Source organism: Anthonomus grandis, chromosome 10 (genome assembly GCF_022605725.1).
Source record: "Anthonomus grandis grandis chromosome 10, icAntGran1.3, whole genome shotgun sequence".
NCBI lineage: Eukaryota > Metazoa > Arthropoda > Insecta > Coleoptera > Curculionidae > Anthonomus > Anthonomus grandis.
The window spans coordinates 22,541,878-22,675,632 of record NC_065555.1 but is presented as its reverse complement, the minus strand read 5'-3'; the positions used below and the strand labels follow the sequence as shown (position 1 = coordinate 22,675,632).

General features: G+C 32.8%; 2 protein-coding genes and 3 long non-coding RNA genes across 8 annotated transcripts; 2 read left to right on the top strand and 3 right to left on the bottom strand.

The window, feature by feature from the left end:
• The first annotated feature begins 2,315 nt into the window (after positions 1-2,315).
• LOC126741432 (uncharacterized) lies at positions 2,316-3,144 on the top strand. Its single transcript, XR_007662183.1, has 3 exons — positions 2,316-2,699; positions 2,757-2,852; positions 2,941-3,144. It is a non-coding gene; the product is annotated as an uncharacterized LOC126741432 (long non-coding RNA).
• A 49,364-nt stretch (positions 3,145-52,508) lies between these two features.
• LOC126741305 (uncharacterized) lies at positions 52,509-77,185 on the top strand. Of its 4 annotated transcripts, none has more exons than XR_007662158.1 (3): positions 52,509-52,570; positions 63,087-63,251; positions 76,600-77,185. It is a non-coding gene; the product is annotated as an uncharacterized LOC126741305 (long non-coding RNA). The 4 variants fall into 4 exon arrangements; XR_007662160.1 differs by lacking the exon at positions 52,509-52,570 and adding an exon at positions 56,695-56,756; XR_007662157.1 differs by lacking the exon at positions 52,509-52,570 and adding an exon at positions 57,674-57,956.
• LOC126741304 (uncharacterized) lies at positions 57,169-58,518 on the bottom strand. The gene is made up of 2 exons (XR_007662156.1): positions 58,090-58,518; positions 57,169-57,423 (listed from the first exon to the last, which is right to left on the bottom strand). It is a non-coding gene; the product is annotated as an uncharacterized LOC126741304 (long non-coding RNA).
• Positions 77,186-78,794: 1,609 nt separating the features above from the next.
• On the bottom strand, positions 78,795-129,429 carry LOC126741200 (stress-activated map kinase-interacting protein 1). The gene is made up of 8 exons (XM_050447555.1): positions 129,206-129,429; positions 115,282-115,398; positions 96,050-96,256; positions 95,602-95,985; positions 89,722-89,861; positions 89,547-89,667; positions 85,388-85,597; positions 78,795-79,066 (listed from the first exon to the last, which is right to left on the bottom strand). The coding sequence occupies exons 1-8, from the start codon at positions 129,276-129,278 to the stop codon at positions 78,858-78,860; spliced, it is 1,461 nt and encodes a 486-aa protein (XP_050303512.1). The 5' UTR covers positions 129,279-129,429; the 3' UTR covers positions 78,795-78,857.
• Positions 105,901-107,614, bottom strand: LOC126741201 (SCAN domain-containing protein 3-like). Its single transcript, XM_050447556.1, has 2 exons — positions 106,301-107,614; positions 105,901-106,244 (listed from the first exon to the last, which is right to left on the bottom strand). The coding sequence occupies exons 1-2, from the start codon at positions 107,463-107,465 to the stop codon at positions 105,985-105,987; spliced, it is 1,425 nt and encodes a 474-aa protein (XP_050303513.1). The 5' UTR covers positions 107,466-107,614; the 3' UTR covers positions 105,901-105,984.
• Positions 129,430-133,755: the final 4,326 nt, after the last annotated feature.

Here is a 133,755-nt window from a genome sequence, read left to right as displayed (position 1 = left end):
AATGAACGTTTGCAAGTTCTCTAATCTGCGTGTCCTTAGTTAAAATATACTTTCATTGATTAAAAAATGACATGATTTGCTGCCAGACATACTGCCTAGTATTCCTAGTGTTTTTGGTACTCCTAGTGTTTTTTTTATACACTATCTGATACTTTCTCGTCTATTGATTTTATGGATTCTGTTCCAAAGTACAACATATTTCGTTCTTAAGAAAAAAAAAATCTTTGAAATAATGAGATTGTCAAACTGACATAATATTCAATTAAAGAGCGTTGTTTGAGCATCTTTAGGGGTTACTAAATACATAGCAAATAAGATATATTTTTTTTAAAACTTCAACAATTTGTATTGTTTCTTTCAATCAACAATGAAAACTTGACGGGTGGTCATCCATAGGGTTCTTTTCTATAGCTGGAGGAGTTGTTTTCGTTAGCTACTGGGGTTATTGTCGCGGTAATCAAGCGAAAACAACGTATGTATGTCGCTAAATGGATGAGTGTAATTTGATCGGAACAAGAGGTTGTCAAAATGATTGTTGACGAACTTTTGGATAATGACATTACACAAGAATCCGAATCTGAATATTCTTCATCTGAGTTACTCGTGAAAAAAAAAATTGGGAACAAAGACTGTGCATCGATTATAGGAAGTTGAATTTCAAGTCAAAGAAAATCAACCATTACCCAGAATTGATGATCAGATAGATAAATTGCAAGCCGGAAACTTTTCCATAAGCTTAATTCTTAAGTCAGGTTATCATCAAGTACCAATCAAAGACTCCTCAAAGCGATTCACAGCCTTTGCCACACCTGAAGGGCATTATAAATTTAATAGAGTACCTTCAAGTTTAAAAACAAAAATTCCCCTCGAGTTTTCCAACGACTAATGACGGACACAAGTTACGTTTTTTATCGTAAGAAGCCCAAAAACTATAACGAAGGTGACTTGGTAGTTGTCATAAAGCAGATGACAGCCACGGGGTCCAGCAGGAAGCTAGTTCCAACTTATAGTGGGCAAATGGTAGTTAAAAGTGTTTTACTGAACGGCAGGTGCGTCGTTCAAGATACGAATGATTCTCGCCGTACCTTAAGATCTTCAAGGTACGAAAATACTACAGCTGTCGATCGCATGCGACCATGGTGTGTACCGGGAGGTATGTCATCAGATGACACGGATTATGAGAGTGGTAGTGAAGATGGAGTGCATTTATTATCAGATGAGTAAGACCAACAAAAGTAGCTATCTCGGGACGAGATCGTTGCAGGATGGCCGACTGTAAGACGTGAATTTATTTTACTTATTATATTTTATCTGGTTTTTGTCGATCATCAAAAATTAATAAAAAAAGGCAACGATAAGCGATCAAAATGTTAAGGGCTGACATGTAAAGATAAGGACGATCTGTGAGAATCTTCAAGTTTTATGGTTTTAAGAGGTTTTCGGAGATAACAAAATAAACAGAAATAGCACTTACTAGTACTTATGCGGGTAAAAAGGTCACTTCGGAAAACGTTATAATGTGTGGGAATATTGGTATTTACAAGTTGTCAAAAACATAGGCGATGACAGATGTTTATCAGAATTCTTTTAAAGGATATTTCTAATATGATCCTTTTTAGAATTCAGTTCGATGGTAACTTTACTCGAAAACAATCGTGGAGCAGTCCACTTGTTCTCCCGTAACTTTTCTCTAGTGTTGTGGTTAGTGCCTTTATTGAACTATCAAACCTGACAAAGGTGAGAGTTTTCACTGAGCAATGTTTTACCTTATGTTTTTCTTATTATTTTAATCATTATTAGTATAAAGAAAGTAATGTTTAAATGCGCATCCTTCCGTACTAGGTGTAGTGACCTGATAGCTTGGTACGTAAAACAACGCTAGCTAGTGTAAGTAGGTGTGTGGCACTAGTGCAACCCAGAGTGTTGTGGCTCCTGGGATTATTTTGTAGACTGTGTAATTGGCCATTACATCAGTGGGTTGTTTTGTGGAGTGCTTGCTAGCACTATCCCATCAACTCGATTTCTAATGCTGGACATCAGGTTTTGTTCTGCCTGGATTGGAGAACAACTCTTTAACAAGGTCTACTGATGTCTATAATTTGAAGGATGTTAGTCTTATTGATAGTTTTATGGTATTGTGTACAGGTGCTATAAACCTGAAATGGCCTTGTGTAAACGTATTTTACTTTTATTTAACAATCACAATAACTAGGGTAAAATATTTGCTCACAGGTACCTTTTACTTTTTAGGTATGTAGTATCATCTCATATCAATGATCTCGAATCCTGACGTAAGCAATACATCTATCATTCTGTCTTCTTACACGTTCCAAATATACACCACAAGTTACTGTAAGTACATTTATCCTTTTGCTACTGTTTAAAAGTTTGCTGTTTACAAGTTTATTGTTGTAATACATCCTGACAAGATGTTGTACATATATTAAAATCAAATAAAAATAACTGAAAGTATTTTAATGCGCCCTCTCAAGAATTTAGGCCCTGACACATTAAAAAAGATTATAGAGTTAATATTAAAATTATAGTTTTTATACAATTATAGGACTATAGGTACCGATTATTGACTTTAAAAATATTTAATAATTATTTTAATTACAAATATTTTAGTAAAAAAGGTCAGAACAAAGAGTTATTGTCTGAAAATATGCTAAGCTTGGATATCATATCATGACAGAATGGTAAAACAAAATAACATTTGAATTTATTACATACATATTTTTATGTTATATTTTTAGCCTTGAAAATGTTGAAGGTTCTTCAAATGGCGCAATGGATTTTACTCCAGGTCCCTCTTTAACTGTAAACAAAATAAAACAACAATCCACTATAAGGTAACTATTTATTTATTTTTTATTTAAGTTATTTAAAAAGTAACTATTTATTTAATTTATTTAAAAAATTATATTTTTCATTTTCTAGCGATTCCAGTGAAAATGAATAAGAAGAAGGAGATAGTATGCCTTCTAATAAAAGGTAATATCATAAATTTATAAATGTCAAAAAAATGTATAGGTTTAGGTATATAAAACCAAAATTTAATCTAAACAATAATAACATTTTAGTTACTTCGAAACTGAGCAAGAAGAACTAGGCGGGCTTCTTGGAAGCCCGCCTAGTTCAGGGAAGGATCTTTGATATTTCTCATTTCTTTAAACAAATTTTTAACTCCGAAAGGCATGAGCCATTTGACTGTACCATAGCTGATATGGAAATATTTAAAGAAATAAGGCATGGTTTACACAGCGAATTTATTTTAAAATGCAAAATGTGTCTTTGTGTAAGACATATTTGTAATGAAAACACAGCAAAATCTCTTAATTCAGCTGTTGTGTTAGGATCCATTTCCACAGGAATAGGCTACAGTCAAATAAATGAGTTAGCTGCTGCTTTAAATAAGCCTCTGATGTCGCCAAAAACGTTTAATTCCTACCATGAATCTGTGGCTGATATTATCAGAGAATCTCTGGAGAAGTGTATAGAAGAAGCTGTAGCTGAAGAAACTCCATGCATTACAGTGGTGACGGATGGCGCTTGGGGAAAGCGTTCCTATAATATTAATTATAATTCCATGTCTGGTGTTGTAAGTATTATACGTATTATGCAGAATAAATACAGAAAACTTTTTTTTTTCTGAATTTATCCAGTTTTGCATCTATCTATAACTAAGTCAAATAGTAATTATATAATAATATTTATATATACCCAATATACTCGCACTCGCAAAAGTGTTAAATGTTATTTTGTTGGGTGCATATTATAGAATTTTTTAATTAATAAAACTTTTTGTAATTAAAATATTTATGGAAGCTAATATTTGACTGTTTTATGTCCCGTTTTAGGCGTGCATAATAGGTTACAGAACTGGCCGGATACTATTTCTCGGTATACGAAACAAGTATTGCTCCTTGTGTATTTGGTATGAAACTAAAGACAAAGATGTTCCCATACACAACTCTTATAAAAATTGGAGTGGAACTTCGACGTCAATGGAAACAGATATAATAGCTGAAGGATTTAGGAGGAGCACTGAACTACATAATTTAAAATACACAAGAATGGTTGGTGATGGTGACTCTTCCGTATACCGCAAATTATTACAAGTAAAGCCTTATGGACACGAATTGGTCCAAAAAGTGGAATGCAAAAATCACTTATTGCGAAATTTTGCCAAGAAAATTCGAGAAATATGTAGTATGAATTATTGAATGAGTTTAAGTTTTGAATGAGCCTTACTTTTAATTTTAGATAAAAATCGAAGCAATTCCAAAAACCTACCAGTTCCTTTAGTTTTACGAAAGGAGATATTAGGTAAATTTATGCGATTAAGAGCAGCAATTACAAAAGCTACCACCTACCGCATAAACCAAAACAATACCGATGTAAAAATTAGGCTATTGAGAGGAGACTTTGCAAACGCTCCAAGCCATGTATTTGGTGAACATGCTAAATGTAAGGAAATTAATTATTTTAAATGCGAAAGCGAAAGCCTCAATGAATAAATACATGATAGAAATCTATGTATTTAATTAGAATTAGAAATCTATAATTAATGACGAACCTTTACACAGATTAGTCTCTAAGAGTATTTATTAATGCAAAACGAAATAAAGGGTATCTAGAAAAATGACTAGTAGATTTTTGATGTTAAAATCTAAAAGTGTATCAAGAAAGTCACTGGCGGCTTCTATAAATATAACTAGAAGGATTTCGTACTTTATAAATGAAAGGTGTATGAATAAATAAACTAGAACATAACTGTTTAAAAGTTATGAGTAGTTCATCATACTTTGAATATAAAAATGTATCAAGAAACGAAGTGGCAGGGTGTGAATAACTAGACGTTTGTAAAAAACTTACTAGTGGGTTATACATTGAACATAATTAGAAAGTGTATAAAGGAAGAAACTAGTGGTTTCTAGTAAAATCACTAGAGCGTTCATACTTGATCAAAAACCAAATAAACGTCGTGTGAGAGACCGAACTGGTTGGTTTAGTTGTAGACTTAAGTCGAGATGCCTGGAGGGTTTATTAGGCCTCTGACCCGGAAACCCGAAAAGTCAACGTAGGGAGCGGTTTTGTGTAGTAACCACTATAAGAATGTTATTAAACATGGAAACAAAATAGGTAGCATATTTTCGACCTAGAGGGCAAGATAAGGGTTTTTGTTTCCTCCGTCCTCCGGAGGAAATGTTATCTCGTGATCTAGCATTTCGTGCACACAATTGCGCACGCTGATTAGTCAGATTTTGATGCATAATTTTAGAATGCAGATATTTCTAAAAATGAGGTACATTTATGCATTAATACGTATTGTAAATTGATAATGAACAGGATTTTTTTTTAAATATCTTTATTCAAAATAAATATTAAAAAAACAGCCATCACCATTTATTTTATGAGTGTATTGTGCACGATCAATTACACCATGATTATAAGCTGGATTATTTTCCTGCATCCACTGCCCCCAACAAGGTTCTATTAGTCTTGAAAGCAAGTCCTTATACATTCGTATATAATCTCCTAATCTGAACAATAGTTGTCGCGATATGAATTTAATAATAAAATGGGAAGGTCTCATTAATATGATAACTGCATATTTGGACAATAATTGACCATCAAACCATTGAACATTTCTAGTTTTATGCTTCTAAATGGACAAATGTTACGGTTCAAAAATCTTATAAAATGTTTTAAGTTATAGGTAATACAGTATAGTATTTAATAAACTAAAAATATTTTACAAAATTTAAAATGCCATTGATAGAAATGATAAACCTCGAGAAAGGCTCCTCTCCAACATTATGCAAGCTTTATAAGACCGGGTATGCTAGCAAATTCAGTCTTAAAGATATCTTCCATAAATTGAATAAACTCTCAACAATAAGATTCGACGTTACAAAATCCTTCAATTACTGCTCTGAATGCGACTCAGTTAACAAATACAAACTGCAAAAATACTAAAATGATGAATGCAGTAATTCTGTACATATCGTTGATATTTAGTATTAAAGTATATACAGTGCTTTTCAGGGGACTTCAAACCCCTCCCCCATTTATTTTTTGAACGGGCCAAAAAAAATTTTTGAAACTTGGCATAAGTAAATTGGTCTATAGATACTATTTTTCACTGTAAACTAGGTAGTTGTAAATTCCAAGATGGCGGCTGGGCGACATCTTGAGAAAAAATTTTAAATAGAAAGGGGGGTCGTGTGGTACCTCATTTTAAAGGTCTCAATGAGTACTTTATAACCCTGAAATATTAGACCCATATCTTAACTCGTTTCAAAATGGCGGCCTAATAAAAAAGTATTTTTTTTTATTTTAACGTTTTACATTTTTATGATTTTTGAATAGGTAAAAATCAGTGTACGAAAATAAATGCGTCACTATTTTAATTTGACATAAAAACGACAGTTCTAAATGTCAAAATAACACATAAGCGCCATCTTGAATAAATGCATTAAATAGAAATCTTGTGTTACCTCATTTAAAAGGTTTTATTGAGTACTTTTAATATTTATTACATGGACTCGGTGGACTCCGTTTTGACCTGTCTAAAAGTAACAGCCAAAAAAATACACTGTTGCGATTTTATTAACGTTTTTAATAATAATATACAAATAATTTATAATTTTTGAATTTTGGATTTAAAGATTAACTTTTTGGTTTCTAAAGACTTACTGAACCGCCCTCGTATGTCACATTTCACTCTGTAACTCTGTCGCCCAGCCGCCATCTTGGAATTTACAACTACCTAGTTTACAGTGAAAAATAGTATCTATAGACCAATTTACTTATGCCAAGTTTCAAAAATTTTTTTTGACCCGTTCAAAAAATAAATGGGGGGGGGACTTCAAAGAAAAGCACTGTATGCATATGTTCAGAGGTAACTGGAAGCTTGGACAGTTTGGCGCATAAAAGGAAGGTGGCGGACCTAACTCTGTCTTGTCGATAGCAACATGGTAAATGCTCTACTGAACTGGCCCATATCATTCCACCTAGAGCTATGCATGCAAGACCTACTCGACAGACAAATACAACTAAGGAATATCGAGTGCACCATATTCTTTAGACATTGCACTTAGATCAGGTGTTTTTATAATGCTAATTAAAAAATGACAAAAAAAATCCAATTATCAATCATCATTAAATAAAATATTTCTGTGTTAATGTCTTTGAAATTCTACATAGATCGATGGCTATTTCATAATTTATAAAATTTTATTAATAAAATGGACTAACAAAATGCATTTATCTGAATGATCCTTTACGAATTTTATATAACAAATTATATAATAATTATGGATTTACAGCAAATTTCGAATAAATTTAAGTTATTCCACTAAAAATCTCAAAGCTTATTCAATGTAGGAAAATCTTATAACCACCTCAATTGTCCACAGCATAAAATAAATCGAATGTAAAAGACATTGATGCTAACGTTATGTCGTTGAAGGAAATATAAAGATACATTTTGTTAAATTTCAGTAAATGATTCGTTATATTTTACTACTGAAAAGCAACGATATGTACCATACTGAATTTATAATTTTCCTTATTTTGCAGTTTGTATTTTTTTACTGAATCGCATTCAGAGCAATAATCGAATGATCTTATAGCGTCGAGTCTTATTGCGGATGGTTCATTCAATGTGGGGAAAATATATTCAAGATTGAAATTTCTTGCATAACCGGTCTTATAATACTTGCATAATGTTAGAGATGAGCTTTTCTCGAGGTTTAAAATTTCTTTAAATAGCATTTTAGATTTTGTAAAATATCTTCAGTTTCTTATTACTGTACTATATTACATACAACTTTAAACATTTTATAAGAATTTCGAATCCTAACATCTGACAATTGAAAAGCATAAAACCAGAAGTGTTTAATGGTTTGATGATCAATTCATCAAATTTCTTGTCGCCAGTACAAAATGCAAGCAAAGATTTTACATAATTTTATTAAAACATAATGGTAAGAAAATAACCGATGGATTATCAATCAACAAATAGCGAATGTAAATTATAAGGACCAAAATGCAACAGGCTTTAAAAATAGATGGTGTTGGCACTGTTGGCCAAAAGGGCCAATGTAGCTGGAGTGGCGAAGCCACTTTTTCTGCTCTTTGCGCATAAATAGCTCTAATAGTTCTCCTTCAAAACCATTATACGTTAACTGCGCACCTGGTCAATAAGACCTAGTAATTTTGTTTACTCAGTTTATATCGCGATAATAACAATAGCAGAAATTACTCATCATGCGTGGGATTAATTATATTTAATTGCATTTATCTATAATTGATAATGAACTGTTTGCGCGATCAGTATTTAAAAGTATTTAACGTTAGCATAATTTTACTATTTCTAGTGCGGCTTATTTGATTTTGGGTAAAAGTTATACCTGAACATTAGATTATATATATATACATATTTCTTTCTATGTGTGAATTTTTTTTATAATTTGTAAAAAATTTGATAATTTTTATTTGCAGGTCATCCTAAACTTTTTAAATTAACTTCATATGTTCAGAATTCCCAACCCTTTCAATAATATCTCAATCAAATGAGTTTTTAAAGATTGTCTATTACTTCTTAATTCAGAAATTTTAAAAGAATTTGACTACAAGTTGTGTAGTTAGGTGTGTACTTATTGTGTAGACCGCTAGTAATCAAAGTAAGATTAAACTATTAACCGAATTTTAATGGATGTTTTTCAGACTGTTGGCTTTTGGTAGGGCTATAGACGTTTTGGAATTGAATATAATGATATAATGGGGTACTGGTATTAAAATATTGGATTCCAGAAGGTTGCAGCCAAATCTCAGAGTCACATTTTTAAGCTTTAAGTTAACATACACGTATAATATAACTTAGTATATAATATTACGATTTGCAAAATGTAAAAAACTTTATTTTTTATTCATTTAATTTTTTCTTTCTTGTGAATCTTTTTTTTTTATTTATATGTTTCTTCAGTTGTGGTGTCAAAGTAAAATATATAAACATTGTCCTAATATCACTAATTATTAATTGAGTGGTAAAAACATAATCAAAAATTACATACACATTACAAAAAAACTAAGCTTAGATAAACAAGATGATTCCAACTTCTAATGATAAAATAGAATTGTTTTTACTCGAATGTATTAAATTCAATAATAAAACTGTAAGGTCGTATTGACTGGATCAGTAGCTAACGAGAATTGGTTTTTGTTTATCTATTAACGGAAAACGGCACTAAATCCTAAATTTATTAGAAATCCTAAAGAGATGAATGTGATTACCAACTTAATTAGTACGCGGAATGACCTGCTTAACATATTATGGCAGATTTACATTATGAGTAATCACTAAAATTATTTTACATGGTTTTAACATTAAATATTAAAACAGAATTGAAACAAATGAAGGTATTAACTAGGATGGCAAAGATACTTATTTGGTATTTGTGCATAAAGTGCTATTCGTTTAAAAAACCGACTCTTGTGTATGTGCATGTACTTTTATTATTGAATTAATATCGCGATAATAACAATAGCAAAAAATTACTTATCTTAAGATGACAATCTACGTATTTCATTGTATTTGAGAATCTATAATTGATGAGGAACCTTTGCCAAAAATAGTTTCTGAGGGAATTTAAGATCTGAATTTATTAAAAAAAAAATAAATTCAGAAAAAAAAAACGAAACTAGGGGTTTCTAAAAAAATTACTAGTGGATTGTTATTGATGTTAAAATTTAAAAGTGTATCAAGACAGTAACTGGCGGTTTCTATAAATATAACTAGAGCGATTTTGTACTTTATATATGAAAGTGTATTAATAAACAAACTAGGGGTTTGTAAAAAAAATTATAAGTATTCCATCATACTTTGAATATAAAAATGTATCGAGAAAGGAAATGGCAGCTTTGAGAAGTTGCTAAAGGGATTTCATACTTTAAATATGCAAGTGTATGAATGAAGAAACTAGGGGTTTCTAGAAAAATTACTAGGGGTCTTCGTACTTAAGTGCATCAAAAAGCAAATGCTGCGCGGGGGACCGAAATGGTTGGTTCTAGTGTAGTCTCACGTCAAAATCTCTGGAGGGTTTATTAGGACTCTGGCCCAGAAACCCGAAGGAATGCCTGAATTGAAACCTAAAAAATCAACGGAGGAAGCCGTTTTTAATATAATAACTGCTATACAAGAATGATATTAAACCTAGAAACAAAATAGCTAGTAAATTTTTCGACCTATCAAAAGCCTTCAAAAATTTACAGGGAAAGATGAGGGGTTCTGCACCCTCCGTCCTCCGGAGGAAGTGTTATCTCGTGATCTAACAGCTATTAACAGCATGCACACAATAGCGCGCATTGATTAGATTTTTATGCAGAGTTTTAAAATGTAGATGCATCATTACGTTAATCATGAACAGGATTTTAATAAAAAAAATTTTATTCATAATAAATATTAGAATACAGTTATCACAATTTATTTTATGGATGTGTTGTGGACGATCGATTACATCATAAGTATAAGTTTTATTATTTTCCTGCATACAGTGCCTCCAACAAGGTTCTAGTAGTCTGGAAGGCAAGTCCTTGAACATGAGCTTCTTCAAATTATACATAGTTTACCAAATTTTTTCTTTAATGCTCCTTGGTTCTGAATAATGTTAAATCAAGACAAAACCAGAACAGTCTACTAGATTTTCTTGAAAGTGGGTGGAAAATTTGTAAAAATTTACCCAGAATAAAGTCGATGTGGAGCTTTTCGAACGCTTGTTTCTGTAGACGGCAAAAAAAGAGGAGATAGGAGATAAAGTTATTTAACATCAAATATCTTGCCTGTTGAGTAAAGATACGATAGAGAATATGATTAACACGATTGCACCTAGTACCCTTTATCTTTAGTAAAGGTAGTAGTTAGTTAGTAGGTAGTTAGTTAGCCCCAGTAGTGACAAATTTATGCCCCAGCCCAGAAAGAGGATAGGGTGGGTAAAGAGCGCCACTGGCTCAAGGCGGAATGAGCCAGAGTTCGCTGGATGGTCCTAAAACTCACTTACCAAAAATAACACAAATAAATAATAATAAAAAACGAGTTAACCGTAGGTCACTAAGGTCGGTAGAGTCAAACACACACTTAATAATACAATTTATTAAAAAACTACTGATACTAGTTAGTACAGTTACCACAGTTGGCTGCAGGGCCTTACAGTAGCTTGTAGGTGCGGTAAGACGTTAGATAAAATACGAAGAAAAATTAAACTTTAGCAAAAAAAGAAAAAGGAGAAGACGTAGAAAAAACACCTGTTAATTACAGGGTTTTTCTTCTGTAATAGTCTGCAGCGATGTTTGGAAGCAGTGGCTTTAGTGGAACCTTCTTAAGCGACCCCTGACACCTTTTCTGGTATAGTTGCCTAATAAATCCTACAATTAAGTATTAAAATTAGGTATTTTTAAAAAAAGTAGGTCTTCTTGTTGTTTTTTATCGTTTTTTAATTATAATATTCATAACAAAGTTAGGTAGGATATTGAAAAGAAGAAACGAGCTCAGAGATTAATAGATTGAACCTCAGCTCCTAGGTATATAAAAAAATCTATTATACCTCAAGTAAATTATTGTATTTAAAACTTATTGAACTTAAATTAAATGAAGTATATCGAACGGTATCGTTACAGATTTAAGTTCATATTTCTTTTAAATACGCGAATAAGTCTATTTTCTTCATTATAGTTGCCTAATAAATCCCACAAGGCAGTTATCTACAGAGCTAAACGTACACAAGAAGCAACAAAAAAAGTCCTGTGGAAATGTGGTGAGCCGTGAGTCCCCAAAATCCCCAAAATACGAAAATGTGGAAGCACTCAACCACCGGCAACCAGAAGAAAAGTGAGTCGTGCCATGCGGTCGGTCGAACAAATGCCAATGTCAAACACTTTCAAGGATGCTTGTCATGTTTTACACACAGAAATATCAAAATAAAACTGCATTCACAATGACTAGTAATAAACTGTTTCTTAACTAACGGAATATAACACCGCGATAAATGAAATAGAATACAAAGTAAATTAGGTTGCAGTCAACAAACACCTATACTGTAAGAAATATGAACCAATGAAATAATGAAGTTAAATGACCCATTACTTAATATCTATTATCAAGAATTAGAATAATTAACAACCAAAATAATTAAATCATTTTGGCACGTGACAAGATTTAAAACATACTACCAGCCAGTCTTAAATTAAGGAGTCTGGCCAAACCAGGCAGTAATCTTATCATACAACATTGCTGTCAGATGGCGAAAAGTTTGGAGCCAATATACACCTGCAATCTCCGAGGACATCATCGACCCAGTCACGCAAGTAGAAGGCTTCACCCTCCCCCGTAAACTATGGACCGGTCTTAGCAGATTTCGCACTGGCCATAGGCGATCTGCCTACATGCTATACAAATGTGGACTCACAAACAGCCCAGTAATGCTGCCGCTATATGCGCCTGCAAAGCAAACCATACACCGCATACTTAAGAATGGTATAGATCAAAAATTGCCTGAATAATTGGAGGAACTAACGCAGGTGACACTGAGAGTAATCCAATGGTTAAAGGATTCGCGCTTTATAAAAATCCGACTTTATGCTTATATATTTATTCATTTTAATTACCACAATTTATATCTATATTTTATCCAATGTTTTTTAAGTAAAATATGTATTGTTGTGACGAATTCATAATGAGTTACTTATTATATTGGGTATTACGTCACTTATAGCAAAAATCAATTTAGACATTTTTTTTTTTTTTTTTTTTTTTTTTTTTATCTCACACGCTCAACAATTGAAAAGAAGAAGAAAATAGACTTATTCACGTATTTAAAAGAAATATGAACTTAAATCTGTAACGATACCGTTCGATATACTTAATTTAATTTAAGTTCAATAAGTTTTAAATACAATAATTTACTTGAGGTATAATAGATTTTTTTATATACCTAGGAGCTGAGGTTCAATGTATTAAAATTAGGTATTTTTAAAAAAAGTAGGTCTTCTTGTTGTTTTTTATCGTTTTTTAATTATAATATTCATAACAAAGTTAGGTAGGATATTGAAAAGAAGAAACGAGCTCAGAGCTAACTCGTCATCAATTATAGATAGATAAATGCAATTAAATATAAAGATTCCCATCTCAAGATAAGAATTTTTTATCTATTATTATTGTCGCGATATGAATAATAAAATTAGAAGGTCTCATTGTCCAGATGCGCAGTTGACAAGAATTGGTTTTTTAAAAGAACCATTAGAGTAATTTATGCGCAAATAGCAAAACAAGTGGCTTTGCCATCTCAGCAGAATCGGCCCTTTTGGTCAACCTTACTTGATTCCATCGTGTTGCTGCATTTTCTCCTGTTATTAAAATCTTCTATAAGAGGATTGGTTATGAAAATGTCCTTTACTTTCCAGCCTTTTTTAATAAAATCTACATTTATTTCCATAGGCTTAAATTTTTACTGGTCCTCCTAAATTCTAAACTGGCAGCAAGAAAGTTGATGAATCGACCATCAAACCATTGAACATTTCTGGTTTTATGCTTCTCAATTGTCAGATTCAAAAATCTATTTAAGGGTTTAAGGTTATAGATAATATATTTAGTATAGTATTAAGAAACTTAAAATATTTTACAAAATCTAAATTGTTATTGAAAAAAAATAATTGCATTTGCAAGTGTGTATGCTATTGCGATGTGTGTGTAAGTGTGTGTACTATTGCGGTGTCCGCAGCTTAGGATTTTCTGTCCACATTTTAATACAGCAAATACTTCGGCCTGGAAGACAGTGGCGTACTCCCCCAGCGAGTATGCCCGACTGGCATGTGAAATCCCACCACAAAGCCCTGACCCAGCTCTGTTATTCGTTCTGGAGCCATCTGTAAACCGTCCCTCTATTTAGCAATGCAGGTGTGTTGGAATGCTACCACTCCTCTCTGCCTGCAATGTGCATCACGAATCCCTCGCAGTTCACAGTTACTGAAGCCATGCAGTCACTGACCATCAGAAGGAGAGGACATTCTTGTATGGCCCGTGACCAAATTTTTGTGTGACCGGTCTCGCCAGCACCTAGTTCGCCGAGGACGTATAGCCTGCATGCAGTCCTCATTGCCTCGAATTGCACAACGAGGTCCAGAGGCGGATGGCTCAGAAGAGTCTCAAGCGCTCTAGTTGGCGCCGTTCGCATGGAACTCGTTATGCTAAGACATGCAAGGCGTTGGTCTCCGTATGTGGCCACCAAACGATAGACCCGTATGTGAGAAAGGGTCTCACAATGCGCGAGTAAATCCAGTGGAGGATCTTAGGAGACAGATCCCAGGTATTGCCGAAAGCCCACCTGCAGGCCCATAGCGCACAGGTGGGCTTCTTGATTCTGGTGTTTTCATGATCGTTCCAGGAGAGTTTGAAATCTAACTTGATTCCCAGAAATCGAACTGTCCTGGAGTAATGCAGCTGCACACCACCTAGAGATATAACAGGGGGCGTGCCAAAGTTACGGCTCCTCGTGAATAGTAGGAGCTTTGCTTTTCTGGGGTTAATCCTGAGACCCCCCGAGAGGCACCATATGTCCACTATACGCAGGGCTCTCATCATAGGGCCCCGCATTGAAACGGCGTCTTTCCCCGAGCTAAGGATTACCAGGTTATCAGCGTAGGCCTGTGTGTATAGGCCAGCATTGTTTAAAAGATTTATCAGGCTGTCGATCACAAGGCACCGCAAGGTAAGGGACTATACACCTCCCTGCGGGAAGCCCCTAGCCGCCAACGTTTTGACAATCTCGCTGTTAACCTGCGCAGATACATGACGTTGCGAGAGCATGGCCTCTATTCAGCTAACCAAACAGGGTTCTGAGCCGCGGTTCTCGAGTGCTTGGCAGATTATTGCGAAAGGGGTATTGTCGAACGCCCCTTCAATGTCTAGAAACGCAGCCAGGCAGGCCTTGCCACTTCCCAGGGCACCCTCCACCTTCCTCACGAGGTGGTGTATTTGCGCCTCTGATAGGCGTGCATATGCAGTGGTTTTTTGACCAGGTTGCTTTCCTGAAGGTGACGATCAATCAGCCTCTTTATCGCCTTCAGCATAAAGCTGGTAAGGCTGATAGGTCAATACGATTTGGGATCTTTAAAATCGCTTTTTCCGAGTTTCGGAATGAAGACGACTTTCACTTGACGCCATAATTTTAGAACGTAGCCCTGAGCAAGGGAGGTCCTAAATAGTCTGACTATGTGTGGGGTTAGTGCTTCTAACCCGTTTTGCAAAAGGCATCGATGCAATCCATCTAAGCCCGGAGATTTGAAGGGAAGGAATGTATTGATTGCCCATTTCACCCTCTCGTAGGTAATCTTCTAGCAGTCTCGTACTCTAAGCGAATCGGAGTCCGAGAACAGCTAAGAGGATCGCGAGATGGGTTGGAGTCTGGAAAGTGAGTGCGCAGCAGGACATCCAGTTACTACCGCTCATTGGTAGTAAAGCTGCCATCTGGAAGTGACAGCGACCCCAATTTAGTTCCAGGATCCTTGGACAGTACTTTGCACAGGAGTGCCACGGAGGATGTGTTTTTAACGACATCGCAGAAGCGCCTCCAACGCTGTCTTTTGGAGTCCCTGAGTGTTTTTTTGTGTTGCCATTGAGCTGCGTGGAACGCATTCCAGTGGTAAGATTAGCGCGCTGAGCCCTGCGAAGGAGTCGACGCGTAGTGTTACCGTGCTTTTCCGTATTACTGTTCCACCAGGCATTCTTGGCATTGGCGGGTCTCCGACTGAGGGGACAGCTGCCTGCGAATGCCGCGACTATCGCACGAGTCAGGTTGACAGTACCGATCTCTGTGTCGGCCAGAAGTGTGTACCTTGCCGGCATTCTTGCAAGACCGCCGACTAGTTCCTCTCGAAAGTGGTCCCAGTCAGTACACCTCGGATTTCTGTAGACTGGGGTATCGCATCGAGCCTGCTTCTTTTATTTAAATAGAATAAGCCTATGGTCCGACATTGTGACCTCAAGGGACACTATGAGCTGAAAAGGTTCACAGCATTAGGTGAACAGATAGTAAGGTCAATGATTAAATGACCCCCATTGCAGTACAAAGTTGCTAGTACTACTAGTAACTAGTTAGTACACTGCCCCGGTTGAGTAGTTCTAGGCCAGTTGAGCACAGGAGGTCAACCAGGGAGCGGCCCCTTGGATTCTTATCTCCGCATCCCCAAAGGTCGTGATGTGAATAAGAATCGCAGCCCATGAGAAGCGGGAGACCCAAGTCTTCACAGTATTTGACCACCGCAGTGACGGCCAGGGGAGGTTGGTTCAATTTTGATGGGAAAGTAGGCAGAGCAGACTATCAGATCCTTTCCCGTATCCATTGATAGTTTGACGATTTCCTTGTACAGAGACCTAAGAGGAGAAAGCACCGAATATTCCTAGTAAGGTACATGTTTATGTAGTGTGCCGCCAGTTAAATCCAGGCCTGTAACCAGGCCTGTAGGCGACGTCAATATGCAGCTCAGTGAGCCTTTTGCACAGAGCAGCGGTGGATGCTCTAGATTCGCCTGCAGAAATGTTATGGGCATATTGTAAGGTGTGGGGCTGCGCTCCCACACTCTCCACTGGGTGTACGGGAGGCCAGAATTTTAAAGCTTCGGAAGCCTCAGGGTATCCTAGTCAGACTCATGTCTAATACCCGGGATCTAATACCCGGACTCAGCGGTCCGCGGTCTCTTAGCACCGCCAGCGCGTTCTTTTCTCCAAACCGCAGAGGTTCTTTCTTTTCAGCTCTGCCCTGTCGAGAGCTCCTAGATCGTCGATGTTGACATCAGGGATTTCCGGATTCCCTGCTGAGGCAGAGCCCTCGGGGGTGGAGGAATTTGTGAGCTCATCAGAGGAAACGTCCGCAACAGGAGCTGAAAAAAAGGTGAGCTCTAATGTTTCAGAGCCCGCCATTGCATATATAATCGCATAATATTAGGTATACTATAGCGTCCTTTCATTAATAAAAGCCCAGACGCTGGGCGGGTCCCCAGAAGTGTTTCTCTCAGTGTCTCAAACATATAGTTCATAATATTTACGTATTTGTAGTTTTACAACGCGTCTTAATATAAATCTTATTCGGATGCAGATCTGATCTAGTTAATTTAAAATTCTTAAGGGCTTTTTATATATGTTTTTAATCAGCTAATAATAAGAGATTGAACTAATTTAAGAAAAAAATGCCGTCTACTAAAGAAAAAACCAAATCATCTGAAAAATGTTCCTCTTTAACTTTATGCCAGCACTATAAAACATATTCTAGAGGTAATAATATTCTGCCAAAGGATTTGCCTGAACTAAATAAACCATCAACTTTAAGAAATGATCTAAGATCTTATGAATGTTCTAAATACGATTCTGTCAGGAAATATTGATAAGTATACCAGTATAAATCAGGTTTTCAAACATCATGGTCTTTTACTAATGGAGTATCTGTAACGATATTGACAACACTGCGAATATATCTACTGTTTTTCGTCATTATGGAATCATTGACGTGACGCAAGCGAGCACACCGCACGACATCTCTGGAGACACTTGGAAGGTTAGCGAACTTCACGAACAATGGTCTAGCTGGTGTATCAAGTTAAAATATTGGAGACTTTTAATTCATATAAATTGTAGTAAATAAATATTTCTAGAAGTCTAAGGAATCGTCTTTAATATGTTTATGTGTAATAAATCAGCTGACCCTTTTTGTGCAATGAGCGTTTTAATTCCCACCTTAACGTATAGTAAAAATTACGCATATCCAATTCGCTGAAATTTAACATGATATATTTAATATTTTTTTATAATGAGATATAATTCTTAATTTCATAGTTATATTCTTTAAAAATTGCCTGTAGATCAGGTATTGGTAAAGTCCAGTGCAACGATATATTAGAATGGTCACTCGTTAAAACACCAGCATTTTACTTGTCAAACAATGTAAATAGAAGGTGGATGACATTGTTTGGCAGGTGGAATACTGGTGTTTTGACGGGTGACCATTCTAATATATCGTTGCACTAGACTTTATGAATGGTTATAAGATTTACGTTGGTAGTACAATGTTTTTGAAATTCTACGTAGATCAATGATTATTTCATAATTTATGCTATAAAATTACATTATTAAAAGCGACTAAGAAAATGCATTTATTACATCTTAAAAAACAAATGAAGCAAGAATTATGGATTTACAAATTATTTCAAACTAATAAAGTTATTCTATTATTTTTTTAAATATGTTAAAGCTTATTCACGTTAAAAAATCTTATAATGATGACTGATCTAAGTTTGATGTATGATGAGAAATACAAACTGCAAAATTAATTTCCAAAATTATGAATTTAGTTCTGTACATCATTGATTTTCAGTACTAAAATACAGTAAATCGATTTGCTGAAATTTAACAAAATTTATTTCTATGAAGTTTTTTCCGATACTCGATGTTATATTCTATGAAGTAGAAAATTGTTATTCTTATATTTTGAAATATTTTTTAGAGATTGTTTTTGGTCGTGGTTATAAGATGCCTTACATGAATGAGTTCTAAGATTTTTAAATAGTAATTACATAAAATAACATAATTAGTTTGTTTTATTACATTCATAAAAGATCGTACACATAAATTTCTTAGTACATTTGATTAATGAAATTTTATAAATTATGAAATTATCATCGATTTACATAAAATTTCAAAAAACGGAAACGAAAATGCACAGTAATGACGATGGTTTCAAATAGCGTGCCGGCGCCAATCCTGAATTTGATTTTCTTATACTGAGTACGTTGATGAAAATATAATAATGTAATTTTTATTAATAAGAGTAGGGCAAGGTGAGGGGTTTTGTATCTTCCATCCTCCGCAGGAAGTATTATCTCATAATCTAACAGCTCGTGCACACAGTAGTCAGATTTTGATGCAGAATTTTGAAAAGCAGATATCTACAAATTATTTTTTTTTTATATTAATTTTGAATTTTCTTTATTCAAAATAAATATTAGAAAACAGCCATCACAATTCATTTTATGCATGTGTTGTGGGCGATCGACTGCATCATGATGATAAGCTGGACTATTTTCCTGCATACAGTGACCCCAACAAGTTTCTAAGACTCTTGAAAGCAATTCCTTGGACATTCGTACATAAGCTTGTCTTAACAACAGTTATCGCGATATGAATTTACTAATAAAATGAGAATCAGCTCATTATTCAGATGTGCAGTTGACGAGAATTATTCTTTTAAAAGAGCCCTTAAAGTAATTTATGCGCAAATTGCCACAAAACTCGCTTTGCCATCTCAGCTGCATCAAAATTGGTCAACAAAATTTTCAAAACGTCAAAAGTTTCTTTAGCTTTTAGGCTCTTTTAATAAAATTTACATTTATTTCTAGACGATTACATTTTTACTGGTTTGCTTAAATTCTGTACTGGTGACAAGACATTTGATGAATTGATCATCAAACCATTAAACATTGCTGGTCTTATGCTTTTCAATTTTCAGATGTTAGGATTCAAAATTCTTATAAAATGTTTAAAGTTGTAGGTAGTAATATGTATAGTAATAAGAAACTGAAAATATTTTACAAAATATAAAATGCCAATAAAAGAAATTATAATCGTCGAGAAAAGCTCATCTTTAACATTATGCAAGTATTATAAGACCAGTTGTGCAGGACATTTCAAGCTTGAATAAACTTTTTGCCAATTTAAATAGACTCTCAAAATAAAGACTCGACGTTACAAAATCCTTGAATTCTTGCTCTATTAAGAAATGCAAAAATATCTAGTAGTAAAGTATAATGTCCAGAGATAACTGGAAGCTTGGACAATTTATTTAATAGGCGCATAGCAGGAAGGTGGCGGACCTGACGCTCTCCTGACTGTTATCGAAAGCAATATGATAAATGCTCTACCGAACTGGCCCATACCATTCCACCTAGTGCTATGCATGCAAGATCTACTGCATCTGCAGACGCCTCGTATGTCGCTATATCGCGACTTCTTTTTATGGAGAAGTGCAACTCTGTGGAATCAACTACCAAACCACGTCTTTTCTGAACATAACTTACAGAACTTGAAGAAAAATATCCACAGACACTTTTGTAGCACTGGCGCTACTCATGATACTCGAGTACTATAGGGTTTGCTCTTTTGACCCAATGTAAAAAAAATTAATCAATTTGCTGAAATTTAACAAAACATATTTACGTATTTTTTTCAACAGGATATCGCTACCATCCATGTCTTCTACATTCGTTTTATTCTATGTAGTCAACAATTGTGATTCTCACATTTTTTAGAGATCACTTTAGAAGATCTTTTGTATGTTCTAAATACGATTCTGTGAGAGAATATCAAAATTATACTAGTATAAAGATTTCAGTTCTTCAAGCATCATTAATTATGGATGTTTCATAAATTTTTTTATAAAAAAAATTTTAGTTGTAAACAAGGCCTCTACTGCAAAATAAGTCGATCATACATAAACGATCATACCCATATTTATTAGACATTGCACTTAGATCAGGTGTTTTATAATGCTGATTAAAAAATGAGAAAGAAATTTCAATCATCAATCATTATCAAATAAAATATTTTTGCTTAACTGTCTTTTTAATGTTACGTAGATCAATGACTATTTCATAATTTACGAAATTTCATTAATCAAACGGACTAACAAAATGCATTTATTTGAATTATCCTTTACGAATTTTTAATAACAAATTAAATTTCAATTATGGATTTACAGCAAATTTCGAATAAATTTAAGTTATTCCACTAAAAATCTCAAAGCTTATTCATGTAAGAAAATCTTAAAACCACCTTAATTGTCCACAGCATAAAATAAATCGAATGAATGTAGAAGACATGGATGCTAACGATATATCGTTGAAGGAAATATACGGATACATTTTGTAAAATTTCAGTAAATTTTTCGTTATACTTTACTACTGAAAAGCAACGATATGTACTACACTGAATTTATAATTTTCGTATTTTTGCAATGTGTATTTTTTTACTGAATCACATTCAGAGCAATAATCGAATGATCTTATAGCGTCGAGTCTTATTGCTGATGGTTCATTCAATTTGGGGAAAATATATTCAAGATTGAAATTTCCTGGACAACTGGTCTTATAATACTTACATAATGTTAGAGATGAGCTTTTCTCGAGGGTTATAATTTCTTTTATTGGCATTTTAGATTTTGTAAAATATTTTCAATTTGTTATTACTATACTATATTACCTACAACTTTAAATATTTTATAGGAATGTTGAATCCTAACATCTGACAATTGAAAAGCATAAAACCAGAAGTGTTTAATGGTTTGATGATCAATTCATCAAATTTCTTGTCGCCAGTACAAAACGCAAGCAAAGATTTTACATAATTTTATTAAAACATAATGGTAAGAAAATAACAGATGGATTATCAATCAACAAATAGCGGATTTAAATTATAGGGACCAAAATGCAACAGGGTTTAGAAAACTAAATGGTGTTGGCACTGTTGGCCAAAAGGGCCAATGCAGCTGGAGTGGCGAAGCCACTTTTTCTGCTCTTTGCGCATAGATTGCTCTAATAGTTCTCCTAGAAAACCATTATACGTTAACTGCGCATCTGGTCAATAAGACCTAGTAATTTTGCTTACTCCGTTTATATCGCGGTAATAACAATAGCAGAAATGACTCATCATGCGTAGGATTAATTATATTTAATTGCATTTATCTATAATTGATAATGAACTTTTTACGCGATCACTATCTAAAAGTATTTAACGTTAACATAATTTTACTATTTCTAGTACATTAGATTATCGATATGAATATTTCTTTCTATGTGTGAAATTTTATTATTATTTGAACAAATTTACAAAATTTGATCATTTTTATTTGCAGGTGATTCTAAACTTTTTAAATTAGCTTCATATGTTTAGAATTCCCAACTCTTTCAATAGTATCTCGATCAAATGAGTTTTTAAAGGTTGTCCATTACTTCTTAATCTAGAAATTTTAAAAGAATTTTACTACAAATTGTCTAGTTAGTTGTGTACTTATTGTGTAGGCCGCTGGTAATCAAAGTAAGATTGATCAATTAACCGAATGTTAATGAATGTTTTTCAGATTGTTTGCTTTTGTGATGGCTATATACGTTTTGAAATTGAATATAATGATATAATGGGCTATTGGTATTAAAATATTGGATTTCAGAAGGTTGCAGCCAAATCTCAGAGTCTCAGAGTCACATTCTTATGCTTTAAGTCAACATACACGTATAATATATATTCGAATAAAATATATATAATTTGTAAAGTGTAAAAGAATTTATTTTTTTTATAGTTGATGAGGAATCTTTGCCGAGAATAGTTCCTGAGGGAATTTATGATCGGAACTTATTTAAAAAAAAATAAATTAAAAAAAAACGAAACTAGGGGTTTCTAGAAAAATGACTAGTGAATTATCATTGATGTTAAAATTCAAAAGTGTATCAAGACAGTAACTGACGGTTTCTATATACATAACTAGAGTGATTTTGTACTTATATATAATAGTGTATTAATAAACAAACTAGGGGTTTGTAAAAAAAAATATTCAAGTATTCCCTCATACTTTGAATATAAAAATGTACCGAGAAAGGAAATAGCAGTTTCTGTAGAAGTTGCTAAAGGGATTCCATACTTTAAATATCCAAGTGTATGAATAACTAGGGGTTTCAAAAAACTTACTAGTGGGTCATCATACTTATTGAACATAATTCAAAGTATATGAAGGAAAAAACTAGGGGTTTCTCGAAAAATTACTAGGGAGTCTTCGTCCTAGTTCCAACGACTGGTGAAAAGATGAGGGGTTCTGCATCCTCCCTTTTCCAAAGGAAATGTTATCTCGTGAACTAACAGCTCGTGCACACAAATGGTGCGCATTGATTAGATTTTCATGCAGAGTTTTAAAATATAGATAATTACAAATGGGAGCATTTGTGCATTAATACATTAATCCAAGTTAATGATAAACAGGATTTGTTAAATAAAATTTCTTATTCACAATAAATATTAAAATACAGTTATCACAATTTATTTTATACAATTTATTTATTTACAATTTATTTTTACTCCAACAAGGTTCTTGTAAACCAGAACAGTTTACCAGATTTTCTTGAAAGTGGGTGGAAAATTTCTAAAAATTTAACCATAATAAAGTCGATGTGGAGCTTTTCGAAGGTTTGTTCCTGTAGACGGCAGAAAAAAAAGGAGATAAGGTTATTTAACATCAAATATCTTGCCTGTTGAGTAAAGATACGCTAGAGTATATGATTAACAAGATTGCGCATATAATTAAATCATTTTGGCACGTGACAAGGCCTAAAATATACCACCAGCCAGTCTTAAATTGAGGAGTGTGGCTAGACCAGGCAGTAATCTTATCATACCAATGTTGCTGTGAGATGGCGAAAAGTTTGGAGCTAATATACACCTGCACTCTTCGACTTCATCATCGACCCAGTCACTCAAGTACAAGGCTTTTCCGTCCCCCGTAAACTATGAACCGGTCTTAGCAGATTTCACACTGGCCATAGGCGATGTGCCTACATGCTATACAAATGTGGATTCACAAACAGCCCAGTAATGCTGCGGCTATATGAAACTACGGTCCAATATCCGCCTGCAAAGCAAACCATACACCGCATACTTGAGAATGGTATTGATCAAAAATTGCCTGGATAATTGGAGGAACTAATTCGCGTTTTATATAAATTTGACTTTATGCTTATATATTTATTCGTTTTAATTACCACAATTTATATCTATATTTTATCCAATGTTTTTTTTGTATTTATTTATAACCACTGATAATATCTACCATGTAAAACGATACTATAAAAAATAAATAGTCGGTAATGATTTATCTAGTTAAAGTCACTACTGTTTAATAAGAAATATGTCGCAAGTAATCTTAAGTAAATTATTTAAGCGTAAAAGAGATTAAATATTTTGTGTGATGCTCGTTTTGATTTTTTTTCAGAAGATAAATTACACAAGCAAAATTCAAGCGAACCAGTAAAAATTAAACCCTATAGGATTTAACCGTGATTCTACATATTTTTATTAAAACAGACCATAATGTACACTTCCGCGTCATCCTTCACCCAGTCAACACGTGGTCGTTCTTTTCTTTTTCTATCCTTCGGATTCCTTTCCTAAACCCTGTCGTACCCTTTGCCAGTGGTAGCTGAACCTATTCACGCCGATAGCCAGGCCGGATGATGCCGGATGCATCGTGGGGGAAGCGTCACCATGCATTTCAGTATTAAAAACTCTGAAAAAATCGATTCGGGGAACAGGGTACATACCGGACGGTTTTCCCGAATCTCCAAATTTTTCGGAAAAAATTTGAAATGAGAAAATTTAGGAACATTTTTTCCATTTTTATTGTTTAATAACTTTAACTCTAATCTCGTCATCAATTATAGATAGTTAAATGCAATTAAATATAATGATTCCCATCTCAAGATAAGAATTTTTTATCTATTATTATTGTCGCGATATGAATAATAAAATTAGAAGGTCTCATTGTCCAGATGCGCAGTTGACAAGAATTGGTTTTTTAAAAGAACCATTAGAGTAATTTATGCGCAAATAGCAAAAAAAGTGGCTTTGCCATCTCAGCTGAATCGGCCCTTTTGGTCAACCTTACTTGATTCAATCGTGTTGCTGCATTTTCTCCTATTATTAAAATCTTCCATAAGAGGATTGGTTATGAAAATTTCCTTTACTTTCCAGCTTTTTTTAATAAAATCTACATTTATTTCCATAGGCTTACATTTTTACTGGTCCTCCTAAATTCTAAACTGGCAGCAAGAAAGTTGATGAATCGACCATCAAACCATTGAACATTTCTGGTTTTATGCTCCTCAATTGTCAGATTCAAAAATCTATTTAAGGGTTTAAGATTATAGATAATATATTTAGTATAGTATTAAGAAACTTAAAATATTTTACAAAATCTAGATTGTTATTGAAAGAAATTATTGCATTTGCAAGTGTGTATGCTATTGCGGTGTGTGTGTAAGTGTGTGTACTATTGCGGTGTCCGCAGCTTAGGATTTTCTGTCCACATTTTAATACAGCAAATACTTCGGCCTGGAAGACAGTGGCGTACTCCCCCAGCGAGTATGCCCGACTGGTATGTGGGATCCCACCACAAAGCCCTGATCCAGCTCTGTTATTCATTCTGGAGCCATCTGTAAACCGTCCCCCTATTTAGCAATGCAGGTGTGTTGGAATGCTACCACTCTTCTCTGCCTGCAATATGCATCACGAATTCCTCGCAGTTCACAATCACTGGAGCCATGCAGTCACTGACCATCAGAAGGAGAGGACGTTCTTGTATTGCCCGTGACCAAATTTTTGTGTGACCGGTCTCGCCAGCACCTAGTTCGCCGAGGACGTATAGCCTGCATGTAGTCCTCATTGCCTCGAATTGCACAACGAGGTCCAGAGGCGGAAGGCTCAGAAGAGTCTCAAGCGCTCTAGTTGGCGCCGTTCGCATGGAACCCGTTATGCTAAGACATGCAAGGCGTTGGTCTCCGTATGTGGCCACCAAACGATAGACCCGTATGTGAGAAAGGGTCGCACAATGCGCGAGTAAATCCAGTGGAGGATCTTAGGAGACAGACCCCAGGTATTGCCGAAAGCCCGCCTGCAGGCCCATAGCGCACAGGTGGGCTTCTTGATTCTCGTGTGTCCATGATCGTTCCAGGAGAGTTTGAAATCTAACTTGATTCCCAGAAATCGAACTGTCCTGGAGTAATGCAGCTGCACACCACCTAACATAACAGGGAGCGTGCCAAAGTTACGTCTCCTCGTGAATAGTAGGAGCTCTGCTTTTTTGGGGTTAATCCTGAGACCCTCCGAGAGGCACCATATGTCCTCTATATGCAGAGCTCTCATCATAGGGCCCCGCATTGAAACGGCGTCTTTCCCCGAGCAAAGGATTACCAGGTCATCAGCGTAGGCCTGTGTGTATAGGCCAGCATTATTTAAAAGATTTATCAGGCTGTCAATCACAAGGCACCGCAAGGTAGGGGACTATACACCTCCCTGCGGGCAGTTCCTAGCCGCCAACGTTTTGACAATCTCGCTGTTAACCTGGGCAGATACATGACGTTGCGAGAGCATGGCCTCTATCCAGCTAACCAAACAGGGTTCTGAGCCGCGGCTCTCGACTGCTTGGCAAATTATTCCGAAAGGGGTATTGTCGAACGCCCCTTCAATGTCTAGAAACGCACCCAGGCAGGTCTTGCCACTTCCTAGAGCATCCTCCACCTTCCTCACGAGGTGGTGTATTTGCACCTCTGATAGGCGTATTGGTGCATATGCAGTGGTTTTTTGACCAGGTTGCTTTTCTGAAAGTACCGATCAATCAGCCTCTCCATCGCATTCAGCATAAAGCTGGTAAGGCTGATAGGTCAGTACGATTTGGGATCTTTAAAATCGCTTTTTCCGAGTTTTGGAATGAAGACGACTTTCACTTGACGCCATAATTTTGGGACGTAGCCATGAGCAAGGGAGGTCCTAAATAGTCTGACTATGTGTGGGGTTAGTACTTCTAACCCGTTTTGCAAAAGGCATCGATACAATCCATCTAAGCCCGGAGATTTGAAGGGATATATAGTCAGGTCAATGATTAAATGATCCCTATTGCAGCAGAAAGTTGGGACACTGCCCTGGTTGAGTAGTTCTAGGCCATTTGAGCACAGGAAGTCAACCAGGGAGCCTCTTGATGTCTTATCTCCGCATCCCCAAAGGCAAGTGAATAGGAAGTACAAAGGCATATGAATTAGAATCGCAGCCCATGAGAAGCGGGAGACCCAAGTCTTCACAGTATTTGACCACCGCAGTGACGGCCGGGGGAGGTTGGTTCAATTTCGATGGGAAAGTAGGCACAGCAGACTATCAGATCCTTTCCCGTATCCATTGACAGTTTGACGGCTACTAGGTCCCTTGTACAGAGACCTAAGAGGAGAAAGCACTGAACATTCCTAGTAAGGATGTATGCGTGAGGATTCTCACAAGGTACATGTTTATGTAGTGTGCCGCCAGTTAAACCCAGGCCTTTAATAAGGCGACGTCAATATGCAGCTCAGTGAGCCTCTTGCACAGAACAGCGATGGACGCTCTTCCATGCTGTAGATCGCCTGCAGAAATGTTAGGGGCATACTGTAATGTGAATACTATAATAGTGAAGAGTGTAGGGCTGCGCTCCCACACTCTTCACTGGGTGGACGGGCGGCCAGGATTTTGAAGCTCCAGAAGCCACAGGGTGTCCTGGTCAGCCTCATGTCTAATACCAGGGATCTAATACCCGGACTCAGCGGTCCGCGGTCTCTTAGCACCGCCAGCGCGCACGGTAGGCGTAGACCCAGGTCCCCTGAGCCTTTTGGTGCCTGGTCCCTCCTTAGTGGAAGCCCCAGGCTTGCAAACCTCTGAGGGAGTAGGTGCCAAGGCCGTCGAGGAAGCCAAGCCCAGGAAGCCGAGCTCTAATGTTTCAGAGCCCGCCATAGCATATACAATCGCATAATATTAGGTATACTATAGCGTCCTTTTATTAATAAAAGCCCAGACGCTGGGCGGGTCCCTAGAAGTGTTTCTCTCAGTGTCTTAAACATATAGTTCATAATCTTTCCGTATTTGTAGTTTTACAACGCGTCTTAATATAAATGTTATTTAGATGCAGATCTGATCTGGTTGATTTAAAGTTCTTAAGGGCTATTTTATATACGTTTTTAATCAGCTAATAATAGGAGATTGAACTAATTCAAGAAAAAAATGCCGTCTACTGAAGGAAAAACCAAATCATTTGAAAAATGTTCCTCTTTACCTTTATTCCAGCATTATAAAACATATTCTAAAGGTAATAATGTTCTGCCAAAGGATTTGCCTGAACTAAATAAACCATCAACTTTAAGAAGTGATCTAAGAAGATCTTATGAATGTTCTAAATACGATTCTGTCAGGAAATACTGACAAAAATATCAGTATAAATCAGGTTTTCAAACATCATGGTCTTTTACTTATGGAGTATCTGTAACGATATTGACAACACTGCGAATATATCTACTGTTTTTCGTCATTCTGAAATCATTGACGTGACGCAAGTGAGCACACCGCACGACATCTCTGGAGACACGTGGAAGGATAGCGAACTTCACGAACAATGGTCTAGCTGGTGTATCAAGTTAAAATATTGGAGACTTTTAATTCATATAAATTGTAGTAAATAATTATTTCTAGTAGTCTAAGGAATCGTCTTTAGTATGTTTATGTGTAATAAATCAGCTGACCCTTTTTGTGCAATGAGCGTTTTAATTCCCACCTTAACGAATAGTAAAAATTCTGCATATCCAATTCGCTGAGATTTAACATGATATATTTTATATTTTTTTATAATGAGATATAATTCTTAATTTCATAGTTATACCCTTTAAAAATTGCCTGTAGATCAGGTGTTGGTATGAATGGTTATAAGATTTACGTTGGTAGTATAATGTTTTTGAAATTCTGCGTAGATCAATGATTATTTCATAATTTATGCTATAAAATTACATTATTAAAAGCGACTAAGAAAATGCATTTATTACATCTTAAAAAACAAATGAAGCAACAATTATGGATTTACAAATTATTTCAAACAAATTAAGTTATTCTATTATTTTTTTAAATATGTTGAAGCTTATTCACGTTAAAATCTTATAATGATGACTGATCTAAGTTCGATGTATGATGAGAAATACAAACTGCAAAATTACTTTTCAAAATTATGAATTCAGTTCTGTACATCATTGATTTTCAGTACTAAAGTAAACTGAATCGAATTGCTGAAATTTAACAAAATTTATTTCTATGAAGTTTTTCAACGGGATATCGTTAGCATTTGTCTCCGATACTCGATGATATATTCTATGGAGTAGAAAATTGTTATTCTTATATTTTGAAATATTTTTTAGAGATTGTTCTTAGTCGTGATTATAAGATGCCTTACATGAATGAGTTCTAAGATTTTTTTTTAATAGTAGAATAACTAGAACTAGTTTGAAAATCGTTTTTAATCCATAATTCGTTTGTTTTATTACATTCATAAAGGATCGTACACATAAATTTCTTAGTACATTTGATTAATAACATTTTATAAATTATGATATTATCATCGATTTACGTAGAATTTAAAAAAAACGGAAACAAAAATGCATAGTAATGACGATGGTTTCAAATAGCGTGCCGGCGCCAAACCTGAATTGAATTTCTTATACTGAGTGCATTGATGAAAATATAATAATGTAATTTTTATAGTTATGGTCCTCCGCAGGAAGTATTATCTGGTAATTTAACAGCTCATGCACACATTAGTCAGATTTTGATGCAGAATTTTGAAATGCAGATATCTAGAAATTATTTTTTTCCGATATTTATGTTGAATTTTCTTAATTCAAAATAAATATTAGAAAACAGTCATCATAATTTATTTTATGCGTGTGTTGTGGACGATCGACTACATCATTGGGTTATTATAAGTTGGGTTATTTTCCTGCATACAGTGCCCCCAACAAGTTTCTAGTAATCTTGAAAGCAAGTCCTTGAACATTCGTACATAAGCTTCTCTTAATAACAGTGGTCGCGATATGAATTTACTAATAAAATGAGAATCAGCTCATTTTTCAGATGTGCAGTTGACGAGAATTGATCTTTTAAAAGAGTAAATTATGCGCAAATTGCCACAAAACTCGCTTTGCCATCTCAGCTGCATCGGCCCTTTTGGTCAACATCACTTGATTCCATCCTGTTGTTGCATTTTCTCCTATGAGTTAACTCTTCTATAAGAGGATTCGTTATCGAAATTTTCTTTAGCTTTTAGCCTCTTTTAATAAAATTTACATTTATTTCTAGGATTACATTTTTACTGGTTTGCTTGAATTCTGTACTGGTGACAAGACATTTGATGAATTGATCATCAAACCATTAAACATTGCTGGTTTTATGCTTTTCAATTTTCAGATGTTAGGATTCAAAATTCTTATAAAATATTTAAAGTTGTAGGTAGTAATAAGTATAGTAATAAGAAACTGAAAATATTTTACAAAATATAAAATGCCAATAAAATAACTTATAATCCTCGAGAAAAGCTCATCTCTAACATTATGCAAGTATTATAAAACCAGTTGTGCATGACATTTCAAGCTTGAATATACTTTTTCCCAAATTGAATAGACTCTCAAAATAAAGACTCGACGTTACAAAAACCTTGAATTCTTGCTCTATTAAGAAATGCAAAAATATCTAGTAGTAAAGTATAATGTCCAGAGATAACTGGAAGCTTGGACAATTTATTTAATAGGCGCATAGCAGGAAGGTGGCGGACCTGACTCTCTCCTGACTGTTATCGATAGCAATATGGTAAATGCTCTACCGAACTGGCCCATACCATTCCACCTAGTGCTATGTATGCAAGATCTACTGCATCTGCAGACGCCTCGTAGGTCGCTATATCGCGACTTCTTTTTATGGAGAAGTGCAATTCTGTGGAATCAACTACCAAAGCACATCTTTTCTGAACATAACTTGCAGAACTTTAAGAAAAATATCCACAGACACATTTGTAGCACCGGCGCTACTCATGATACTCGAGTACTATAGGGTTTGCTCTTTTGACCCAATGTAAAAAAAATTAATCAATTTGCTGAAATTTAACAAAACATATTTACGTATTTTTTTCAACAGGATATCGCTACCATCCATATCTTCTAAATTCGTTTTATTCTATGTAGACAACAATTGTGATTCTCACATTTTTTAGAGATCACTTTAAAAGATCTTTTGTATGTTCTAAATACGATTCTGTGAGAGCATATCAAAATTATACTAGTATAAAGATTTCAGTTCTTCAAGCATCATTAATTATGGATATGTTTCATAAATTTTTTTATAAAAAAATTTTAGTTGTAAACAAGGCTTCTATTGCAAAATAAGTAACCATCATACCCATATTTATTAGACATTGCTTTAGATCAGGTGTTTTATTATGCTGATAAAAAAATAAGAAAAAAATTTCAATCATTATCAAATAAAATATTTCTGCTTTAATGTCTTGTTAATGTTACGTAGATCAATGACTATTTCATAATTTATAAAATTTCATTAATCAAATGGACTAACAAAATACATTTATCTGAATGATACTTTACGAATTTTAATCTGAATATTCCTTAACAACTTAAATTTCAATTATGGATTTACAGCAAATTTCGAACAAGTTATTATACTAAAAAATCTTAAAGCTTATTCATATAAGAAAATCTTAAAACCACCTCAATTGTCCACAGCATAAAATAAATCGAATGTAGAAGACATGGATGCTAACGATATGTCGTTGAAGGAAATATAGGGATACATTTTGTAAAATTTCAGTAAATTTTTCGTTATACTTTACTACTGAAAAGCAAAGATATGTACTACACTGAATTTATAACTTTCGTATTTTTGCAGTGTGTATTTTTTTACTGAATTACATTCAGAGCAATAATCGAATGATCTTATAGCGTCGAGTCTTATTGCTGATGGTTCATTCAATTTGGGGAAAATATATTCAAGATTGAAATTTCCTGGACAACTGGTCTTATAATACTTAAATAATGTTAGAGATGAGCTGTTCTCGAGGGTTATAATTTCTTTTATTGGCATTTTAGATTTTGTAAAATATTTTCAATTTCTTATTACTATACTATATTACCTACAACTTAAAATATTTTATAAGAATTTCGAATCCTAACGTCGAGAAGCATAAAACCAGAAGTGTTTAATGGTTTGATGATCAATTCACCAAATTTATTGTCGCCAGTACAAAATTCAAGCAAAGATTTTACATAATTTTATTAAAACATAATGGTAAGAAAATAACCGATAGATTATCAATCAACAAATAGCGGATTTAAATTATAGGGACTAAAATACAACAGGGTTTAAAAAAATTAAATGGTGTTGGCACTGTTGGCCAAAAGGGCCAATGCAGCTGGAGTGGCGAAGCCACTTTTTCTGCTCTTTGCGCATAGATTGCTCTTATAGTTCTCCTTCAAAACCATTATACGTTAACTGCGCATCTGGTCAATAAGACCTAGTAATTTTGTTTACTCAGTTTATATCGCGATAATAACAATAGCAGAAATGACTCATCATGCGTGGGATTAATTATATTTAATTGCATTTATCTATAATTGATAATGAACTTTTTACGCGATCACTATCTAAAAGTATTTAACGTTTTTTATCTAAAAGTAGTTAACATAATTTTACTATTTTTAGTGCGGTTTATTTGATTTTGAGTAAAAGTTATACCTGTACATTAGATAATCGATATGAATATTTTTGATCGATGAAATCGATGTGTGAAATTTTATTATAATTTGAACAAATTTAGAAAATTTGAACATTTTTATTTGCAGGTGATTCTAAACTTTTTAAATTAGCTTCATATGTTTAGAGTTCCCAACTCTTTCAATAGTATCTCGATCAAATGAGTTTTTAAAGGTTGTCCATTACTTCTTAATCTAGAAATTTTAAAAGAATTTTACAACAAATTGTCTAGTTAGTTGTGTACTTATTGTGTAGGCCGCTGGTAATCAAAGCAAGATTGATCAATTAACTGAATTTTAATGGATGTTTTTCAGATTGTTGGCTTTTGGGATGGCTATAGACGTTTTGGAATTGAATATAATGATATAATGGGCTATTGGTATTAAAATATTGGATTTCAGAAGGTTGCAGCCAAATCTCAGAGTCTCAGAGTCACATTTTTATGCTTTAAGTCAACATATGCGTATAATATAGATTAAAATAAAATAATATGATTTGTAAAGTGTAAAAGAATTTATTTTATACTCATTTAATTTTTTCATTTTTGAATCTTTTTTTTTAATTTATACTTTAGTTGTGGTGTCAAAGTAAAACATAAAAACATTGTCTTAATATCATTAATTATTAATTGAGCCGTAAAAACAACCAAAAATTATAAAAAACTAAGCTTAGATAAACGAGATGATTCCCACTCCTAATTATAAAATAGTTAGTATTATTTTTACTCGAATGTATTAAATTCAATAATAAAACTATAAGGTCGTATTGACTGGATCAGTAGAGAATTGTAATTATTGAAACAGAGAATTGAAACAAAGAAAGGTTAACTAGGACGGCAAAGATACTTATTTGGTACTTGTGCATAAAATGCTCTTCTTTTAAAAAACCGACTCTTGTCAGCTGTGCATGTGATCAATAAGACCATGTACTTTTATTATTGAATTAATATCGCGACAGTAACAATAGCAAAAAATTACTTATCTTAAGATGACAATCTATGTATTTCATTGCATTTGAGTATCTATAGTTGATAGTTAGCTATAGTTAATCCGGGACCGTCGATAGTCTATCGGGCCGGAGTGTGCTTCGCGTGACGTCACAGCAACGGCCGATATTTTTGCCGTTGCCCTATTTAGTTAACACAGCGAGCGGTATCAAGAGAATATTAAATTGTTAATATCTCAGGAACTATGGAGATTAGAAAGTTAAAATAAAAAGTATTGGATGTAGGACATTTTACACTCTAAGATAAGTTAGTTTAATATTTACTTGAAAGGTTTTTTTTTCACTATTATTCTTAAGAACGAAATATATATCTCTTGCCTAGTATTTTATATGATTGTTTCAATTAAACCAAAATAACTGAGCACATTTTATTCAAAACAAAAATATATTTTCTATAAAATATTTCAATTTTTGCAGAGTTTGCACAGAAATATAACTTTAAGGAGTAAAATAACAAAAACAAATATAAATGCCCAATTGAGCCTAAATTATCTAAACTAAAAAAATAAAAGTTTAACACCATCAGATTGGTAGATCAGTTCTTACACATGCGGAAATAAAAAATTTCAAGAAATTTATATATACCGATATAAATACCGAAAGAAAAAAAATTTTAAAAAAAGTAACAAAAAGTGTAACAAAATAAACATGTTTTTCTTTAAATGAAAGTAAAGTACCTACATAATCATACATACATATATTTACATATACATAGGTATATAGAAATATAATTTTATAAATAAAAAAGTCACTTAGAATTATTGGCTTTGCATGGTAAACTTTTCCAACTTTCTTTTCTTCTTATTTAAAGAATCTTCCTCGACAACATTATTTTTGGCTTTACTATAGTTATTAAGGAGGATATTGGAAAAGATATTAATACACTTTTCGCTAAGGGAATATAAATCGTTACCGCACTTACAATTGTACTCGTCTACTTCAAGTTCTGCTAACTCCAGTTTTTTTAGGGTGTTTTGAAAATTATTTTATGGGAAAACGTAGTGAAAGTTAAAAACGTTTTTTCATATCTCTCGGAAATAATCGTTTGAAATAAAGTATATGTACTTATAATTACTTTATTAAAATAATCTTTTGCGTACTTAAGCCCACCCCTGTCAAGCAACTTAATATAATTAAAAATGGGACTATCATTTTCGATATCCACCTCAATACATTTTTCTAATGTCATAAAATCGTCGCATTTTAAACATTTTTGTTTTATTTTGTGTGTTATAAAACCAGTTATATATACCAAAACCATTAGATCAGTTTGAGATATGCTTATTTCGTTATGATATAGCGAATCATCAAAATTACTAATAATAGTATTAGTAGTAGTACTGTTAACCACGGATTTTTCTGCTGACGTCTCGGTTGTATTTAAAAAATCTTTTAAATGAAATTTTCCCTTTGTGCTTGAAGTTAAATTTATTAAACTTAAAAGTTTTAATTTTACTTCAGACTCTAATATTTGGGTTAGAGAGACATGGTATTGAGGCTCCGCTAATTTGTCTATATTGTCCAAAATGAGCTTCTAAATCATCAGTCTGTATTTTACCAAACAAAATATATTCAAAATTTAACTCATTTATGCAATAGTTTGAAAGAGCAATTAAAGTTTTTGTTGTGTGTGTTAAGGAAAACTGTGTTTCTTCGGATAGTTTACCATGTCGCTAATTTCTAGTTTTTTTTTCTGTAGTAACACCTTGTACTTCTAAATTATTCCACTTTTCTAGCCATATTAAAAAATTTTTGAGGAATGTTATTTGCACATCAGTGTCAGTATAAACTGGGGATTGAAAGGGATCTCTTAAATTATGACCTTTGAACTTAGACTTGACATTTACAATTTTCCACCACACCAAAATTGTTTCTAAAAATAGCTCCTTTAGCTGACGATGCACTAGTAGTTTTTAGCGCTGCGATATTTTTTTTATCAAAAACTTTTACACAAAGATTGACATTTTGCCTTTCAATACTAGTTGGATATAGCACTTTTTTGCATAGACTGGGAGCTAATTTTACAGTTTTACCTTCTTCTTCCCGATACAATTTTTTCAAATCACTAAATTTTGCCGTTAATTTTTCTATAGAATTTGAAGTTGGCGAGAATTGTAAGTCTATATTATTTAATCTATCATGGAGAGGAAAAATAAATGTTTGGTTGTCATCAATTTGATTAATCCAATTATTTCCTATAGATTTGAAAATATGAACTGTATCAAAGAGCAAACAAATTTTGTATTTACTATTAAAAGGGTTGTCAATCATCACATTCATTTTTCCTCCACATAATAAATCAAACATTTTTCAATATATTTGTTAATATTTGTAATATTTGTAAAACAAGTTCCTTTAAATGATCTGCTTTTAAATTTTTTACAGAATATAAGCCTATTACATCTTTATTTTTTGAGGTCATAGACGATAGCATAAAAGTTTGAATGGTTGTAGCAACTTCCATTTGATTGTTATTAGTTTCAGTAAATCCTTTAGTATTACCACCTTTATAAGAAACAGAAGGTTTTATATAAATTTCGTCTAACATAACGTTAACAAATTTTTCTCTTTCGCTCATATATTTTAACTTTTCTGCGAGATATTTTTTGTGACTTTCATCAATTCCCGTATTATTAGTACCTAGCTTTATTTTAAGGTTATTTAAATATTTGTGATGTGGTAAAGTTAAACAATTGCTGCTACGTATTTTTTTATACGCTCCAGGAAATGAAAAAAATATTGAGGATGACCAAATCAAAGTGTCAGGAGTATACCGCTTTTGTTTTGAAAATATTAAAATAAGTTGATCCTTAAAAAATGATATTTTGTTAATAATAGCCTCCGAATTATCAACACTGGAAAAGCTTATCTGAGATTTTTCTAATAGCAAGCATGCTTGGTTTACTAGTGTCTCAGCAGTGTCAACAGATTCGATATTGTTTGAAACGTCATTAATAGCATCTAATAAGGCATTATATTTGCTCCAACTATTGCAAAGTTTATTACCTATAATATTTTTTATAACTAAAGTATCGTTTATCACATAACCCTTATTACTAACTATCACAGACAGGACATTCTTAATTGTTAGTGACGAGACAATTTGTGGCTCTTGACAAATATTAATTTTAAGAATACAAATTTTACTAATACTCTCAACCACAGTACCACAGTAAAGTTTTTAATATTTATTAATTTAAAGCTAAATTTGTTTTTAAACATATCAAAGTTTACAATTACGTCTTCCGCAATTCATTCATTCTTTCTTTCCTTCTTCCGGATCTTTTCTATTTTGCGGTACTCGAGAGTTTAAATATTGCGGCTGATTTAGAAATATGTTTGGAAAAGCGTCATTTGACAACTTTATTCGTGCTCTAGGAACCGTTAAAACAGGGTTGGCAAAAATCTGGGTTTTTGTATGCTCTGGGTGGGGTTTTGGGTATTTGTGCTGGGCTTTTGTGTTTTTCTTGGGTATTTGGGTATGTGTTGGATATTTGTCATTTTCCGGAACTCTAACCTCAAATTATATAAAAATAACATTAATTTTGAAGTTTTGACTAGACTGGTTGTTTTTTGGTGTTGTGTTAAAACATTACACAACACTAGTAAAGTGTTGTAATAGTAATAAAACAGAGTGTTTTAGTGTTTTTCTTTTTGATGCGTAAACTAAAAGTTAAAAGGTGAGTTTTACTTTTTTTAAACTATAAATATTTTCAACATGGGTTTTTCTTGCTTTTATGGTAAAAACAAACCTAGTTGAAGTTATCGTTGAAGATATACAACTTGAAGAAGTGGTAAACTCAGGAAACGATATGAATAAAAATGACAAGCTGGAAAACGGATGGAAGACTGTAACACCATCACAACAGTCTTTTGATAGTCTTTCATCAATACCATCCACATCAACACAAGGGAATTCTATGTCTAGAAATTTGGAGGCTGATCACAAGGTCGTCAACATCTTGAATGGATCGTCGGAGATTTTAGACAGTGAGATTGAAATGGAGCAAAACTTGGAGAAAGAAGAAAACGAAGTTACGACAAGTGCAAAGGTAGCTAAAAAGCAAGACAATAAAGGAAGGGTTAAGAAAAAGTGGGGACTATTACGGAGGGGGTCGTCACAAATCTGTGGAGTGGGAATATGTGATTCGATTGACAGATGGTACACTCAAGTGCAAATTTTTAATGACAATAGTTCTTTTTCCTCGTGCCCTACAACAGAAAGCACAAAAAAAAAACAGGAAATTGCCAGAACAAGATAGAGAATCCCCCCAATTGAGTGACAGTGACGATGTTACAGTTACAATGACTCCTAAAAGAAGAAAACAAATAGTTTTGGACAAGGTAGTCATGAAAACATCAAAGGAAGAAAAACATAAGTTGGACCTCAAAATTGCAGAATGTTTTTATACATGCAATCTGTCATTTTCCACAGTTGAACATTCATCTTTTATTGAGATGATCCAATCCCTTCGACCAGGTTATACACCCCCTAACAGGAGACAAATTTACGAGGTTTATGAAAAAGAGATAAGGGAAGTTCTAATGCGATGGAAATAGACCAGTTACTCTGATGTTCGATGGATGTAGTGTTAGAAACGTTCCAATTATATCGACAAGCATTCACACCGGAAATAATTCTTTTTTGTTATCTTCATTAGATTGCGTCGATGACAAAAAAACATCTAAATATCATTTTGAAATCGCTGAAGGTGCGATTAAACAATGTAAGGAATTATACAATAAAGACGTTTTTGCAATAGTATAATGAAACTAAAATGAAGAAATTTAGAAAAATGATTGCAGAGAAATATCTCTCTATACTAACCTATGGATGTAATGCACATTATTTAAATATATTGGAAAAAATTGTTTCGCCACAAACTGTCCTCAAACACTTGGTAGAAATGCAGACATATATCAGAAACCACCATAAACCTCGCGGAATTCTTAAACTTAAAGGGGGTCTAATGCCTCAAATTCCTAATGATACCTGTTGGAATTCGCAGTTGGCCTGTGTAAGTACCTTTAATGCTAACTACTTAATGTACCGAGAAATTTCAAAAGAACATCCAGAGTCTCTTGATCAGCATATTATAAGAAAAATTGATGACATTAATTTATACAAAAATGCACTTGACTGAGAGCAACAACTACAGGCAGTTGGTACTGCCTTAGATAAATTCCAGAGTGACCAAACTACTCTCGCCGATGCCGTCAACATCTGGCTAGATTTATTAAAGAAACCATGGCTTAGACCTACATTGAAGACATTTTTTCAAAAATTTGAGGAGGCAATACAACCCTTCTACTTTCTATGTTTTTTAACTGATCCTAAATATATGGACAAAAACCTAGAAAAAAAATACCAGGATGAGGCAGAGGCTTGGTTACTTGAGAATCACGAAGATTTTTTCCAAGGTTATCTATTATTCCGAATACAGGATGAAGATATTTATCAATCATCACTTTTTAAGGAAAGCGTGATAAAAAACATGTCTGCATTCAAATGGTGGTCAATTGTAAAAACTAAGATTACTTCTACAGCTCAAAATTCAGATTCAGTTAGTATTTTGATGAACATGGCCACATTTTTTGCAAACTTACATTCTTGACCTGCTAGTTCTGCAGCTCTGGAAAGAATCTTTAGTTCCTATGGTTTGGTGTGGACTGATCTTCGGAATAAGTTGTCTCATTTTTCATTTTTTCAATCAACATCTCAAATTCTTTGGGCTTTTGTATGGGTTTTTGTGTTGGATTTTTTGTATAATGGGTGGGTGTTTATATATATGGGTGGGTTTTTGGCACAAAAACCCTGTGGGTTTTTTAAATGGGTTTTTCGTTTTGCCAACCCTGCGTTAAAATTGTACCGTCTAGCCTATATCTCATAGAGTCCGTGCGAATTAAAAATTTATCCCCGAAGTGTTTAATGCATATATTGCACGTTAAAATTACCGTTAAATATTACTGTTGAATCGTATTGCTGCATATTTACCAAACTATAGTCTGGCAAGTGGATCTGAAACAGCGGCAGGAATGTGGGCCAAAATATTCGACGCTGCCACGTTTAACCTCAAAACGTAATTGTGCGGGACTTACTTTCTAATAATATGCAATATAAGATTTTTTACAATCACAAGATATAGAGGATAAAATGTTAAGAATTATAATCTAAATAGTTATTCCATTTTGGCTTTAATACGCAATTGTTTTACCATTAAATATGGTACAATTAAATGTTTGTCCAAAAAATGGATCATGTTTAGTAAATCTGGCAACATTACGTTCCACCTCTACATTCCTACTTCTACTCCTCTACTTCTTGTATAATAGGGGTGAGCCATTATGAACCTGAACGCTTGTGATTGGTTTCCCTCGCCGCACGTGTTTTTGTTATGAATTATTTCGACAGTTCATTGGACAGCGTCAGCGTCTTTGTCACCTGTTTACAATGCTTGCTGCCGTTTCAAAACATTGATTACTATTGAAGGGTGGACAGTGGCGTAGGTTTTATTGTTGATTTTTGGATTCCGTTTATTTTATATGTTATTTATTATTTTGTTTTATTTGTGGCTATTAATTAAAAAAACTGATATTAGTGTTGTGTATACCTATAAGTAGGTAGTGTAATTTTCGTAGTTTTGGAGTTTCACTGTTTTATTACTTACATGAAATACCTAATATTTAATTTTTTAGTTTGTTTTAGTATTGTCTACATATATACGAATAATAACATTTATTATAATGAATAAATTCACTGAGGGTAAGGTCCTTCATAGTCAAATGAGGGAAGTGATAGCAAACGTTTACAGGTAAGTTATAATAATTTATTTTAAAAAAAGTGAAATACATTGTGCCTCTTAAAAAAACAGTAGTTTATATTATATTTTATTGCTTTTTGTATACCAACTATGCATTCAAAATGTTGTTATTAGGATTTGCGATGAAGAAGCTGCAAGTAATTCGATGAAATTGCCTCTTAAGCGTAAGCTTGATCGCGTTTCCCTTTATACTGGAGTCTCCGTATCATCTGTGAGAAAAATTCACAAGATGAAGAAAGGCGACAAAATAACCCTTATGAAATGTTAGCCAGTCCACGGAAAAAACGGCCACGGAAAACTGTCGTGGAAAAAGATGACAGTTTTCATTTTCAAATAGTTAGGCATTGTATCACCAGATTTTACCTGGAATATAAAGTGGTTCCGACAACTAGAAAGTTGTTAAGAAAATTAAAAGAAGAGGCAAATTTTTCTTATTCCAGGGAAACGCTTCGGCTTTTATTAAAGTCAAATGGCTTTTCTTGGCGTAAGTGTCAAAATAAGAGGAAAATCTTAACGGAGAGGCCCAATATTCTTTCCTGGAGATACAAATATCTTCGCGAAATACGAAAATATCGTGAAGAAGGCCGAAACATTATTTACTTGGACGAAACTTGGGTGGATAACGATTTCACGTTCAAGAAATGTTGCAGAAGAAATGCGATACGGTTACTGGGGTTTTAAAAAACATTAGTTCAACGGGTAAGCATACAATACAAAACAGTGTGTATAAGTTACAGTCATATATTTTTTCACGGGCAAGGACCCGTTAAATTTGAGAAATATATATATTTTAAATGATATTTTAGGTCGGCTAATAATTGTTCATGCAGGTTCCGACAAGGGTTTTGTGGACAATGCCTGTTTAATATTTAAAGCCGGATTGGCCACAGGTGATTACCATGGCCAAATGAATAGGGAAAATTTTACTAGATGGCTCACGGAAGAACTTCTCCCAAATATACCTGCCAATTCGGTAATAGTGTTAGACAATGCTCCTTATCATTCGGTGCAGGAGGATAAAACCCCAACAAAATTCTCTTTGAAAAGAGATAATCGCCTGGTTAACTAAGAAAGGTAGCTATAACAACTTAATTAAGCCTTTTGAACTGATAAATTTTAAATTTTAAATATATAAATGTACTTACATAATATGTACATTCACGGTGAGCTAATGAAAACTTTCCACCTCAGTTTCATCAGATATTTTCTTTTAAAAAAAATTTTTGATGATCGTTTTTTGACTTCAGGCGAACACATTTATTTGGTATTTTCAATCCCTTAACTCTATTTTTTGCCAATCGATATTAGACTGCAAGGGACAAATTTATTTCGTATTTTTAACCCCTTAACTTTAACCCCACGCAGGGGTGACTATTAACCCCAAAATCTGAAATGGTAGGGTATCACTCGACACCCCTTCCTATTTAAGATTTTAAAATTTTTTTTAAGAAAATGGCTGGAAAAAATGGGGTGGAATAAGGTTTATCCTGTATATTATTATGTATTACATATACTATATGTTATAGGTATAAGTCACGATGCAAGTGCCAGAAAATTTGATCTTTTCGATTTGGTTTTACGCCACAAACCACCTGGTGACCAAAAAAATTATATAGTAGATCGGATTATAAGGTCCCATGGGCATACTCCATTAAGAACACCGCCTTATTTATGCGAGTTAAACCCAATTGAATTAGCTTGGGCAAGACTCTTTAATAAGAGAAATTTTTAATAAGAAGTCGGAATACTACTGGCAATTTTAACATTACAACCTTAACATTTTAACATTACATCCTCGATTTCCGAAAATGATTGGCAGAAATTTTGCCAGCACGTCAGAACTGTGAAGGATAAATTCTGGGAAACTGACCAAATCATGGAAGAAATCGAGCCCCTTGTTATCACAATAGGAAATGAGGACAGTGACACAATGGCAGTAGTAGTGAAGACGATAGTGAATACGAGGCTGAAGGTAAAGAAAACGAGCTCGCTTATTTCACCAGTGAAAATAAAAACATGTTTAAGTGAAGTGTGTGAGACTTAAAAAAAAAACACTAACATAAATAACAGTAAACGAAAAATTAGGTAAGTTATTTACCTTATATTTTTCTCAAATTACGTTACTTTTTCGGACATACCAAAAAGAGTGAAAATTTCGCATAAAAAAACATAAAAATTCCCGTTCCTAGTTTAACCGAACTTTTATCATTGCCAAAACGCTTATGCTGTTCGTTTTTTATAATCTATACCAGGTGGCTCATTTTAGTCGACGTTTGACTTTTTTTTTGTTTTTTTTTTAATTAAATTAAGGTGTTTTACTGCTGAGTGAGTGAGTGTGACTGAGGCAACTGACCATACAGAGAACCCACGAAGCCGGCCTAATAGGTTCTTTTTTGTTTTTTTATTCCATCTTTTAAATTTAACAGGGTTTCTGGCAGTGGCGGCTCGTGGGTCAATCTTCAGGGGGGTCATTTTGGTTTGAAAACTTATAGTTTACTCTAATAGAAAAAAACAAATCAAACTATTGATTTTTTAAAGTATTTGAAAGATCTTTTTGTCATTTATATTTTGGATAAAAAATACAGACTTAGATAAAACTCAATAATATTTACCGAGATATTTACCCTATTAAGGGTAAAAATAACTTTAAATGCTTAAATCGTTTGCCGAAAATTAACTTTGCCTTTTTATTAGAGTAAATATTTTAAATAAAAATATAAGAAAAAGGGTATAAACAGGTTATCGAAACCACTCTACCCATAACCATCGTACATTTTGGAGATCGGCCGAAAAAGGACGAAAATGCGTATAAATTTACAAAAAATATTTTTATCGGCTTATGTTGACTCGCCGCTTTTTGCAGGATAAGTTGATGGGCATAGCAGTGCTAGCAATAAAGTGTGCATTTGGGTATATTTCTTTAATTTTTGTTTATACTCCTACCAGTTTAATTAATTTTTCAGGTGCTTGATTAATTTTTGATAATTGAAGTTCTTCCAATATTACATTAGTTAAATGTTGTGCTGTGGCATCTGGAGGGTTAACAAATTTCCAAAATCTTTCATGTGCAATCAGTTAATACATATTGCAATATGACAATCATCTGCGTTTTATTGAAGCTGTCTGTGGTCTCATCTACTTGAATTGCCACAAAATTTGTCTGGTCAATCTCCTTAATTATATGAGTATGTACAATGGCTAACATTGATTCGAAAATATCGTTCTGAATTGTTTTTGATGTGCCTTTAAATACTGTACTTCTTTCAATATGTTCTTTAAACATTAAATCCAGTTCAGAAACAAAATCGATAAGGCCCAGAAAAATTTCAGGATTATTGGAGTTGATACTTTCGTCATGACCGCGCAATGCAATTTCGAAAACTCCACAAAATTTTACACAGCCGATTAGTTTGTTTAAAATATACCTATTTTTAGAAACCGATTCATTAAAGTCATGCACAGATTTACGATATACACTATCAAGTTGCTGTCTTATGTTAACACCAAAGTATATAGTTTTCAACTGTTAGACTGTGTTAACACGTCCTAAACTTGCGTAACTCATTGATGAATTTATATGAGTAGTGGAAGAAGCAAGCTTTGTAATTTTCACTTTTAAATGCTTAATGTCAATTACTCCATTTTTCGCCCATACAGCGTCATTCGAAAATAGTAAAGACGGGTAGCAAAAAAATTTCTCACACTGCAGCCACAAATCCAATCACACAAATTGTACATTGATTCTTTAAAATATTTTTGAATATCTTTACCCCTATCCTTTGTTGTTTGTTTTAAATTCATATTTGGTTTTGGTCGACCACTTTCCTTTTTCTCAAGCCGTCATAATTATTTAAATTAAAATCTGCTGGAACATCATAATTTAATGTTCCAGCAGATTTTAAGGCAATTATTTCGTGCGGGCGGCAAACAGTAACTATTTAAAACAAAACTGAAAACATTCATCCAGTCGGGCCGTCGACTACGTTAGCGATATAGGACTGAAAGGTGACTCTCACTCCCGCCCACGAAATGCTAATCTGCCTTCTTTGTTCTATTTTACATGCATTTCTCCATAAGCCATAAGAACTGTATAGGGACAATTTAAAATACGGCCCAGCCACGGGCTTGTGATGCGCGCGAGGCGCGACGTTAATAATATATTTATTTGTTTTGCCAATGCAGACTGCTTAGAGAATTTTATAATTCACAATGAAGTTTTAGATAAAAGATATTTATAATAAAATTGGGATTTTTATGAGATTATTTAAGGGGGGTCATTGACCAATTGACCCTAAGAAGGAGCCGCCACTGGTTTCTGGAACCTATCAGATCTAGGGAGATGTTCTTGTTGTTTAGAACTCTTAAACCAAGACTGTCGAACAAACTCAACTCCCTAGAATTAGCCCCTGTAAACCGGATAGTCTTGCCGGGATAATATTTTTAACATAACAAGATGAAATGACCTTCAAAATACACGTACTATTGCAGTGACTGGCTCCCTGTGACCTTAGCAAGTTTTGTTTAAACCTTGTTTTTAAATTCGGCTTAGCAACAGAGATATTTGCGTGCGACCCTGTATACAGGGTGTTCCACAATGAACGTCACAGGCTATAACTTTTTTATTTTTTAATAAATAATGCAATGAATCGGCGCGAAAACGGCAAAGGTAACGGCTGAAAGGGTGACGTAGACCGCGTGGTGGGGATTTACATTCCGGCCCGATAGACTGTCGACGGTCCCGGTTAATCTATTGCCGAGAATAGTTCCTGAGGGAATATAGGATCCTTCGAAAAATTACTAGGGGTCATCGTACTTAAGTGCATCAAAAACCAAATCCTGCGCGGGGGACCGAAATGGTTGGTTCTGTTGTAGTCTCACGTCGAAATATCTGAAGGGTTTATTAGGACTTTGGCCCGGAAACCCGAAGGAAGCCGTTTTTAATTTAATAACCGCTATACAACAAGGGAAAGATGAGGGGTTCTGGAACCCAAAACCTTCTCTATGTAATCATCCCTCTTAAGTATAATCAGGCAATTGCCCTTGTCAGCTTTCGAAAGGATTAAATCGTGATTCTTTATTTTATTTTTAAGAGAAGTTAGATGTTTATTATTAAAATTAGATTCATTAGAATTTTGAGTTAATATTAGAATAACGAGGGAAAAATGAGGGGTTCTGCATCCTCCGTCCTCCTGAGGAAGTGTTATCTTGTGATCTAACACCTTGGGCACATAATGGCGCGCATTAATTAGATTTTCATGCAGAGTTTTAAAATGTAGATAATTACAAATGGGAGCCATTTATGCATTAATACATTAATGCAAGTTAATGATGAACAGGATTTTTTTAATAAAATTTTTATTCATAATAAATATTCTACAGTTAAGAATACAGTTGGACTATCGATTACATCATAATTATAAGTTGTATTATTTTCCTGCATACAGTGCCTCCAACTAGGTTCTAGTAGTCTTGAAGGCAAGTCCTTGAACATTCATACATGAGCTTCTTCAAATTATACATCGTTTGCCAATTTTTTTCTTGAATGCTCCTTTGCTCTGAATAATGTTAAATCAAGACAAAACCAGAATAGTTTACCAGATTTTCTTGAAAGTGGATGGAAAATTTGTAAAAATTTAACCATAATAAAGTCGATGTGGAGCTTTCCGAACGCTTGTTCCTGTAGACGGCAAAAACAACGGCCTGGCCTGGTGAGTAAAGATGCGATAGAGTATATGATTAACACGATTGCACTTACTTTATTTTTATTGAAGGTAGTAGTTAGTTGGTTGGTTGCCTCAGTTTTATGTCCCAAAGACAAATTTATGTCCCAGTCCAGAAAGAGGATAGGGTGGGTAAAGAGCGCCACTGGCTCAAGGCGGAATGAGCCAGAGTTCCCTGGATGGTCCCAGAACTCGAGAGAGTTCAAGAGTCTCAAGAGTTAACCTTACGTCACTAAGGTCGGTAGAGTCCAATACACACTTAATACAATTTATTAAAAAAATACTGATACCAGTTACTACAGTTACCACAGTTGGCGGCAGGGTCTTACAGCATCTTGTAGGTGCAGTTGGACGTTGGATAGAATACGAAGGAAAATAAAATGTTGGCAAAAAAAGAAAAAGGAGAAGAAGTAGAAAAAGCACCTGTTAATGTATAATGAGATATTTTTATTTTCATAGTTATATCCTATCCTCCTAGAAATTGCCTTTAGATCAGGTGTTGGTATGAATGGTTATAAGATTTCTATTGGTAGTATAATGTTTTTGAAATTCTACGTAGATCAATGATTATTTCATAATTTATGCTATAAAATTACATTAATAAAGGCGACTAAGAAAATGCATTTATTACATTTTATAAAACAAATAAAGCAAGAATTATGGATTTATAAATTTTTCAAACAAATTTAAGTTATTCTATTATTTTTTAAAATTATAAAACTCATTTATGTTAGAAAATCTTATAATGATGACTGAACTAAGTTCGATGTATGATGAGAAATACAAACCACAAAAATATCTTCCAACATTATGAATTCAGTTCTGTACATAATTGATTTTCAGTACTAAAGAAAACTGAATCGAATTGCTGAAATTTAACAAAATTTATTTCTATAAAGTTTTTACAACAGGATATCGTTAGCATTCTTATCTCCGATATTCGATATTATATTCTATGAAGTGTACAATTATTAATCCCATATTTTGAAATATTTTTTAGAGATCGTACTTAGTCGTCGTTATAAGCTAAAGTACGATATTGCCTTACATGAATCAGTTTTAAGATTTTTTAAAAATAGTAGAATAACTTGAACTTGTTCGAAATTCGCTCTAAATCCATAATTTGTTTGTTTTATAACATTATCATCAATTTACGTAGAATTTCAAAAACATGACCACAGAAGCAAATCCTATAACCGTTGATTGAAATGTTTTCCCATATTTCAAACAACGTTACAACAAAACCTAATCCAAGTGCAATGTTTAAAGAATATGGGTATGATCGTTTTTCACTCTGCAGTAGAAGCCTTGCTCACAACCAAACTAATAATATTTCATTTAAAAAAAAATACAAAATAGATCCAGTTTTCTCGACTTCCTGTTTCCCACATAATGGGAAAAACATTCTCACAAATAAAAACAACATTAAAGAATAGATCTAAGAACATTTAAGAGTACAAATAATCACTTAAGGTAAAAGGACAATATTTAAAAAAGGATTTAATGATAGTACCCTTCCATGTTTGTTGTTAAACCTGTTTGTTAACATAGTCACTTTAAACCTTAAATCTCACTCTAAATATGAAAAATATTTGTTGAGTTTTTTCTCGATCATTTAAATCTGCCTTAGAGCAAAGTTTACAGAATAGAATAAAAGTTGGTTCCCTCGGCGCCAGCTCTTTGAAAATCATCGTACAAAGACGCGCCGCTTCTGCAGGTGTGAGCTATAAAACGAGTGTGGAGACCGGGGTAATAAAAGCCAAAACTTGGCCATTGATAGTGTTTACCTGGGTCTAGGAGAACGCTGGAAATTCCATAGGCTCCTGATACCAATACACGAGTACCTATTTGCATCAATTTGTTACCTGTTTGTACCTATTTGGTCATGAACATATTTGAGATTGCAGGATATAAAACTAGGTATATAGGTTATTATTGTAAATGAAACAAAGATAATAATTACAAAGACTGGTTAAAGTTTTATTAAAATAAGTAGGTACATTATAAATGGACGGAGAGGCTGACCATTTTATTGATATAATAACTTCATTCTAAACATATTTTTTAACATAAATATGAAACACATCAACTTATAAAATAATTAGTATGATACATAAGTACTATGAGTATTTACAAATGTTGTAATATGTTAAGCTTGCTTACATAAACATCTTTACCTTTTTTATAGATTTATCTTTTTTAATATCGAAATTTATACATTTTAATGTATAATAAATGCGCACCCTTATGTATAAACTTAAAAAATAGTCAATCGGAAATTCATTACAGGGATGCTTAAAGGTAATGTTAGAAAATTGTTTTTTTTTAAATTATAGCTAATTGCTTCTTGCGCTGATAATTTATTAAATTTAGCGATGAAAGTACTTTCTAATTTTATTATGTACCCTATAATGTCTTTTGGAGGTATGGTTAGACCACCAAATAAGGTATTATTTTGATATGCTTTTAATTTACAATAAAATAACTCTAGTTATTAAACAGGGCATTTGACTCAGTTGCAAAATTATTGCATATTTCACAAGAGTGACGTGAGAAACATTTTTTAAATAAATATCCCGCTACATATACTAAAGCATTTCCTTCTGCGCTTTTTAAATTTAAATAATCGTTGGTAAAAACTTGAAGAGAAATATATTTAGTGGGGGAATAATTGCATATATTATTGCAACTTTTAATAAAATCCGGATTTAAATTTAATAGGGTTTTAGCGCCATCATCTATACAATCAGCTGTTTCGACATTATCTAAATATCCTAACGCAAAAACCTTTTTAAAGGATCGACAGAATTGAATAGGACTAGGATTCTTTGAATTTCCTAACAATTTCTAATTTCACCAAAGAAGTACTGGAGGCAATTTTGATTGAGATCACGTGTAAATAAATATCTATAACCTTTTTTTGTAAGATTTCCCAAAGAAATAAAATTGATCTTATTGTAAGCCGCCACCCAGAAATTTTGTTCTATTTGTCATATTTTTTCCTTGAAAACTTCTTACTTTTAAGTTTTTAAAAAGGTATTCCATATCTTGCAATAACGTTTTTTGTTTTTTAGTTCCCATAAAAGCTTGAAAATCTTGTAAGTTGTTGGAGTTATTAAATCAAATAGATTACTCATTTTAAATATAAAATTGGCTGTTATAGTTGCTTCTTTTGGCAAGGCGTTAAATTCAATATAAGTATGTATAACTACCGCTACAGAGCGGCTAAATACTTGCGAAGCTAACTTTACTTTCATTTTTTGAAATTTATTAGGAAAAATGTGGTAGTTTGTTAATTTATGGGTTATTTTGAACTGCTTCTTTTTGTCAATATTATACATCATTTTTAAATATTTTTTACTTGTTTCTCCTTCATTTAAACAAAGGATGTGTTGAAAAAAATTATTTCTTGTCGACTTGAGTAAGTGGGGAACATCAAATAAATAAACTAGTTTAAAATTTTCATCGTCAACAAAGAATGTGGGATTATCTATTGTCACTTTTAAAGAACTTTTAGCTAGTTTTTGAAAATTAGTACCCTGATCTGATACAACCCCAAAAATATTTAAACCGGTTTTGCGTATCCTTCGGACAGTTTCAAATAAAATATCTTTTAAATGATTAACAGGTGCAGATGTATTATAAAAAAAATAGGTAATGGGTTGTTTCCAATTGCTAGCAATTCCCTTTGCCATTATCGTTAATGCATTTCCTGCAACTTTATATGACCCTGAACCAAACCCTACAATTTTGTCTTTAGAAATATCATAAAAAAGCTGAGATTTTAAAGATATTTCGTCCATGCATGAAAATACAGTGTCTTTCTTTTTAACTTTTTACAATTTTACTTTACATTCAATTACTTTAAAAACAAACTCGTTAAAACCTGGATTAATTACCCATTGTTGCCTAAAACGGTTTAATGTAGATTTTGATGGTAGAGGATAAACTGGGAAATTTTTTTTTTAAGCTTTTGGACCCAGAAAAAACACACTTAGAGCAAACTGTTTAAATTCATTGGTATACCTGCCTCCTTTTGAGTCCTAATTTATCAATAACATTTGATTATTTTTTAACAGATTGCATGTTTCTTTAGAAAAATTTGATTCCAAAAATTTCAGAACATCATCCATGGTAATTTCTGTTTCAAGGCTTCTTTTACAAGTGAGGGTAGTAATAGTTTTTTCTAGTGTTTTTACTGTCACCTTAAGTAAAACTTTTCTTGGCGTATCTGCTGAAAGTTTTACTGACCTTTGGGTTCCTGCAACTAATTTTGCTAATTTAGATTTTATATTCAATATTATGTATTCAATTTATACGAAAAACTTAACTAATTTATGCCGTTTATAATCAAATCTACGATGTATTTTTAAGGCGCAATATTTTTATTTTGGTATGTTACAAAAACGTAACAACTATTTATACGTATTAGTATATTATAGGTATTTTGATTTAAATAAATATCTTACCTTTTAGTAACGGCTGCTTTGGCTCATTTACTTCGAAGGGTTCTGTCTAAACAATGGCATCAGCACTGGCTTTAGGAAAATGTGCATCGTCTACAATATGTCCTAAATTATTTTAATTTAAAATTAATAAAAAATAATTTGATTAGATTTGAATTTATAAAAAAAAACATACTTTTTTGGGTAGGTACTCCAATCGATGGGATAGCATACGAATGAATGAACTACAAATTTTAATACGGTTATAATATTGCGTTGGAGTATTATCCGCGTATCTATGGGATCCTATAAATCCTAGGACATTTTTCCAAGCTTGACACCTAAAATTTTTGTTTCATTTAAGACTGCATAATATATTATAATTTTTGATAATTTTTTTTATGCGAGTTATTTTAAATGTTAGTTGGGTGGTTAAATAAATAATTATTATATTTGCAATATTTATTTACTAATATTAATCCCTTGCAAAGGATTAAATAGAAGGTTGAGTTAAAGTAATATAAAGATAATTAAAACCTATTGAATAGAATCTATATTTGGTACATACCTTTCTTCATCTTTAGGGCACCTAAAAAACGATATCTGATCTGTCATTCGACTTTCACAACCATCCACTGAACAAATATTTCGATTAAACATTTTATTCTCTACACAACCAATAAAATCCACAACTATTTCTTTTAAATCCACCCTATACACCGAAACGTGAGTAAAACTAAAATGAGCTTAGCGCGCTCGGTATACATCGATAAATAAATGTGCACCAGGCAGACGGAGAACTGCGGGGTGGATTTTGACGGCCGAGCGGAGTGACCCAACTTGTATTCTATTCTGTAAATTTTGCTTAGAGTTAGTCAATAATTCAAAATATATAGGTTACAAATAAGCAATAATTAATATAATTAATTTAGACAGGTTCCAAAGCGGAATTGCAGAAATTTCACGTTTTTCTCAACTCTTTAAATCTGAAAATCCAATTTACGGTCGAAATAGAGTGCAATAATAAATTAAATTTTTTAGATCTAACTATTAATAGGATAAGTAAGAGCTTACAATACTCCATACATAGAAAACCAACACAAACCGACAATGTAATTCCTGCAAAATCAAACCATTTCTTTGGACATAAACTGGCAGCTTTTCACGCATTAATTCATAGACTCTTTACGATCCCTCTTTCACCTTTGGAATTCTTAAAAGAACAGAACACTATCTATCAGATTGCAATTAACAATGGATACAAAAAATCTTTAATAGATAATTTGATTAGAAAAAAGTTCAATAAAATATTATTTCAGTCCCTCTCTAGTGAGCCATCCATCCTTACCAACCTCCGAAATATGTAAAAATTTCCTTTATTGGTCCGATTTCTTTAAGAATAGGTAATTTACTTAAGTCCTTAGACAATAATATAAAAATTGTGTATAAGTCCTTTCAAAATATAAGAAATCTTTGTTCAAGATTAAAAGACTTTGTAAGCCCATTAGAAGGCAGTGGCGTTTACCTCTTATCATGCGACTCTTGTCCAGCCAAATATGCTGGTCAAACCGGCAGAAATTTCAAATTAAGAGTTAAAGAACATTTAAATTCTCAGAAGTCGCCTAGTGATAAAAGATCTGCCTTTGGATTGCACCTAAGAGAAACAGGTCATTCATTTAATACAGACGGCAATTTCAAAGTTTTGCACAACCTAAATAAAAGCAAAAAATTAAATATATTAGAAAATCTAGAAATAGCGAAACTAGAAATAAATACACAAGTTAATTATCTGAACGAACCTATTAACGCCCACTACCGAGAAGCGGCCAAAATTGTTTAAGTAGTTGTTAAGTAGTTTAATTTATTTGAGTAGTTTCCACATTCCTGTGAATTTACTGTTTTTAAAATGTTCTATTAACCGCATTTAATCCTAGATGTCCCTATTAGTAATAGTATTAAATATCTCTGTATAATGTAGTACCCATGTAATTTTTTTTTTTTTAACCAAAATCCGTTATTGTTTGTAAATACGGTGTGCTGACATGTTGTTAGATTGATGTATTGTCATGTTATCTGTGTGCCGTTTTTTGACCTTTTTATGGACATTTGTAATAATATCATGTAAGTTTTACTATGTTTTTAATTAATTTATTAGTTTAATAACAACCTTTTATATTCTACTTACATAGTTTTCCCTTGACAATGGTTTAACAACCGAAACGCGTGGGGATTTTTGAAATAAAGATTGTGAAGTAAACAGGACCCTTCGTCTATTATTTTGCTTTGCATAATGGTATTTCACCCTGGAGAAATTTATGGTAATCTTAGAAATGCAAGTCCGGACAACCTTCTCCAGCAATACACAAAACTGTCTTATAAAAGAGGAAAAATTGAGGGACACATTTGGTTTAACTTGCAGTGTTTAAGGAAAGGAATCACACCAAATTATTTAGAACACAAGTTTAAGAAGAAAATGTATTTACCTTCCAGATCATTACACACTTTACAAAAGCTAAAACGACTAGCTCTAAAAGAAGAAAATAAAATATGGTTCTCCAAAAAGTCCTTACTAATTTTAAAAATAAATTTTATTTTGTCTTTGTTATACACTCATTTACCCAATGTTGAAGTAAATGCTTTTAAAAATAACCTAGAACTTAAAGTTAATAAATTTAAATCTAATCACTTTAAAAAATTAAATAAAAAATTAAGAACTTTGACTCAAGCAAAACAAGAACGAAATACGGAAGATCAACGTAAATTTTCAGACCATGTTTTCCACCAAAAAGTTTTAAATTTATCTAACTGTCAATTTTCTCCTATAGAACTGAAATTCTTAGAAAATGGTCTTAGATATAGCCCAAAAATATGTTATGATGAAAAAAGTATTACTTCATTATTGGCTGACATAGAAGTGGCTTTGGGTTATGATGCGTTTGAATTAACAAATTCCATAAGAGGTTATTGTAGACAATTGATTAGCAAGATAGGCAAGTCAAATAAGAGACACAACAAAATTGCAACAAAGATTTAAAAACACTTTTTTCAATTAAACGAAAGGTTAAAACTCGTGACTCAGTTTTGGGAAAAGCAGATAAGGGCAATTGTTTGGTTATTCTAGATAAAAAGGATTATCAAATTAAAGTATTAGGTTTTATTTCATGTAGCAAAAATTTTGAGGAGTTAATTAAAGATCCTAATACGGCATATACTACCAATCTGAAAAAACTATTAATTGCTGAAAACGACACCTTTCAAAAATTAATGGAAAATAAACCTTTAATTCCCATGAATTCAAAAACTCCTTTATTATATGGTATGGTAAAAATTCATAAAAATAACTTTCCAATTAGACCATTTGTTAGTTTTATAAACTCAGCTGCCTATTATTTAGCTATTTGGGTAAAATATTGCTTAAAAAATGTATTGTCGTTTTCTAGTAAATTTAGCATTAAAAACACTTATGAACTAATTGACGATCTTAAAACAATTTCTTTGCCAGACAATTATCTTCTTGTCTCCTTTGACATAGTTAATCTTTTTCCCAGCATACCCAGAAACGAACTAATAGCTATAATAGAAAATGGCTTATATAAACAGTATAATTGGACAGGTTCCAAAGCGGAATTGCAGAAATTTCACGTTTTTCTCAACTCTTCAAATCCGAAAATCCAATTTACGGTCGAAATAGAGTGCAATAATAAATTAAATTTTTTAGATCTAACTATTAATAGGATAAGTAAGAGCTTACAATACTCCATATACAGGGTGTCTCACGACGAATAGACGCGATCAATATTTCGGAAACTAATTATTCAAAAATTTTGAAAATTTGGCAACATGGCATAGTCGATGGAAGCCACACAACTAAAATATTTTGACAGTTGTGACGTTTCCGGTTATACCGGCAGTAGGTGTCAACTTCGTTATTTTAAATGGAACACCCTGTATATTTTTACATTTTTGGCTTCCACATGAAATTCTAGGTATATTTTATGTATAATGTCCTATACATAAGTGTAACCGTTTTTGACATATTTTTAATTTCATGTGAAAACCTATGTTTATAAGCCCTAACATAATTACCGCTTACTCCCTTTTAGCAGCCTTTATTTATTGGTTAGTTTTGGTTTTTTTAAGAGGAAGGACCACTTTAAAAAACTATTTTACTATTTAACTAAAAAAACGATACAGGGGGGTCAAAAACTAGCAATAAAAATTAAAATGAAAAAATCATTAAAACTCAATTTTTTTAAACAGAAACCCCCTATTTTTATCATTTTTTCATAAAGATAATTAAAAATAAGGTTAACTTTGTATAAGGTTATCTAGTCCAAAAATTAATAGTTTTCGAAGTATTGGCAGTTTAAATTTGGCCTAATAGTAAAAGCTGTATAGTAACACGGCTCAAGAATTGTTGATTAGTTGATCATGACGGTTGCCATAGTAACCGCTAGAAGCGGCAGTAAGACAATGGATTATATGCATTCAATTTATAAGTGACTTGCTATTTAAGTTTTCTTCGTAAAAGTGTAATTTAATTAAAAAGTATACATTTCGGTTATAATCCATTATCTTACTGTTGCATGTATCGGTTGCTATGACAACCGTCATGGTCAACTAATCAACAGCCCTTGAGCCGTGTACAACTATACGGCTTTTTTTTAATATTAAGCCAAATTTAAACTGTCAATATTTCCGAAACTATCAGTTTTTGGATTAGATAACCTTATATAAAGTAAAACTTATTTTTAATTATCTTAATAAAAAAATTATAAAAAAAGGGATTTCCATTTAAAAAAATTGACTTTTATTGATTTTTTGATTTTAATTTTTAATGCTACTTTTTTACCTCCCTAAATCTTTTTTTTTTGCCAAATATTAAAATAGTCTTTTAAAGTGGTCCTTCCTTTAAAATAAAACCGAAACTAACCAATAAATAAAGGTTACTAAAAGGGAGTAATTGGTAGATATGTTAGGGCTTATAAACATAGTTTTTCAGATGAAATTAAAAATATGTCAAAAACGGTTACACTTAGGTATAGGACATTATACACAAAATAAAACTAGAATTTCACGTGGAAGCCAAAAATGTAAAAATATACAGGGTGTTACATTTAAAATAACGAAGTTGATACCTACTTCCGGTATAACCGGAAACGTCACAACTGTCAAAATATTTTAGTTGTGTGGCCCCCATCGACTGTGCCATGTTGTCAAATTTTAAAAATTTTTGAAAAATTAGTTTCTGAGATATCGATCGCGTCTATTCGTCGTGAGACACCCTGTATAGAAAACCAACACAAGCCGACAATGTCATTCCTGCAAAATCAAACCATTTCTTTGGACATAAACTGGCAGCTTTTCACGCATTAATTCATAGAATCTTTACGATCACCTTTGGAATTCTTAAAAGAACAGAACACTATCTATCAGATTGCAATTAACAATGGATACAAAAAATCTTTAATAGATAATTTGATTAGAAAAAAGTTCAATAAAATATTATTTAAGTCCCTCTCTAGTGAGCCCCTTGATCAAACCATCCATCCTTACCAACCTCCGAAATATGTAAATATTTCCTTTATTGGTCCGATTTCTTTCAGAATAGGTAATTCACTTAAGTCCTTAGACAACAATATAAAAATTGTGTATTCAAGTGTATTCAAGTCCTTTCAAAATATAAGAAATCTTTGTTCAAGATTAAAAGACTTTGTAAGCCCATTAGAGGCAGTGGCGTTTACCTCTTATCATGCGACTCTTGTCCAGCCAATTGGTCAAACCGGCAGAAATTTCAAATTAAGAATTAAAGAACATTTTTCAGACAATTCTCAGAAGTCGCCTAATGATAAAAGATCTGCCTTTGGATTGCACCTAAGAGAAACAGGTCATTCATTTAATACAGACGACAATTTCAAACTTTTGCACAACCTAAATAAAAGCAAAAAATTAAATATATTAGAAAATCTAGAAATAGCAAAACTAGAAATAAATACACAAGTTAATTGTCTGAACAAACCTATTAACGCCCACTACCAAGAAGCGGCCAAAATTGTAAATTTATTTAAGTAGTTTCCACATTCCTGTGAATTTACTGTTTTTAAAATGTTCTATTAACCGCATTTAATCCTAGATGTCCCTATTAGTAATATCTCTGTATAATGTAGTACCCATGTAATTTTTTTTTAAACCAAAATCCGTTATTGTTTGTAAATACGGTGTGATGACATGTTTTTAGATTGATGTATTGTCATGTTATCTGTGTGCCGTTTTTTGACCTTTTTATGGACATTTGTAATAATATCATGTAAGTTTTACTATGTTTTTAATTAATTTATTAGTTTAATAACAACCTTTTATATTCTACTTACATAGTTTTCCCTTGACAATGGTTTAACAACCGAAACGCGTCGGGATTTTTGAAATAAAGATTGTGAAGTAAACAGAACCCTTCGTCTATTATTTTGCTTTGCAATAATTAATATGTTAGTTTTTTTTTGTGAGCAGCACACTTTAACTCAATGCATTAAAATTTGAAATATTTTAATATAATTTAATAAAGCTTCTTTTATTTATCAAAGTCTTAGATTAGTGGTTATAAAAGTCGAAAGCAAACAGGGTTTGGGCTTATAAGAAAGGGTAATCTCCATAGAAAAATCAACCATAATTGTATAGGTTTCAATAATTATAAAATTTTGGTCAGTTTAGAAAATAACCAATTTATTGCAAATGTATTTAATTGGCCAAATATATGTATAAATACAGATCAGAATCAGAATCAGTATCAGAACAGAATATAGACATTAATGGATAGATATATATTTTGTTTTACTGCTATAAAACAACTACTTATTAGGAATCAGGTTCATATTAAAGCATAATCTTGACTAGGTTGATATTGTTGGTACCTTGATCTTGCATTGTGAGGTTGTACAGGTGTCTGATTTCTTTCGGTTGCCTTGGCCAATGTCGATCTGAAAATTAGAATGAGACTTTATTATGTGTGATGTCTGCAATAGTCAGTTGAGCAGAATTTGCTGCTCTTTCTTTTCATATAATTATATTGTAGGAAAAGTGTAGTGAATCTTCATTTCAATAAAATAGTAAACAAAGTAACTGTCAAACCCAAATATTGATTTTCTTCTCAAGACCTCTTTAAGTTTTATAGTGGCTGGTACATACTTACAGTACTACTTATTTCATGAAGGAATTGTCTATATTTTCAGTAAGATTCCAGATGTCTTAAACATGGTAAAATCTGGAGGGGGATCCATTTCGACAGATTTGGGTTAATGGTCATTTTTCAGTTGAGAGTTGAAGACTTCAGCTGGTTTCGCTTTGAGTGAATTTACAAATGAAATACCTTATCTAGGTATGATTTTTTTTTGTGAGTTAAATTAAAGTTTTGCCGAGGGCAGTTCTAAAGAAACAGACTAAAAAGTTTTTAAAAGGTTTCCTGTGTTATTTTGTCATAAAAATTTCAAAGAAAGGCCACATTCCAACCTAGGTAAGCTGCACATGGTCAACTTATTCTCTTATAACCCATTTAATATTTGCATTTATTTTATTTAAATTTAAAGTTTATAAAGGCATCCAACTTTTTAAAGCAAAATTTTAATAAAAAAAATTATTTTGCTCACCTCAGAAATTCCTCAGTTCAGTTTCTCACATGTAGTTTAGTTTTTGGGTTTTTCTCTTTCATCTTCTTTTCCTATTTATCCCCTTATAACTACGACTTGGACTTTCTCATCTATTATATACCCATCGAACACACTTGAGCTTCTTCTGGATATCCTGAAATCCATCGCAGAGTGTAGTACTGGCTGAATCACTTTGTCCAACTACCACAGAAGACACTGTCCTTCTTGAGGGCCAGTAAAGTTAAAGGGACGTTTAAAAACCGATTTTTTTTTGAAAATTTTTACATAGAATGTTGAGTTTGAACATTTTATTGATAAAAAAGTGAGGATGAAGTAAAAAAATGCAAAATTTGAAAAATTATAAAGGATTTTCTACTTGCGTATGGTTCACAATTACACCCGGGTGATATACTCATAAATAAAAAAGACTGTCAAATGTCACTTACGTCAACAAATATTATTTATTGGTGTGACTACTGTACTAGTACGATTATCGTAATTTTCTGTCCTGTCTCATTATGGTCGGGACACACATGCCCGCAACGAGTCCGCACCGAGCACGCACCGTAGCACGGCCGTGTCTCGGTTGTGAATTGTCGTTCGTAATCATATGAAGTAGTCTTAACATGACCGCACCGTGCCCGTGCGCCGACTCCGCACCGAGTCCGCAACGAGCTAGAATAGTTTTGTTTAATTTTCAACGGTAACGGTGCGTTGTACGGTCTCGAACGAGCAATAAAATTTAGCTATTCAAAATGGAAATTGAAAGGTTAATAGAGGAAGAAAGGAAGTTTCTATCACTGTATGATTAAAAAAATGAAAAATATAGGAATACAGATTATAAAGACAGAGTGTGGAAGAAAATTTCTTTGGAATTGAACAAAAAAAGTGGGTCCAAATTTATAAAACATATTTTTAATAAATTTAATTCGAAAAATTTTTAAATAATTTGTAGTATATTAGGTAGATTTTGGCAACATCCGGTTGTCTAGATGAGCGAATTTGTTTTAGTAAGCGGCTATTATAATTTGTTCCAGTTGTAATTATTTTATACACCGTGAAATTGATTCTTTTTTCTGAAATGCATTACAGCCCATTTTACAAAAATCAAACGAAGATTGAGCTTGATATTTGAAGTGGTGTGTAAGATCAGGTGTAAAAAAACGACCTAGAAAATGTTCTAATTCATATTTTAGGATAGGAAACATGCAGTTTTTTGAAAAGCTTTTATTTAACTTGCAATGTATGTATGTATGTATGTATGTATGTATGTACATATGTAACTAACTATGTATGTTCGGTGCAAATCTTGAAACTCAAATTTGACCAACTTCTAGTTGTCCGATTTTGGTGAAATTTGGAACATATACGGTTTTCGGTGAAATTTGATACATTTGCGGTTAGATAGAGTAGCCCCAGGCTAGATCTCGCCGCATTTTTGGATAATAACTTTTGTAACTATTTTCGTAATATAAAGGCATTTATTATTATTATTATTAATATTATTATTATTATTATTATTATTATATACGTAATTTCGGAGACAATGAAATTTAGTACTATTTAGTACTAAAATTAACTAAGGTTGGTACTTCTATATCCATAAAAAAATATTAATTAATTTTTCGAAATAAAACTTCTTCAAGTTAACGTTTTTACTAAAAAATTTTAATTTGATTTTAACTTAATTAACTGGTAACGATAGTTGTATACGCAAATTCCAATTACTCAATATACTAGGTTTTTATTTAGTTTTTAAATTTACATAAAAAAAGGTTACAAAGTTTAATTACCAATATTTTTACCACTAGATTCTACATTAGTTGTTTGGGATTTTCGTCTTAGAAAAATTTTTTTTACGGCGAAGAAACCAAATAACTACTAAAAAACATGAATTTGAGACGATCTAGATTTTATTTACTACATTTTAGCGAAAAAGATGCAACATCTAAAAAAACTGGCAAATATGATCCATAAATTAAATTATTTAAATTGCCAGGGCTGTATTTTCCTGCCAATCTACGCTGCTCTCTATAGAACTAAAGAAATCATTTAGTTGTTCTCGTATTACGAATGCTGCATTTGTTGATCATTACCAAATTTCGAAAAAAAATTTTTCTTTGAAATAAATTTAATGTACCAACCCAATTAAGTTTCGATCCAAACTGAATACTTTAAAGTGCGTCATGACCGTCCAATGTGATGCGGGATGCGGCCGTGTGTCGGAGATGTGTGTTTTGGGAGATAACGCACCGAGACACGGCCACACGAGCTACGCTGCGGGCACGGTGCGGTCTCGGTACGGATATGTGTGCCCCGACCTTTAAAGGGTGTCCTGCGACACGCCGAGCGGCCGGGCAATTTTATTCAGCCGCATCGCACGGTTTAGTTTGATTTTCAAACTTGTTTGTTTTTCCTCGCAGTATCGCGCGATGACTACGATGGAGATATTAATTTCGGAGGTAGTGTGGAATAAAAAATATCATCGATACAAAGATAGGATTGCTGTCGACAAGGAATGGGATAAAATTTCTCATAAAATCAGCCCAGGGTTGCCAAGTAAGTACCCAGAACTTCATTATTTTTGATAAAACTGTCCATCTTAAAATATCATCCATCTTAAAATATCTATTTAAATAAGTACAAATAAAAACAACTCGTAATGGCCATTTATTTATTTCAATCAAATATGCACGTTAAATATAAAAAAGCAGATTTTGTGAAGCAAAATAGGCACCAGTTAAATTTTATTCAGTGAAAAGTATTGGCAAAAGCTGTGTCTCACGTTTTCTGACTCTTTTGAAGGGCGATTATTCGCTCTGGAAGGAAAAATGTCTTGATTACCTGTTACATGCTCTTCCAACAGATTACCATTAAATGGACCTTTATCGAGGTCTATTAATATATTATGCAAAATGCAAATGCATTTTATGATATGCACTGCATTTTCAACATTTCTTTCAACTGATTTTAATAAGAGTCTAAATTTTGCCGAACTTATACCGAAAGCACACTCTACTTTCATTCTGGCACGTGATAAACGGTAGTTAAAATATGAGGCGGTGGTATAATTTTGAATCCTTCTTCTTGGGGACGGTCTCAGTAAATAGGTCCTCAAGGGAAATGCCTCATCTCCTACAAAGACAAATGGTACCTTTTTTTGGGAATTCGGTAGCTGCTTATTCCTTGGGAATAACAAAGTACCATTTTCGATATTTTGATACATAGCTGAGTTAGAAAATACTCCTGCGTCGCTTTTTTTTCCGTAGGCTCCAACGTCTATCATTAGAAATCGGTACCTATCTGGTACCTATCATCCACTACTGCCAAAAGCACTATTGAAAAAAACTGTTTATAATTGAAATACATGCTTCCTGAATTTATTGGACATTTTAGTCTGATGTGCTTTCCGTCCAAACTTCTCATACAGTTGGGAAAATTTCATTTTTCATAGTTCTCCTTAGCAACATTTTCAAACCTATCAACACTGGACACTGGCATGTGAATCTCTACTAACGAAACCCAAATGGCCTTCCAAACCTCGATAACTATAGTTGCCACAGAAGATTTTGATATCTGAAATGAAAACGGAAGTTGTCTAAATGCAATCCTGAATGAAAGATATCTGAAAAAAAAATCAATAACCAAAGGCTATTTTAAATATACTGGGCGCAATTTGAAGTAGATAATTTTTTTTAAATAAAATAATAAAAACAAAGTTTGGTATTTTTTGTTCTTAATACAAATCACATTAGGTATTTTGAATCTATCTTTTTTTTCAGAAGACGATGCGAAAAAGAAATGGCGTAATTTGCGAGATCAGTTTACCAAAGGGTTTAAAAAAATTTCGAAGCCCAGATCGGGAGATCCTCAAGAATTTGTTGCATCTTATTCGAGAAAGTGGCAGTATTTTACCAATATGCTGTTTCTAAAGGACACCTTAATTCCAAGAAATACCGATGGAAATATATCGCTGAATGTTTTAGAAGCCTCGGAAAGCACTACTATAAACGATGACGATGAAGTCGAGAAAAAAGTGATAGATCACGAGCCAAACCCTAATAATGATGCTTTACAAAGTGATGTTAACATAGACACACAAACGCAAACTCTGGGCAGCCAGGCTGTAGAAACTCTAGCACTGACTTCTTCATCTGCGACTACATCTCATTTCAAACGAAAGAGAAATCAAAAGCATACCGAACTAGAGCAAAAGTTTTTGGACATCGAAAATAAAAAACTAGCACTTCTGAAAACCCCGGAAGACGAAAACATGTTGTTTTCCAGATCACTGCTACTTTAAAAAGCTGGACCCAATTCAACAGCTACGAATAAGAACACGTTATCAGGAAATTCTACTTCAGGAAATATCACAGAATCGAACAATCACGTTTGAATAATATTTCATAGCATCTCAAACTCACTTCCGTTACTATTCAAATCCACCTTCTGCAGTTTCATCGGTCGATTCAAATTATGTTGCAGTACCGTCACCTTCTCCTGGTATTTTAACGCAACCAGCATCCTCTCAACAATATTCTTTTATATTTTCTGCAGACGAAGATGGACCGGACATGGGATTTTACATAATTTGTAATTTTCATATTTGTGCTTTGATACGGTTTATATAAAATATCTGTTAAATGTCTATAAATAGAATTTATTTACTTAATATTCACCTACCTTAAAGTTAGTAGCAGCCTCTCTTCTACAGAAATAGGTTTCATAAAATTAGTTGTGAAATGATAACATTCACTCCGTATTTTTTTCCACAATGTAGTCAAATGTATTAATTGACATTCTTGTGTACTGTCAAAAGTCGCTCATTATCATCCAGTCGCAACTGAGGATACAAATGATAAAATTCTCCGTAAGCAATTCGGTTTTTGTAAATTACATGAGTTTTTTGTCGTTTACGTCTTTTTATAAGTCTCTTAGTATTTTTAACTTCGTTAAACTATTTTCCGATAATAAAATGGAACGTGCTGACCCCGAAGCCATTGTCTAAACCTTGATATGGTTTTTGAACGCAGTCGGCGCACCACGTATGCCCATCTTAAATTTGGACGCATTCAAATTTTGTCGCAAACTCCTACGGTGCGGGTATCACAAGCGATCGCCGCAACGCACGCATCGCATTTAGTTAGGACATACCGTTATAGGTAGGTAAGTATTTGTTTATTTATTTATAAAGTATTTGTTTATAAAATATGATTATATATGGCTATCGCCCCGTGTGCGCATACAAGGCGGGCGCACATGTGGAGTTTGGATTGCAAAAAGGGATTGGAATCTTGGGTTCGCGCTAAATAGTGGGTTAGGTAGTCGTTTGAGCCCTACTTAGGGAATGGGATAATAGTTAAAAATGGGAATTATAGGCACATACACTATAGGCACAATTCCTATACCTTATTCCTATTCCTAATGCCTATAATGAATTTAAAGATATTTATTGTTTTGACTATAAGTTAATGTACATTAAACCTCATCGTTATTATATCCCTATTAATAATTAAATATCTTAAATTATGTTTTTTTTTTCAAGATTTATACTTATTTTATATTAAATTACATAAAATATCAAATAATTTAAATAAATAATACCTATTTTTTAACACCTAATGAATGTGTTTTGTTCATGTAATGTAAAATCTAACTATATTATGCCTTTATTATCTAAAATTGAGTTCACAGCCAACCCATCCAACTAAAAAGTGTTCCAGACAAAACCAAAAAGTACTACTGGAACTGGGGATATAGTGAAGCCACTGCCGTTTCTGTCATTAAGGTTGTTTTATTTTTCTTGTGTGTAAATTACAAAATATGTAATTAAAAGCGGTACAAAGCGATAAAAAATGCTATAAACTTACAATAATAGCCCCCAAAAAGTTCCAAAATTGCCCCAATATATATATTTTTTAATTATAGCAAATTCAAGAGCTAAAAAACCTTGTGCAAGCCGGCAATAATTACGTATTTAACGTATGTAGAAAAACCTTCATAATTTCCACACTTTTGTATTTTTTCCAATCATCCTCACTTTTTTATCAATATTTTGATCACACTTAACATTCTATGTAAAAATTTTAAAAAAAAAATCGGTTTTTAGACGTCCCTTTAACTTTACCGGACCCCTATTTATCGCATATACAGTGCTTTTCTTTGAAGTCCCCCCCCCCATTTATTTTTTGAACGGGTCAAAAAAAATTTTTGAAACTTGCATAAGTAAATTGGTCTATAGATACTATTTTTCACTGTAAACTAGGTAGTTGTAAATTCCAAGATGGCGGCTGGGCGACATCTTGAGAAAAAATTTTAAATAGAAAGGGGAGTCGTGTGGTACCTCATTTTAAAGGTCTCAATGACCTGTCTAAAAGTAACAGCCAAAAAAATACACTGTTGCGATTTTATTAACGTTTTTAATAGAATACAATGAAATACTAATTTACAATTAGCAAATAAACAATTTATCAAAAGAAAAACAATATTTAATTTAAAAGATGCTGGAAATGATTTCCTTGTACCTCTTGACACATAAATAACCTATCTGAAAATTCACGTCGAACATTTTCAAATACATTTGCCTTAATATTTTGACAAATGTTAGTGATTCTTTGTCGTAGCTCAAAAATTGAGGCAGGTTCTGTTTCGTATACCTTTTGCTTTAGGTATCCCCACAAAAAAAAGTCTAGCGGCGTTAAATCTGGTGACCGAGCTGGCCATTCAATAGGACCTCGACGACCTATATAACGACCAAAATAATTATCATTTAAATAATTTCTCACATTCCTGGCAAAATGCGGAGGAGCACCATCTTGTTGAAATGTAATTTCCATGTCAAATTCATGTACATTAGCCTCAACAATTTCTGTTATGACAGGATCGATAGCATTTTCCAGCATATTTAAGTACAATTCACCTGTTAAATTTTCTTCTAAAAACAGCGGCCCTACGATATGATTCCCTAATATTCCTGCCCATACATTGATTTTTTGCGGATATTGAGATCGGGTTTCACGAAAAATGTGTGGATTGGTATCACTCTAATATCGACAATTTTGTCTGTGGACATTACCATTAAAAAAAAAAGTACATTCGTCGCTAAAACAAATGTTGCGCACGTACGTAGGTTGGTTGCCTTTCTACTCTCTCTGCCATAATTTCACAGAATTGCACTCTTCGGTCAGGATCATCTTCAGTCAGTTGATGGACCATTTGGATCTTGTATGGGTGAAACTTATTTTTTTTTTAAACTCTCCATGCCGTCGAAGTTGAAACTTCACAGATATCAGCAACAGTTGGAGTAGAATGTTGGGGATTTTCTATTATTTCGCCAATTATTTGGACTTGCTTTTCTTCTGAAATAGACATATGGCCTGGGCGTTTTTTTATCCTGGACAGTACCAGTAGTTGTAAATTTATTTACAAGTTCCCTTAAATATTTACGGCAAATAGGACGATCAGGAAAACGTTCGTTGAAAACCCTTTCAGTCTCATGAAAATTACGCGTTGCTCCATAAATAAAAATTGCTTCTACTTTTTCCTCCAATGGACGAGAATTAACCATTTTGAAAAAAACAATAAATTCAAACTGCCAAACACACTAAACAATATCTAACAATGACCGATACAAGAGTAATTTACCGGTTAAGGAAAAATATCTTAACATTTTTTTTCGAGTTTTTTTAATAGCTATTTGGTTTTTGGAATGTCTAAATAATGTTCAATAACCTTTAACGTGAAATGTGACATACGAGGGCGGTTCAGTAAGTCTTTAGAAACCAAAAAGTTAATCTTTAAATCCAAAATTCAAAAATTATAATTAATTTGTATATTATTATTAAAAACGTTAATAAAATCGCAACAGTGTATTTTTTTGGCTGTTACTTTTAGACAGGTCAAAACGGAGTCCACCGAGTCCATGTAATCAATATTAAAAGTACTCAATAAAACCTTTTAAATGAGGTAACACAAGATTTCTATTTAATGCATTTATTCAAGATGGCGCTTATGTGTTATTTTGACATTTAGAACTGTCGTTTTTATGTCAAAATAAAATAGTGACGCATTTATTTTCGTACACTGATTTTTACCTATTCAAAAATCATAAAAATGTAAAACGTTAAAATAAAAAAAAATACTGTTTTATTAGGCCGCCATTTTGAAACGAGTTAAGATATGGGTCTAATATTTCAGGGTTATAAAGTACACATTGAGACCTTTAAAATGAGGTACCACACGACCCCCCTTTCTATTTAAAATTTTTTCTCAAGATGTCGCCCAGCCGCCATAAAATAAATGGGGAGGGGACTTCAAAGAAAAGCATGGTATATTTACGTTTAGTACGTTTAATTAGTAAAGCAATGCATTAAAAACGGTACACCGAATGGATCCCAACTTTAAAAAGTTAAGATCCATTGGACTTCGACCCGACGGATTCGCTCCTCGGTCCGTGCTTAACTGCTTACTTAGTTGCCAATACAATTTTGTATGAGGAAGGTTTTTATCTATTTTTAGTATTTTAGGAAAAATGCCTGCTTCGGTCTGCGCTGGTTGGATTCATTGCGGCCGTCGGCCATAAACGGCGTCGAGTCGATGAACGTCTTTACCCTTTTATTTAGGAACTAGGCAAATTGAAAATTATTGTAAATGATTATTTCTCACTTTACTCCCGTGCGTTCTATGGGTCTGATAGTCTGATCTTTATAAAAGACATAATTGCGTTTTCAATATGCTTCCACGTTCAAGGGTTACTGCAGCAGGCAATAAATGCGACTATTACAATTGCGGAAATACTAGACGTATTGAAAAAATAAAAATGTTTAAATTTCCAATAAAACGCAAAGAAATTTGTGATGTTTGGATTTTTAATAGTGGTAAGTTACAAAATAAATTTATGTTTTCTTTACCATTTACATCACACAGTTTGTGTTTTCATATGAATAAAATTAAACTAATATTTTTTAAAATGCTATGTTTAAATTAAAACTAAATTATTCTTTAGTTATAATAGTAAATACAGCTATAATAGTAAGCTATAGTATATAATTGCCTGAACATTGAAATAATTATTGATATGAGTTATTTATGCTCGAATTTATGTTTTCGGAGATACCAAACATTTATCCTCTAATCAAATAATAATGTAATTTAGATATCTAGAACAATTATCAAACACATTTTTGTCTCTTAACCTTTTAAAAAAATTTGAAAAAAGCAAAACCTTATTTTATCAAAATATTTTTTTAATAATAAACTTAAATGCAGAGCTACTTTCTTATTACAAAAATAATTTAGTAAATTAGTACACATATTATACATTTATTTTAGATTTAAAATTATTTTTACAGTAGAAACAACACTTAAAGCCCCCAAAATAATAAAAAATAAACTTCTTAAAAAGATCTTTTTGTTATTAATACTTTACAAATATAATTTAACTATAATAGCAAAAAATATAACTTTTTTTAAAACATCTTTTTTAACAAAAATAATATGTTAATTTACACAATAAAAAAATAAATATACAGGGTGTCCCATAAATAATGGTAAATATTTTAACAGTAGATTTCTTTAAAAAAAATTTAAAATTAGGTAAAATTTTCCTTATCCGAAAGTCAAGGCATCAATGATTCAGAGTGATAAATTTAATAACATTACTAAACGTATGTGAGTTTGAATTTTTATAACCAAGCATCAAAGTAACTGATAAAAACATAAGCCATAACAGTGACAATTACGTCTATAATAATTCATCTTGTTATGCACAGTCTATTTAAAAAATATTTTAACTTCAAGTGGAAAAATAAAATTTTATCTTGAGGGCATTGAAAACCCTAAATGTAAATATTTCGAAAAGGGTGAATCGTAGCCCGATTTTTAAAGTAATTTTTGTAAGCAAAAATGTTTGCACAATGCATATTTTAAATCAACAAAACTTTTTAGACACCTCCTTAAACTTATGATAATATTTACTTTTATTTTTTAACGATGTTTGTTATTTTAGGAAATACACAACTAGTCGGTCTTCCGGAAGATATGCTTAAAAACAAATGTATTTGCGAAAGACATTTTACAGAGAATGACTGGAAAATGGAAAAAAGACATCGATTAAAAGACAGTGCCGTTCCTATTAATTATAAATGTTTATTGGACAGTGAACAGAATTTACGCGTTTTAACGCCCAAAAAGACCTATACAAATATCAAGACTAACGTATCATTAAGTGATAGTCCGCGTTTAAGTCCACCTTCAAAGAAAAAAATGAAATTTGAAGAAGAAAACGAGTTTGTTAAAAAAATTATCGACTTCCGGATATCAGTCCAACAGTCCAAGAAAAGTAAAACTTAAAAATAAAATCTCAAAGGAAAAAAATACATAATATTAAGGGAAGAATTACTCGGTTGAGGGCAAAAGTTCGTAAGTGCAAATTTTCAATTTTTAATTTGTTACCTTTTTTATAATTCTTATCCATACCTGCAAAAACGTTTATTATGATGCAAGTACGGGGTAAACGTCGTACTTTATATTCCCGCAACGAAAAGGAGTTGGCGGTCTCCCTGTACTATAAATCACCATCGTGTTACAATTTTTTAAGAAGAAAAGGCATTATATTACCATCTACGTCAACCATTCAAAAATGGATTGGTCAAAATACATTTAAGACTGGCGTAGATGATAATATAAAAACCTGTCTTAAGCTGAAGTGTGCAGATATGGATAAGAATGAAAAAAAATGTTTGGTGGTTTTTTATGATATGTCAATCAAAAAATGCCTCGAATATAATAAAAAACTGGATCTAATAGAAGGTTTTGAAGACTTAGGTCCTCTAGGACGAAAACCAACGGAAGCCACTCATGTCTTAGTTTTTTCTATTCGAGGCATATATTCATCATGGAAATTTCCACTTGCATACTTTTTCTCTCACACCACTACAAGTGGCAAGAATTTAAAACTTTTGATTTTTTACGTTTTCAAATTTCTAAATGAGATTGGTTTTATTCCCAAGGCAATAATGTGTGACCAAGGAAGTCCTAATAGGGCAGCTTTTAAATTATTGAGTGTTAATAAGGAACGACCTTTTTTTTATTATAATGATTTAAAATTTTTTGCTCTATTTGACGCTCCGCATGTTTTTAAAGGTATTAGGAACAATTTGTTGTCGGGAACTTTTAAGTTGAGAAATAAGAGCATATGTTTCAATGTTATTAGGAAAACGTGTGAAATTGATAAATCTTCATCTACAACAAGAACTCTTCCCAAAATTACCGATAAACATATTTTTCCTAATGCATTTGAAAAAATGTCATTCTCCTTAGCGCTACAGGTCAATCAATCAATCATATGCTTTATTGTCAAAAAATTACAAAATTTTGTAGACAAAGCTAATAAAAAAAACATATAAAAACAAAACAAAACACACAAAATAAAAATAAATATACAAACAAAATAAATACATGCAAAACTGTACAAAAACAATGTACCTACCAATATACATCATAATGTATAAAATGTCAATAAAAATAAACACAATGGTCAATAACAGTAAATTAATTAAATACAAAATGAAAGTGCAATTCATTTATTAAAGAAAAAAAAAACTAATATATTTTCTATTTTAAAACATAAAAAGAGCCAGTGTGTGTGTGATACCCAAAAAGTTATCCTAGAAAAAAATCCTCCACTGCGTACAAGGCTTTTTCCAGAAAGTATGCCATCAAAGCATTATGAAATCAAGGAAAAGAAGTAATTGATTTAATTTCCAAAGGCAAATGATTATGCATCTTTTTGGCTCTGTATAGAATAGAGCTTTTTACTAACTCGGACCGAGGAGTTTGCAGATAAAGGTTAGTAAGTGCTTAGTAGTGCAGTAAGGTTTTTTCAAGTACTATGGCAGCCGCTATACGAACTGCTGTCGATAAGTGTTTTATACCCAAGGAGCTAGGTAATTATACTGCTGATTTTATAGAACTGACGAACAATTTATTCGATGCTTTAAATAGCAAACGCCCTTTTGCCAAAAAATCCTTTTAACCGAGGTCTTAGCGAAAACAGTTCTTGTGTGAATCTGGTTTTTGGCAAAGGTAAATCTGTTTTTGAGCATTGATTAAGTTGTACCGTAAAAAGGGAAAGACCGTAATTAGAGAAACAAGGCCTCCATGTTTTGATGGAATTATTCATACTATAAATGCAATTGAACACCTTTTTGAAAGTGAAAAAAAGGAAAATATTCAGTTTATTCTCACAAATAGATTAAATCAAGATTTCTTGGAAAACTTGTTTTCAATGGCCAGGCAACGGGGTGGTTGGAATTTAAATCCAACTGCAAAGTCATTTCGACTATTTTTCAGGATTAAATCCATAACGGGTTTAATAACTCCATCAAAGTTATCGAATTGCGAAGATGATACAGATACTCAACTTTTGTTGTCAGGAATTACAAGGAATATTGATACAAAATGTGACAGCGAAAAAACCACTCAAGGTGTTCATATATCACAAGAACTTAATACTGAAGAGGATCGGTCTGAAAGTCGGGTTTCTGAATTAGAAGAAATTGCAGCAGTCAAAGAACCTGAGATAAATTTGGAAAAATCGGCAAATAACTATTATGCGGGGTATTTAGTTCGACGTGTTATCGAACAATTTAAACGTAAAAAATGCAAATTAAATTTTCAAAACAGCACAAAATTTACAGACCCTTCTCAAATTTTTTCCCTTTATAAAAGTTTCACTGGGCAAGAGAAAACATCTCTTCGTAATTCCTACTTCAGAAGTTGAGTATATTGTGTCAAAAGCAATGTCCAAGTTTCAAAAATATTTAAAAAAATATAAGCATCAAGAGTTTGTGGCAACAAAAATTAAAAATAAAATTGTTTCAAAACATCTAGTATGGTTGGGGAAAAAACTGACGACTGTCATGACCATAAACTGTTTTTATTAAACAAACTTGTTCAAATAGGTTTATTTAAGTTCTGCAAATGGGCAAGGGAAATGTCAAAAAATCACAAACAAAAAATTAATGTATGAGAAAAATATAATGTACTTAACTTACCTAAGAATATTTTTTATACTATAGTTTATCTACAATGCGTTTTTTAAGAAACATCATAGATGATCTTGCATGCATAGATGATTTTACATGAAAAAAGTTAATTTTTGATTTATCATTTCAAACATTTTTAATTTAATAGCGGAGATCAAAATTTAAATAGACAAAGGTTAGGATTCATGTTAAGGTTATATAACACTGAAAAATTTTTTTTCTTAAAACGCCTGGTATATTAATGACCACCAATTTTAATAAAATTAAGACAATTTGTTAAATTTGACAATGGCTGGTTTTAAATACCTATCTCGATAAAAAATTTACGTTTTTCAATTAATTTTATTGTTTTTTTATACAACTCCAAAAAGCTTTTTAATAATTAAATTTTACAAAAAAAAAAAACAATTAATTATTTGATAATTTTAATAACGTCTTTCAACACCAAGCACACAAAATTAGTACTTTATTCGATATTCACGGCATCGCAACCCACGAAAAAGACGAGAAAGTCTTTTTAGTTTGGCCGGGCAGCGTACGTACTTCGACTAAACAATCAATAAATCGCGTCTGTAGATATCAGGAGAGATTCTATCCTAATAATTCATATATGGCTTATAATCTGGCAACGTGGTTTAATATCGTATTGCCGCGAGAGAAGCAAAATTTAAAATATTGAGAATTTATAACCCCGGCTCCACACTTGCGTATACAAATATTCGCTAATTAGACGAATATTTGGAAACGAATAATTATGTATGAATGTTCACTTTTCTGTTCATCCACACATGTTACTTTTGACCGAATAATTGCATTTTAGGTTTAAAATACGGAAAATATTCGCTTTGTACCGTCGCATGCTATTTAAGATGGATGATTATTCAATAGCTGCAGCTGCCTACTTTTTTATGTGTTACTATAATAATTTAAGGAAAAAGAAAAAAAAACCTAGGAAAAGAAGATGGTGGATGGTTTCCCTTCATCACAGTAGAAAAAGGTAGGACCTAATGCATTTTTGATTAGGGTGTCCTAAATACCAAGTGCCACTATTGCTATCTCCGAAAGGGTAAGTGCCACGGCATTGGTTAAATTAGAGAAAAGTTCACATTTTTTATGCTCATTGAAGATCTTTTTGCAGTTTTGCAAAATTTTTATTAGTTTCTGACTTACAGAGTGATTTATGAAAAACGCCAAAATTAATTTCGTTGAATATTTCAAAAACTATTGGTTTTTAGAGGCCCAATTTCAATTAAAATTTTTTTAAAAAAAATTTTCCCGCTTTACAACATGGTGTCTGCAAATTTAATTTTTGACGTTTATTTAATTTTGGCGTTTTTCATAATCACTCTGCAAGTCAGAAAGTAATAGAAATTTTGCAACACTGCAAAAAGATCTTAAAGGGGGAAAAAATGTCTTGGCGCTTACCGTTTCGGAGATAGTAATAGTGGCATATGGTATTTAGGATACCCTGTATAAATTTAAAATAATTAGTATTTTTCAAGTTAGAATATAAAAAATATACTATCGACTTCTTAATTTTTGTAATTTTTATGTCCTGATGAGCACTGTATAATAAAACATAATTAATTTTAGGTATGATGGAATCAACATGCTTGCAGATTTACAACAGGAGCATTCTGGTCAATTTGAAAATTTTTGCCGGATGTCTTCATCAGATTTTAAGAATTTACTTGACAGAATTGGCCCAAGTATCGCAAGAAGAGATACTAAATGGCGAAAAGCAATTCCAGCAAAAATTCGTTTAGCTGTGACTCTTCGGTTTTTGGCGACTGGATAGCTATCAAAGTCTTCATTATCTCTTCAAAATATCTCCCCAAGTAATTTCTGAAATTGTGCCGGAGGTGTGCAGTGCAATAATTGAAGCATTAAAAGACAATATAAAGGTAAACAAATTTTAATAGTTTAGTCACTAAAAAAAAAGAAAATCAGATTTTTAATACCTACTGTTAGTAGTATTATGAAACAAGTTTTTAAATATTATCTACATTAAAGGTTTCATAATAATTACCAATATTTTGAAAAATTTGAGAATTTTGCGTATTTGTATAAAATAGTGATGACGATGATGCTGTAGTAAGGTCAGTATAATTGCTGAAAGCATCAGGAGATGGTGTTGGAACTGGTGTAGTCGGCACAGATTTGTTTCTCTTTCTTTTGAGCAACATAGTGTCAATTTCTCATCTCTGTCAATCTTTCATCTTCATTATACCGACGAAGTTTTTTTGCCAGTAGTTGCCCATATAGTTCACAATCGTCTTTTTGAGGATCCGGCCGTTTTTCTGAAATATTTGTAAGAATGTTAAAGGCTTCATCCATACGCTTTTCGCGAACAGTTTCTGTATCAGAACAAATCGACTTTGCATTCCTTTTAGGTCCTACTGGCTTGCGTGCATTAGGTATGATTTCACCTAGGCGAAAAATATTATTTTAGGTATATTAAAACAATTTTAAACACAGAAATACTATAGAAAAAGGTAATATTAATAAACTAAATAATGTTTTATTACCTTGCACTATTTTTTCAACTGCTTTTTCTGTCTGGCTATTAGCGTTATTATCATCATTACCGATATCCTGTGACTTTTCTGTATCTGTAGCAACTGTTTGACTACTACTGTCTTCATTTACTGTTGAAAGGATCTACAATTAATGATGACTATGTTGTAGAAAAATACTAAATATTTTCCTCTTTCTGTTTTAGATTCCCAAGGAAAAGCAAGAATGGTTAGCAATAGCTGCTAACTTTGAAACTAGATGGCAGTTTCCCCACTGTTTAGGGGTCAGGGATGGGAAGCATATTGTACAATGTCCATTTAATACTAATTCAGAATATTACAACTACAAGGGCAGCTTTAGCATTGTTCTCATGGCATTGGTTGACAGCAATTACAATTTTATATATGCAGATGTAGGTTGCCAGGGAAGAATTAGCGACGGTGGTGTTTTTCGAAACAGCACATTATATGAAAACATTTATGGACCAAATGCAACCATTCCGCAGTCGGTACCAATTGCAGGATATAAAAATGAAGATTTACCCTATGTCTTTCTTGCTGACGATGCTTTTGAACTAACCACAAAAATTTTAAAACCTTATCCTGGCATTCATAAGAAAGGGTCTTTTCAACGGATTTTCAATTATCGCCTCTCCCGTGCGCGCATTATAGTTGAAAATGTATTTGGCATAATGGCCTCTGTATTTAGAGTTCTTAGAAAACCGATGTTATTGCAACCAAGTAGGGCAACTTTAATAACTTTGACATGTGTCTATCTGCATAATTATTTACGTAAAAGTAGAACTTCACGGCCTATGTACACGCCACAAGGCTCTTTTGATTCATTTACGGAAGATAAGGACTACCGAGCCGGCTCATGGAGAAACGATTCAGAAAATATTTCCTCACTGCTACCACTACAAAAAATTCCACGTAAATCACCGCAAAGTGATCAAAACGTGAGAGATGAATATGCGAATCATTTTATGACTTCCGGAAGGGTAGAGTGGCAAGAAAAATATAATTAGTTCAGGTTAATTAATTACTACTTATTTAAAGAATGTACCTAGCTGTCATCTAATATACCTATGTACAGGGTGATTCATTATAAATGTTTACCCCCCTTAACTTTTTTAATATATCACACTTTTCTGGTACACCCTGGGGGGGGGGTAAACATTTATAATGAATCACCCTGTACCTTAATTAGTATTTATTAATTAAATATAATCCAAGTTAAACTTCTGATTTTGAGTAATAATAAATATAAAAAAATTAAAATTTACACGGTTTTCATATTAAAAACTTGTTTTGAATACCTAATCAAGTACCCTACCTACCATTTAAATATACCGAATAGCTAAATGACATAATTATGTATTTACCCCCTATAGGTATATTGTTAATTTATTTACCTCTGTATCAGTCGTTGGTACGCAATGGTAAACTGGGGCAAGGAACTTCTCCATGGTATCAAAAGCGAACCAACTGGGCTTAAAAATCTCGTCACTACCCATGCCAGATTTAAGGGATTTCTTTTTCTTATTAAGTAACATCCTAAATGATGCCATTAACGAGTCCTTCTTTTTTTTTAAATCGTTTAATGTGCAGGTAAAATTTAAGTTTTCCTGCAATTTTTGCCAGGCATCAGCTACTTTATTTCTGTTTCTGAGGTCGGGATGCTGGGGATCCCAAAGACACGGTTCTGTTTGATACCCTTCCAAAAACGTCATAACTGCCTGGTTTGTCCACTCCATATTGCTTATTCCGCACCAAAAACTATTATATAGGCACTCAAATTAGCACATCAACAATATTTGCGGCAATTCTCTTCTACATAACCTTAAAAACTTATTTACATCGAAGGCGCAAGTGTGGACGATAATACGAATATAAGCGTACGAATATTCGGACCCTTTGATGTCTATTTAATTTACCGACTCAAGACGGAAAACATTCGTGTTCGGGCGAACATGCTAAATATTCACCAACGAACACGAATATTTTATCCATACATGCAGTATTTTTTCCGAATACCGATTATTCGTGGGCGAATAACGCAAGTGTGGAGCCGGGGTAACTGATCGCTCGATCGAAACGCCGCCAAACACCGTGTTCCATATACCGCCGTAAGATTACGTATCTGTTTGTCTCGTTAAATCTGTGCTATAATCTTTGTTGGGAACTGTGTATGTACGTATATGCGAGGTATAGTATAAGTTGTACCATATTTATTTAACCATAACCCGCCGGTTGTTATTATTTAATTTATCTTTTATAAATTGCTTTTATAAAACTCTAGTGAACTTTAAAACTTATAAATTTCATATGATAATACCTTTGAATAAAGAAAACCATAGAGAAATGAATATTAAATACTTTTAATTACTCTATGAAGAAAACAAATTGTTTTCTTTATTCAAAGGATAATACGGAATACCTATTTCTTTATTGAGCATTTGACACATTCACATTTGGAACTTTGATAATTAGAGGTTAGGTTATTTGTCAATATACTAAAGCTGAATTTACGGATTACTTTTTAATACTTCCTTTTGCGGACCTAAATTAGGTGTGATTTAAATTATCTAGAGATATTTCCTGCTTTCGGTTCGGGGCCACATTCAGGGCCATATTAAGGCAAGATTTTAAGGGTATCATTGCACTAGGGTAGTAAAGCAGGTGGCGCTTATAAATACATATTTAGTAAGGTTTACCCACACCACTCTCGTGGGCTAGCTGGAGGCAATTTTAAACCCCGGATACCCCTATTTTGCCAGAAGCCACCCTTAACTTAATCAAATAATTTAATAATAAACATCAACAATCATTCTAAGATTTTTTTCTGTAAAAAATATACTTCTCGTTTTGAAAGTTATACTTAGCTGTTTATATTTTTGAACATCTAACAATTTATTTTTTTTTTATCAAAAAACTTTCTTTTGTAGAGGTTCGCTACTATTTGAAATCGGTGTTGAATAAAAAGTTTGGAATTAGGATTGGAAAAGACGAAATGGAACCAGAGGAATTATTAGATCACAACAATAAAAGACCTATAAGTTGATCCATAATAGTGAGCGAGTGGACTAAAAGTCTATTAAGGCTTAATGTGAATTAAAAATGGGTCTCGAGAAACCAACAAGAGAAACTCTATGAAAAAAAGGTTAAAACCAAATATCCCCTGACTGATGAATAGAAGGAATAGTAAAAAATCTAGAGAAAAAGTCAGTGAAGTCTGATGAAAATAGCTTAAAAATAAGTATAATAGTCCAAAGAGAATATTAGGAATCTTTTTTTGGACTATTAGAAAATGTAGCAAGGAATAAGCAAATAGCGAGAATTTTGAATTCCAAATATGTTATGGAGCATACTTTTTGTACGATTCTCAATTTACATTTATTTCAAGTTTCGTTTGGTTAAATAATTTACCGCTTCGGCTCTAGATACCTTAATTAAGTTTTTAAGCATCACTGCTAAATGACAGCATGGTATAAAAGTGAAAATAATACTCATTTGCTTATATGGTTTTTATTCTTAAATCCGTTTTCGTGAGCAGAAGTCTTAAGATGGCGCTACAGATTCTCATTTGAAAACAAGTGCAAGAATAAATATTTTCTATATTATGAAAATTTAATTTGTGAATTCAAGTATGAATGATTTTTCCTTACTGAAAGGCACGACAAGAAAAATATCAGAGATATCTAAATGAATTGGAGAATGTGGAAATGGAATTTAGAGGTTTGCTACTATTTGAAATCGGTGTTGAATAAAAAGTTTGGAATTAGGATTGGAAAAGACGAAATGATCTAGTATATATAAGTTGATCCATAATAGTGTGCGAGTGGCAAGTCTATTAAGGCTTAATGTGAATTAAAAATGGGTCTCGAGGAACCAACAAGAGAAACTCTTTGTGCAAAAAAGGTTAAAACCAAATATCCCCTGACTGATGAATAGAAGGAATAGTAAAAAATCTAGAGAAAAAGTCATTGAAGAAAATAAGTATAATAGTCCAAAGAGAATATTAGCAATCTTTTTTTGGACTATTAGAAAATGTAGCAAGGAATAAGCAAATAGCGAGAATTTTGAATTCCAAATATGTTATAGAGCATACTTTTTGTACGATTCTCAATTTACATTCATTTCAAGTTTCGTTTGGTTAAATAATTTACCGTTTCGGCTCTAGATACCTTAATTAAGTTTTTAAGCATCACTGCTATATGGCAGCATGGTATAAAAGTGAAAATGGTGAAACGGATAGAATAAATATATTCTATATTATGAAAAATTAATTTGTGAATTTAAGTATGAATGATTTTTCTTTACCGAAAGGCACGACAAGAAAAATATCGGAGATATCTAAATGAATTGGAGAACGTGGAAAGGGAATTTTTTAAATACCTGGCAGCTAAAGAGGAACCACTTTATGCTCCAAGAGGATCACACAGTGAAGTACTACAAAGGTTTCACTTTTAGAGTCTATTCAAGGGCAGCCAATTACACTAAATCTTGTTTTTGTATAGGTGGTGTCACTGTGTGTCCCTCTTTGTTGAGCAGAATTAATTTTAATGTCCCAAGAATTTCTGCTAGGCAAATAAATTTTTTCTACCTACCACAAGCTCGTACTCACTTGATTCAAGCATTACCAGTCTATGGAGTCTGCTCACTATTCAATAAAGTTGCAAATCAAATTAATCTGACTTACCCTTACTCGATATTCATTCGAACAGTTAAAGATTTGTTATCAATATGTATTCTGTTTGCCCTTATGTGCTACACAATTTATTTATGTATCTTATATAATTCTTATTTTTTATTGTTTCATGTAATGTTGTACGAGCCTTATTAATTGTTTACTGTTAAGCTGTTTTCTAAATAAATACATTTAAAAATCTCTAGTATTTAGGTACACTAGTTTTTTTTTGTTAAGTCTTGTGAAAAGTCCACTATAGATAGACGCATAATATAATATCATCATATCAAATTTTTTTTACTGTCCAACCGACACCTCCATTGTTGTTAATAAAGAAAAAGGAAAAATCATAGATTCTGAGGAGTGCTTGTATCGTAAGATATGTGCCTTTATTATAAAAAAAGATATTCTATCTGCATCAATATATGAATACAAAAAAAAAAATAGAGCGAATAATAAATAATACTTTTATTTCGTTAATAAATATAACCGTAAAAATACAAAAAAGATCTATTATTAAGGCTTTAAATATTTGAAACTTTTTCGCTTGCCCAAATGTTTCTTTTCTTTAGCAGCTAAGTATTCCCTTCTACAGTGGCTTGATCTAAGTTTTAATATTAAATTAATTTTTTGGACGATTTCATCTGCTATTGATTTTTCTGCTTCAAAGTCGTAGTGCTTAAAGCTGGGCGACGACTGAATCGATGCAGATGATGCACCAAATGCTGTAAAAGAAATAAATAATAATTCATATTTTTGTTATTTATTTACAACAGTGGATGAAATTTTTACAGATAAGAGATTAATCCAGGGCATGAGCATTTTATTCTTTAACATTTCTACAAAAAAAGCAGGTTTTTTGAGAAAATTCAAAAATAAAAAATAGCAAGCAAGCTCTATAATCTAAATCAATTAAAAAAAATTGTGAAAATCGATTCAGTGGTAGCTTCAAAACTTTTTTTTTAAATCGCGCATCTTTCGGCTTCGGATTTCTTTATTTATTTATCAAAGGAATTAGTTTACATTGTAATTATAAAAGTATATAACTTGCAAGAGTGACTGTGTACACGTAGATCTAATAAAATGCGAGAAGAGATTTGTATAAGGTGGATATATTTTCGATCAACTGTTAGCAAAGCGCTTTCAGCTAATAAATAGCCATTATTAGCGCTATTATTAAAAGGTCTAAAGGAAATAACATAAGAACTTTACTAAAATTATCCAAATTATGGGTTAAAATTTAACAGAAAACCATTTCCCTAAATTATGACAAAACACACTATTTAAACAAAAGTTTCTTGTACAAAAATTGTACTATTTTATTTGTAGTTTGTAGTTTATTATTAAGTTGATTCGTAAGGTTTATTTAAAAGCGAAATGCGAAGTACGTAAAACTAACCAGACAAATTGTTGTAAAAAGCTTCTTAGTGGAAAGTGAATAGACAAGATGGCGAGAGAAAATTGAAACAAACTGCCTACTTTGTTTCTTTTGCCAAATCCACCTTGCACATTGGATAACGCAGTCACGATGAAACGCATTTACTCCGCACAACACTATTAGACCCTCGAAAACATTCAGAATAAATAATTTACTTAAAACCTTTCGAAATTCGCAGAGCGGTTTTTCCCATGGCAGACCGTGTTGTTGTTACACGCTCCCCAACTCGCATGGACCAATATGAGGGATGAGAATACCTGTATATCTCGAGCCCTACTCTCAGTAACCAATATAAAGTCAAATATGCTAGATTATCATTAACCATAACGTTATTGACAAAGTAAAAAATTGATTACATTAATTATAAAACATTATACTATGCTACAAAAAAAGTATAAGTTATGTTTAATTACCGTAATAAATAATCTAAAAGTAAAACTATTGCATAAAAAGACAAAAATTACACAAGAAAAATATAATTACTAAAAATTACCTATAATTCGCATTTATTGCTAGCAAGTATTGCTCAATCTAAAACTAGAATGGAATCTGCAGTTTCTTGACATTCTGTCAAAATAATTTATATTTTATTGATAATACTGAAAGCACATGGATGAAACTTGTATGGTGAAAATCGGAATCGTATATCGGCCATCTTGCTGGGCAAAATTGACAGGGAGCTGACGGACAGTTGTTGACATTGACTGATGGAACATCATTTGTCATTGTTATACCATTTGAGTTTGTTTTTCATTTCAATGAATGCCAGCATGGGTTGAGTTTGCTATTTGTTTTAAGGATGTTATTTTAAATTTATGACTTTTTTTCTAAAAAGTTCTCTTTCAATATTGGGAGTAGTGTTTTATTTAATTTGCGGCAAGCAATTCCAGGTTTCTGGTAAGAAAATCTGATTTTATTTATTACTATTATGTTTTTGTATTGTCAATCTTTAGTCTTTAGTAAAATCAAATTCAGTTTATTTCAATGAAGAAGTTTCACTTTTCAAGTATTTAATTTTTAACTTGATTATTATAAATACATATTACAAAATGTCTGGCCTCTCATTTTCTATTCAACAATTAAAAATTGATTGAAATTTTCCTGACCTTGAAGTAAGAGTATGTTTATTTTAAATGTTGATCTGATCTGAGAAACAGTAATAAAAGATTTTTTTAATTTCCTTCAGATCATATTACAAGAAAAACATGAACAGGGATATGCAATGTAAATATTATTAAGACTGAGCTATAGAATTTCTTCTGATCAGTTCTCCACAAATTTTAATAATGCTGATACCCCTGGCTTTACACTACAATACATATTTATTTAAACATTTATTTTGTCTTTTTTTTTACATGAATCATTTAGTAAATTGATTTATAAGGTTTGCACTGTCTATTTTTTTATTTTATTTCCTGCTCGTATCATACCACTTCCTGTGTTCACTGAGACAAGACATAGGTATAGTGGCTAAGAGACCTGAGCACCCGGAATGGATCAGAATTAATGTTTTTCTTACAACTTGTTTTTTTAAGAGTTTCTTTTTATTTTATGTAAACATCTATCCTTGAATTAAGTTTGTAGTAATATTATAGTTCCAAGATATATGTTGTTAGTATTATAAGAGATCAACAAATATATTCTATGTAAGTGATATATATTTATACTAAAAAGTTGTTTTCATTTTGAAAGAGTTTATTTTGTTTTGTGGATGGATATATTGTTTCTTTCGATAATACTCTGTTATAGAATTTTTAATTAATTTTAAAAATTAATATTTAGATTATAATTTAAATAATTTTAAAATCTGTTTAATTTTTCTTTAGGAAACAGATACAAGTACATATTAAATAAGAATAATTCATCCTCTATTGACTCTATGTATTAATAAAATGAGGGTATTATTAACCTAATGGGAATGCCTTTAGATGTATTATGAGAAAATAGCACAAAAATGTTGACAACCTTTTCTAATCTGTATAAAATTAGGGTAGTTCAGTGCTAACAAAATAATTTTAAACATTTTTAGATTAATTCTAATTTATAAAATGTCTGTTATAATGAATTATTGAATATTATGTATATCATTTTAAGTAATTTTTTTTCCAGGAAAATTAAATAATAAATGTATTAAAGTAAAAAAAAACATTGTTTTATTTCCATTTGTCCATTTGGTGATATGTCGTACACTATTGTTAGTACACTTTCGTAGATTATTGCAGTAAATTAACCTATTTAGATATGTAAAATAAAGCTGAAAAGTGTTATTTTTGTTCAGATCAATATCTGATGCTAACACCTAAAAAAAAAGGATCTTTTCTCTAGGAGTAACCTTTTTGATTAGGCGTTTGCTTTAGATATTACGATTAAATGATAAGATTGTCAGATTAAATAAAATGTGATTTCCCGCCTTAATTTGGCGACGCCTTTCTACCATTTCGATTGGTCCAATTAGACACGTCAAACTGTCAAGTTAGTTACAACAGTTTCCGCTGCCAAGCGAGAGGCCGCTAGCTGATTTGTCAGAAGAATTTCTTTCAGTTTGTATGCAACCACCACTTCTCTATAAATTTGTGTTCTGTGACTGAAAGGTAGATAGCACGAACTTATAAATATACCTGGACTGCCAATTCAATGAAAAGTAAATGACCACTACTAGGGGGGCGCTAAATTGCGTGATTGTGTCCTTTCGATGTTGGTCACTCTGACAAATTTTAGTTGTGCCAACTGTAGGGAAACCAAACAATTAAAGTTTTTGAGAGGTTATGTTTACAAAAATACAAAATAGAAAGTTACATATAGGTAAGAATTTAAGATAGATCTGTGATTTTTCTGGTACTGCTTTAAGAATTTCGTTAAAATTTATGAAAGAAAGTAATACTCACCTAAAATAAGACGAAGTTTCAATCAACTTGGAATAGATGCATGCACTTTCAAATATTTGTTTTATCATTCTGATAATCTTGAATCTTATAAATCCTAATACTATGAAAATCAAACATTATACAAATTTGTTTAGATATTTATTATATGGTATAAAAAAAGTGTAATTCAAATCATTTGGAAGTTTTGGGAGCCTTTTTCATTTCTGTAACATCGAATTAATTTTCATAAAAAAAACCTTAGTTTGTAGAGGTTTGTAATCACCACAAATCAAATTAGTTATCCATTGTTAAAATTATTAAAACTCCTTGAAAATTCGAGGAGATACAAGCATTATATCTAATAAATAACAGTGTGCGCAGAGTATAACAGATTGCTGGCAAACGACATGCTGCATTCTGGATATCGACCGGACACTAGCTTCATTTTTGCACACATCATTTGTGCGTCGATTACTGGTTCGAATAAGAGAAAAATTTACTAGATCATAATAATATACCTACTTAAAAAAACTTATTAATATTTTCCTAAGAGAAATAATCGGAAAAAACATAATTTTGGTATCCAATACTCAATAGATACTACAATAATAATATAATCTATATTCTTAATTTTGGTATCCAATACTCAGTAGATACTACAATAATATTATAATCTATAATCTATAAGGATGACACCATTGATACCTAATTCGCCTGTGAAAGGAACGATTTGAATTTTCTTTTTTTTCAATATATGTGACCCACTTCAGACTTCTTTATAATTTTTCTCCAAAATGGGAGTTTTTAGTCTTCTTATTAATTAAAAAAACGCACCGAAACTGCTCAAAATATCCTGGTAATACTTGTACTGTATGAAAGGTGCACCATCCAAACCTAAACAACGAGCGCACTTGCCAAATACCTTTATCGAATATTTCTGGGCGAAATTTACAGTATTGCCGTTCTGTGTGGAAGCTAAATTTCCACAAATTTACACAATCCAAATTAAAAGTATTAATTATTATTAGTGATTAGTGTAAATATAGTACAAATTAGTTTTGGTTATTAAATGAATTACACTCTTTCTTTTGATTTATAATAAAGAATGCAATTCAGTTTCGGCTAATTATAATAATATATTATATCACTGGCAATATAGAATGCTAAGTATATTGCGCTCAAAGCAGCCAAAGTTTATTCTAATGTATTGAAGGTTCTCAGTTTTTGCTGAGAAGTGCTTAAATATGTTTAAAGCTATTTGGTGAGATCCTCTGGTAGAGCTAGTATTAATGCTTAAGATGGCTGTGTAATGTTTCCCATAAATCCTTCTACGAATTTTTATTTCTGCAATTTTTATACGGTTTTTGGTTTATTTTGTCATCGTCCATGTTTCAGATGCATATGTTGCATATGATGCATTATAGATCTTATCACTGAATGGTTATTATTTTGTACGGCGGAATACATTTTTTAATTTCATTATTTTTGAAGCTCAAACTAGCATTGACTGGCACCTTGTATTCTGTTGTTAATTTCTTGTGTTATATTGATAAAAACTGTAGTTGTGCCGTTCTGTCCGAATCTATCTTTTCGTTCTGTTCTTGTTGTAGCCTTATATTTTGTTTAATCTTCGTTAATTTGAAATCCAACTTCGTTGGGTTCCTTTTACAGTTTTATGAACTCTTCCTTGACACTGGCAGTTTCTGTCCTTGCCTTTCGCATAATGCTCTCCATCTACAGTGATTTTAAAGAGAAGTGGAGATAACGCCTCTCCCGGTTTGAGACCTCTGTTGATTGTAAAGAAGATCAACAATTTCCCCCCAAGTATTATTTCTAGAATCCTCTACGCAAGCCTTTGTAAGATTTACTAACTTTTTATTATTTATTTATTTTTATTTTATTTTCAGAATTTATCCTGCCACTGATAAAATATGGAAGACACTTTTAGAACAAGATTATAAATGTATCTCACTGCTCTTTTTTATAGCACAAACAATGAAAGAACCCCAGAAGCATATTCCGTATGTCAAATGGAAGAATAAGACAAAACAAACATTTCCTGCTACTTTAACACCAACGTCACGTCTTACTGTGTGGATGGCAAAACATGCAGAAGAAACTTTAGTACAGATACTACTTATTTGGCATCCTAATTTCAACTGGCTATTAATAAAAAAAGTTCAAGACAATCTGCGCTCTTCCAAATCTTGCACCATACTATCACCTGAACATCACATTTGAGATTTAATACGCTAGTTTTAATAATCACACTATACATTGAATTAAAACTTCATTAAGGTTTTTATATTTATCATCTGTGTTGTTATTTATCAGTGTCTAAAATGTTTGGAGTATTATAATTCCACAAAACAGTTATGTTATCGGCAAAATGTAACAAATGAACGATATTTAATTTGAAGATTGAATTCTGAAAACATACAGCGAATTAAATTCTGAAAATAACATTAGAGGGATAGGTCTGAAACCATTACAAGGGTTTACCTCTAAAGGCATACACCTCCAACTTCTTAACGAAATCATGTGTGGAAATACCGTCAAACGCTTTAGAAAATACGAATCATAAGAGCACTGGTTCCTTGATTAATATAGAATGATTGTCAGTCATATCAAATATGGCATAGCTAATACTTTTTAAAGAAAGTATAAACAAAAATAAAGGCAATATTATTCTATGTCATATTTAATCACAATAACAGCATTTTAAGTAAGCAAAATATACTTACAGGGTGTGTACATATTAGAGCTATCAGTAGTTGGAATCCCATATCCCGAGGCATAAACCACTCTAAAATTACTTTTACTTCCCCGGCTCTCCGTTTCTTCACACCACGCTATACAATCCATAGGGTGGCTCACTGGAGTTTGCTTTACCAGTTGCAATTTTGAATTTTTTTGAGTAATGGGATCTATTTCGATTTTTTCATTACTTATACCTGCAAAAAAATCATATTTTTAATTTAAAACAATAACTTTAATGGTAAAAATAAACTCTAACGGGTAAAAAATCGCCTATAATGTTTCATTTTAAAACAAACTGACACCGAAATTCGGCGGCCATGCACAGGATACAGATTGGCGAATGGATCACTACATATATATAAAGTTCCTAAACACGCTAAACTCTTGCGGCCAATATTTAAAACATTTGTATCCATGTTTTTCCAAATACTTTTCACAGTTTTATGGTGCATATCCAATTAGTTCTTCAACACTTCTACTCAATCGTGTTGAATCCAAAACTAAAGCACTACAAACCATTTCTTCCCGCCGTTCTATCTCCTGGAGGCAAATAGATGTCTCAAAATTTGACACATTTAAAATAGTTTTAGCTTAAGGAATCGGTCTATTTTCAAAATTTACGGAGAATAAGTCCCTGCATTGTACTGCCGAATTGCCTCCATAAAACCATCAATTAAACTTTTTCGGAAGGAGTATAAACAGCAATAATAATAAATATTTAAAACAAATTAAAATAGCGCTTTAAGACTGAACAGTGCAGTATGCAATCACATGCTGATTGTACCGTGCCGAAAATATTAAATCAGATGTTCGGAAGCCGCCGCGCCGCTTATCAACCAGAAAGTAAGCGAGAGGCAGTGTTGCCATTTATAATGCCTATGTGAAGTCTTCTATTCGCCAACCTGTATAGCGATATCCGATATAAGGGTTTTTGCGAACAATTTCAAGAGTCTCGGCCGGGTAGTACTATTTTTATGTAAGAAGCATCATTAAGACCGATATTGGATATTACGACGGTACTTATACAGGGTCCAAGAACCGAATAGATCAATTGTGGAAAAAAATATATTTAGGAAAAATCTGAATAATTGGAAATATACTAAAGTCGATTGAGAACTCGTTGTCAACATTGTTATTTTAAATGGAACACTTTATATATTAAGGCATTTTTTGATGCTATATTAGAATCTAAGTACTTTTTGTGTATATTGTTCTATATCGAAGTGTAACCGTTTTCGAAATATTTAAGTCTTTATGTGAAAAATTTAGTTTGTAGACCATACAATAATTATCATTTTTTCTTGGAAGAAAACCTTTTTCATTAGGTTTTGTTAGGGTTCCTTGTAGAGGAGAACCAATTCTAATAGCTTTTATATAAAATTTTTATAATTAGTATTACAAGTTGGTCAAAAAAGAAAAATATAAATGAGATTCATTGACCCGTCATGTGACTCTTTTCGAATGGAAATCTTCTATTTTAATAATTTAATCAAATTAAGCATTAAAAATAAGGGTAACTTTATATAAAGATACCTATTCCGAAAACTTATAGTTTTTGAAATATTTGCAATTTAATACTTTTCTATTAAGTAAGAATACTGACCGGTACTTGACGGCGCGGCGTTAGAAAATAATCAAGTGATACAAAAATATCACTACTTGTCATTTACAAGTTCATTAATAAATCATACCGGAGCCATTAAATTACACCCACGAAGATTATTTAAATTTATTTATTATTTACAGAGAATGTGACAAAGTTATTTCATTTATGACCCGAAAAACAAAAACCAGCACGAAGCACGAGTACTATCAGAAAAATTGTACCAAATTTTAAAAATTTTGGATACGCATGAGCAAGAGTGCAGAAAAATAAACCAGTAGTTACCAATGAAAATTTTGGAATTGCAATTTTCGGATATTATACAGGGTGTCTGCGAAAAGTTGCGAAATCTCGAAACCGAAGATACTATAAACCAAAAATGTGTATTAACCCAAACATATCTTAGTGCAAAAGTCCATAGTTTGCGAGATACAGGCTATCAAAGTTACAATTGTATTTCAATTTCAAACGATAGATTGATCTAGATATATAAAGCTGATAGAAATATAGTGAGAGTTAGAGCCATAACTTTTTTAAATTCGATCTTTTGCCTGAAAAATTAATATTTTGAATTCCAAACGGGCTTTGGGTTCCTTAACGAGAAAAATAAGAGAAAACGACATTATATTCACCAAAGCGGACGAGGGTTCTTGTTTAATCGTAATGAATAGTGCCGATTATGTAAGGAAAGTATTAGATTTTTTGAACACCGATGATTTTGAACTTTAAACAGAAATAACTAACATCTTCTTTGATCACTTTTATACAACATTACACAAAACAATTTCAACAATTGAATACTTTAAACAAAATTATTTAAATTATAGCCAATGAGTCCCAAAAAAATACTTTAATATGGTTTACCTAAGATCCATAAGCCAAAGATGCCCATTCTTATATCTTTCATTAATTCACCATGTTACAAACTCTCTTCATAGCTGAACAATATCCTTAGAGAATTTTTAGGTTTCAATGCTACTTGGTCCACTAAAAACTCTGTTTCACTTGCTAAAAGTATCCAGGACATAGAGGTTCCAGAGACTGCTGGCTTAATCTCTCTCCGCGTGAAAAACTTATTTCCTACCATATTCCACCATCAGACCGCATATTTTGTTAATAAAAAACTTTTACATAGAAAAGTACCTATAGAAGAATTACCAAAAGTTATTGTTTTACAAAAAAAAAGTGTACGATGTTCGCGTCCTTTGGGATGGAGACGATGAACAGCTGATAGATTTATTAAAATTTGTAAACTCACTACCTATAAAATAGAATTTACACTAGAAGCCGAAAACAATTATCGCCTCCCTTTTTTTAGACATTCCTTATAAAAGAAAATAACAGACTTGTATTTGAAATTTATAGAAAATCATCTTCTACAGATAACGTAATACAATTTGATCCCAACAGTCCAAGTAACCAAAAATTTGTCAGATTTAATTCGCTATTCTACAGGTTATTTTATGTCCTTTTGTCACGAGAAGCATCTAATAAGGAACTCTCCACCATTACGTTCATTACTAGAAATAATTTGTACCCAATAAAGTCCATCCCCAAAATCTATTACTGGTTTGTTAAAAGATACAAATTATTATACAATATAATTCCGTCAACAGAAAAATCTGTTTACCTTATATCTGAGTTCGTATAGGCCCGTGTGTTCCTTAAGTAATATCTCGACTCGGTTGACAAGGATCTTTTCGCCGTTGAATGTCATTTCTGCTTTCTCAAAAAAGTATCTAGTTAAAATTACGCCTTTGTTATCTTTCTGTGTTTACCTAATTAAATGCTTGGAGTGCCCAGCAGTCTACGTGGGTCAGTCTGACCGGAAAGTTTCGCAGAGAATGAAAGAACATAAACATCAGTTTGTTAAATACCTTCACGCCGACATAGTTGCTTCCAAATCTGCTTTTGTTGGCCGAAAAATATCCATTTTATAAGAAAACATTATTCATGTGATAAGGATAAAAAACCTATTGATCTTTTAAAATCTCTTGAAATACGAAAAAGCCATAATTTTACTTGTGTAAATGATCAACAGCCATATAGCTCGCACTTTATTTTTAACAATATAGTAGATTAATAATGTTACCATGTAGTACCGTGTCTTGTGTAATAACGAATGCAATCTATTTTTATTATTTTAACATAGCATTAAAGTCCAACCAAATTCTGTTATAGATCTGATGATGTCCTTAAGGCGAAACATGTCACCATACTTGTATACGTGAAACGTGTCACCATACCATGATACTTTATGATTTAGAGTTTTTATTTTAACCTGAATTTAAAATCAGTATTATTGAAAAAAATGGATACCTTTTTTGAACGACTAAACCAGATTTTATCCCAAATACGCAATTTACAAGTCATAAACAAATAACTTTAATAAAAATTAGAGAATTGTTAAGACGCTCAGTTAGGGTAAATTTGTTTAGCTCAGCAGACTGCTAAAAGCTACTGAAATATACAAATAAACAACCAGTACTAAGTAGGTCAAAAAAATAGTCCAAACTAGTATAAGGAATTAAATAACTTACCGAGATGTACTTCTATATTCCACCACAAAAGTTTATTAGCTATGGATACCCTGTATGATTTATATAAAGGGGCTTCCATGGCTTTATTGTGGACATCCATAATCATCAAGTCATGCCTTATCTAAAAGTAATAGGTTTTTATTCATTGTGAGCGGTACTTTGATATCTCACCAACCTGTTTGGTTTCTTCAGCTTTAGAAGACGACGTTGTTCTTTTTTTCTCATTGGTGTCAGGTGAAGCTGTGTTATCTGTTTTAGCTTGATAACTATCTGAGCGTGCAATAACTTTTGGGGGCTCTGTATGTTCTACTAGACCTTAAAAAATAATAAAAGATGCTTAGTGACATAATAACTAAACTTCATTGTCAGAGTCATACCTACCATCCAACCACAAAAAAAATTACTAAGTCCAGACAAGCAAATTTTGTTTTAAAAGATTCAGAGATTTGGTAGCCGCCAGCTTTTAGACACTGGAGAAGGTAGTGGGAGAAATTTTAATAAGAGCGCCACTTGATTTATATATTTTACACCAAACCCTGATATATTATGATGGTAATATAAGCCCCCCTTAATCAAGAAAATGATGACCTATATTTATGCTTGTACCTTGATCCTAAAAGCTGAAAATAATTTGGGAAAAACTCAAATAACAATCCATAGGTCCACCAGATTGATATAATCATCCAAGAATTTACATAGTCACTTCCATTTATATAAAAAAAAATTAAATTCATTCAAATTTAATTTTAAGTAAATAAAAAAAATTGATTAAAGAATTAAGAGTTACTTGAGGTATGCTTAAGGCGTAGCCGATCGATAGTTCTAGCCTGGACACCTATCCCCGCTTCCATCGATACCTCACAACAGAAGCCGAAATCATGCGAGGCGACGACCGCATCGCGATGGCAAAAATTCCGCGCTGAGGCACATATTTTGCGTTGATTCGAAATAATATTTTACTGCAGTTATTATTGTAGTTTATAGTAAGATTACGCATTTAAAATTTTAAACTACCAAACTATTTTGATACTCGCTTTGAGTTTTAAAATGAATAAAAATTCAATAATAAAAATGTAAAATATTAGGTCCCGCGGTATTTCCAATTAGTCGTCCCACTGTACGGCGTGCGCCACCAAATCTCGGCTTCAATTTTGACGCCACGAAACCAGTGTCACGGCTAGTACTATCGATCGGCTACGCTTAAGGCGAGGAATTAGTAAGGAAAAAAAACAAATCAGCACTGAACTACTGTTCAAGGGGAAAATCCAAAACGTGATCACGTGTTGTTTACAAGAAGTATATGTTTGGAGCCTAATTCACGATACCTCACTGGCCCTAAATACCTTTTACAAACTCTAGTCAAGTCACATTAATCTAAATAAAACTTTTAAATAGTAAGGTTCGAATTTGAAAGCCTATTAATGGTATGTTGGTGCAATAAAACCTATTAACCAACAACCAACATTATGACTAAATATGTTATTTGTAGCAAATAGCCGATCCCTGGCGATCCAGGCTCAATGTCAAAATCAATTATGTCGATGCTCGACTCAAATGAAAACCCTCAGGTTAATATTAATAGACTTAGCAAGAACCCCTTAACGTTTTTGTTTTACATAAAAGAAAATAAACCCATAAAATTCAAATTAATAAATCAACCCCCAACCCTAAATCAAACCGTTCGATAAGAAAAAAATAAAATAAAATGTGCAAAAACTTGCGTGTCCTCTAATCTCTTGTGTATTTTGGCTTAACTCTACAGCTCTGGAACCAGTCAGCTACAACCAGGGTAACGACCACATGGGCAAGTCGATTTCAGGCAAGTTCCAATCCAAAATCACAGAGCCACAGTACAATGCTCAGTCCAGGCTGTGTTGAGGCTCACTTCAGCCGGTTGCCAACAGTGTTGGGATGACCAGAGAATAGGAAGAGACCAAAGAATAGAGGAGAGAATGAGAAAAAGGAGAGGCCTCTAAAATAGAGGACAAAAAAAAATCAGTAAAATAAACACACAATGAATTCTATGGCAATTTCCAACATGTTGCTACATACCCAGGTTAGTGAGTGAGGCCTAGAGTCTCGTTTTGTGGTTAGAAAATTTCAAAATCCCATAAATAGTGTGGGAGCAGCCGACCAAATCCAAAAATATCAGGTCAATCCGAAATCCTCTCGGCTACAACTTCCCACTAGACGTTCATCAAATTAAACCCCAAAACTTGGGAGGAATATTTTTCCATTCAACCGAATTACCGGCAAGATGAACTGACATTTTCCTTAAAACCACAAAATGTCGACTGTTCTTTCTGATAACAGGATGGCTACAGGCTGGACAAGGAACTGACAACTGACCAGACAGTGACAGGTGACACTGGCAGTGAACTTGTCACTCTCTCTCTTCGACACGATCTGACCCTGCCTCTTGGTGCAAACTACGCGGAGCCTCACTCTATCAAAATAGAAATTCCGCGATACCACAGCAAAATGATACTGCTCGGATACAAAAACATGGAAAACTAACAAAATTTTCCCAACGGGGCTACGAAATTCCAACTTTCCTCTTACGTCGCTCTGCCTGATTTATGACGCTCCGTCATCCCCCAAATGGAAACCAAACTTTAATGGGAAACAGCAACGCTGCCAAACCTCCACAACAACAAGTGTGTCAATAGTCATTAGTGTCAATCGGCTAGTAGGGTTAGAAACCAGATGTCAAGGCACGTTTATTTACTAAAACTTAACTTGAAGAATTGAAGGGAAATATAGCAAGCAAAACTGGGGAGGCCAATTTCAAATCAATTAGGATACCTTGCCCAACATGATTCCGCTATAGAAGAAAGTATTTGTAAGTTTTCCTACACTAACGGATCACCATCTAAAAGGTCCTATTTACTCCACTCATAGCGCAATCTGTGGCACAACAGCACCCTCTAGAAGTCCCTCCATACCCCAGATATACCGGCCTCATAGAAACTCTTGACAAACAAACCAAAGGTCAGAAAGTTCCCAACACCAGGTACACGAATAGGGACTAAGGAAACATAATACGACTAACTCCACAGAGGTGTGCTGACAGGATAGGGTAGGTAAATACATTCCTAAAAATAATCAAACCACAAAAGCCTTAAAAAAAAAAAATTGCATTGCTATCAAACCCCAAATTCCATTTATAAAAACTGTAAATCACACAACCCTTCCAAGCCGATACCAAAAACCATAAACTTTTGCCCGAATTTATATGAAATCCCATGTTACATGCTTAGGGCAAAATCTGCATGTAACAATGTTAAAGTTTCTTCGATCAGAATCGACCTCATTTAATTCATGTATTAGTCTAATTTTATAAGGGTGGTATTCATTTGCTTTTAAGATGCGTCTTACTGACGTTCCGGCTATATTATTATCAACTGAAATTTGTGAAGTTGCTTGTTCGACGGAGATCAGAACGTTTAATTTTGTTTCTTCAGAAATTTTTGACGACCTGATCTTGGCAAATCCCTAACATGACCTGAAGTTATGAATTTGTGCTCTATTCTACTAACTGTTGACTGAGAAATAGGATGGTTTGGGTATTTGGCATTAAACTGTTCACTTACTTCTTTTTACATGCGCACTCGATCCCCGTACCCTGGCATCATCAAAATATCAATTCGTTGGGTTTCCGTTAAATTAGCCATAATTTATTCTGATAAAAACTATTAATTTTCGAACTGACGGTGACATTCGAAAATGAAGATTCTTTACAAGTGCAACCATGGAAATAGAAACAATTGGCAGTGTTTATAACATTATTTTTATCCTCGATTTTACCTCAATTTGTAAATAGACGTACTTATTTGTTTTCTTGTTATTTAAATGTAAATATTTCTGAAACAGTTGAGTTTTGAGATAAGGTGTGTTATACGAAACTTGCTTGGAATTTCGCCTATATTTCATAAATGCAATAAAAAATATAGCATTCCATTTAAAAAAATGACCGATGACGTCATATCTTTTTTTTGTTCCACTCTGTATACAAAAATTTATGTGAAATAATGCGCAACTTAAAACAAAAATCGACGGGTTCGAGCGTTTTCTCAAAAAATCATGTCTCAATTTTTATCGAATTTATGCTTTAGGCGGTCACTGTTGTATAAGGGTATCGATTCTGTCAGTTCCAATCATTGGAAAAATAACGTCAGACACATAATAGATATAGAGAATATGTGTTAGGAAAACTGACCAGATAATGGAGGACATCCCTGAAAAATTTATTATAAAAAAGGATGATGATGAAAGTGATGACTCTGATGAGTTAGACGATTTAGAAGAAAAAAACATTGATCCTGATTCTCAGTAGGAAACAATGATATTACTATATGTATATTTATACATATACATATTATTTATTATGTAAGTCTTTTAAGTTAGATTGTAGTGTTCAATTTTACTTGTGTTTTGTTTATTTTTTTTTTGTTTTATGATGAAAATAAAAACATTAAAAAATTTACTTCAAATCGTGTTAAGAAAAAATTTTCCTGAGTCCATTAATATAGGTGTACAAAATCAATCGCTATTATTCTTAGTTATAAAGGTAAAAAAACAGGTAGTAGAAAGTAAAAAGGTAAAATATCCAATATTTTTTTAATTGATAGTGTGCGCCACTGAAAATGCCTCCAGACCAAGTTCGAAATGGGTTTATTACACTATTTATGGCCTTCTTCCGCCTTTCGTCGCGGTTACAGTTAACGCAGATGAATAGCAATTTTTGTAAGGCGTACAATAAGGCTGCAACAATAAAAGTTTCTTCACAGGCTTCTGAAAAACTGGTTTGTTGATAACAATGAGGAGAAGCAGAATAAGGATGGACAACACAAAAATGACGAAGAGATTTAAGATTCAGAGCAAAATGAAGTAGCCCAAGTACCGCCAAAGGATTACAATGCCATAAACATTTTAAATGAAGATTTTGGGATAAAAAGAGAAAGAACAGAAACTCCAGTGATCCATAATGAAATAGCACCCAGCCAAAGACCTACTTTAACAGATCTACTTATATCCCCTAAAAATATTTGCCCCCGGTCGATAATCGAAAAAAGAAATACAAATTGTAAAAATATTAGTGCTGGAAAAGCAGCAGTCATCAATTCTACACCATACAAAAGACCTTGAAGAAAATGTATCGAAAAAGCCAGAAACAAATAGATGCAAGCAAAAAAAAGAGTAGCAAATGAAAAAAAAGAGTAAACAAGCCCAACTCATCCAGTCTAAAACATAGAAAAATAATTTAAAAAAATCAGAATGGTCAAGTTCGTCAAAAAGTGAAAAATGCAGCTAGTGATATAGAGTTTATTAATTCCTTTTCAGCAGTGATACCGAATGTCTATTTTTTATGGGTAAGTTTTCTGAGGATCGACAGGGAGAGAAAGCAGTGATCCAAATCCGTAAAGTGTAGTACTAGATGGGCCCACGGAGATTGTGGAGAACTTACAATCTGGCACGTTTGTTGTGTTCTTTCTGTGAAGGAAGGGTATTTTTGAATAAAAGTTAAATGCTGTCTCGAATTTGATACACTGCTAAAAACTTAATTTTTCCTCATTACGTTTTTTAGTTTCCTTTAAATGTATTTTCTTACTGTAGTTAATATTCGTTAAACTTTAATATAAATATATGTTTTTTCTCTAAAAATAGTATTTTATTTTTGGTTCCAAAAAAAGTGTCTCAAATTTGCCTTACTAACTTTTGAGGCCACGCCAAACAGAGATCGATTTCGGTCGCGCGTGGAATTCTGAACTTTAAAATAAATGTAAATCGTTTTTTTGTAAAACTTTAAGAGAAATTATAAATTTAGGATTATTACCTCTTCGTCCTATTAACGACGAAATGCAAGAAAATCTTCTTAAATGAATAGCTCAGCTTAGTGAGTCTACTTAATAATTTCTATTTCAAAATCTAGTAAACACTTCTTTCGATTCACAAAGAATTTTACCTCAAAATCAACCAAAGATATCAAAGTCCTATTGTAATGATTAGTATCAAAGAACTAAATTTAAAGTGCTACAAAAAATTATTTACAAACCTAAGCAAGTGAATCCAAACTTTGCAACGCACTCCTTGGGCTCTAAATGCGAAAAGTCACTGTCCACTTCTCCATCTTCTTCTGTAATATAAAGTCCATAATTTGATACGGGTTTCATTGCATAGTCGCCTGCATAGTTGGTGCTGAACTTTAACAAAATCAACCCAATCAAATCCTGTATTTTGGCGGTGGCAATACAGGTTACATTAAGAGGGTAGTTTCTTTGATCTTCTGGTAACATTGTCAAAAATATTCCGTACTTTTTTGTAGGGATGTTTATTTGCCCGGCACCGTCAAACTTAGCGAATTCCATGTAAGGGTTAGGAGGTAAATGGGTCGATTGCTCCATTAGGGCACTTAAAGCTGATTTTTTTGGAGTTTTGACTAAAATTAAAAGTAAAAAGATAAAAAAATTTAACACGTGACAAAAAATTGATATAATACGAACCGTCTGATTTATCTTCTTTTTTTTTAATAACAAACAAGTCTTTAGCTGCGGTGTCGTCGGTATTTTTATCACTTTTACTCTCCCATTTTACATGTTTTATTTTAGCGGCTTTTTTGGAATGGTACTCTAGTTTTTCCAGTCTAGCAGCTGTCATCGATCTTTCCCTGCTTAAGCTGTAGTCTGCATTTATTTGAAGATCATATGAACCTTTTAAGATAAGCATATTAGATTTGATGACGATGGATAATTGTTAAATTTATATACAGAGGTTTTTTATTATTACGATAAAATTCAGATGCGTGTTCCTTGGATAATATCAAGTAAAAAAGTTCCTATAAACATATGTCCTAAACGTCTTACATTTTACACTACAGGGTGGTAAAGTTGACAGAAAAAAACTTACTTTTCTCGATAAATTCGATACCCCTGTACATATTTCTCTGAAAATTGGTACGCAGTTTCTAAGCATCCATAGCGTTTTCCCCATATACAATTTTAAATTTTTATATTTGCGATTAGCGGTCATACGGACTTTGAACTGAATATTTTTTTAAAAAGAAAACGGTACGCCACTGGTTTTTCTTGCAATAAAAAATATTTTTGAATGCTTTATTTCTTTTTAGAGTATATCTGGTCTCTTAGAAATTGTTCGCCCCATGCACGGTTTTCGCATGAAAAAATAAAACCATTTTTGTGGATAGCCATAACGACTAAATCTGATTATCTTAATCAAGTATTATTTTTATAACTCTATTTCAGCAAGTTTTTTCCGGTAAAATAAACTAAAATAATTACTAAGTATGCCTAATAAATGAGATTTGAATTTTAGATAAATGAGATTTATCTAAAAATCTAAAATTTAAAGATATTAAATGAGTATATTTCTAGTACAAAATTCTAAGTACAAAAAATATTTAAGATTTTCGTTCATTGTACAGATATACCAATTTAATTGCCTCCCATTTTGTCTTAATATCGCTCCATTTATATTTACCAAAGTTATCAAAACAAGTTGCAAGTTACCTTCGTATTATAGGTATACTAATGGTAATATATCTCGACGATATTCTAATAATAACAAAAACCAAAAGAAATGTGGGAACAATACACAATTTACAATAAATACTCTTCAGAATTTAGGGTTAGTTATTAATTGGGAAAAGAGTCAAGTAAAACCATTACAGGAGGTCCAGTTTTTAGGTTTTAATTATAATACCATTAAAATGGCAATTTCTCTACCTAACAAGAAAGTCTCATCTATTAAAAAAGTGATCAAAAAATGTAAACGCAGACAACAATTCGAGAGTTTTCTAGGTTAATTTGCACTTTATTGGCGACCACACCAGCCATTCCATATAGTCGAAATCACATCAAAAACCTAGAAAAAGATAAATTTCAATGTTTAACGCACATTAAAGAGTTATAATTTCTGCCCTAATTATAACTCTTTAATGTGCGTTAGCGGGCCTATTAAATCAAACGTGTCCTGGTGGCAAAATAGTCAATTTCAGACAATAAAGCCTAAAAATTTTTTCTTAGAGGTGTTTACTGACGCTTCAAAAAGTGGCTGGGGCGCCTTCTATAATACACATGACATAAGTGTCATGGGTTTTGGAATAAAAACGAGAAAGAAAGGAACATTAATTATCTGGAAATATATGGCCTTCAATCTTTCACTAAATTCAAAAAAAAATATTAAAATTCTTTTAAGAATTGATAATAAAACAGCAATAGCCTGTATCAACAGGCAATTCAGCATCTATGGGAGTGGTGAGAAAGTAAAAAGATAACAGTATTTGCTTCTTATATCCCTTCCATAGAAAATAGAGAGGCCGACATAGAATCAAGACACCTATCCCTAGAAACAGAATATGAACTAGATAACAATGCTTTTCAAAAAGTAGAAAATACATTCGGAAACCCAGGAGTAGATTTTTTTGCCACAATGATGAATAAAAAATGAGAGATATATTTCTTGGTTTCCCGACCCAAATTCCTTAGCGGTAGACTCTTTTACTGTATCATGGAAAAATGAATTCTTCTATGCTTTTCCTTCGTTTTCTATGATCACAAAGACTTTAGAAAAAGTTGTGGAAGAGAAAGTATGTGGTATTGTTGTGATACCTAACTGGCCTAGTTAACCTTGGTATCTATTGTTTTAAAGTTTATTAATCGAAGACCCTCTTTATTTCAAGCCCCATAATATTCTGTTACTTTCTCCTTTCAGACAAGCACAGAAAATTTCCCTGGTGGCCGGGAAATTATCCGGAATGCATTTATAAAAAGAAATGTTACACCATCGGTAATACCCATATTGCTAGCCTCATCGCTGACGGAACACTAAAACAGTACAGTGCTTGTTATAAGAAATATTGGGCTTACTGTAAAATGCATAATCAAAATGTATTTGAATATACATTAGATAATTATTTAAAATTCTTTATATTAGAAACAAATAAAGGGAGCTCATATTCTATAATTAACTCTTATAGGTCAGCTAACCTAACTAGTCAGTCAACCTAATTTTTTCATTAAACAATGAGGACAAAAGTATTATTAAGCGACCTTAAAAGAACTTTACCAAAGGGATTTTTAAGACCAATCCACCCCAACCAAAGTACAATACTACATGAAACATAGAACCGCTTCTAAAATATCTGGAAACTCTTTTCCCATTGCATAATATCTCTTTTTTAAATTTTATAATATGCCTTTAGCCGAACCTACCGAAATGTTTGCTAATACCATTTTAAATCCGGGATTGGATATGCCAGATCAATAAATAAGTTTTGTAATTTGTCAGATAATAATAATACAGACCTAATATAAGTGAACAGCCATAAAATTGGCTTTAATGTTAGTCCTTTACCAGTAGTACTAGTACTACTATATTGTTATTAATCCATATTATTTATAGTTTAGTCAGTCGCTCATACCCTAATTAATAAATAAGTAGTTATTTAAAACTTATATCGTTTACAGTATTAGTTGCCATAAGTACTAGATTACTACTATTTATAGTGTCATTATTTCGTATTGTTAGTCAATTCATTGTTCTCACTCTAAATGAGGAATATTTAATTGAACTATAGTTGTGTCACCCAGGCATATAAGAGTATTATATATATGTACATATATAAAAGTATATTTAATATCAGGGACGTTTTTCCACCGGTAATAATTTACTATCAAAATTGCCTTTGGAAGCTTTCAACATCTACAACTAATCATATCGGAAGATAAGCGAAGGAAAATTTTAAGATTAATCGAATACCTTAGTTACCTGTATGAAGATTAATCGCAATTTTTTGAGCTTATCTTCCGAAATGATTACCTCTCTCCTCCTTCCCGGGTCTACCCATAATTGGCAATTTTGTTCAAAAAATTGATTGACTTAGAATTCCAAGCGGATTATCGAGCACTCGGCAGCAGGGTCAACAAAAAATCGTTTTGCTTTTAATGCGTATCGTTGGATATGAATCATATGAAACTACAAACGTAATCATATCGGAAGATGCTCGGAAGAAGCTCGGAAAATTACGATTAATCTTCATAGAGGTAAGTAAGGTATTTGTTAGTAACTTGTGTTGTGTTTTGATAAAATAATTATAGTCATATTTAATTTAAGTCAGTGTGGCAACATCCAAATTTATTACTTTTAAAACCCGCCACTACGTGGCGCTCGAATCATGAAATGCTAAAATTGATATATCACTTACTTGTCATCCCTCTCTCTCGAGCAAGAAATGATTTGTGAAGAGGTGCCTTGTTTATCGCTAAATATAAGTTTGGTTTTTAGCCTAAATAAGGTGTTTTAATAACGAAAAAGTGTTAACAACAAATAGCTGAAGCTTAGGAAACTCTCCTAACATAAAATGGTCCTTCGTACTCGGAGGTAAGCTGATAAAATTGTATTGGAAAATTAGACCCGGAAATTAGAAGCCGGTGGCGTCTAAAAATTGCATCATCATCGTCGTAGTTGCATCGCGGGGACCGCGCTTTCAAAAGCCCGTATCACACCGGTCAATCAGCGGCAAAAGTCCAAATTGGTGAAGTGTTCAAATTTGGCGAAAACAAACGTGGAACTGGATTTTTTGGATAATGGATGGAAGGTTTTCGATTGATTAGATCTCATGATGGTTAACTATTAATTGATTATTGGTTGCAAGTTGGTAAAGCTTTCTTTTTTTTTGTTTGATTAAAAATAATCAAATAATTGCTGGTAAGTTGGTATCCTTTTTTAGTACATAATAATAACGTGGTTTGGTTTATTACTATATTAATTTCTATCATTGGCTATTGATATCAAATTGGTTTGGCAGTGTATCTGAATTGAAACAGTGTTTATTACTACTTTTTATGAGAGGCAACACTTTCAGTTTGTGCACAAATAAAATACACATCATCTGTTTAAACTAACGGATGAACATTTTTTTGGTATTGGTTATTGGTATTGGCATTAAAAATAAATATCTATTGGTTTACATTGGCGTAAATATTTGTATATATTTGTTGATTAAACAAAAATGTATACTGTATTGGTTTATTTTAATATTTTTACTGATTAAATAACTATTGAAAACATGGTTGATGAAGCTGAACTCAAAGTGAACGTTAAGAGGCGTGGTATTTGCAATAAATTCTTGTCTTCAATCTTTGCTTTGCCTTCGGATGATGTAGAGGGCTTAAAAATTAGCGAATTGGAAAGCAGGGTGGACAAACTCCCAGATATATTTGCTGAATTTGATTCTTATCAAACTTCAATAGAATTACACCATGAAAACTTTAATGAATAACTTTTGGAAAGGGAAGAATTTGAAAATTCCTACTACAGTTTGCTTGCCACTGCAAATCAATTGCTTAAAAAATATTATAACAGTTCCAGAGATGGCAGTACTAATAGTGATATTGCTTCTCAACGGGGCAGTAATAATGTATTGAATGGTGATTTCTCTCAAATGAGAGTTCAGTCAGGCCCTAAACTCCCATCTATTCCCTTACCCACATTTTCTGGTAGTTTCGAAAAATGGCTTGAGTTCAAAGACACATTTAGATCATTGGTTCATGATAATAGCAACATTTCAGAGATTGAAAACTTTCATTTCTTGAGAGGATCTTTGGAAGGTAGCGCAAAGGATGTGCTACAAAATCTTGACATTAGTTCTACTAATTATTCTATCGCTTGGGATTTATTGTGTCAAAGATATGACAATAAATCCATTTTGGTAAATAATTACCTTAAATCGCTTTTTGGTCTTCCAGCTATGACTAAGGAATCAGCTGGAGAAGTACGAGTACTATTAGATGGTATCGTTAGAGAACTTCGATCACTAAGGGCTCTTGACATACCAGTTGATAGTTGGGATTTGGTCATTATCTTCTTTATGTGTGCGAAGTTAGATGCTATTACTGCTAGAGAGTGGCAAGAGCAGAAACCAAAGGACAAGTTGCCTACATTGGTTGAGTTCAATTTATTCTTGAAAACTAAAGCTGAATTGTTGGAGACGCTTGGAGGCCAGTCAAAGAAAAGCAGGTTGGTTAATCGTTCAGAGAATAAAAGTAAGCATTTTAATTCTTTTCTTAATGTCACTTTAAGTTGTTTAATTTGTAAAAATCAGCATTCTATAATGAATTGCTCTGAATTTCTTAAACTATCAGTTTATGATAGATATACAAAGGCAAAGCACCTTAGACTTTGCCTGACTAATTTAAAACCCAATCATATAAGCAAAGATTATTGATCTGGAAATTGTAGAAAATGTTCTGCTAACCATCATACTTTACTTTATTATGATAGAAAACCTTTTAAAGAAAAGCAAGTTAACTTAAGTCAAGATTCAAATGTATCTCAAAATGCTATTGATAATAGTGATGTGAGTGTAAACATGTCTTCTTTTTGTGTTGGTCAGCAAGACATGTTACTATCTACTGCATTAATTCAGGTACTTGATTCACATGGTCAATCTATAACTGCTAGAGCTTTGCTTGACTCAGGTTCGCAATGAAATCTTATAACTGAAGATCTTTGTAATAAATTGAATATTTGTAAGCAAGAAATCAATATCTCAATTATTGGTATAAACCAGTTGGCTTCTTGCATAAGATATAAATATAATATAGTGGTACAATCTCTTCATAATAACTTTAGTAAAAATATCTCTTGTCTAGTAGTACCTAGAATTGTTGGTCATCTTCCTGGTAAAACCTTGGATGTGTCTCAATTGCAGATTCCAAGACATTTAAAGTTAGCAGATCCCGGTTTTGCTCCGTCTAGTAATATTGATCTTCTATTGGGAGTTGATTTATTTTATCAACTTTTGTGCATTGGTCAGTTTAGCTTAATCATAATCATAATCATAATTTTTATTGATGCTAGTAATATACATTTTACACAAGTCAAAAAATACATAGGTAAAGTCAAAACAGACTACTTAACAGTACTAACACTAAGAACATTAAATTAAAATTCGACTATAACTAAAACAATAAATGATGTTATAAAAACACAGTAAAATCACCTTAAAATATGTGGTTAAAAAACTCCTCTAATGAATAAAAAGCATTCACTAATAAAATTTTTTTGATTTTTGTTTTAAAACTGTTTAGAGGTAAGTATTTTATTTCAGAGGGAAGAGCATTAAATAATTTTATTCCCCAAAAGCTCGGTCCATCCCGACACCTTTCCAGACGGCAGTAAGGGGGTACAAAGTCAGTTCTATGGCGAGTATTATAGCCATGTATATCTTGGTGAGTAGTAAAAGACTGAGTATTACATTTAACATACAGAAGGTTTTCCAAAATGTACACTGAGGGCAGGGTGAGAATGCCAAGTTGTTTAAAGGCTGCCTTGCAGTCCTCCCTATATGCAAGACCAGCTAGTACCCTTATCACCCTTCTCTGTATACCGAACACACGTTTGGTATCAGATGCATGTCCCCAGGCTAGAATACTATATGACAAGTGTGAATGGAAAACACCAAAGTATGCAGTTCTCAGAACTGCTGCTAAGACCCTATCACTGAGCCCTCTTATTAGATAGGCAGCTTTGTTTAGCTTTAAAGTCAGTTGGTTGATGTGATGACCCCAATGTAAACGTTGGTCTAGTGTGACTCCTAGGAATTTAGCTGTGTCAGCAGACTCCACCTGCCCAAGTTCCCTCATAGAGAAAATGATTTTAAGTGTCTTATCTGAGTTCATGAGAAGCCGATTGCTGCAGAACCAGCTTTCAACTCCTTCCCGCGCCACCAGGGATCCCTCCAGGGAAGCACCCAGAGTGTCAGCCCGAAAGGATACTGTGGTGTCATCGGCAAAGAGGGTAAATTTTGCATATTCACTAATTAGTGGAAGATCATTGATATATATTAAAAAAAGAATGGGTCCCAGAATTGACCCCTGAGGCACACCCATTGTAATATCGCCTATTGCCGACGCCACCCCAGCAAAACTCACAGACTGACCCCTGCCCTCAAGGTAAGATTTCATAAGTTGAACGCTTGATGGACTAAAATTATAGGCTTTGAGCTTTCCAAGAAGGATCCCATGGTCGACGCAATCAAAAGCTTTACTCAGGTCGCAGCAAAGAACTGTGTCATATTGAAAATTTTGAAAACCTTCAAGAATATCTGAAACCAAATCCAAGACGCCCAGAACTGTACTTTTGTCTTTACGAAAACCAAATTGACATTTGCTAAATAAGTTGTTTTTTTCAAAGAAGTCCACAATCTGTTCAGCTAGACACCTCTCTAAAATCTTGGACACAATTGGTAAAAGAGATATAGGCCTGTAATTATCTGGTTTATTGCAATCACCCTTCTTAAACAAAGGAATTACAAGTGCCTCCTTTAAAACAGATGGAAAGCATGATTCTTTAAGGCACAGCTTAGGTGATACTCAACCTATTATGCAGAAAATACGGTTTGGTAGGATTATATCAGGTCCTTGTACTGTTGGTCAAATAACGCAATCTTCAATTCATTATGGGTTAAATATAAATTTGGATATTCAGAATCAACTGGAGAAATTTTGGTCAATTGAGGAACCCCCAAATTCTTTAAAGCCTATACTTTCAAATGATGAAAAATAATGTGAGGTTATGTTTGTTCAAACAATGAAAAGAAACAAGGACGGCCGATTTGTCGTTCAAATTCCCTTTAAACAATCTCCATCTGTATTGGGAAATTCAAGTTTCTCCGCTAAAAGGCAATTTTTTTCATTGGAAAGAAGATTGAATAAAAATCCGCAAATGAAAGAACTGTATATTTCTTACTTTTTGCCTCATCATGGAGTACTAAACGAAAATAGTTCTAAAACTCGTTTGCGTGTCGTTTTTAATGGTTCATCTCCTTCCACAGATAATGGAATATCTCTTAATGATATTCAGTATACTGGTCCAAACATACAGGATGATTTGTTGGAAATATTATTAAGGTTTAGAAAACATAATATAGTCGTTTGCGCCGATGTTGCAAAAATGTATCGCTTGGTATTATGTTGATGAAAACCAAAGGAACCTGCAAAAAATTTACTGGCGAGTTAGTTCAGATGAAAAGCTAAAGGTTTATTCTCTCAATACTCTCACTTATGGAACCACTTCCGTCTCTTTTTTGGCCATAAGGTGCCTTAAACATCTGGGTCTAGAGTTTGAAAATGAGTATCCCGAGGCTTGTAATGTAATTTTACATAGTTTTTTTGTAGACGATTTGCTCTTTGGGGCAGATACTGTTGCAGAAGCTTTTGATCTAAGTTCTCAGGTATCTAAAATATTGTTAACTGACTGTTTTTGTCTTAAGAAATGGGTATCCAATTCACCTGAAGTTATTAGTCAAATCGTTGGAGATGTCTCGAACAGTGTTCTTAATACTCGTGACATACATTTTAGTGATGAGTGAATCTTATGTATCATATTTCCTTAATTGATAATGAAAATTATAGCAAAAGGACAATCCTTTCATCTAATGCCAAAATATATGATCCGTTAGGATTACTTTGCCGATGCATAATTATTGCAAAGATGATTTTGCAAAAATTGTGGAGTACAAAGATTGGTTGGGATGAATCTTTGCCCTCAAATATTTATAGTCTTTGGCATAAATTAAAATAAGAATTGGTAGTCCTAAATAACTTGAAGATCCCGCAAAAAATGCTTTATTCTGATTCTGATGTTGTGGAATTACATGGGTTCTGTGACAGTTCTGTTGAAGCTTATGGTGCTTGTCTCTATATTAAGAGCTCAAGCAAAAGTGGTCAAACGCAAATTTCCCTAGTATTCGCTAAGGCTAAGGTAGCTCCTCTGAAAGTGATAACACTTCCTCGACTGGAATTAAGTGGTGCATTGGTTCTTGCGCAATTGGTCAGCACTTTCAAAAGATCAGTAAATGTAATTATTGATAAAACATATCTATGGACTGATTCATCAGTCGTCTTAGGCTGGATTTCTCAGTCACCTCATAATCTACAAACATTCGTTGGAAATCGTGTATCCCAAATACAATCATTGACTTCAATTCATAATTGGCATCATGTCTCATCAAGGGACAATCCTGCGGATATACTATCCAGGGGATTTTATCCTCACATTGATTATTAATGAAATGTGGTGAAATGGTCCTCATTGGCTGATTAATGATTGCTCAGAATGGCCCAAATCAATTATCGAAATTGAAGTTTTGCCTGAATTAAAGAAAAACATTCACACTTGCCAGGTCATTCCTGAATATTTTCCAATGAAAAGATTTTTTAGTTTTTCTGGTTTAAAGCGTAGTTGTGCTTACAATACGCGTCGAACACATAAAAAAATCGTTCAAAGGCCAGTGTAATATGGAAAAATATATTTATTGTTTATGTAAGTATAACATTCAAATGTTAAAAGTAACAAAATCAACTCTAAAAGAAACAGAGAAAATCAAAATACGTAAAACTTTTGGAACCTTAAGGGCTTACTTATTTTTACATGAACTGTTGCGGTGACATTTACTGTTACACACTACTTTCTTGGCCCTACACGCACATTTTCTGTCGATGCAATATCGTTTGCAATTGCACTGTATAAAGCCTTGTTTCGATCCAGATGCTAAGCCAGAAGCAGTTCGAAGAGATACAGACGTTGACGGGACTGTTGAAATATCAATAAAGTCGGAGTCGGCTAAGGTAAACTCATTACGGCTATACAGCGATTGCAAAGTTCCATCTTTCGTTCCTGAAAATTGATAAAACATTATATTAAATAGCTTATTTTATTTATTTATTACCTACCAAGCTGATAAAGTCCAGAGTCATTTATACTGAGTACAACAGCTAACACGTTTCTCGGGGCAAGTCTACCTCTGTCCACATCAGGTACTCGTATAATAACGGTTTTTCCTACATCAATAGGTGGTAACTTTGAATTCGAGAGAGCGATCATTTTCTCGGCCTGCTTTTCCAGTCCACCTTTAGCCTCGACCCGTACATTACTAATATTTTCATTTCGTAAACATCGATTACATATAATGCTTTGTTCACCCCCTCCATTTCCTTTCTTGGCTTTTCCGCAGATGATATGAATAGATAAGCAACAAACTGAACATCTAAGGGAATCTGACATTTCTTTTTCGCATATTGTACAGACATTTTTCTCTTGTTGTTGTTGTTGTTTATCTTCAGTATCCCTTCTGTTTATCAAATTATCGTCGTCAACTAGACGCAAATGTCCATCTTCTCGTTCGTCTGAATTTTCTTGATTGCACAACTTTTGTAGTTCCTCTTCTGTTTTAATGTTCGATAGCAGTTCCTTAGGAAGTGACGAATCTTTAAGACCGATCTTTTGAGGCGTGCCGAACATAGCTTCATAAGGACTTTTAGTTAATCCTGTATGCAGAGAACGATTTTTATTGCTTTGCATAAACCGCAGTCCTTCAGACCATTTCGTTGTGTTTTGGTCAGCCAACCATGTAACCAACATGTCCCTTACATCTTGATTCGATCTCTCTACGGACCCTTGGCTTTGCGAATGACGAGGTTTTCCATGGACCAACTTCAATCCGGGCCACATTTCAGCAAGATTTTCTACGATGCGGTTTTCAAATTCTCTGCCATTGTCGCTTTGTAAAATCATAGGGGCGCCGAACAAACAGAAAATATCTAATAAATGATAGGCCACTTCTTCAGCTGTCTTTGTTTTTAGTGCTCTTAGCACGGTGAATTTTGTTAAATGATCCTGATAATTGAGAATGAAACGAAAATCTTGGTCTGGTTCACTTTGCATGTCAATTAAGTCTACTTGACAGCGCGAATTCATTTCATTTGTTAAAATTGGTTTAACCACTAAACCTTTTCGTTGCACTTTCTTTTTTAATTGACACTCTTTGCAAAGTAATAAATAAACCTCAATTATTTGCCGTGTTATATTACAATATTTCCTCTTTAATTCTGAGTCCATCACTACAATAAATAAAAGAATATAATTAGATTTTATGTCGGTTGGAAAAACTCCAAAAAACAAACCTCGTAATCTCTTATGCCCTGCTCCTACATGAGCAGAATGAATGATATCAAATAATTCATCAGTCGTGCCGAAATAACGCAGCTCAGCAGTCTCATCCGCCCTCTTCTCTATCAGCTTTTTAGTTTCACCAATTTTTAAAATATCGTACCTTTTCAATCGTCGCCTTTGTTTTGAAGAAATTGGGTCACCGTTACTTTTACAAGACTTTGCTTCCTTTACCTCTGAAAGTATTTCATAGTATCTTTCTCTTGTAAAAATATTGCTAAGATCATTGCTATCACAAATTAATTGTTGCAAATCATCACTGAAACGTAACTTAAGATCTTCCATGGCACTAGCACACATTTTCGCTCTAGCGAAATTTTTACACGCGCTCGAATTAAACACTAAACTAAAATGACGCTCCAAGCGTTGCCACAGAACGAAATATGAAACCTACATCGATTACGAATGACAAGTTGAGACACTTACAAAATCGCTTTCTGGGCTGTTTGTTTATATGCTCGACGCGTTCTGGCAATTTCAAAATATTCAAAACGCATTCTGGTCTATAATAAAAGGCCGAAACGCGATTTTTCGGACTTTGGTAATAGGTTAGTGGCCAGAACGCGTTTTGGCCGTATTTTTCGACCATTAGCCAAAATCGGTGTTTGATCCTAACATACATACTCATTACTTTTGCAAAAGCAGCAATGTCGCAAAGACCCTTTAAGTACTCTTAACCCATTTATTGATGTGAAGGGAGTTTTAAGGGTGGGTGGTAGATTGGAATTATCGGATCTGGATTATGCCAAAAAACATCCTGCTGTTTTGTTATCCAGACATCATTTTACCAAATTGTTGTTTTCTTTTGAGCATAAGTTATTATTACATGCTGGTCCCCTTCACTTACTTGCTTCAATTCGTGAACATTATTGGCCAATTGGTGGACGAAATTTAGCAAGGCAGACAGTTCACAAATGTTTAAATTGCTTTAAAGCAAGACCTAAATCAATTGGGCAATTAATGGGTGACCTAGCTAAAGAGCGCATCTCTCCTACTCCTCCATTCCATATTACTGGAGTTGACTATGCTGGTCCTCTTCATATAAAATCTAAGAGTGGGCCGGGAGCCAAGATTTCAAAATGCTATGTGTGCCTATTCATATGCTTTTCTACTCGTGCGGTGCATTTGGTGTTAGTATCAGAGCTAACCTCTGAATCATTCATTTATTTCTACCTTGAGACGTTTCATATCCCAGCGAGGCAAACCTTCATTAATATGGTCTGACAATGGTACAAATTTGGTGACAATTCAGAGTTAAAGGAGCTTAGTAAATTTTTGCAGAGGCATAGCAAAGGATTGGCAGGAACTTTTGAAAATGAAGGGATTAGTTGGAAGTTTATTCCCTCTCGCGCTCCTAACTTTGGTGGACTATGGGAAGCGGGACTAAAGGCTTGCAAATTCCATATAAAGCGTGTTATGGGAAATGCTTCATTAACTTTTGAGAATCTCTATACGCTGCTAACCCAGATTAAAGCCACGTTAAATTCGCGCCCATTGATCCCACTTACTAGTGATCCAAGCGATTATGATGTAATTAACACCAGCTCATTTTTTAATTGGTAGACGATTGACAGCTTTGCCCGATCTTGATGTTAAAGAAAAGTTCGACAATCGTCTCTCAAGGTTTCATCAACATTTTTGGGTGCGTTGGTCAAAGGAGTATGTTATCCTTCTCCAACAACGATTTAGGTGGAAATATCCTCAAAGAAACATTCAAGTGGGTGAGATGGTGATACTTCGCGAGGACAATCTCCCTCCTCTTAATTGGAGAATGGGCCGTGTAAGTGAAATACATTTAGGATCTGATAAACAGTGCCGAGTAGTGTCCGTTAAAACATCTCATGGCATACTGAAGAGACCTATCTCTAAGATTTGTCCCTTACCTATTGACATTACTGATTAGTATGCATTTTACTTACCGTAATAATGTTAATTAGCTTTAAGATTTGTTTCATGAATGTAAAGACTATTTTCTTAGTTTTAGCCAGCTTTGTCAAATTTTATTGTGTTGAAAGCTGAACCCTTTCAAGGTGGGGGGTATATGGTAGTAACTTGTGTTGTGTTTTGACAAAATAATTATAGTCATATTTAATTTAAGTCAGTGTGGCAACATCCATTTTTATTACTTTTAAAACCCGCCACTACGTGGCGCTCGAATCATGAAATGCTAAAAAATTGATATGTCACTTGTCATCCCTCTCTCTCGAGCAAGAAATGATTTGTGAAGAGGTGCCTTGTTTATCGCTAAATATAAGTTTGGTTTTTAACCTAAATAAGGTGTTTTAATAACGAAAAAGTGTTAACAACAAATAGCTGAAGCTTAGGAAACTCTCCTAACAGTATTCGATTAATCTTAAAATTATGTTGAGCCGTCAATTCGTTTATTTAAAGACGGTGTATTAAATCGTTTTTGTCGTTTTTGTAAATATTTATGTATAATTAAAAAAAAAAATGTGGAATTAAAATCCACACGGCCCCATTATACCTAATTTAGATTTAGGAGAGAATATACTTGCAGATTTTTTTAAAGATATGGATGATATTCATAATGTATCTGAAGGGACAGAAATATCAGATGATGTACAAATTGAAAAACATAATTTCAAGAAAAGAAAAATCATCTCGAGACTGTCAAAGAATAACTGAAATAGTTTCAATTGATAGTTAAGTTGATTCTACAAACCCAATTCAAAAATTAAATCATGTCTTATCTAAAATTACATTTCCAGCACAGGGGGGATGTTTTTTGGTGAAAATAAAAATAAACTGCAATTACTGAAGGATTAGAGTAAAGTCTACTTCAGTAATGGGGCACAAATTTAGATTAGGTTTGAATTCAGGTGCAAATATTTTGGACTCATGATCTAATTCGAAGTCATAAATAGTAAATAGTTTTCCGTTTTGTGAGAGGTCCAACAGAATTTTTTTATAATACAGATATTTTTTTTTATCTTTTTTTAAAAACCTTATTTGTATCCAATTGCCAAAAAGACACTCTCAAATAACTGCTACACCCTCATTAAAATTTAATTTTATAATAACCAGCGAGTTGTCTTTTTTCTGTGGAAGGGCTAAATAAAAATAAAAATGCCTTTTAAAATATTTTTCAACACTATATCTGGGACATGCAGGAAATGACTTAATCGCACAATGAGTGTTTATTTACAATTTGTATTTGGCAAGCTAACAATCGTTAAATAGTTTATGAAAACGCTACGAAGGTAAAATAATAAATCAAGACGGTTTAATTAGTTAAAAATATTTTATTGAAGTTTTGAAGACGGTTGATATTAAACAGGTTTATTGGTGATGCGACGTTAAATCTACCAAGTTGTCAGCAATTGGTGTTCACCAATATTGATTATTCTGCGTTACACAAGTTTTTGATCTCCCAGTTTAGATGTTTTTCGATATCGATACTTTGGAACTATATATTAAATGGCTTATTTGTCTATAAAATCATATTGCAGCAAAGACTAATTCTTTGACAAACTGGGTTAACTCCGTCGAAATATGAATATCCCGAGGGATTTAAGTAAAAACCCTTAAGTCATAGGTTTCACTGACTCATGTATCAAAATATTCGAATGCAACCGTTAATCTAAAACTCTCACCTACTGACTCGTAAACGTAAACAAGAGAGGGAAACTTAGTAAGTAAAGTCACTTACCCTGGATATTTTGGGGATGGGACTAGTACGTACGTACCGAAAAATACGCGCGTAAAACCAACACCACCGAAATAAAGATCTTTATTTCGGTGGTGTTGGTATAAGGCACAAATCCAAAATAATTAGAAATTTTTTTATGACTCTCAAATCAAAAATTCTGAAAATAAAAGCAAATGTGTATGGAATATTTAAAAAAAGAAAGTGGTAAAGCTAGTAAATCATCCTGCCTGGAAATAAACATAAGTGGCCAACAAATCATTGACGCTAATGAGCTATGTGAGTTGTTTAATGGACACTTTTGTGATCTTCCTACACCAGAAAAAATTCAAAACCCTGTACAAACCCCTTTCACTAAAAACAAACAAAATTTTGTCATAGAACCAGTAGATGTGTATGAAGTTTACAATATAAATAATAAGACTTGTTCCAAGAAATCAGCAGGAATTGATGAGATACCATGCAACATTTTAAAGAAAGTCGCTCCCGCAATTTGTTTACCAATCTGTATATTAATTAGTCTTTCCAAGAAGGAATCTTTCCATCTATACTAAAAGAACTAGAGTTGTGCGCATATATAAAAAAGGAGATAGAAATAATATAAGTAATTATAGACCAGTAGCTGTTCCATCGGTATTTTCCAAGATCTTTGAAAGAGCATTCCATGATAGACTTCTTTAATATTTCTTCTTAAGTAAACCCTCATTTTATAGCCCAACTCAACATGGTTTCCTAAATAATAAGTCGACTGTTTAGTCATATAGATGCACTGACTGAGTCCTTGGACGCAGGTTTGACAACCTTGGGAATATATTTTGACTTAAGCAACGCGTTCAATGATGATCGATAATAACCGTCTTATCAAAGTTCTGATTTCTGCGGGAATAAAGGGCAAAGAAATTAAGTGGATTAAGTCATTTCTGAGCCACAGCCTCAGTCAGTTGAAATTAAGGGTGATAAAAACGGTATTGTTAATTATACATTCCAATCGCGTTTTATAGCCGTAGATACCGGTGCTCCACAGGGCTCACTTTTATCCCCACTTTTCTTTATTGTGTTTTGCAACAGCTTAAATGATGACATTGGCGAACCATATACAGTACTATCCCAGTTTGCCGATGATAAATCATGCGTAATGTCCCAAGAACAAGAACTGTCAAATAGCCTTAGATCTTGCAAACTCTACAGCCTTACAGATGCAAAAGTGGTGTGAGCAAAATCAGTTAGTCCTTAATTCAAGCAAAACAAAACTCATTCATTTTTAAAACAAAAGGCAGACTTTGAAAATAATTGATAATGATATGCTCCTAAACATTGATGGAATTATTGTAAATGAATCGGACGAAACTAAGTTTTTGGGTCTAACTTTACACAAAAATTTAGATTGGAAAAGGCATGTTAATGAAATATGTAAAAAAATTGCGTCGGCAAACTTCGCTATTTACAACTTTAAAAAAATTTTCAATAGGGAATCAATAATTCAGTTTTATTATGCATATGTACATTCACGTATAGCCTATGGCATAATGTTTTGGGGATTTCATGCAGGGTCAATAAAAGGAATATTTGTTATTAAAAAAAGAATTGTACTAACAATGTGTGGATCCGCTTTTCGCGAGCATTGTGCTCTATTGTTTAAAAAATTAGGAATTATGACAATATATACTCTCTTTACTTGTATAAAGTATGCTGTTTTGCCACCCAACATGAACATCTCTTTCAAAAAAATTGTGACGTAAATATTAACAGTAATAAGACAAGTCATAAATTCGATTTTGCAGTGCCTAGACATAAGACAACCATGTATGAAATGAGTGTCTATTATATGTGTGTCAAAATATACAATACATTACCCGATGAAATTATATAGAATGGTACAGGCAGTTCAAGCCAGTATCAAGGAGGTTTTTTGTTCAGCACCCTTTTTATTCAGTGGGTGAATACATAACTCATTCAGATAAGCTTAATCTGTTTAACTGTCCGTATTGCTACCAGGTTTTTTTAAATATACATATCGTGTTTTCGTTCGTTACTTATAGGGAACCGCATAGAGGCGAAATGTTGCAATAATGAAAGAGAAATTTTGCATAAATGCCTCGGGCCGGCGCGAGGACGGGATTAGTAAACATCTGACTTTCGCGGGAGATGCGTCGTTTGGCGACAAAATGTCCCAAAATATTACGCGAAAATCCAGGCATTTTTTAAATATTTATTCTAATGCGGGTTTTACAGACATGACAATGTGTAAAACCCGCATAGAATTGTAATCTTAAAATGTTTAATATGCTGTGTTTTGCATAATGAAAATTTAAGCATTATTCTAATAAAAAGTAAAATATCAACTCTGATAAAAATATAATAAAAAATCAGAAATAAAACTATAATAAACAAACTTAACAACATATAATTTTTTAAATAAAAGGCACAAATAAACCGCCTTCTTTCGCTAAACAAAAACTTAACCTATCGTAAAAGCTATTTCGCACCTCCAAAAGAGTTTCAGGTAAAATGGAATTGGCACCTTCGACAATTTTATTTCGCAACTCCTCTAAATTTGTTAGCCTACTAAATTCATGCTTGTAAATGGTCTGCTTAAGGTAACCCCAAGTCATTTGGAGACAAATCTGGAGATCTAGGAGGCCATTTAATATCGCCAGCCCCACTAATAAGGCGGTTAGGAAAAGTATTTGTTAAAAATTCTTTTACCCTAGCCGCGTTCTGAGCAGGACAGCCATCTTGCTGAAAATAAACCGATCCCAGATCTACATCAGGTAGGATTTGAATGGCAGGAAGAACTTGATTTTGCAGCAACTCAAGGTACTTTTGGGCGTTTAAAGTACCATCAATAAAAAATGGCCCTATAACATTGTCGCCCAAAACACCTGCACAAACATTCAGAGGATACTGGGTACAAAACTGAAAACTTCTGTGCTCGTTTTCCTGAGACCAATAACGCACAATGGAAGGATTATGTTTGCCATGTAGTGGAAAAGAAGATTCATTAGAAAACAAAATATTTTTTAAAAAACATTTGTTTTCATTTGCCTTTTCCATCATGGTTTCACAAAATTCCATTCTTCGCCACTGGTCTTCAGGAAATATTTCCTGAGTTTTTGAATACTTGAAACATTTGTACCCATATTATTTCCAGATACGAACAACACTTCTAGTGGACCGTGTCGAATCAAGTTCTAGGGTACTGCAAACCATTTCTTCCCGCCGTTCTATATCCTAGACCACTTCAACAGGTGGTTCTTGAAGATTGTGTAGCATTTTTTACAATCTTGAAGACAAAAAGATGTCTCAAAATTTGTAACCACATTTAAAACCGTTTTTGCACAAGAAATCGGTCTATTCTCAAATGTCACTGAAAACAAATCTCTACATTGTACTGCCGAATTGCCTCCATAAAACCATTTAATTAGTTGAACTCTTTCGGAAGGGGTATAAAGAGCCATAGTAAAAAAAACACGAAAATCACGCTCAAAATTATTAATGCAACGTGCAGTAACACAGCAAAGTAAGGTCTGCTGACTCCCGGTTCAAAAAATAAAAACGAAAAATTCCGCCGCCTGACAGCCGCAACCAAACGGTGTTGCTATTGTTTTGGGTAATACGTAGCTCACGATAACACGATCTGTATACCTAGTTTGATAAGTCTGTTGGTGTAGTTAGTGTTAAATAGTGTGTCTTATACTTTTTATTTTTATTTTACTAAGCTCTAACTATTTTAATTTTAAACTTTTTAACTTAATCTTAATTCTAGTATTATTCTTAAATCGACGACCTTATATTACTTTATGTAATCAAAAGACCAATAAATGAATTTGAGTTGATAAATGTTGTTTATCCTTTTAACTGAAGTTTTATGTCTAGCGATTAACTATGATCACAATCTTTTATTTTTTAGTATGCATTTTAATTTGTGACTTTCGTATTTTACCTCATCTTATTACCTTAGTTTTATTTGAACGGTTTATCTTTTGTTAATAAGTTTTGTTAATAATTAAAAGTAAAATGTTAATTAAGATTATTTACCTGCATCCTCATCATCATCTTCTTCGCCACTTTGTTCTGAGTCTCTGAAACTTTCTTTCATAAATATGTTTTCTTGCAGGTGCTTTCCTTCACCTACCATAACAACTTCACACATGCCTAAAAAGTAAATAATTAAATTCGTGTGATTTCACACTTTTATCTATTTTATTTTAAATATATGCGATTTTCTTTTCCTCCCTTACTTAGTAATGTAAAAAAATGTAAGAAAATTTTAAGATATGAATAAATTAAAATCTGCGAATTTTTATGTTTTTCCTTAACACTTTGTGATATTACACATTCAATATGCAGGATTCACTCGAAGATTATCTGAAATTCACAAGAAATGCTAAAGTGTAATGCTTAAGTGTATGCTAAAGTGTCCCACTAAAACTGGCTCTCGGCTGCATTTCAAATTTTCGAATAAACGTACAACATTTGTTAAATCGCCACCCTTAGAGTCTACTGTCAAACGTGTATTATTATGTTTAAGAAATATGATATAAAGTAATTCACGCTCTTCTAAACGATTGGTTTTATTTATCCAATTCGGAGTTAATTAGATTTAAATAAAAATAAACTTTTATTCAAACATCATTTTAGCATATTACCTAAATTATAATACTGCTTAACTAGGTAGAATTTTTGTAAAAATACCATTTTTTTGTGCGATAAAGAAGTCGGCGGTTTTCCGAATTTGAATCTAATTTCCCGCAATTTCTAATGACCTCTTTGATAATAAAAATTTTTGTCTTATAGCCAAGAGCCATTCTTAGTAAAACACAAGGTTTTTAATACACGTGCATTTTATTACACGTTTCATATTCGCTTCTACTTTACGAGTTCAAAAACAATGGTTTCTTTAATTAATTAAAAACAATAAGTTAACTAGATTGAAAGTTACATTCACACATTAAGTTACATTACAATGGTGAGGCTGCATTTCAAATTTTCGAATAAACGTACAATATTTGTTAAATCGCCACCCTTAGAGTCTACTGTCAAACGTGTATTATTATGTTTATGATATATGATATGAAGTAATTCACAATGGTGAGGCTGGAATTTGGGACACCCTATATATATACTACTTCATATACATGCACAATCCTATAAGAAGTGTAAGGGACCGATTCTCTTTTTAGTCTAAAGATTACCAGAACCGTCATACAATAGCCGAAATTAGCGAACATGGCCTATCTATAAGATTTTTATATTAATTATTGTTGATTTTTACAGTATATAGTTATATTATATAGAATTTATGTCAGTAATATAAATACTATACTTTTTATATAAATTTATTTTTATAGTGAATGTTGAGATATATTAAAGTATATTTTGTTTTTCTGCTTTAGTGTAACAATTATATTCTATTTTATATTTTTAAACTACATTTCACTTAAAATTCGTTTTCTATGTTAAACTCAAGAAAAAAAAATGAACTATGATACAATTAGCTTTCCGATCTAGGATAATATAATAACAATAGGATATTATAATTACACATTTAAATAGAATTTTGGCTACTATTTGTTCTATTTAGAAGGTTAGACAAATTTATTTTTTTCAGATTTTTTTATTATTGAACGAATAAACTATTTATTGCAGTTTTTGGTATACAAATAGAACATTTCCAAGACTATTTTTATTATATTAAGACGATTTTATTATATAGACATTATTACTGAAGAAATATTATTTTTTTCATATGACATATATGTATCAATATTACTAGAGGACATTTTTTGAAATAGAAAAATTTGTTTAATAGCACAAAGGTTTTTTTAATACTTTTGGTTTCAAAAGTTAAATTGCACAGGTAACTGGTGTTCTGCTTGGTTAAAATAGATTCGTATAAGTGAAATTTCTTTCTTTTTGCGCAAGTAGTCTTTCCATATTTTTTGTAAGATAAAAAATATAAAAAGTAAATGTGTTGGAACAAGTATTGATGACAATCTGTTTTAATCGAGTGGAGTTCAGTACCCGCACGTTGTGACATTTAGTAGTTTGCTCAAGTTAGGCTCGTCTTAAAATTCGAATTTCCCCCGCTTTATTGAATTCAAATTTGGCACTGAATTTGACCACGCCTTCTTCCAAGTCTGATTCTGACCCTGATTGGTTAGACGGGTTGCCAATAGTTCTACATTACAAAGGCCAAAATTAGTTCCAATTATTGCACCTTCAGTAGAGGGTCATTTCTTCGCGTTAACAAAGCAACCCGCATTTCTCTATATTTATGTTCCGTGTAAGGATCCACGCAGCCGCTGGGAGGCGAGTTCGAGTTATTAGCAGTTCGGAATATTAGCGCGATATTTAAATCGGACAAAATAGTAGTAAATAAATGCGGTATAAATAAATATTTCTAGTAGTCGTAAGTGATAGTATTTAGTAGTGTAAGTGTGTAAATAAATCAGCTGACTATTTTTGTGTATTGAGTATTTTAATTCACACAATCGAACGCCACAGAAGTTGCGAAAATTGCTAAACCTAATTGTCAAAATATTGAGTCCATTTTAAAGGTTTTCAAAATAATTAATAATAAAGCCCGTTCAATAATGTCATTGGCGGCTTTCCTAAAAGGCTATTATATCATTAGTGGTATTATTAATTTTACGAATCAGTTCACCCCTTGTACGTGATTTCTCCGCTTCCACTTTCTAGACCAAACAAGGATTTAAATCCGGTAACTTGGGAGCTTAGGAAATACATAGTTCATAGGACATTTTCAATTCGAATCTACTTAAAGAATATGTAGTGACATTTTTTCCCTTATATTGCGGGACGCTCTGTAAATAGATTAGGTTATAAGACAGTTCCAAACATGTGTTTTACTTTTCATATTACACTTACTAATGTGTTACTTAGTAGTAACTTTTAGTATTCCGTAACTAGTAACTCTCTAAACAGCAACTCAAAATGCAGTTTCAGTTTATTTTGAGATTCTGAGATCGATCGCTGACCCAAACTATGATTTATCTGGAAATAGCTCGTTTCACCATTCTGCTGAAGGTCTTTTATTAATACGCGCACACTCTAAACAACCTTCTGCAGTGTAATCTTTCTAAAGTCAATTAGAAAAAACTTCTAAATGAATTGCAGCACTTAAAATCAAACAATGTGAACTGTCCTAAGACGTACAATCTTAGTACCGGTACAGTGTTATGATTGCAGTCTGAATGTTGTTTTAATTTTAGACTGATTCAGCAATATTCACAACTTGTAGTTTTTGTATTTTACACAAAGATATGTAAAATACAATAACTACAACTCAACCATATCCAAGTAGCCGATGAAATTTGGATGCGAAATGGGAAAACCCTTTGGTGAAGACCGTAGCTCATTTAAAAAGCTCCGGTCGTAGAGGCCTGTCAGTTTACATCGCAGTATTAAAGCCGAGTGTTATTTTCGAGATGAATTAATTGATGGTGTTTCTTGTGCATTTCTAATTTTTCCACCATAACTTCTTTATTTTTCGATATACAGCTAAGTGTTATTCTTTACGATTTGTTCTATTTTTGATTAGGAATACAATGCTAAAATTTTTCCGAGTTCCCAATAGTTTTTGAGAAAATGAAAAACTGTTACAAGGTTTTTTCCAATTTCCTAGAAAACTGTTGGGACTTAAAAATTAATTTTATATTGCATCTATATGGGCATTGACATTCCAAACAACTTTTGTTTTAACAATTTTTTCCCCAGCGAATAATTTTCCATAAAAAAACCACAACAAAAGCTAAAATTATGAACATTTTCCCATGGGTGGAAAGCCATGAGTACCACGAGTAGTGTTACGAGCTTTTGTGGAAGGCTTTTTTTGGGAAAATTGGGTAGAACTTTTTTCTGGTACATTTTTTAAAAGACCTTTTCTAAGCTTTTTGAGCAATTAGTAATTTTATTTAAAAAAATTAAAATTTCTCAAAAATCTCTTTTTTCAAATTTTTCACCTAAACATTTTTCAAAAATCCTTAAAACCTCTTTATCTTGAGGTTTACAGCTAACTGTTATTCTTTATCATTTATTCTATTTTTGATTATGATTTCAATGCTATAGAAAATTTTCCATATTCCCACTAGCTTTTGAGAAAATTGAGGAAAAACTGTTAAAAGGTTTTTCTGTAATTTTCCTGGAAACTGCTGTTGATAGGATGCCTTGCAGGCTACTAACAGGTTTTGGTAAGCATCATTTTTAATCTGGTTGAAGCTCTGTCAGGGAAGTTCATTAATGATCCTAATATCCCCATTTATAATAAATTCTCCAGGTTCGTAGCTCATTGTTCAGAAGCATTTGAGAGGGCTTTCCCACTAAAATACATCAATAAGAAGGTAGATAAGTATTATTGTGGGGAATGCTTTAATGCCGATCTAAGAGCACAGAGATATATATAATTCACAGATCCTCATAAAAAAACTGCCTCATTGTTGCTTTGACACCAAAAGTTTCTTATAAAAAGTTACCTCAGTGAACGGATCCAGAGTCCATGTGGGTGGGGTTGATTTGGAGGAGAGGCAATTGGGCATTGGGGTGCCACAGGGATTGGTCCTTGAACCACTGTTGTTTTTGATTTATATCAATGACTTACCCTTACGTTACGTTGACCTAACTTACGTTAGATGGAATGCTCATACTGATTCTTGCATCGCGAAATTGGGAAGCAAGATATTCTTGTTAAGCGGTCTGGCAAACTGTGATTCACCACCATCACTTAAGCAGGCTTACTATTCCTTATGTCACTGCCATCTTACATATGAAATTGTTGTGTGGGGACACAATCCAGGGGCTTCTAGGTTGTTCTCCTTACAACGTAAAGCAGTTAAGATTGTGGCGGGTGTACTTTTATTGCCCTGGGATTTTGACTCTTCCTTCAGTCTTTATCCTCCAAAAAGAAAGTCTCATATATATATATATATATATATATATATATATATATATATATATAAATTTTTTGGCATTATATTATGGATGGGCCTTCTTCCAATGCCTCAGTTACGGGATTATTGGTCAACCAAATCGTTGTACCAAAATCGCATACCCACAATTATGAGTAGAAACAGATTTGAAGGTATTTTGGGCATGTTCCATGTAGGTGATAATGAGAAGGAGAGACCCTCTGATGAGCGACTTTACAAAATATCCGAATTTCTTGACATGCTGCAAAAGAAATTTAAGTCCCCCTACATGCCCGAAAAAGACATTTGTATCGACGAAAGTAACGTCCCGTTTCGAGGACGCATTTATTTCAGACAATATATACCCAATAAGCGACACCGCTACGGTATAAAGCTTTTCAAGTTGTGTGTATCTGGAGGATACACCTGGGATTTCAAAGTATATACCGGCAGAGAAAAACTAAGTGAATTTGCAGTTTCTGAAAAGGTAGTCATGGAATCGATGGAAGGTCTTTTGGACAGTGGCCGCACACTTTACACTGACAACTGGTACACGAGCGTATCATTAGCCAAAAGACTGATTGACCGAAAAACGCATTTAGTTGGTACAATTAGAGCAAACCGCAAAGGTAATCCTCAGGAAGTAATAAAGGAAAAGTTGAATCGAGGTGGAATAGTAGCTCGGCAAGATAATGACAAAACTGTAGTCCTGAAGTGGAAGCATAAGAGAGACGTCATCATGCTAAGCACCAAACACGATGATTCTACCGTTACTTTAGCAAAGAAAGGAAAGGAAGTTATTAAACCGAAAGTAATTGTTGACTATAATCAGGGCAAGACCTTTATCGACTTGTCGGATCAAATGTCAGCATACGCGCCTTTTCTAAGGCGAACTTCAAAATGGTACAAACGCCTAGTGTTTCATCTCATTACTGCTACAACAATAGTAAACGCGTTACATCTTTACAATAAAATAAATAAGAAAAAAATCAGCATCACCACTTTCAAAGAAGAGGTAGTTTCAGGTCTCATTGAAAACGACGAAAAACTTAATACTGTTTCTCATCCTTCCACGTTAAGAACGCAACACTGCACGTTGAAGGAAGTGGAAGGCCAAAAACGAGTTACTCGAAAGCTTACCGCAAACTTACTTACAGCACCATGTCAATGGCTCACAATGCTGCGTACGCCCGAAAAAATGCGAAAAAGGTCAATACAATTTGTGTACCGTGTAATATTCCCCTTTGTATTACTTGCTTCCAAAAACATTTGGCTTAAAACTTTAGTGTCAGCAGTTTCTTTGTGGCAGTGTGTATTTCGTCAAACGTTAGGTCGTTTTAGTAAGTTTTATTATATTTAGGTTAGTCATTTTTATGGTATTTTAAGTTTTGGTTACATAAGAAAACGACTGTTTTTTATGACAATTTATTTTTAAGTTTTAAGAGTATTTTTTCTGTTTTAAGGTAATATAACATGGTATATTAGCTCAAATGTTGTTTTTTTCTACTCTTATAAACTAAATACCTAAACTATCCAAACTGCCCAACCCAATATATTTTTTGGCTCATCCTGGGACCAGACCGTCGTTTGGTATAGGCAGAATCAATGTAATCCATGCTCACGGGTGAGCACGCGGTCCCTGAATAAGCGATGCGATGTGCCCACCGGTGGGCATGTGGTCCCAGAAAGCAAACTCGAAATGCCCACCGGTGGGCACGCGGAGCTCAATGTGTTAAAACCCATATTTTCCAATACCAGACTCATGAGCAGGTATATTCCCATAATACCAGAAACAAAGAAGATCTTTTTCCGGGTTACCAGCGCTTAGCGAGATGCAGGGATGGTTCTAGGTGTCTGGTAGTATAGTTCTATCGCCTGTCTGAACTTATAATTGATACACCTGTTAAGTTATTTAAAGAAACATCAAGTCTCTTTTACTCAATAAAGCCTAAAAATTATTTTATTTATTGTTGCTACATTTATTGCACATAATTTTTATTTAGTATTATTTTTTTTTTAAATTTAATTCTCATTTATTGTTTTAACTGCTTTAACATCAGTCTGTATATGTCTATTACTGCAATGTCCTTGTATTTTATTATACCACATGTTAATAATTACTTTAGTTTTTAAGCGTTAAGGATGCTTAAATTTAATGTATTAAATATTGACCTATATAAATATTTTTTTTGGCACTGTAGGTATTAATAAACAACAAAAATCCTCCATACCTTTTTTATTTTGAAGTTTACGACGAAATGTTATTTTATATGATTTCTTCTATTTTTGATTAGGATTCCAATGCTAAAATGAACATTTTTCACATTCTTTGTAGTTTTAGAGAAAATTAGGAAAAAAATTTGTTTAGAAGCTTTTCCCAAAATAGGATTTTTGCCTCTTTGACTGGAAATGTTGGAAAATTTGTCCAAAGAATTGGGGTGGAAACTCTGCAATTTTCATGGAAATATTCTCCCAGAAATCGAGTGAGTCTGCACACTCACATTGACGATGACCTCTCAATATTAAAACCCTCAAACCACTTGGAATTTTTAGCATTAAGAGCTTACGTACTCTATATACTTTTTGAAGAAGATCCGTATGTATTCAATTCGTATCAAATATACTACGATCTTCTTTTCCATTAAGCATTGGCCCTGTCACTAACCAGATCTAGCTACTCTTGATCTTCCTTCACAAACGGCAATTGAAACAATACTACCGACATCTTAGTTATTTAATTACTTTCAGTCAGAAAAGTGTTTGTCTTAAGCAGGATGCATCGAACTTTCGGATGTTGACAATGGCAACAATTCACGGATGTTTTTAATTTATGACTTTTTTAAAGAATGTTCACCCCACCAATGAAAATCTCGTTGTGAGCATGCAAAAGAAAAATGAGCAAGACATATTGCAAAAGAACCATCAGTAAATATTGTTGTGGATTAGCTTCTTATTAATGTAGATGGAACGAATAGAGAATCAAAAAGTGATACAGATTTTGAATAAAATAGTGAATTGTCTGGAATATAGGAATTACAGGAGGATGAGTATGGACCACAAAACTTAACTGTTGAAGAGGACATCTTAATGTGTAAATTTGGCTTTAAAATATTATATAGATTTGTAAATATTATTTTGTATTTTTTTATTAGATAAATATATTAAATTCGAATTTAATATTAAAATAAGTCAAGTAGACACGAGGTAAAAGATTTTTACCAGATAGTCCTATGGTTGGAAACTTTGGTGTGACACTCAAATAACGAGACAGTTTTACCACTAACCAAAACTTTTTATTTTACTCTTGTCACATGTTTCGCTAACGATCATCTTCAGGAGAAGATTAAAACGGGTTTTAATCTTAAATTTTTTCATGTTCCCGTAATTTTTCAATCTTCTGGTAAAAGTTTTAATCTTCTCCCAAACATGCTAACATCGTTAGCGAAACACGTATTGAGGGTAAAATAAAGAGTTTTGGTTAGTTAATTTTTACCTGGGAAAATATTACGTTCTAAAGTAAACTGCAAAAATAAAACAAAAAGATTTTATACATTTTTGTAAGAAAATAGTTATTTATGTAACAAGTGGGTAAAATGATCCTTTTTTTTTATGAATCATTTCTATGAATTCCCATAAATAAAAAAAAGGATTTTACACACTTGTAACGTACAAAAAATTTTCTACTACCAAATAAAACATTAAAAAAAATAAAAAATACGCTAATAATGAAAAGTGAAACATTACAATTTGCGAAGTGAGATCCTACTTTACTCACAGTAATAGAAAAAAATTGTTATGTTTATTTAGTAAAAAAAAAAATATGTAACATCGCCAGTTTTTTTAACTTTGAGATTTTTGAGAACCGATTAACTTTTATGAAGAAAACATGGAAATCGTTTTTTTTCTGAGTTTTCAAAAATATCTGAGTTTTCAAAAAGTATAAAAATTATAAAACCTTTATTTTATTTCACATAACATTGCGATAATAATTAGAACACCACCTTTGTGCTTCATGAATGTCTTATATCAAAAATTTAATGCCAAGCAATGCAAAAAATTTGGCTACAATAATTGAATTTTATTTACTATAACAGATATTATATTTATTGTAAAATATTATTAAAAGTTATGCAAATTCGTAAATTTCGTGGCTAAAATATGCCGAGTGTAAACTCAGTAAAAACATAAAAATTTCCAATTTTATAATAAGTTTATCATTTTCTGTTCCTGTTGCACAGAGGTTCTTTCATTCTTTCATCTGCGTATTTCATCGACCACTATGAAAGGGTATGGTTGAGTTGTAGTTAAAATTTTGTTTTAATTTTAGACTGATTGAATAATATATTCAACTTGTGGTAAAACAAAGATGAAGAAAATACAAAAATTAGCTTGTCTACCTCAGGCTGTGTGCAATAGATTGTCCTGCAGCAATTATGTTATATTGCAGTTTTGAGACTATGTGGATCTATATACACTTGAAAGCTTTTATTATGCCTCAGTGGATTCCACTCTATCCTATGCCTTATTAACTTGGGGTAATTCATCCAGTATTGGGAAGTGCTAATAAATCAAAAGCGCATTGTACGTACGATGTTTAGACTTTCCTTCAGAGAAACTTTCCGTGGTACTTGCCGTAAAAGAAAAAATCCTAACTACAATTAACATCTATATCTTGAAGTGCGCATCTTAAGTACATAAAAATCTTTCCAACCACATGAGATCTGGAGATCTTAATTTTTATAAAACCTAAAATGCAGATAAATTATACATCCCTTTTACCCAGTTGTTGCAAGTAGAGGATGTTCTGGATATTACATCTCTCAAAATTTGTAATCATTGCCCATGTAGAATAAAGACAGCTAACACTTTTTCAACTTTTAAAAAAACTCTAAGGACCATGTTAGCTGATGGTCCTTTTTACTCATTGACCGAGTTCTTTAACAGTAGATTTAGTGACTAAATTTAGATAAATTTGTTTCCTTTCATATTTTTGTAATTTTATACTATTTTTATTAGCATTGTAATTTTTTATTGACAATTCCTATACATTGTTATGATGTTTACAGAAATAAATTATTTGATTTGAAGAAGTTGCCTATTCTTACAGTGGGATTATATTCTACCCCTCCGTCACAATTTATATTTATAAATTTACTGATGATTTGAACATAATGATGTTCATCCTCATGGTCTCAGAACTATACAGATACTGTTGCTCAACTACATGTTTAAAAAAACAGATCTCAGGCGAAAAATTCCCTTGACAATTAATGAAAAAATATGGCAAAAAAAGGCAAAAAAAGTGCAGAAATTGAAATTCATCTAAATTAATCATAAAATTAATCAAACATCTAAAAAATTATTATTAAAATTAAGTTATCACAATGGGCTTTGTATTGCCTTTAGAATGATAATACAAAGGCTTTGTATTTTATATATCATTTACTTAGTCAAAGACTAATTCAAGTTATACAACAAGGTTACTTAATAATTACTATATTAGATTTTTAAAAAAGAATTGAATAACTAACAAACACTAAATTACCACAAACATATGTATATTATACAAACAATAACAAGACACAAACCATACAAAACATCAAATTTTTTTAGAAATAAGTGGTTTATTATACTAAATTTATGATTAAATGATTTTTACAAGCCTTTTTAAAAGCTTTATGCTTTCGATTGTTTTGATTTCTATTGACAACATATTGTATTTGTTTAGACCATTAAAAAATAATTAATTTTGAGCATGTTTTTGAGAAACTCTAGGTATATAAAAATTACTTGTCGATCACATGTTATGATCATTGGATTACAAAGCCATACTAGATTCTTTTTTTTTTACCTGCTTTATTGTTAATAACAAAGAAAAATTGTTCTAAACAAAGCTACCTTAAATTACTACCACTAAACTTAACCACTACACCCCATACACACTCGAGTTCTAAAACAAACATCAGAAAACAATACATAAGAACAGCAGAAAAAAAATACATAAAAAATAAATTAAATTCCATAATTATCCCCTCAAGTATAAGAGAGCAAAGAATTCTAACCATACAAACAAATTAAATAAAATTCAAATACTGTAACCTTACACTAAGGGAAAACTAGAATGTGTCGACGTAGTATTCATCCAGTGAATAGTAACATTTTTCGGTCAAAAGTATTTTCAATTTACGTTTAAAAGTGTCAATACATGTTGCCTCCCTGATTCCACCTGGTAAACGATTGAAAATTTTGATTCCCTGGTAGAAAATAGATTTTTTAGTTAATGTGGAGGAGGGGATTGGAAGATTTAGATCGTTCACTTGACGCGTTAAGTATCTTGGATTTGGGGTTATAAATTTAAAGCGAGTTGCAAAAAGTAAGCAGGCCACTTCCTGAATGTAGAGGGAGAAGACAGTGTGTATGCCCAGCCTAACAAATAATGGGCGACAGGAATCTCTTGGTTTAGCCACACAGATGTAACGTACAGCACGCTTCTGTAAAACAAGCAGCATTTGTAGAAGGTAGGCAGCTGCATTACCCCAGAAGCAAATGGCATACCTAAGGTGGGATTCAATTAATGAAAAATATACAGATCTTCCAAATTCCATGCCAAGCTCCAGGGTAGCCACTCTGACTGTAAAACAACCTGCAGACACCTTTTTGCAAGTACCAGGGATATGCTCTTCAAATCTGAGTTCTCTGTCAATGAATATACCCAAAAATTTTGTATTATCAAACTGCTGAACTACTGAATTAGAAAAAGGCACATGGTCTAGAGCACACTTAAAACACAATAATTTGGTTTTATGAGGATTTAGTGACAGCAAGTTTGATTCAAACCAGAGATTTACTGCCTGAAGATCAGTTGCTAATGTAGTTCGCAGAGTATCTGTGTCTGGGCTGTGCCAGAAAAGTGTGGTATCATCGGCAAATAGAGTAAATTTCCCCCGTACATTAAGATTGGTAAGATCATTTATGTATAGGAGAAAAAGTATAGGCCCCAAAACTGAACCCTGAGGAACTCCCAAGGTGATAGGATGGTAATCAGAGTACTTAGATCCTACAAGCACTCGTTGTTGCCGATCTTGCAGATAGGAAGCAAACCAAGAAGATGAAACTTCCCGAAATCCATAATGATGAAGCTTCCGCAGCAGAATCCTATGGCAGAGCTCATGAAAAAAATTAAACATGGCATCATTGGTACTGGTATTTTCACAGAAGCCAAATTAAAGTCTGGTGAGAATGTTTTTGGACTTTAAAAAGGACATTATTCGATTTTTAACCATTTTTTCGATTACCTTTGATAGCGTAGACAAGAGAGAGATGGGAGGAAAGTTGGAAGGATTATCAACAGCTCCACCCTTGTGAATTGGGATAACTTTAGCTGATTTTAGGCAAGATGGAAATATCCCCTTGCTCCAAGAAAAGTTAATTGCGTCAACCAGTGCCTTTAGCGCCGTTTCTGGAAGGTTGAGAAAAAAACTTAGCTGAAAGGTTGTCTTCTCCAGTTGAATTTTTATTTTTTTTCAGTATGAAGAATATACTTGAGTTCATTTAGGTTTGTAGGTATAAAGAAGAAGGAATTTGGAACATGAATGGCTGGCATAAAGGAAAGAGGATCCACTGAAGGGTTCAAATTTTGCTGAAGTTGTAGAGCAATATTAGAAAAAAAATTGCTAAAATCATTGGGAGAGACTTCAGGGCATTGTCTTGACTGCTTACCACAATTGTGACAAATATCATTAATAATTTTCCAACTCTCCTTATATTTGTTAGATGAACCACTTAAACGGTTGGAGTAGTAAGTTTGCTTAGAGATTCTTATCAGACAACGATACAAGGCTCGGTAAGAATTGAAATAGTTATGAAAAACTGGAGAGTCAGTGAACTTTTTTATTGTGTGAAGAGATCTCAGATTTTTTGAAGATACTTACTACTAACCCCTCGTGAACCAAGATTTTATAGGTTTGGATTTCGGTTTGATTTTAATCATTGGGAAGGAAGCATCAAAGAGCTTAACAATTTTTGTGTGAAAGGAAGATAAATTGAAAATAGAATTGCAGGACTCAAGAGCTGAAAGTTGACAAAACTTATTAAAGTTATTAATACCAAAAATTCGACCATATCTCTGTGCAGATACACTACATTCCTTTTGTATATTTGCTATTTTACATAGTATAAACTCATGGTCTGATAAAGCAGAATTTGCGACTGTACACTCCACGGAGTCATATGGAAAATTAGAACAAATATAGTCAATAGTGGAGCTTGTTGACTGTGTTATACGAGTAGAATCTTTTACATGCATATGTATATTAAATGCCCCCATTAGATGATCGAGGCGCAGAGTAAAGACAGAATTTTTATCATTAAAGTTGATATTAAAGTCTCCTGTAAGAACTACGTAAGCCGCCAATGGAATTTTAAACAAAAGTGCCTTTAATTTTAAAAAGAATTCGCTGCAGTCACCTAGAGGAGATCTATAAATACAAAGTTATAGAATTTTTTTTTAATTACTATTAATTTCTTTTTGCATTTTGAATATTTCTTAAACACCCACTAAATGACAAATGAAAAGACATTTCTCTTGCATAGGAGCCACAATAGACTATGTTTAAAACATATTCTCATATAAGCTTATCACAAGCAAAAAATCCTTTTGCAGAACCTTTAAAAAAGTAGAAATAAGACAGACTCTTGATTTTGATGCACTGATATTAATTACAAAAATTGTGCCAACAATTCACTAAAGTTGAATGAAGAATTTAGATAATCATGAACGCGTTTTTAACAGTATGCAATTGTGACCAATGGAAGTTTAGTTGTAAGAGTCACAAAATAACTTAAAAATGCCTAAATCATTCTTGCCTTCTCATTATTGCGTTCTCTTTATTATTTACAAAAAGTAAACCTAGACATCATTTCTCATGAAGAAAGAAATTTGAAAAAGTTGACTTAGAAAAGCTATCAACAAACATTATAGGATTTTTTTTTTAATATTGCTAAATAAACAAGAACTTAAATAATATATTATATACCTGTAGCATCAGTAGCAATAAATGAATTTCTTATATGAGACATCAGCCAATATTTGTTGTCGTACAGTGCCATCTTCAAAATAATAAATTATTATTATTTTCTTTCAATAACCATTTGTTAATTTTCAACTCAAAAACAAACAAAACAGAAAATTAATAAATACTAAACACCAAACAGTATTTTTTTATCACCAAAATATTTTTTTCCTCAAACAGCTGATTTTTGACATATATTATTTTGACACAAAAAACACAAATATAGAGATCTGCGGGTTGCCTCGTTAACGGAAACAAATTTTGGCCTTCTACTAAAGTGGGTGCAATAATTCGAACTAATTTTGACATTTGTAAGCCACAACTCTATTGGAAACCCGTTTAACCAATTAGATTTAAAATAAAGCGTGGTCAAATCTGGCGCTAAATTTGAATTTAATTAAGCACGGGAAATTCGAAATCCAAGACGAGCTTAACTTGAAAAAACTACTAAGGCCCGGTTGTACAATGGGCGTTCAACAACAGTTCATAAAGATCTCCGGTTCAGCGGAATTAATCCGTTGTACAATGTTGGTTCAAACGATAACCTGCGGTTCATCTTGAACATCCAATTTGGAGCGTTCAAAGGGAGTTCAAGCAAATTTTTGAGATTAAAGTATATCATTTTGATATTCTTTATTTATGTAAATACGGCCGCCTTTCAATAATTATTGTGTTTGGTAAGGTGCTAATTTATTGGTTACTAGGTACCCTAGATTTAGTTTACAAACCATAAATATAAAAATGGATCCTATTAGGGAATGACGAAAGGCGAAAATTTTCTGGAATTAGTAAATAAAATTTAACACCCTAGATCATCACAGGTGTACAGGGATAGACTGGATCATTTGGGATGATAAAGAATTTAAGGCTAGATTTAGGTTGGAAAAGCAAGCTGTAAGAGTCATAGTAGATAGAATTTCTGAACAAATTTCATCGGTTACGGACAAGTATGTTGATTTGTATTAGTTCAATTAGACTATTTATAGACTTTAAAAATACTTTTAGATCTTAGATAGAATATCGTCAGCATTTTTGCTTTCAATCTGAATAACAATTGATTCTAAAAATTTTACAATATTTAAGATTGAAAATGATTTAAAACAAGTTAAAAAAACTGCCATAGTATCAGTGTCATATTTTGATGTTAGTCCTGTAAGTTGGCTCCCTAATATTTCATTGATATCACTCTCGCTTGTTATAAATGTTTGCTTGGCCCTTTTTTTATATTTTCATACTTATTTTTAGAAATATAACAGTTCTAAGGGGCTCTCCGCTTTCGTTGTATTTCTTTACTAAATTAATAAGAACATTTTCTTCTCTCACAGAGAAATTGCTTGCCCTAATTTTTTTCTCCAGGTCAGATAAGCAGACCCAAACGGTTTCGCAAGCAGCAAGGCGGCACAAAACACTTTTTAACAAACAACACTTCGGAATTTACGGTATTGTTTGTGCTTAAAAAATACTTATAATCAGCAAAAGACAAAAAACGAAGTAAATAAATAAATAAAAAGTAAATAAATAAATTAATTTTAATGAATAGGTTAGGTTCTTCTTTTCTTTTTCTTCTTTTTTATGTGGCCATTGCATACTTTAAATAGAACCTAGATTAACTAAACTTGTACTGGAACAACACATGAACCTCCTCTCAAACTACGTTCAACGAAGAACTGCAGTTTAGTAGAACTTAAGTTGAACCACTGCTTGTACAACCGGGCCTAAATATCAAAATATACAGGTACTCCACTCGGTTAAAGCCGTTTTTTTCTCAATACTTGTTATTTCCAACCCGTATCCTATTTTTATTTTTTAAGTTACAAAAAAATATAAAAAGAATTTTCAAAAAAAAAAAACATTTTTTTTATACAAATCTATTTTAACCAAGCAGAATACCGACTGACTGTTCAATTTGATGTAGTTTCCTAAATTGGGCAAATCTGTATAGAATATAACAGGTTATTTATCTTTTGGAACCAAAAGAATTAAAAAACCATTCTAAAGTCGAAATTATACCCATTTGTAATGACGTCATCTTTGTTTAGCATATTCGAAACAGCGGCGACAACAAACTTTTGAAAAAAATTGGTGTCTGATGATTATTCATCTTTATATACTAGGTTATGTGAAATATCCGTCACTGTCAATCAAAAATATTGGTTTGTCAACTTGTTCTTGAAAGTTATTTCGAAAAGTGTTAGATAATGCCCAAAAAAATAATATAATAGGTATAATGAATGACAGCTGATGATTTCAAATATATTGGCTTTTTTTCAACTGGAAAAGAAACAAGTCCGAAACGGAATTGCACTTCAAAATGAGAATGCGATACAGCGAGCCGCAGATGCAACTAAATTGAGCACAACAACGATCGCAAATATAAAGAAGAACGGGATAAAATCAGATCAGGATTACGCAGCCCGTATATCTTCCAAGGACATCAAAAACCAAAATTACAACATATTTGAAACATAGAATTCGGGACACAATTTATTATAAGTACGCCAGAAAAGAATATGTAATATTGGCAACAATAAGAGAAAAGTTCAGGGAAGAAATTGAATATTTTGAGTTTTCCATTGACTCCTTAAGAACATGGATCAATAGTATAGGCTTCAAGTGGAAAAAATAAAATCAAATAACAGAAAATATTTGATGGACTTGCCAAATATTGTTCATAAAAGAATCAATTTTTTAAGGGAGTATATCAAAAATAGAAATGTAGGTCCGGAAGGTTTTACTCCAGTTTTCATTGACGAGACGTGGATTTTTAGCAAGGGATCATTTCGTAGTAGCTGGCAAGATGACACCAAGCACACGGATTCAAGGAAAAACAGTGAAGGGAAAAATTATCTGGTTATCTTTTTAGATTTTTTTTGAATAAAAACTATTGCCCTTGTAAGGGCCCTCTAACTTCATAATTTGTTTCTTAGTCTTTAATTCATCTGTTTCATAGTTTCATATAATTTCTCTCTAAGACAATATGAGAGAATTTAACTCCATACACTACTCGTATATGCATGGAACATTACTTATTAATTATATTAAATTTATGTTCTGGAAGAATGATTTCTAAAAGAAGAGAATTGAATTATCTTTTATTTTTAAGGTCATCGTTATATCGTGGTCCACGCCGGAACCAAAGATGGCTTCATCAAGGGTGCAAATTTAATATTCAAGAGTGGATTAAAGACGGGAGATTATCATGACAATATGAACAGGAAAAACTTCGAAAACTGGTTTAAAACTCAGCTGGATCCAAATCTTCCCCCAAAGTCATTTATAATCATGGACAATGCAAGTTACCATTCTGGTTTATTAGAAGAAATCCCGAGAAAATCTTGGACAAAGCAGAGACTGACCGAATGGTTGAAGAAAAAGAATATTGGCTTTCCAGAAAAAGCCATGAAAGATAAAATATGGAGTATTGCACGCAGGAACTGCCCTAGTGAAAAAAGTACTTCCTTGATGAATATGTTAAACCTTTAGGACACAAAATTTTGCGACTGCCACCATATCATTGCCAGTTTAATGCAATTGAAATGGTATGGTCGGAATGAAAAAGAAAAATGATCAATATATTTCCAATTTTAAGGGGTCACCTTCAGAAGTTCTGAATACATGGGAAAGGGTAATAAACGAAATTTCTATAGATCATTGGCAAAAATATGTTTTTCATACAGAAAACGTAATTGAAAAGGCTTGGGAGGCAATACAAGTGTGTGATGCCTATGACATTCTGCCACTTGTGATTACGACTGACGAAGACGACGATGGCGAAGACAATATCTCTGATTTCAGTTCTGACTCTGACAATACTGACGAGATTGATTAAGCTTTTTTTGTTCTAGCAAATTTTATTTTATGATCGTCGTTTAAGTATTCAATCATATCGTTGCAATTTCATTAACTTGCTAATGCATAGCGTGTTTTTTTTTGAGTTTGTATGTTTTATTTTTTGGAATGGTATTTTCATTTTAATGTGTTAACATATTCCTTCAAGCAGCATTTTTTTTCATGAACAAGTAAATTAAATTGTCAGTATTTAAATTTTTCCCAGTGAGTTAAAATAATTTTATACCATTATTCACAATTTTTGTAAGCTCGGTTTTGTTACGTCCACTGCTCGTGCCGAATTCTACTTTTCAAATATGTTGTAGATTTGGTTTTTGCGGTCTTTTGCTTGGAAAATATATGAGCAGCGTAATCCTGATCTGATTTTATCCGATTCTTCTTTATATTTGCGATCGTTGTTGTGCTCAATTTTGTTGCAACTGCGGCTCGCTCTATCACATTCTCAATTTGAAGTGCAATTCCGTTTCGGACTTGTTGTTTATGTCCCATTATTTATGATTAATTATAATAATATTTGTTAATTGTTAAGTTTGTTAATAATATAATAAATACTACAAGATTTTTTTAAAATTTTTTGGGAATTAAAGTATATACACGAATATAAAAATATAATAATATGCTGCTAAAATAAATCATTTGTTAATTTCTGAACGTATAAAAATACA

Bases quoted from the DNA above. Each gene is read 5' to 3' on its own strand.
- LOC126741201 (XM_050447556.1), bottom strand. From the start codon at position 107,465: ATGGACTCAGAATTAAAGAGGAAATATTGTAATATAACACGGCAAATA. The intron at 106,245-106,300 runs GTAGGTAATAAA...ATCAATTTTCAG, and splicing joins CTCTGGACTTTATCAGCTTG to GAACGAAAGATGGAACTTTG.
- LOC126741200 (XM_050447555.1), bottom strand. From the start codon at position 129,278: ATGGCACTGTACGACAACAAATATTGGCTGATGTCTCATATAAGAAAT. The intron at 115,399-129,205 runs GTATATAATATA...TTTACTTTTTAG, and splicing joins TATTGCTACTGATGCTACAG to GCATGTGTGAAGTTGTTATG. The intron at 89,668-89,721 runs GTTGGTGAGATA...TATTACTTTTAG, and splicing joins AAGCTGAAGAAACCAAACAG to ATAAGGCATGACTTGATGAT.